The sequence below is a fragment of the Chenopodium album genome, chromosome 6 (assembly GCF_948465745.1).
Source record: "Chenopodium album chromosome 6, dcCheAlbu1.1, whole genome shotgun sequence".
In the NCBI taxonomy this organism is placed as follows: domain Eukaryota; kingdom Viridiplantae; phylum Streptophyta; class Magnoliopsida; order Caryophyllales; family Amaranthaceae; genus Chenopodium; species Chenopodium album.
This window is the reverse complement of record NC_137839.1, coordinates 75,185,379-75,307,274: the sequence shown is the minus strand read 5'-3', so window position 1 is coordinate 75,307,274 and position 121,896 is coordinate 75,185,379. Positions and strand designations below refer to the sequence as shown.

Here is a 121,896-nt window from a genome sequence, read left to right as displayed (position 1 = left end):
TTTGGTGGGGTCAAAAGCAAGGGGAAAGAAAGATACATTGGTTGGCATGGAAGAAGTTATGTAGACCGAAGTGTGAAGGTGGCTTGGGGTTCCGTGATTTCAAATTATTCAATTGGGCTCTTCTTGGTAAGCAAGCTTGGAGATTGGTGTTAAGGCCGAATAGCCTTCTCGAACAAGTGTTCAAAGGCAAGTATTATCCTTCTTCTTCATTTATGGAAGCCGAATTGGGTAATTGTCCAAGTTATACTTGGAGTGGTATTTGGGAAGCAAGATGGGTGGTGAAGAGAGGGTTCCGTTGGAGAGTTGGAAATGGAAACTCAATCAGAGTTTGGGACGATCCGTGGATACCTAATGCCCAATCTCTACGGGTTCTTTCTTCGAGGGGTACCAACAACTCAAACTTGGTTGTTGGTGACTTGATTGATTCGGCTAAGAAGTGCTGGGATATTACAGCAATTTCATCAATATTTCTCCCTATAGATCAAGAGAGAATATTGAGTATCCCCTTAAGTTCTAGGCTGCCAGAAGATGCTCTATGTTGGGACCTCGAGAAGGATGGGGTTTACTCGGTGCGGTCAGCATACAAGGCATTGTTTGATGATGATTGGAAGAAGGGGGAAGTGGCTACTTCTTCTCCGAGATTGATATGGAAGAAAATTTGGAATGTAAATGTGCTACCTCGAGTGAAGGTGTTATGTGGAGAGCATGCCAAAATGCGCTCCCTACACGCAAAGGAATTGGGTCTCGAATTACTGGCTATGATGATACTTGCTATGTGTGCCATCAGGAGGTAGAAGACGTGCTCCATGCTCTGAAAGGTTGTGCGCTAGCTCGGGATGTGTGGGATTGCAATGGCTACAACTTTGTGCTTAATCAAAATTTTAGAAGTGTGGTGGACTGGTGGGAGCATTTGTTTAAGGAGGTTGATGAGGTGGATGTAGAGATTATTTTCTCTATTTGTTGGGCTATCTAGGGAGCCAGAAATTCCTTTGTCATTGAAGGAACCCAACCTGATCCCTCGAGTATAGTTGCATACGCAAAGAAAGTGTGTGGAGAGGTGAGGTATGTGAGGGTTGCTGCGAATATAGGGGTCTCTCAGGGTGCTATGCAGCATGTGGCCAGTTGGATTGCTCCTACTGTGGGGTGGATGAAAGTTAATGTTGATGCGGGTTTATTGGGTGATGTGGGAGTTGGTTTGGGTGCGGTGGCTAGAGATGATAAAGGGGATGTGAGGTGCTGCGCTGTAAATCAGTTTCGGGAGAATTGGAGTGTGAAAGATGCAGAAGCTAAAGCAGTGTGGTACGGGGTGCAAATGGCGCAAGCAAGGGGTTTCAAGAAAGTTGTGTTTGAGAGTGATAGCCTGACTGTCATACAAGCGCTGCGTGGAGCTGAAGGAGGTCGTAGTAATTTTCAGTTAGTTGTTGAGGACATCTTAGATGCTTGTTCTAGCTTTGAGGATGTTCAGTGGTCTTTTGTTAAACGTAGTGGTAATCGTGTTGCCCACTATTTGGCTCATTTCCAACCATGGGATTTGGGACAAAGGCTCTGGGTTGATAACTTACCGAATGATGTTATTACTTATGCTTTGAATGATATGATAATTTAGTCCTCTGTTGAGGAGGTTTCTCAAAAAAAAAAAAAAAAAAAAAAATAATAATAATTTATGAAACTATTTTGAAGACAAATTAGTTATTAATAGTGATTTAACTGATTTTAAAATATATATCCAATCATAGCATACAAATAAAAAGCAAGTTAATGAAAAAAATTAAAGATAATTAAATCAAATCATCCTTTAAATTATTTACTCATTATTTCACTATGTAATTAATAATACAGTCTATCTCTAAATGGTTAATTAGTTGATCACCCTTATTCTTCAACTCAAACCCGACATATCTACAAAATATTAACCTTAAGGAAAAAATTACGGATTACTCCGTAGTAAAAAGAAAAGCAATCAATCAAGCCTTGATCTATGTTATTAATAAATAATTTATATTAAAAAAAAAAATAGAAGTAATACTACTCTAATTCAAGCACGATATGAATGTGTGATTTGTACTCCATTCTTGCTAATTCATCAATGATAAAAAAAATAAGGAGAAAAAAAAAACACAATTCGAGGAAAAATACTCACCAAATTCATTAGCATGATTATATGCATTGCTATAAAAGTATACACAAAAACTTGAAAAACCGATACAGTTTGGAGCCTTCGACTAGGCTGTCGTGTGATGTTGAGCTTTTGATTGACTCAATGATAGAATATGTTATATGCGTAATTGTGTTTTAACTAATTAACGTGAAGTTTCAACTCTCAACAGGAATATATCATAGGGATTATTTATATCTGCCAAAATTTATATATTTAGTAAGTTATAAAACTTTCCCTTGAGTTTTGATCCTTTCCGTGTTTATTACATCATCTTTAAAAAAATTAACATATATATATATATGTTAATAAATCTTTTAAATTTACTATATTCCATTACATCAAATACTAGTTATACACCTTTCCAAAAAAAAAAAAAAAAAAGTAGTTATACACAAATATAATATGAACTATATCAGCAAGATTGCATTAATGCTCATTGATGTAATCTTTTCACCTCTATAAAATAAATAAGGAAAATTCCCGGTGGTAATCCTCTACTTTTTTTAGTTTCTCAACTGTAATATCTAATTTTTCATATCAAAAGATTTTGTGTGAAACCGGACTCACGTGAGACCGGACTCAATAACAAAAGTCCAACAAAAAGGCGCGGGCTAACTAAACCCGATCGCGAGGCCCGCAATACCAAATACATGACACTATGACAGTAATATTCTAATACCTGACAATAATATTCTTATAAATGACGCTAATATTTTAAGATCTGACAATAATATTCTAATACATGACAGTAATATTCTAATACATGACACTAATATTTTTATATATGTGACAATAATATTCTAATACATAACACTAATATTCTTATACCTAACAATAATATTCTAATTCCCGACTAAAATGGTCTTATTCCTACTAAAATTATCTTATTTTTGATAAAAATAATCATATTCCTGGCTAAAATTATCTTATTTATGATAAAAATAATCTTATTCTTGACTAAAATTTTTTAATCCTGACAATCTAATACTTGACAATACTAATCTAATGCTTGACAATATTAATCTAATACCTGACACTAAACATTTAATAAAACTGACAATATATTGAAATTGATAATCTACTATAAAAAAATAAAAAAAAAATTCACCACCTCAAAGTCGCTTTAATAATGGAGGGAACCAATTTGACATTTTTTTCATTCTCCATTAATCTAAAATCAAAAAATTATATTGCCCAAACAGAATGAAATTCATGAGAAGTGAGTGGCAGGGAGGAAATCAGATTCCTTCATCCATTAAGGTTTCGAAAGAGGCTTGTTCTTTGTCCCAACTTCAACAGAATACTCTTCGTTTCACTGCTATCGGATGAACTAACTCATTTATTCTAGGGTTTTGGATTGAGGTTCAGGAGGAGATAGAGTAGATTTACGGGGGAGTTGGAGGAGCTTCATCGCCGTCAAGTTGAGAGGAGGCGAAAAGTGGTGGAGGATCTGGCTGCCATTGATGAGGGAGAACAGAGAAAGGGGAAGAAGGAGAATAAAGATGGTGGACTCACGTGAGTCCGTCTCACCCAAAACTTTACCTTTTCCTATTATCAAAAATAAACCCCTAATTTCTAATCACTCATTATATATGACATTACTAAGTCAAAAAAGTTACTCGACGGTCCATCTAACAAACTATTTACTTGACGGTCAGAATACTCAAGAGGTTATTGGATCAAGGATTACTTGACGAGTTTGATCAGGGGTTACTTGATCACGGATTACTAAGCTCTGTTTTGTTTTTTTTTTTTAAACAATGAACATGTACAAGTAGGCAAGTAGCATTCTCTGGCATGTTAATTAAGGTAACTATAATAGTACTATAGTAGAAATTTGACATCATATCATCAAGATTCAGAGTACTTTACAAAATGGCTAATTATGCACATATCGCAATATAGTGATCTTTTAAAAGTTGATCAAGAAGTTTAATCGGGTTGACCAGACAAGCTTGCCCAAGAGGCCAAGACCATACCTTTATTGTCAATTGCCATTCGAAATTTCGAGGCCAAACACCATTTTATGCTATTGGACCATTATTTTCACCTAGGATTACCAAAAGCCCAATGCCCATTAGCTCATATTGTATCCAATGGGCTAAACTCTTACCTCTTGGCTCTACTGCTATATTGGCCATGTTTGGTAAATGGCTTTTTGGTGGCTTTTTTATTAGCTTTTGGCTTTTTTATGAGGTCAAATAGCCAAAAAATGTGTTTGGTAATTGGCTTTTAAGCCAGTGAAAAAACTGGCTTTTAAGCCAAAATGAAAAAGCTGCTTTGAGTAGCTTTTTTTGTTGGCTTTTGGCTTGTTGGCCCACAAATTATCTAATAAATAGCCAATTACCAACAATTAATTTACCAAACACTTATATAAACAGCCAGCTTTAACAGCCAATTTCAAAAGCCATTATAAACAACCAAACATACCAGCTGGTCAAACAAGCCAAGTGAACCAGCCAACCGCCAACAGCCACTTGCCAAACAAGACCTCATGTACGGAGTAATTTTATTACTACGTAATTGTACCATTTAAAGCTTTACCCTTGTTATTGTATCAATATTATTTTTCAATATCATTCTATAAAAAATTGATATATTGAAGGTATATATATTGAGACAAATTCAACAAATTCATTATGATTATAATTTCCTTATGAAATAATCATTGCTAATAAAATATTGTATTTAATATGAAACGAAGGTAATAATTTGATTGGTAGCCAAGGACAATTGGACAAAGCTTACTAGCTAAGTATAGTTAACTTCATTTTGGGTTATTTGGTCCAATATTATTTGAGTTTATGTTGGTAACATTTCAATTATATATCCGACAAATATGATCATCTAATGATCCTCCCACTAATGACTAAAGAGTACTAGTCAACTACGGTGTACTCTACTATTAGTAATTGACTAGTACTCCTTACTTTACACCTTAGTAATCATGGGAGACGGAGGCTCCACTATGGTGACCACAATCAAGCTCCATTTTTTTCAAAAAAAAAAAAATTAAAAAAAAATAAAATAAAAAATAAAAATTTAAAAATTAATGGTGTTTGCTTCATTTGTCCTTATAGTAGTCTATATCTTTTTATAAGTTGTTAAGATTGATAAAAATTACCTCCTATTGATTTTATTTTATGTTTGTCTTATTTTCTGTTACACGACTTTCAAAATATATATTTAATATATTACAATAAATATAAAACTGTTAGATAATATAATAAACATCCGATTATTTTGAACAGAAAAGACAAAGAGCGGATTATTTCATAAAAAAATTTCCTATTTAATTTGAAAATTAATTCATATTATTCTTCGGTTTCTTCCCATATACAAGTCCCCCATCCCAATCATTTATCTTCAATTATTTCCCAACAAAGACCCCTCCCTTTTCCTTCACTTCCAAACTCAATTCTTTTTAGTGTTTTTAGTAAAACAAATGGAAAACTCAAACTCGAACTCGAACTCAAACTCAACTAAAAAGCCTCATGCAATACTAGTAGCACATCCCCTACAAGGCCATCTAATCCCCACCGTACATCTAGCAATGAAGCTAGCATCAAAAGGCCTATCAATAACTTTCATAAACACCGAAAACATTCACCATCAAATAACCCTCTCCAACCCTACCACGGTTAGTGATGGTCACGACCTATTCACTGAGGCCCGAACCACATCGGGCCTCGACATCGACTACATGACTGTATCCGACGGGTTACCATTAGAGTTTGACCGGTCATTGAACCATGATCAATGGGTTGGGGCTACAATCCACTGCTTCCCGGCTCACTTAGAGGTAGCCGTAGCGAAGATCATGAGTTCGAGGCCGGCTACTTGTTGCTTGATCGTTGATAGTTACTCGGTTTGGGGATCAAAGTTGGCTAAGAAGTTTGATTTGTTACATGTATCGTTTTGGACTGAGTCTGCTATGGTGCTTGATTTATACTTTCATCTTCACTTGCTCAAGATAAATGGCCATGTTGGTCCTGGTACTTTTTTCTCCTCTATCTTATTTTATGTCAATCTACATGACTATTACTCTGTACTCTTGTGATTTAGTTTATTTACATTATATTGACTTTTGCATTATATATTTGACCATCATTTTAGTACTTTTTGTAATACAAATATAAGAAAAACAAACCTTAATATATAAGTTGTACATTGATAAGCACGTTGGACATTAAAAATGATGCAAGTAATGCAAAATAAAATCGGTCAAACTAGTCCGGTTTATTTCTCCTATTTTAATAATAGTAAAAATCAATACATCACATGTTCATCATATGACTTACAACTCATAAAATTCAATTTCTTTTTTATTCGGTAAGATTTTTTTTTTTGGTGTTTATTTTTATTCATTAAGATAGATCTTATTAATATATGCTTATCTGTAAAAGTTTATAACATATCTACACACATCTCAAGTCCCAAATCCCAACCTCCCCTAGTCCCCTGTCCTTCAACAATTTTGATTTGATCTCATAACCGATTAATTTTTTCTTCCACATTTTAAACAAAAAAATAAACAAAGTTGAACTTTTGAGGTAAAAAAAAATCCTAGCTTTTGCAAATTAGGTTTGATTTGGCTTTGAGATATTCTCCATATACCAAATTGTTACCCCTAATTTAAACAACTCAAAATCTAAATTTTTCCTTGTTCTTTAAAATAACTTGTACTGGAACAAATTAATATTATAATAGCATTCATATATAGGTCGGACTAAAATTATTCCATCACATTAATCTTTTTTTTTTTTTAAAAAATCTCATAATTCACAAACACCTTTTTTATTTTATTAGGAACAAGTTCACGAAACGATCCAATCGACTACATACCAGGGATAAGATCAATCAATAGATCAGATTTGACATCATATCTTCAAGAAGAAGACTTGACAACAATCCCACATCAATGCATCTTGCCATCACTAGAAGATACTAAACGGGCTGATTATATACTTGGTAACACGGTCCAAGATCTCGAAGCCCATTGCATCAAAGCCATTGAGGCCCATACTCCATTTTTTGCAATTGGCCCATTATTTGCACCTGGGTTCACAAAAGGCCCAGTGGCCACTAATTTATGGGCCGAGTCAGATTGCATCCAATGGTTAGACTCAAAACCTAATGGCTCGGTTTTATATGTTTCATTTGGTAGCTATGCACATCTTACTAGGGAGGAGCTAGAGGAGATAGCTCATGGAATTAGGCTAAGTGGGGTTAACTTCCTTTGGGTTATCCGACCCGATATGGTGAGTTCCGATGATACGGATCCACTTCCTATCGGGTTTAAAGATATGGTTTGTGATCGAGGGATGATCGTGACATGGACTTGTCAGATAGCGGTCTTATCTCATCGTGCAATAGGAGGATTCTTAACACATTGTGGATGGAACTCGACACTAGAGAGTATATGGTATGAAGTTCCGTTATTGTGTTTTCCATTATTGACCGATCAATTTACCAACCGTAAATTAATTGTGGATGAATGGAAAATCGGTTGCAACCTTTGTGATGATGGGAATCCCGTAAAAAGGGAAGAGGTGGTACAAAAGATAAAGGGTTTAATAGATGGGTCTAAGAGGTATGAGCTCAATGTTAAGATCAAGGAGACCAAACGTGTACTTCAAAATGCAATAACGACAAATGGATCTTCCGAGAAAGGTGTTGAGAAATTCATTGAGAAATTAATAAGTGGAGCTAACTAAGAACAAATTTGGTTGCTTTCATTTAAAAAAAAAAAAAGGGTTAGAATAATTATTGTACTACGTACGGTTAAAGTTTTTTGTTTTTAGATAACAAGTTATTGCAAGAAAACAAGATTACAACCAAGATTACTTGTTTGTCATTTGGTGTCTTCCAATTTGTTTGGGAATCTTGTAATACAATGTTTGATTTCCAACTATTTGACCTATATGGTCTATTTAGCAAGAATAATGTTTAGTTATTTTGGACTTCCCAGCAAAACTTTTTAATTTAATATAGGTAAACTCAAGTCATTACATTTAGAATTGTTTAAGTTCAATTCAGTAAATTTCAGTCCAAAATAATAGGACCTAAGGGTCTGTTCACTTCAGCTTAAATTCAGTTCAGTACAGTTCAGTTTAGCTTCAATCCGTTTAGTTCAGTTCAGCTCTTAATTTCCTTCTTTCATAAAATATTCATTTCAGCTCAGTTTAATTCAATTCAGCTCCAATCAGTTCAGTTCAGCTCCAATCAGTTCAATTCAGCTCCAATTAGTTCAGTTCAACTCTAATCAGTTTAGTTCAATTCAACTCAATTCAGTAAATTTGAACAGGCCCTAATTCTAGTTAATCTTATTATTTTTTGTCATTCTTTAAATGCAAAACGATTAACTAATAACTATTATGGAGTATGTACAAATCGATGCCGCCCAGCCTATAAAAGTACTATGTTAAAAAAATATATATATATATTAAAATAAAGCAAAGATAAGTTAAAATAAATTATTAAACTCATTCTTTATTTAAAATGGACTTAAACAAATGACGACTTTTCTAAGCTTTTAGCTAGCTACCAAAGGGATTGAACATCCTTAGAAGCTAGCACATATCCCCCAATCATTCATCCTCTTACTACTCTCCAAAGGAATAATAAATCACTTCAAAAGTTGCAATTATCGTTCCTAAAAATATGAATAGCTCAAACTCAAACTACAAAAATAAGCCTCATGCCATACTAGTACCACTTCCACTACAAGGTCATGTAATCCCATTCGTTGAGCTAGCCATCAAACTAGCTTCCAAAGGTTTCTCCATCTCTTTCATCAACACCAACCACATCCACCACCAAATCACTCTTTCCAACGCCACCGCTTTACAACAAAGCGGTGGCGATATCTTTGTCGAGGCCAGGAACACTTCTGGCCTCGACATCGAATATGTAACGGTTTCGGACGGGTTACCTTTAGAGTTCGATAGGTCATTGAATCATGACGAGTGGGTTGGGGCAAATACTTACACCTTCCGAGCTCATTTGGAAGTGGCTGTGGATAAGATCGTGAGATCTCGGCCGTCGGTTGGTTGTTGCTTGGTTGCTGACAGTTACTTTGTTTGGGCGTCCAAGTTGGCTAGCAAGTTTGGAATGATTCATGTATCGTTTTGGACTGAGCCTGCTATGGTGCTCGATATTTATTTTCACCGTCACTTGCTTCTGCAAAATGGCCATATTGGACCTGGTAATTTTTGTCTTAGCTTTATTTTTTAAATATCTATATCGATTAATGACTTCAAAATTTAATAAGGTCTCGCTCTGTGTTAAAATGGTTATTATGTTAAAATAAAGGTATTATCTTATTATAAAGCTCATAAAAAATAATAAAAGTCACTATATTAAAGATAGGATTTACTATATTCAACATAAAATTATATTTCATGTTCGCAATAATTTTAATGTCACGCAAATTTTAATTAAGGTTACCATATCAAAATAGTTGTATGTGTATCGGCTCTCTCAAAATAAGGGTCACTATGTTATTTATTATTAATTGAGCGCTTATGGATCTTAGGTCAACCATAATATTATTGTAAACTAGGTCCACATACAAAAGTATTTTCCAAGATTTAGTTGTTAAGTCACTAATTAGTAAATGTTTTTTTTTTTTTTTTTTTTTTTTTTTGGGGGGGGGGGGGGGGGGGGGGATATATTACGTAAAGATACCAGGGGACCGTAAGTCCGTAAGGATACAATTCTAAACAGATGTGACAAAAGTACTTCAGTTTTAGCAAGATAGAAAATTAATGATTTGATTAGTACAAAACCTACCGACTTGAAACTAAATTATCCAAACCGAAATTGACTAATATCATACGGAGTAGTATACAGTAACAAAATCCAAAACTAGATGATCTAAACTCCAATATACTGTAGCTTAAATTGATATGTTTTTCAAAATAAGTTAATTAGCAATATCTTAATGGACCCTTTCCTTACCTAGACTAAATGTCTCTTCAGTTGTATGAATCATAATTCCATTAAATAAATTAAATGCCCTGATTTGTCACCTCTAATGATGATTTAACAAATGTCTAATGCGGCTGCTGTATAATTTTCTCTCCCAATAAATGAAAAAAAAAATTTAAAAAAAAAAAAAAATACAGCCTTATTGTATATTTGTATGTGTTGAACTTAGCCTTCATTATCACAACCCACTTGAAAAAAAAATACAATTCAACACTTGGATTTTTATTACATATGGACGATATGGTATCAATGAAGTACAAATTCTTAAATGGACCTGGTTCACACTAATTTATCGTGGACCACTAACATTAGGGAAATTATGGTTGTTTTATTAGTAAAAAAAAGGGGTCACTACAATAGAAAAAAGATCTCCATGTTGAAATAAATTAAAAGTCATTTTGGCAATATATAGGTTATAAGAGGTTAATTGTTTAATGTAATATTTTATATATTGGTGGTTTTCAAAAAAAAAAAAAAAAATTATATATTGGTTAATATGAATAATAAAGGTCACTATGTTAAATTTAGGGTCATAACTTTGTATTTTAAGTTCACAATAATATTAAATGTTATACTAGATTTAATAAAGGTTAATATGTTAAAAATAAGGTTACTATGTAAAAACTAAGGGTCACTATGTTCAAAATAATGTAAGTTGCGTGTGTATAAATCTCGGGTCCACAATAATGTTATTGTGGACCAAGTCCACGCAAGTCTTTCTGTCAATATAGTACGTATTGGTTCATTTAGTAAGTTTCTTACCTTATATCCTAGAATTGTGGGTTCGAATCCTTTTCAAGTGAGGGTGCTTAGGGTATTTAGGGATCTTTACCCTCCCTTCTATTCGCACGTTCCTAACTTACAAATAGGAGACAAAAAAAGAAATGTAACATCAACATTTTTTATTTTTATTTTTTACCAATAATTTAGTAATTACAACATACAATCAAAGTGTTATAAGTTTTACCACATAAATAGTAAATGGGTAAATAGAAAAAGAACGAGTAATTAATATTTGCTTTATTTTTTTTATTAGGATCAAGATTCCGCAAGGATATCATTGACTACATACCAGGAATAAGTTCACTAAAACGGTCAGATTTGACATCATATCTTCAAGAAGAAGACTTGACAACTATGCATCCTCAATACAATTTATCATCAGTAGACGACACAAAACGAGCCCAATTTATACTTGGTAATACAATCCAAGAGTTAGAGGCCCATACAATTTCAGCCATTCAGGCCCATGTTCCATTCTATGCAATTGGGCCTATATTTTCACCTGGATTTACCAAAAGCCCAGTAGCCACTAGTTTATGGGCCGAGTCAGATTGCACCCTTTGGTTAGACTCTAAACCTCTTGGGTCAGTTTTGTATGTTTCATTTGGTAGCTATGCACATCTTAGTAAGGAGGATATTGAGGAGATAGCTAATGGAATCAAGCTTAGTGGGGTGAACTTCCTTTGGGTGATTAGACCGGATATGGTGAGTTCTAATGATGTGGACCCGCTCCCGGTTGGGTTTAGGGATGAGGTTCGTGGGCGTGGGATGATCGTGACATGGACTTGTCAGAAAGCGGTGTTATCTCATCGTGCTATAGGAGGGTTTATAACACATTGTGGTTGGAACTCGGCATTAGAGAGTGTATGGTGTGAAGTTCCTTTACTATGTTTTCCTTTATTGACGGATCAATTTACAAATCGTAAACTAATGGTGGATGATTGGAAAATCGGGTGCAATCTTTGTGAAGAGAAGTGTGTTACAAGAGAAGAGGTGTTGCTAAAGGTAAAGGATTTAATTGGTGGATCTTTAGGGAATGAGCTCCGTGATAGGATTAAAGAGATCAAGCATGAATTACAAAATGCAATGATGATAGATGGATCTTCGGAGAAAAATATTGATAGCTTCATTAAGGAATTGAATACAACCATTGAGAACAAACTTGGTTAAATATATGTATGAGTTTGAAGATTAAGTCAACCTAAAGCTTAAATGGGTGAAAATTGAAAACTCGTACTTGAGGCCCAGGAATATGTTATAGTTTTTTTTTTTTTTTTTAGGAAACAGGAATATGTTATAGTTATATGCTCTATTAGAGCGTAACTGTAATATGTCTTTGAATTTTGTTTTTATTTTATTTCTATTTTTTTGTTTATTTCTATTTGTATGGAATTGATGGTATGCCTTTATCAATTACTACGTTTAATATGGCTACAAAAATGTCAAATTTGATTTTGATTCAACAAAAAGATCATCCACTCTTGTTTATGTTTATGGTTATAAAGCGTAAAAAAATGGCAATTTTATGTAAACTCATAAATCACGCAAACTTCAATTCGTTCTTAGTTCTTACAATATATATATGTTGCTTTAAAATGTACATTGAGTAGATTAATAGGTAATTAATTAATAAAATAATGAAGAATTTGTCTTAAGACAATTTAATCTTTCTATTAATAATAATTTGCATTATGTTGCCGTATACGTAGTGCATGAAACCTTGAATATTCTTTGCTTTGATCATCATATACTACTCTAACAATTTAATGCGTTTCACCCAAGGAACCTCTATATTACTTAGTATTTGGCGTATAAAAATTTCTTAATCCATTGATATAATCCTTATTTTTGGGCACCTTATTAATCCATTTAAGACATTGTATTTTTATTCCTTTCCTCTTCTTTTTTATCCTTCTTTGTTTCATGTAGATACTTGACTACTTGTGTATCTCTTGTATATACTACGTACCCCGAGTTTAGGGAAGTTGTGATCCATTGTGTATAATTTATAAATATGTTGACATCCATAACAAGATTCTTTAATTATCATCAAATAATTGCACAAAATCCATCATCCGTTGGATTATTGCTAGTTAGGAAAAAACATAATTTGGCTATACCCGTAGCATGGGAGAAGCCTAAGGTAGGGTGTACGAAATTAAACTTTGATGGATCTTCTAAGGGCAAGTGTGGTAAAGCAAGCATCGGAGGGGTTTTCCGAGACCATAATGCTAAGTTTGTACTTGGCTATGCACAATCCATTAAAAATTCCGATAGCACCATTGCGGAATTGGCAGCCCTCCTTAGAGGCCTTGAGCTTGTACTAGAGAATGGGTGGACCGACGTGTGGCTTGAGGGAGACGCCGAGGCATTGGTAAATATAATTGTTAAGAGACGCTCTATGAAGTCTTTGGAAGCTCAAAGGTATGTTAGTCATATAAACACAATCATACCTGAGATAAACAATTGTACTGTGACACATATTTATAGAGAGGGTAATCGAGCAGCTGATAAGTTCGCTAAGATTGGTCATCAATTGGAGAAGCCTCGTATTTGGAGACATGCTCCACCGGATGAGGTTTTGCCTATTATGCACGAAGATGCTCAGGGAAAAATTGTTCTTCGGAGAAGATAAAGATTGATTGATTAAACTAGGTGTCGAAAACATGTACATAATTGATTAATTAAGCAATTGATGAATTAATGTAAATTTTGCAATGCATCGTCATTTTTTTCATATTTTGAATGACAATATTCTAGCTGTACATGGTTCATTTCATTAGATAACTTTAGCTTTAAAAATGTAAATAGCGTGCAATACATGAAAACTTACATTATATTTGGAGAAATTTCAGATCAAAGTTTGCAATAGAGTAAAATGGCCAAGAAAAGGCAGTGCATACTCTTTTTTTTTTTTTTTTTTTTTTTTTTTTTTTTTTTTTTTTTTTTTTTTTTTTTTTTTTTCTCTTCTTCTTCTTCTTCTTATGCGCATGGTTAATTTTAAGTATTATATATCAAGTTAACTTATGATCATTTTAAAGCAATTTATAAATCAATCAATTAAAGCCTAAATCCCAAAATAAAGGTACCGGATATATGAATCAAGAGTTTATCACGTTTAATCGCCAACCATGATTCTCTCCATCCTTCCATTTCATTTTGTCCCTTGCAAATTCTTTTTCTTCATGTCTTTCTTAACTCCTTCTATCTAAGTCTTTATTGGTCTTTTTCTATCTCTTCTAAGCTCTCCTTGATCACAATCCTCTTCTTTCTTTAAGGATGTGTATTTTGATATTCGTTTGACATGCCCAAACCAACGATATGATGCAATTGGTCACAAAATCCTCAATTTATTTCCAACCTAACTTTTCTGAAATATTGTATCTTAATTTATTTATTTTTTCTATAAAGGTGCTTACACACATCCATCTCAATATAGACATCTCTACCTAGTTGATTTTAAAACACCTTTACACATAAATCACATATTTTATTGTACACATTTCTTATTTAAATTTTAATCATAAAAATGCCTCGAAGCTCAAACACAAGTGAAAATCTCAAAGATACTATATTTACCAAAATAAAATAAAAAGATTACAAAAAAGCAATTAATTGGACTACCTTATAGTCTATATGTCTTTATTAGTAGACTAGTAGTAGTGACGATTTGAAATAAGGAAATGAACAAAAGTACACAAATGTTTATTGGAACTAGGTAAACATTTCAGTTTTGTGTTTTTGGAAAGTTGTAAATAACTAAATATCAGTTGGAATTTGGAAACTAAATAAGCTTGGGTGAATGAATGAAGCAGAAGAGCCAGGAAGGAGTACCAAGGTGATAAACAAGGCCTTCCTCGAATTATGAGGGCATTAGTACATATATAGTTCACTTACAGATGAAATGTATCTAACAATCACGTATATACCAAAATAATAAAAACTCTGTCCATTTGGTGTATAATTTGAAAATATGTTGACATTCATCACAAGATTGTTTAGTTGTCATAGGATAAATGCACAATATCCATCAGCTGTTGGACTATTGCTAGTCAGGAACCAACATAAGATGTCTATACCTGTTTCATGGGAGAAGCCTAAGGTAGGGTGCACGAAGTTGAACTTTGATGGATCTTTTAAGGGCGTGTGTGGCAAAGCAAGCATCGGAGGAGTTTTCCGAGATCATAATGCTAAGTTCGTACTTGGCTATGCGGAATCCATTGAAAGTTCAGATAACACCATTGCAGAATTGGCAGCCCTCCTCAGAGGCCTTGAGCTTATAGTAGAGAATGGGTGGACCAATGTGTGGCTTGAGGGTGACGCCGAGGCATTGGTGAACATGATTGTTCAGAGACGCACTATAAAGTCATCAAAAGCTCAAAGGTATGTCAGTCGTATAAACACAATCATACCTAAGATAAACAACTTCACTATGACACATATTTATAGAGAGGGTAATCGAGTTGCTGATAAGTTTGCTGAGATTGGTCATAATTTAGAGAAGCCTCGTGTTTGGAGACATGCTCCGCCGAATGAGGTTTTACCCATTATGCAGGATGATGCTAAGGGAAAAATTGTTCTTCGCCGAATATGATGGATTTAACTAGGTGTTTATAAAATGTAAATTAATCAAGCAGATGCAATGATGCATGTATGTAAATTTTGTTGCAATGCTGTCAATTTTCCTACCTTGAATGACACTTTTCTAGCTATACATTGTTCATTTCATTAGATAACTTAGCTTTGAAAATGATAATAGCGTAAGGTACTGGAAAACATACATTATACTTGAGTCAACTCAGAAATTCAGTTCAAAGTTTGCAATAAGGAGTAAAAAGGGCATTCTATGGGTTAGCTTTGCTGCACTATACCTCAGTACAGAGGAAAACATTTCAGATCAGATGCAGTCAATATATAATATCAGCTATCTGATAAAAACTCAAAGAGTCGGGTGTGGCTTTGTGAACGAGATATGCAGTTTTCCTCGAATTGTCAAAGAGCAAAAGGGGGCCTTTAGAAATTACTCGAGAATGAGATGGTTCGTTCTACCATGGCTCGGAACCTAAGCCAAAGATGTCAGCCCAACCAGATAAAAAAAAGAGCTTCCTGTGGAGTCTTATAATCTCCAAAGCTTTTATTTTACCATGCGTCCATGCTAGGAACAGGGAGCAAATATGTACTCGTATGATTTGTATCCATTGAACATTATACATCAATGAAGATAGAAAATCAGACCAAAATTTGCGAATGCTGGAACTTTGCTTACCTGCAATATGGAATCAGCGATACAATTTCTTCACAATGACAGAGCAAAACAGGGGATATCTTGATGTTAGGCATGAGAAAATATCGGGCATCTTTCTTGACTGACCTGGCCTGGGACCAGAGCAAAAGAATTCAGCTCAACCAGATGATACAGGACTTCCTGTACTCACAGAAGTCCGAATTTCAATACTGTATGTTAAGAGCCATTTAAATAAATTTAGGAAACGGAAATAATTTGGGTAATGCAACACAAATATGTCGGGAAAAAAAATAAGGATCCATAAAGAATATTGTAAAAAGTTAAGGATAAACCACATTACAACTATACTGTCATTGTATCAAGATTAACAAAACAAACTTTCAGAATACAGCATCCACATAGATTAGCCTTCTACTGCAGGGGAGGCGGCAGTGGCACCAGTTAGGGTGGGTAAGTAAGGTATAACCTTGCCCCGTCAAAGCAACTAAACACGCTTTGAGCATTGCAGATAACAATTACAGCATAAAACAGGACACTGCTCCCTGTCCTCATGAAAGCAACACAAATACTAGCAAGCATAAGCCTCAATCCAACATTTCACCAAAGGGAAACTGAACTTATAAGTACAAGTTAATATATTGAGACTATGCAAGTAGCAAAATCCATCCACAGCGCGGCTTTTCATATTTTTTAAACATAACTTTTCACACATGAGCCAATCTTCGCCAAAAGGAGCAGTCGTGCAAAATAATAGTTCAACTGGCAACTACAAGCCACACCCCATCTACGCAGGCTCATCTGCCTGGGGCTTTCGATACTGACGACCCTGCTTCCTAAACACGATGCCTTTGTCGGACTCTGCACTTGTTTCAGGTTCATCAATGTCCATGTCACCAGCTTCAGTCTCCTGGTCCTCAGCTGCCATATCAAGAAAGGTTGATTGCAATGGGGTGCACTTTGCATCACTTCCTTTCTCTTGACTCGCATCATTATGAACACCTTTCGAAGTATCAGACTTTTTCTTAGGAACAAAGGTCACTGATTTGGGGAGATCAGTAGGAACATCCGAGTCAGATCCTGACACAGAATTCTTTGCCTTCATCATCTCAACAAATTCCAAGTAAGCACCCGTATTTGACTTATTGCCCATTTCCTCAGTGGAATCAAGAGTATAGCATGTGTATTTGGAAGGATTTTGAACATGATCTGGAACTCGAGAAACATTCTGATTCAACTCCGCCCCATTAACTTCGACCATAGTTTCAGTCTTATTACTTGGAATCTCACTAGCTCTCTCATCATTGCTTATACAAAGAGGGTCAAACCTGACACGTTTCGACGGCTTTGAAGTTGATTCACGCTCCTTCCTTTTTAATATAGGCTTCAGTTTGTCAAGACCTCCAGTTGAGACAGAAGAATCTCTTTCAGCAGCTGAAGGAGACTGTTCCGGTTTATGCTCTGCCTGTGCAGCAGCTTCTGCATCATCTTCTTTCAGTCTAATCCTTGCAGCCTGGCGATTAGCACGAGGATCCTTCCCCTTGGTCCCAAGAATCCCAACTGCACCAGGGAGGTCATCCAAAGCGCTGAAATGGGAATCATGACCACCAGTAACATCCCTCATATACAACCGATCACCAGCATTCTCCCTTCCTAAGGCAACTTTGTCAAATGTATCTTCTTCATCCTGCAAGATCAAAAACCCATAAGTGATTAGACTAGCATAAATGCAAAATATGTTATTTTTGAAATTGTCCAGCAGTGATCTTGTAAGAGCCATAATTTAACAATCTCTTCTGAAAAGCAGCCAAAAATAGAAACAACAATATAAAAACCCCCCAAGAAGATTAACTACTTTCAACAGAATTAAACTCTATAATTTCCTACCACCACTGAGCTAAGAAATGAATCAATAGCACGAGGCAAATGAAACAGCCTGCAATTATAGTTCCTTACTGCCTCAAATTCCAATCGAAGTAGGGGCAAATGATCGGTGCAAATTCCAACTATCAACAGCTTGAGGGAACTAAAAAAGGCTGCAATTATAGGATAGTTCCTAACTGCCTCAAACTTCAATTGAAGTAGGGGCAAATGATCGGATTCCTACTGCCTAACCAGAAACAATACGAGGACTAACACCATTTTACACACTATCGCACCCCTAAACACTCAGCAAAAGGACCTAATAACATATTCTACATTGACAGGAACACCCCCCCCCCCAAGCGTTCTTACCCTTCTCCTTCTCCTTCTCCTTCGCCTTCGGGACCGTTAAGTGTTAATCCATGTTCTCCGAGCTCCATACTAAACCCAACAAAACTTAATTGATACACTAACTGTATATTCCAAATAACTCAATTGATACACTAACTGTATTCCAAACAACTCATCATACTTCCAATACAAAACATTGCCAAATAAGAACTAAACTTTTTCAAATTACCAAGCAAACTACCACTTTCCCCGATTCAGTAAATCAAATATAAACCCTAAATTCAACATTCCAAATTAAATACCCAAAAACAAAATTAAAATTCAACAGTGCAGAACCAACATTGTAATTTAAAATAAAACAATCATTCACTAAAAACTATCAAAACCACACACTCCCCAATTCAATTCAATCAAATATAAACCCTAAAAAATCATCAATACAACTTTTTTACCAAATCAAAAATTGGAAAGTAAAATTACCTCATTATCAAGAGTAGAATCCATGCCAATAGAAGCTTTAACATCCAAATCATTCAAATCAACCTTCTCACCACCATCTTCTTCATCATCACCATCACCATCAAGATCTCGAAGATCACCATCCTGAAGCTCCTTGCGATAATTCTGGAGATTTTTGCGGGAATTTTTACGGGCATGAGAGAGAAAATCATCGAAGGAAGAAGAACAAGGGTTGGAATCTCTAGAAGTGTCGATTTCACGACGCCATTCTTTCTTCTCAACCTGGGAATCAGTGAGAGACCAAAGTGGGTTTGAAAGAGATTTAGGAGAAGGTTCTAGAGTTGCGAAAAGGGAACCAAATGTTTTCTTCACTCTCTCTGAAAATGCTTTGTCTTCCATTGATTCTGAAGACGCCATTGTTATCGAGAAAGAGATGGTCTTTTCTGGGTTTTTAAAGGGTGCCAAGTCTGCCAACTGCGAACCGACTTTGGATGGATGGGGTGTGTTATTTCTAATTAGGAAAGGGTTAATTGGACCAAAAGAAAACTACGAGCTAAAAAGTGAAAATCGAAGGATATCTCAAGTGATTAGAACTTCTTTTCTGATCTTACGAGATCATGAATTTTATTCTCACCGTATCCTTGTAACACTATATAAAAAGGAAAAAAAAAAAAAAAAAAAAAAAAAAAAAAAAAAAAACCTACATAATTCAAGTTTGGAGTACTCTTCAAGTTTGATATGGTAATACACTAATACCCCCTTTGTCCCCAATTGTTTGCCCTAAACTATAAATCTACTTTATTAAGGCTTTGGGCAAAAAATGGTGCACATGGGTTGACACAAATATCAATGAGGAGAGAGATAGAGAGAGTGCAAGTGGAAAAATATGCCACAATAGTATGGGGCAATCTTTTGGGGACACCTTAAAAAGGAAAGTGGAGCAAACATACTCAATTTTAAATCCATTGACTTGTGACAACTCTATTAAGTAGAGCTGTCAATTCGGGTAAATGGGTCGGGTTTGAGTCGGGTTAGTGTAGGTCGGGTCATCTCGGGTCGGGTCAGTACGGGTTATTGTCGGGACCTATGCGGGTCGGGTTCGGGTTGGGTCATGCTTGAGTTGGGTCACGTCGGGTCATACATCTTATCGGGTTTGGGTCGGGTTTAGGTCGGGTCAATAAAAGGTCGGGTTATATTCGGGACGGGTGAAAAACAGGTCGGTTTACATTCGGGTTTTTACGGGTTTAAACGAGTTAGGGTCCTGTTCGGGTTCGAGTCGGGTTCGGTTCAAGTCAATTATTTACGGGTTATAATCAGGTCGGGTCATTATCGAGTTCGAGTCGGATTCGGTTCAAGTCAATAATTTGCGGGTTATAATCAAGTCGGGTCATTTTCAAGTCGGGTCATTCTCGGGTTCGATTCAAGTCAATAAAAATTTTTAAATTTTTTTTTTTAAAGCTCCAAATCAAATTGCATAATTTAAAACATTTTAAAAAATATTAAAATAAACAAGTGAATTCTAAAATTTGAAAAAAAAAAATATAAGTAGTTATATGGAAGTTTATTTACGGGTTATAATCTTATGTATTTGTTAACGTCGAATCTCTATTTTAGATGTCATATGACTTTTAATTAATGAAATGTTTTTGCTATTAAAAAAAAAAGTTTATTTATAAGATAAATTTAGAAAAAAAAAATATATACATTTGGCTGATTTAATTAGACAAAATCACTATCACCGATTCACCTCACTCACCTCATATTGCCTCAAATACGTTTAAAAAACATTGAAGAGTCACAACTCTACTCTAATACTCTATCACCTCATGTCCTCGTATAGATCATTGCTCATATAGGAAGTTGAAGATAATTAGGAAAAATAAAATCAATTACAATAGAGATTTCATGGTGGAAAATTTCAACAATCTCGCCATTAAAGTGCAACCTTCCTTAATATACTAAGATTCAGTCATTTTTTTTTTGTTTTTTTTTTTTTTTGTGGCTGTTGTCCAGTTCAGTTTTCCTTTGACGAGGATTATGTAAGAGATAAGTCAAGTAAGATGAGAAAGGCCACTTTTGTTTTATAATTGGAATCCATGTTAATAAATTGAAAAAAAGCCTGAAACTCAATAGTCAATACGGAGTACTCTTTTTATCCTAAAAACTCCTAAATCCTAAAATTCGGGTTAGTAATAGGTCGAGTTTAAATTCGGGTCAGGTCAATAAGAAGTCGGGTTGAATTTGGGTCGAGTCAATAACAAGTCGGGTTGATTTCGGGTCGGGATTGTAACAGGTTGGGTTAGGAACGGGTTGGGTTGACCTCGGGTCGGGTTAGTAACAGGTCGGGTTGAATTCGGGTTTTGACGGGTTAAATCGGGTTTGGGTCATTCTCGGGTTCGAGTCGGGTTCGGTTCAGGTCAATAATTTACGGGTCACATTCGGGTCGGGTCCTCTCTAGTTCGGGTCATGGTCGGGTTCGGGTCTCAAATACTCGGGTCAACTCGGGTCTAGGGTTGGTTTCAGGTCAGGTTAGGTCGAGTTCGGGTCACCATTTTTTTCGGGTTCAGACGGGTTAGGGTTAGGGTTGGTATTTCGAGTCGGGTCAGCTTTTGACAGCTCTACTATTAAGGAGAATAACAATTGAATTATCTAGAGATGTTTAATATGTAGAGGTGATGTATTATGGATGTGGACTTTGGAGAACTAGCCAATTACATGTTTAATATGAAGCACTTTCGTTTTTTTTAGTTGCAACAAAGCGGTATTATTTGCGAGACTTATACAACGTTAATAATAAGCAAAGTTGAAAGACTTGGGTTAGGTCCAAAACGTTCTCCTCAACTTCTGATGTGGGAGCATTGAATATGTTAAGATATGATTTAGGGCATGTTTATATTTACTGAACTGAGCTGAACTGAATTGAACCGAACTGGTTGGAGGCTGAACTAAGCTAAACTGAATATTTTATGAGAGAAGGAATTTAGGAGCTGAACTGAACTGAACGGAACTAAACTAATTGGAGTTGCACTGAACTGGTTGGAGCTGAACTGAACTAAACTGAATATTTTATGAGAGAAGGAAATTAAGAGTTGAAGTAAACTGAACTGATTGGAGCTGAATTGAACTGAAATTAAGCTAAACTGAACAGACCCTTAGTGATTAGTCTATAGGATATTTTTTAGTCTTACATTATTGAAAGTTGTAATTAAGGGGTTAAGATTATTTTACTAATAACTACTGAGAGTATGAGAATATGTAAGTAATCTTTTATATAAATACTTAGTTGATTTATTCAATAATATTGGCAAGCTAATAAGCTATACTATTAAACCTTCGAGCTAAAGTAAGGTTTAATTTTTATTACGTATTATTTTTCGTTGGACACTCGAATAAATCATGAATTAACCCAAACCTAATTCACATGATTCAATTACAGGTATTTTCAAACATGGTTAGGAAGATTATAGGGACAGCTTCCACTGCCAATGATATCTCCATCTTTTCATCAACACAGAAGGTAAAATTTGGTAATATGGTATTTTGATTGGGTTAATCATATAACAAGGGTGCATAGTGGTGACTATATTAACAAATTGAGAGTTCAATTTGCCTATTCTGCAAGTGTTGCATATCATATCGATAGATGGGTTATTTTTGCATTGTCAAAACGAGTTGGATATAACATCTTATCGTGCCATGGGAGTGTACTCTCTAGGATTCGATATCATAAAACCATAAATTGGCCTCAAATCTCTCAGGCATTTGCATTTGTTTCATGTTCCAAGTTACTTGAGAGTTTCTAGAATTTCTTTTTTTTTTAGAGGCATTTGCATTTGTTTCATTCTCTTTGTGAGGCAATCGTGTGGTATTCGTAGCCTGAAGGTCGCATCTTTCAAGCTGACATAGATGAAACTGATATAGATGCTTTGAATCTTAGCTATTTCAAACATACGGGTTATGCAAATGTCGATTTCAAGAGTGAAAGAGGAGGCTATGGTCAGGGGCGGAACTATGTAGGTGCATGGTGAGTCACGTGACTCACCAGCAAAAAAAAAAATATATCAAAGAGACCACCTATTACAGATAGGCGGTCTCTTTGATGCCTGCCTAACGCTGTCAGATTTTTTTAAATAACAAAGAGACCGGTTATTTAGATAACAGGTCTCTTTTCTGCTGAAATTGTATATGAATATTATATTTGGTGTGCTGCTTTTTTTTTCATTAAAGAGACCTGTTATATTTAATAACAGGTCTCTTAAGTTATCTCACTATTTTATTTTTTTTATTTTATTTTTTGTGTACTGCGCATAATTTGTTAATAATTCTTGTACAATAAAGTTAATTTAATGTAATAATTTTATAGTACTATTTGTTTGTAACATGTTATTTATTTGGAGTACGTACTTTCGACTTGTAAGATTGAATTTTTAAGTACTATTGTAGTATGGATTTTTATGTCCTATTTTTGGATTGAAATCATTTTGGTGAAATGTATTTTTTATTTATACATATATATAATTTTTGGATTGAAACAAGTGATCAGTTATTGATAGTGATTCACCAGTTCGAAAATCCTGGATCCGCCACTGGCTATGGTATTACAAGGATTAGAACCCTTGCCGTTCAAGAGTTGGAGTAGGAGGTATCTTTATCAAGAGTATACATAGGTGGAGCAACTCAGCAGCAGATAGAATACAAGGGCAACAAGGCATTTCCAAGTCTAAGGGTGCTTGAATATGTTGGATTCATTGGATTTGAACATATGTAATTTTGGTACTTCACATTCTGGATAATGCCACCGCGCTCGAAACTTTTACATGTCACCTTTTGGAACCGGAACGTGATTAAGAAGAGCTAACTCCAAATTTTAAGAGTCATACTCATAAGCTTGGACAGCTTGTTGCACGTAATGTTAAGGGCCTGTTCACATTTACTGAACTGATTGGAGCTGAACTGAACTTAACAGAAATGTTATGAATATTTTATGAGAAAAGGAAATTATGAGATGAGCTGAGCTGAGCTGAGATGAATTGGACTAAACTGATTAGAACTGAACTGAACTGAGCTGAAGTGAACAGGCCCTAAGTATGTTATTTTGTAGATGCTGCTCAATATAAGGCTTCCTAGTTCTATTTTATTTTTATTTTTTTGAGGTTTTATGTCCCTTTAACTGGATAATGGTACCATCGGTTGTTACCGGTCTAGAAGGGTTTTTTTCTGAACATAAAATAATTATAACTCTTTCCTCTATATTAAGTTAAGCTGGGTGTTTTAAAAAAATTTGACAAAAAGTAAATTAACCACAGAAGTTAAACACATCTTCTCTCAATACATACCGGTACTCAGTTTAACTTTAGTTGGTGTCTAATTTAACTTGATGAAGGACTTGTTCTCTTCATCTGAAACAAGTAGATCTGGTCTGAATTTATCTGATCTGAATTTATCTGATCTGGTCTGTTCTGATCTGATTTAACAATTTGACTAAACTTTGACCGCATTTTAATACTAATCTATAAAGAAACATTATCAAAATGGATCTTGTTAGATTTTTCTCATTATGAACTTTTTTAATATGTAATTTTTATAAAAAAAATTAATATACAATTAACGATATTTAGCAATAAGTAAATGATAATCAAAAGTTCTGATCTGGTCTAATCTGAATCTTTCTGATCTGATCTGAATTTATTAAGAAATAAGTAATAAGTATCTGAAATAAGTTGAAGAGAACAAGTCCGAAAGTATATGCCATTTTCCAAAAACTATTGAAGAAATAATCTATGTAGTACTTCATATTTTATTGCGAAACTTTACCAAAAGAGCTGGAGGTAGGAGGTCAGTTAGAGTGGTTGCTTATGGATGTGTAGTACTGTAGTACAATGTTGCAAATTTGCAGTACCAACCGTTAACAACTCCTCAACGTAGTACTTGACTATTGGGTGTAACATGCATTAGCAATTAGCAGTACAAATTAGAGTGTAAGTGCTTGTACTTGACAAATGAACATAAAGCAACTAGTACTCGTACTACATAAAAGACTTAAAAACTACTTTATGCGCTTCATATATATTGCTCAATGCTCATCAACATGAAGTAGTCAATTCAAGTACCAAATGACTAAATTAGCTTAGGCACTCATCTATGATCTATCAACCGATTTGTGAAAACATCATTGAGTGCAGCATTGATGAAAATCGATTTCGAGTCGATCTTAATTACTTGATTTCAAGTAGATCTTACTTAAGTTTGAATCGATTTTTATCAACGCTGCATTCAATTATGTTTTTGGCATCTCGGATTAGCTTTGTAGTATCTAAGAATTTTTTCTCAGGTAAGTTCTTGTTTATTTTTAATAACACAACAATTCTACTACTTGTTTTATATTTTTCATCGATCGAATAACTTTATTGTTGCAATAGCAAAATTGTTTTTTGCTTCGGTTTTAAAATCTTCAAGTCATGACAAAGACTCAAAATTGTTGTCTTTACTTATACAAAACTACATTTAGTAGCCTTGAAGATGAATGATACACTTTAAAATTACATAGCTACTATTCACATAAAAGCTTGTTCATGGATGATAAACAAATGCAACCCATTCAATTGCTCATTTTAATCTATTTACTCAAAACTCTGATTCAAAGACCATAACTAATTACTTCAATACAAAATCAGATCATTCGATTACACTAACATGACTAATTTTTTTTAAAAATTTTAAATATATGTAATACAGTAGTATGATAGAGAAATTGGAGAAAATAATGAAATAGGAAGATAGTGGGTTTTTTTTTTTTTTTTTGAGGAAAAGGTAGTGGGGTAGGTAGAAGAACAAAAAATTGTAAATTTTTTAATTAACGTAAATTTTTTTTATAAATTAACTCTACTTCACATGTAATATAGGATATGAACCTAAGGGTCTGTTCTCATTGACTAAACTCGGCTGAACTGAACTGAACTGAAATGAATATTTTATAAGAGAAGGAAATTAGGAGCTGAACTGAAATGAATATTTTATAAGAGAAGGAAATTAGGAGCTGAACTGAACTGAACTGAAATGAATATTTTATAAGAGAAGGAAATTAGGAGCTAAACTGAACTGAACGAAACTGAACTGAATTTCAACATAAGAGAACAGGCCCTAAGAGCAATTGACTCATCCGTTTAGACTCGTGACTTTATTATAAACGAATTGATCACGAGGAAAGGACAAAGGCATATGCACCAACATTATCAATAATTCAACAACATTATCTATCAATAATACAATAACACCAACATTATCCAACAACACAAATCATAACAAATTTCAAAACTACAAATAATTAATTGAAAAATTGAAATTACTAGTAAGATTAGATAATGGAAGAAAATTCTTAACCAAGTCTAACTGGGGAATCTGGGGATTGCGAAGAATCCTATTACGAGTGATTAAGGTTGAGAGATCGATAAACAAACAGGTCGGGAGGCAAAGAAAGAGGCATATACACGACATCACCCCCCAAAATCCCTTCCACAAAGGTGAACTAGCATGTCGAAGCCGGCTTTTGGAGCTGGTGATTGGAGGATTGATCATCACTCTGTCGATGAGAAGCGGATCAAGGGCCTACACCATTTGAGATTTTAGATGAGTTATAGAGTATTCAAGTTCATCAGGCATAAATGTTCTTGCCCGGAGAGGTGCAATCATTCCCTACTTGACGGTTGGTCGTTTTCAGGCAAAAAATGTCCTTGAGGAGAGAAGCATAATGTTCAAGAGCTTCACATCGAGCAGCCGCCACCATTGATGAGAGCAAAAAGGAGCAAAAATAATAAACTAGAAAAAAACTAGAAGAAAAACGTAAGGAAGATGCGCGAAGAAACTAGAAGAAAAAAAAATATGGGCGAAGATACTAGAATAAAAAAATGGAGGGGAATTTGAGAAAAGAGTATTTTTTTTCATGTCGATTAACTTGTTGAAGGGGGGAAATCTCAGATGAGAGAGTGTAACGAGATCGGTGGTGGTGTTGTTGTGTACTTGTGTGTTGGTGAAGGATGGGCTTGTATGGCTATTTTGTTCATTTGAAGTGTGTGCCGCAAGAAGTCATTACTCTTTTTTTTTTTAGGTTAGACCTTTAAACGATAACTTGTACTTTCTTCGTTCTTATTTAAACATTACTCTTACAATGTTTGCAATTTTTATGCTATTCACGTACTGATTAGACCACATCTTGTGATTTATATAGGAGAAAAATATACACAGTAGTTATATGAGTTTCAAATTAAGCTTCTAAGGTTCAAAGTTGTTACGGTGATCACAATTATTTCTCTAATATGTTGAGAGACATATTTAGTGTTGCTTATTGAGTCAGGTGATACCACCGTAATGGGTGGTGGAACTTGTATTGAAACCCTAAAAAAGGAAGAAGTTGGCCAAAAGATTCGTGGAGATCAATGTTGGTCAACCTTTTGTGTTGACTCTTATGACAATGAGAATAATAATAAAATAAAATAAAACGCCATCCTCTTTTTTTTTAGGAAAAAACGCCATCCTCTTGAAGGATATGCCAGTGATATACTACTTTTTTCTTGAAATTTTTTTACTCTTTTTTTTGTTAATAACTAGTATTTAGGTCCGGACGATGCCCTAAGTTACTATATTATTTCTATGATAAAAATTTATATTAATATTTAATCATTATTAAATACCATGTAATATGGTAATAGCTTATTGGCTAATACCTTATAGTTGAAACTTAAGATCGTAGGTTCAAATCTTATAAAAACTACTTCCTCTGTTACACATTATGTGCAACAAACCTTGTTGCACGTTTCCCAAGACAAAATTTGTTAATATGTGATTAACAAAGTAAAGACTTTGTGATTAAGGGTAGGAGAGATAAAGGGGGAAAATTAATCAACCACCACTACCACCCACCAGCAGCAACATCCACCACACCCACCGCCCACCAGTAGCAACATCCACCACCACCCACATCTACCCACAGCCCAAAACCACCACCACCACCACCACCTCATCCCGTAATCACCATCTCACCACCACCATCCCATCCCGTCTCATCACCATAACCACCCAAAAACCACTCCAGACAAATCGCATCAACAATCCACCACCCGAGCGAAATCGTCGAACCCTACCACCTGAGCGAAATCGCGAAAACCCACCACCTAAGAGAAATCGTGGAACCCCACCACCACCCTCACTTATCTTACGCACCACGATCTTTCACGATCGATCATCTTTCACCAAATTTGCTTTAGATCTGAGATTTCAAGCTCAAATTCTCCTTTTTCCTAATCAATTACCCACCACGATCCTTTTTTCTGAGCGACTTTGAAAAGGGTAGAAAAGGTGGCAGCGGCTCTGACGAGGGGAGGAGATGAAAACGGCGGCTCTGATGAGGGGAGGAGAAAGTGGCGGTGAACTTCCCGAGGAAAAGGGGCGGCGATCAAACAGAGTGGTGCGTGATTGTGGTGTGGTGGGTGTGAGATCTAAAAGAAGAGAGAGAGAAGTGGTGGTGGTGGCTGAGAGGGAGGAGAGAGACAACGTGGTGGTGGTGTTGGTGGTAGATGTGGTTGTGAGAGGAGAGAGAATGTGGGTTAGGTTTAAATAATGGATGAACTAATTTAGGTTAATAGATTAATAACATGTGATTTGATGTGTTTATTGAAGTTAAATAAGGGTAAATTGGTAATTATGCATAAAAAAATTTACCAAAAGAGGAAAGTTTTAGTTTGTTGCACATAATGTGTAACATCCATTTTTGGAAATTGTTGCAGATAATACATAACGGAGGAAGTATATTTTTAAAAAATTAAGGAGAGTGTCAAGTGGCGCCTAAACTTGTTTAGGAACGTCTTTTAATAGATAGTATAGATTAAGGAGAGTGCCAAGTGGCGGCTAAACTTGTTTAGGAACGTCTTTTAGTAGATAGTATAGATGTCATCCTTTTTTGGGCTTTGACTTAAGACTTGATTATGTCTTCACTCATTCATTAGTGAACCTTTCCTTTTGTTTTTGTCAACAACTCATACTTTCTCTGTTCTTTATTTAAACATTACTCGTACAATGTTTGTATTTTTTTATGCTACTAGTCATAAAGTTAAATTTTAATTAATAAAAATTGATTATATATTTTCCATATCGTCATGTCACAAACATATATTTACACATTTAGTCGATTTCAAATAAAAAAGGTGCATTAGAAATAATAAATGGGGGGTAAAGGTTAGTTTATTAAAAGATAACCCAAAAGTACTCTTAGCTAAAGCAAGAAAAGAGGACACAAAGAGACTAGCTATTAGTTAGTTACGTTCTCTTTTCTAAAACCGCTAATGGCAATAACAATTGTAGTTTTAACACCGGTTTAAGAAAAAAACTGCACATAACTAATAGATGGTCTCTTTGTGTCCTTGGTTAATTCACAAAATTGCAAGTCTTAGCCAAAAGGTAGAAAAGGGAGCGCTGACTGACAAATTCAAAGAGACCGTCTTACAATAAAAACAGGTCTCTTTGACTTTATTTAAAAATACTTGCAAAGCCGCTAACATCGTTAGAGTTTTTAAACTGAACCGAAAACTAATCCTACGTGGACGGTACTTTGGGAGTTTGTTTTCAAAATGAAGCATAATGGGAATTTATTTTTATTTCAACAATGTTTAGGGAAATCGTTCTAAATTTTCTAGTTATAAAATTTAAACATGTCAATTATTTAGGAATGGAGGGAGTATTGAATTGAAATTAACTAGATTGTTGTACTTTCTTGAAATCTAAATATGGCTACATTTAGAACCTCAAATTTAATTACTTATTGTAATTTAGAGTTAATGTAGCCTAATGTGCAAAAATATTATTTCAAAATTTGTCAAGCTCGAGTCATTTAATAAAATAAATAAAAGCTCGAGTCAAAATTTGTCAAGCTCGAGACATTATATCTCATATGAGAGCTTTGGATGATAGGATGGATGAGTTAGACGAAGGGAAGATTTGTTCTGGAGACAGAGAAGTAGACAGGATTGGCTTCAGAATGGGGATAAAAATACATCTTTTTTCCATCAGAAAGCAAGCCAGAGAAGGGCTAGAAACCATATTCGGGAGATAAAAGATGTTGCTGGTAATCTTTACAAGGAAGAAGAGCAAATTTCGGAGGTTCTAGCAAGCCACTTTGAAGATTTATTTTCATCTGGTGGGCATGGTGAAGCGGAGGCAGTTATTGAGAAGGTTGATAAAAATATAACAGAGGAACAATTTGCTGATCTTGCGGCCCCTTTCAATGGTGAGGAAGTGCGTGAAGCGCTCTTCCAAATGCATCCCACAAAAACCCCGGGCCCTGATGGTATGTTTGCAATTTTCTATCAAAAATTCTGGGATATTGTTGGTGATGATGTGATAAAAAATTCTTTGAATATTCTGAATAATGTAGGTGAAATAGGTTCTATTAATCAGACTCATGTTGTTTTAATTCCGAAAAAAAAAAGAATGTGAGTCTCCTGTTGATTTTAGGCCTATTAGTCTGTGCAATGTCTTGTATAAGATAGTTTCAAAAGTTCTAGCAAACAGACTGAAAAAAGTACTACCTACTATTATCAGTGAATCCCAGAGCGGCTTTGTGCCGGGTAGATTAATTACAGACAACATTTTGGTGGCTTATGAATGTTTCCATTATCTGCGGAAAAAGAAGGCAGGGAAAAAAGGCTTTCTGGGGCTGAAGCTTGATTTGAGCAAAGCGTATGACAGAGTAGAGTGGGATTTTTTGGAAAAAATGATGAAAAAATTTGGCTTTCCGGAGGCGTTTGTGAAAAATATTATGAACTGTGTTTCATCGGTTTCTGTTGATGTGTTAGTGAATGGCCATCCGTCTCGGGTTTTCAAGACTAGTAGAGGGCTTCGTCAAGGCGATCCGCTATCCCCTTTTCTGTTTATTATCTGTGCGGAGGGTTTATCAGCTCTTTTGAGGGACGCGGAAAAAAGGAAGTTGATTCATGGGCTAAAAGTTGGTAGGCATGTTGAGCCTATCTCTCACTTGTTTTTTGCAGATGATAGCCTCCTTTTTGTTAGAGCGAATGAGGATGAAAATGATAAAGTCCTAGATATCCTTTCAACCTATGAAGTGGCGTCGGGCCAGAAACTGAATATGGAAAAATCGGAAGTGTCTTTTAGCCGAAACATTGATCGTGAGAAGAAAGATATGCTTCAGATGAAGTTAGCTTTTAAGGCTGTCGAGGGACATGACAAATACCTTGGTCTCCCAACTTACATTGGGGGGTAAAAAAAAATCGTTTTTCAGAGTATTCAGGATCGGGTTTGGAAGAAACTTAAAGGTTGGAAGGAAATTTTTTTTGTCTCAAGCAGGGAGGGAAATTCTCATCAAAGCGGTGGCTCAAGCCATCCCTACTTATGCAATGCAATGCTTTTCAATTCCGATTAGCATTCTTAAAGTGGTTGAAAGAATGTGTAGGAATTTCTTCTGGGGGCAAAAAGGTGAAGAAAGGAAAATTTGTTGGGTTGCGTGGAATAAGCTGTACCGGGCGAAAAATAATGGTGGAATGGGTTTCCGGAATATGCAAATGTTTAACAAGGCTATGCTAGCAAAACAGGCTTGGCGAATTTTGACAAATGAGACTTCTCTCATGTCTCGGGTGCTGAAGGGCAAGTATTTCCCACATTCATCTTTCTTAGAAGCAAAAGTAACCTCTAATTCGAGCTTCACATGGAGGTCAATTATGAGCGTGAAAAATGTGATTGTTAAAGGTGCAAGGATGAGTGTTGGTTCGGGGATCAGTATTCAGATATGGAAGGACCCGTGGTTACCAATGCTGCCTGATTTTCGTATTATGTCACAACGGGTTGAAGGAGAAAGCACTCCGACTTTTGTCAATGAATTGTGGATTGATAAGAAGTGGAACTTGGAGTTGCTAAGTGAGCTATTTAATCAGAGGGAAGGTACGAGTATTAGTAGCATTCCGATTCCTATTTTTGATGAAAGGGATGGGTGGACGTGGCACTACTCGAAGGATGGGAATTATAGTGTTAAAAGTGCTTATAATCTTATGATCGAGGAGGTGGAGCTGGAAAGGGCATCTAATAAGAAAAACCAAAAATATAAAAAGATCATTCTAATAAGATCCTACATGATTAATTTTCGGATTATTTTTACTAAATTGAAATAATTTTTTTATTGAATATTTTCCTTGCATATAATGATATAATTCAGTAATTCACAACAAACGGTCAAAAGGAGGGATGGCCAGATGGTGAGTAGTCTACAACTTAAAGTTCCTTAAGTAAAAACAAACCGAGAAAGTAGTATTTTTTTTTTTTTTTTTTTCTCTTTTTTTGAGGGAAAGAAAGTAATTAGTTGAAGTTATGAAATAAATAGTGCAAAAATTAAAGTGATGTACTTAAAATAAAAACTAGGGAGAGTACCGTAGTTGACTAGTTGTATGTGTGTAAGACATCCATGAAAATTTCACTCCTCTTAATTTCTGGTTCTCAAACATGTTGACCGATAGACAAGATAGTACCAAATTACCAATACACAGTGTCACAATGTTTACAAGTTTTTCCTTCCAAAAAAAAAAAAAAAAAAAAAAAAAAATTACCAGTTTTGATGAAATGAAATTTGTATTCGTACCAAATAATGTAACATTGCACTATTGCAGCGTAGTGCATACCCACACTGTTCATACAGTTCACTTTCAGCCTTGCAGGCTGCAACACTTGCTTTGTTGCAGCAAATGTATCAATGTATGGATACAGAATCATAAATCTACATCACAAATTCATTACCAAAATAAAAACCAATTTTTTAGCAATGACCCACAGGAAATATAAAACCCATTTTTTTTTCTTTTGATGTCAAAAATCTAAATTTCATGATTCATGGGCTTTCATATTGTTTCAATTTATTTTAGCGATTAAACTCAAAACAAAACACGGCCAGATGACACCCCGAAAACAAGAATGTGTTACGGTCCAGTAAGCATAAACATATCTGTATGAGTCTCATCAGATACCCCTGTACTACATTTCACTCCTCTCAATCTTTGCTTCCCAAACAGAAACCCTCTGAAAAAAAAAAACCAAAACCAAAAAAAAAAAAAAAAAAAAAAACCAAAAAATCCAATAACCTGTATTTCATAAACCAATCAAGCAAGCATCTTCACCAAATCACAGTATTCCACCGTTTTCTCTCTCCTTCACTCCACAATTCCCACTTTCTCTCTCTATCTCGGGAATAACAATGGAAGGGGTTTTGGAGGAGCCTTTACCACCGGACGATCTACGATGCAAGAGAACCGACGGCCGTGATTGGCGGTGCAAACGCCCTGTTGTTGACGGCAAATCCTTCTGCCTCTCTCACATCTACCGCGGCCAAAAGCAACGCAATCCCTCTTCTACTCCCAACCCTAAACCCGACCCCAAACCCAAACCCAAACCCCGGATTCGGATCCGCCTTCCTGTCAAACCCGAACCCATTGACGACGTCGTTTACTGCCCACCACCGCTTAACCAAGCTCCCCCGCCGGAAATTGACCCGGTTCCTCCGCCGCCGGTGATGGGTCCGGTGTCGGTGCCGGACCATTTACGGTGTCATAGGAATGATGGGCGGAGTTGGCGGTGTAAGAAGCAGGTTTTGGAAGGGCAGACTCTTTGTGAGGTTCACTTTAATAAGGCTAAGGCCCAGAATCAGAGACGGCCAATGCGGAGGAAGAAGAAGGAGGTGGAGAGAGAAGATGGGCCGGGCCCGATGCCGGAGGTGAGAGAAAATGGGCTTGGGCCGGTGCCGGAAGTGAAAGTTAGGGGTGGGAAGAAACAGGGGAATTCGAAAGCGAAGGGGAATGCAGGTGGGGTTGTGGTGGCAATGGCGGTGCCGGAGAGTTTACAGTGTGCTCGAAGTGATGGCCGAGATTGGCGGTGTAAGAATAAGGTGGTGGAAGGGAAGGATTTCTGTGAGGCGCATTGTAGTAAAATTCAATTGAAGGATTTGGTTGAGGAGGAGAAGAGTAAGAAGGGTAATAAGAGGAAGAAGAAGGCTAAGGGTGGTGATGGTGTGGAGCGAGGGGCGGTACCGGTGGCGAGTAAGAAGGTGGTGATCAAAGTGGAGAAGGAGGATGATTTGGGGGTGGGAGTTGGAATGGAGGTGGAGAAAGGGAATGTGGTTGGTGAGAAGGTGGTGGGGGTGGGGAAAGAGAATTCGAAACGAGTCGTGGAGGAGGAGGAGCTGAGGTGTAAGCGGACCGATGGGCGAGGATGGCGGTGTAAGAGGACGGTGTTGGAAGGGAAGACATTGTGTGAGATACATTATGAGCAAGGGAGGTTGAGGCAGATGAGAATTACAGTTCCTGAAGAACTGAAGCTTCAGAGGGGTGATGGTGGGGAGAAAATTGAGAAGAAATTGAAGAGGAAAAGGGAATTGGAAACGCTGGAGAATAATTCGGATAAAGGGATGAAACGAATGAAAGCTGAATTGATTAGGGTGTTCTTGAGGAGGGAGATTCTTGAGAGTAAGAAGAAGAGTGAAAAACGTCCTGAGGAATCAGGGGAAGTTACTAGGGACTTGCCATATGGGTTAATGGCAATCCCTCCTGCTCCCAATGCTCAGTTTCTTGACAATGCTGGCTCTCTGGGGATCAAAATCGGTGCACATTGTTCGAGTTCTTTGGTTAACAGGAGTTTTCGGTCTAAGAACATTGAGCCTCCTCCTATTAGCTCTTTGAAGGTTGTTACTTTTGGTTTTTAATTTTTGTTCTGTTTTTTGTTAGTTTTTGTTTGATATATAGTGTTGAGTTTCGCTTGTTATGTGCTTTTATTTATTTATTAGGTTGTGCCTTATCCTGGGAATGTTGAGAAAGTAAGGAATAGTGGAAGGAAGAAATGCCATTGGTGTCGGAAGTTTGATAATTTGTGTTTAATCAAGTGTTCAAGCTGTAAGAAGCGGTTTTTTTGTTCTGATTGCATTAAAGAGAGGTACATTCTGTTGATTTTACTCCTTTTCAGATAGAATGAAGTGCAATTTCAGCTTAGGTTGTTGATTCATCTCTTCCAAAATAAGTAGCATAAGTTAGTTAGTCTGTGTTTAATATTTGGAACTGACTAGCAATGTAATTGATAGCCTTGATAGTGCGTTCTAAAGTTTAGGTGATAATGGTGGTGATATGGTATAAGAAAAGTTGGTTAAATGGAGACATAACCTATGGATTGGGGAGAGTTATGTCACTTGATTTATTTCAGAATCTACAATTTTGTTATAGAATGTTTATTTTTGAGCCATTATGGCAGTGCCCTGATAAGTTTTGTATCTGAATTTCCATATTGCAATAACTCAAAATTTCTATAAACAGAGGCTGGAATGTGTCTTTCAACCTTAGTACTAGAATAAATCTTTTCTGCAAGTACTTTCCATGCTTATACTGCCAGCATCGTTGCAAATTCAATAGACCATGGATATATTCTTGAGTCATTTATGTTAAAAATCTGCTAAGTTGGTGATGATTGGTAAGGAACAACCAGGAACTACTCAATATTAGAAGTTAGGAGGGAAAACATTATGATGGATCTACTGTATTTGGACAATCGAATTGTTGATGACTTGATGTACTCTGAAACTGTAATTGTATGACATCTTGTAATGCAACTTTTAATATTTCCCATCAACATAAATATGTGATTAGGGCATTTATCCGTGTTTAGTACTTACACAATACATGCTATCAAAAAAATCAGCTATACCATGATTGATCAATCAGCATCTATTTCATCTTGCTTTATGCTTCAGGTCTGATGATACTGAAGAGGTTAAATTGAGATGCCCAGTTTGTCGTGGAAGCTGCAATTGTAAGGCCTGTAGCTCTTCTAAATCAAAAGACACGGGTGGCAAGGTGATTGCAAACTCTTTTCTGTTTCATTTGGGATGCTTAGGAGGGGGTGTTTATAATACTGTTTGATTATAAGTGTGCTGAGCGTTGACATTTAATCACAAACTGTTGTAGGTAGTTTTGAAGGTGAAATGTAAGCGAAGCAAATTTCAACACTTGCAGTATTTGATAAATTTCCTTCTTCCTATTCTTGTACAAATCAATGAGGAGCAGAGTGCTGAAGTGGAGATGGAGGCAAAGGTCAAAGGTATGGTAGGTCATGAATGTTAAATTTTGGTTTATGCTTCTCAAATCTAAAGTTCCTTCATGAGGATTTCTCCTTTCTGAAGCAATAAATTTTGACAGGGCAGAATCCCTCTGATGTTGAGATTCGACAAGCTGATGTTGGCTGCAGGGATCAATGCTGCTGGTATGTAATTTATTGATCCAGGTTTGATTAGAAATTAGAATGAATATTTTGTAAATAATTTGTAATTCAGTCTTTGATTGCTGGTTCACTGTCTTATCCCTGGATCAGCAATAACTGCAAAAGCCCAATATTGGATATCCACAGAAGCTGCCCGAAATGCTCATACAACCTTTGCTTCAGTTGCTGTCGAGAATACTCTCAGGGTGGATCTCTTGGGGGCACATACCCTAACAGAGCAAAAACACTTTCTCCTTGTTCGAAGAAGTGCTCAGATAATGTAGCAGACCTTGCTGCTTCTGGCCCTTTACTGGACTCAACTTCTTCTGTCCATATGTCATGTCCACCTATGGAGCTTGGTGGTTGTGATAATAGCCTCCTTGACTTGAGATGTATATTCCCATTAAATTGGACCAAGGAACTGGAAATTAGTGCAAAAGAAACAGCTTCTGAACATGACTTCCTACAACATACAAATGGTGTTGTGCATTGTTCATCGTGTATCAGCATTTCTCAGGGAAGCGATAAAAGTAAAGAATTGGCAGCTTCTAGCCGGAAAGAATCTGATGACAACCTCCTTTACTGCCCTAGTACGTCTGATGATCATGACTGTCTGCTTTCTCACTTCCAGAAACATTGGCAAAAAGGACATCCTATAAAGGTCCGTAATGTGCTTCAGTGTGTATGGGGCTTGAGTTGGGACCCACTAGCTATGTTTTGTGGTTATCTAGAAAATGGCTTTAGTAATTGTAAAAACTTGAAAGGTCGTAGTGAAGCTACAAATTGCTCAGACTCATATGATGTCGAAATTGGTACGAAGGAGTCATTCACCGGATCCGTTGAGGAAGGATATATGCTCAAACGTCGTGAAACACTTACAGTGAAGGCAAAGATTTCCTCATACTTTTCCCGGAAACTTCTAGAAGGATATTATAGTGAGATTATTCGTGCCCTACCTCTTCAAGAGTACACAAACCCTGGAATGGGACTTCTGAATGTTGCTGGGAAACTGCCAGAGGATTTTCCAGATTCTAAACTTGGTCCACATGTATGCATCTCATGTGGGAGCAGGGAGGAAGTTGCACGGGGGGAATTGGTGACTAAGCTGTGTTGTAGCTCTTATGACCTGGTGGGTTTTTTTTTTTTTCCCTATATGCCTGTCAGTTCTTGTCAAAATTGCTTACTATTTGAAAATTTTGATGGCCTAAACTTATTAGTCCTGATTCATATGACTACGCGAGTGTTTTTTTTTTTTTAAATTTTTTTTTTTACTTTTATCCTTCAGGGAATTATGGTTGGGTAGGACTTTTTTTAAAAATTTTATTTGTTTTTTACTTTTATCCTTCAGGGAATTATGTTTGGGTAGGACATTTTTATTTTATATCTAAAATTGAGGTGAGCATCTAGAGAATTGTAGTACTTAAGTTAATTTCTTGTAATACCAACAACATGCATTTAAATAATTTCACCTTTGAACTTATTTTCCTTGGTATTCTTTTGCAGGTGAACATCCTAGTACATGTGGGTGATGTACCGTGCTCCTCGGAGCAGTTCAATAAGATTAAGAAGCTAATAAAACGGAATAGTAACACGAAGGATAAAGGTAGTCAGGCTTCTGATAAAGATCTGGATGATGAGACCAGAGTAATAAATAGTGAGATTTCAGTTGAAGCAGGAGATTTGCATAGAGTAGCTGGTGCTTCTTGTTGCTCAGCAGCTACAAATGGTGCTTCTGTTGTCAACCGTCTCCAGGATAATAAATCTTCGCCTACGAAGCTAGTTAACAGTTCTGATACTGATTCTGATGCTTCAATGATTTGCTCCAGGACGAGTCAAAGTCCTGAAAAAGCAGTAGATCAGATACCTCAGTTGGATAGTTTGGGGAATCTCAGTGTGACAGATAAAAGTCCCCCTCCAGGGCCTTCTGGGGCCCAGTGGGATGTCTTTCGCCGACAAGACATCCCAAAGCTCCTAGAATACATTACAAAGCATGTAGATGAATTGAAATTCAGCTATGGCGTTTCAGATAATGTGCGTAAAGCCTGCTTAGAATATATGCTCTTTTTGTTTAGTTCAAGTGATTAATCTGCTATTCTGCTTCCATCCCTCCCCCTCCTCTTTTCCCTGCTGATTCTGATCTTTGGAACTTTCTTGCAGGTAGTTCATCCAATTTTTGATGGAAGTTTCTATCTTGATGCAGATCATAAAATGCAGCTCAAAGAGGAGTTTGGTAAATTTTCACTTTACAGCCATTTTGTTTCCATTTTCTTTCTTTGTTGACTTTACATCATTATGTTTTTTTTTTAATTTCAGAGATTGAACCTTGGTCCTTCAATCAACGCCTTGGCGAAGCAGTGTTTATTCCTGTTGGATGTCCTTATCAAATAAAAAATGTCATGGTAAGCTGCTTTTGTAGGCCTGAGAGTAATTATTATTAGTTAGCAACGTGCAAGAATTCGTGCTTCAAGGTGTTACTGATTGTAGATTGCAGAACTTTTGTAAAGAGCTCATTGTGACTGTTGAAACTTCTAGTTAGACTGCATAGTTGTGTAGTGTTTGCATAATCACGTGTTTTGTTTGAAATGTCCCATTTGACCTTTTTTCCTTGCCTTCTTTGTTTTGATTTATTAATTTTGTCGTGATTTTGTCCTTGAAGTCCTGTGTCAACATCGTTGTCGGATTTGTATCACCTGAAAATGCATCAGAGTGCATCAAGTTGATCAATGAAATCCGTGTTCTTCCTAATAATCACAAGGCAAAACAAGGGAACTTAGAGGTAACTGTTTTTTTAAGTATTCCTTCTTAATGTCTTTTTCTTTTGAGTGAGTGCTTTAGTTACTCATTTTGAGTGTTGGATCAGGTGGAGAAAATGACGATATGCAGTATAGATGAAGCAATAAAAGAAATATACAGATTGCGGAGTGAAGAAGGAAGCCGCTGATGTCAATATATAAATGAGGTAGAACTTAATTGGGTGGAAAAGCAAGGAATGTAGGTTGTTTTCTTTGTGTGTAGTTAGTAGTAGGTTTTGCTATTTAGGCTATTGATCTAATGATTAGAAGAAGTGGCATCTTGTTAATTGAGGTACTGTGCTCGGGAAGGGTGCTGTTAACCTGCTTGTTACAGCAGGTTCAATTCAAATTGTTGAGATTGATTTAGCAGGGTGTATCATTCTTCTTTTAGTAGTGTAAATAATTGCTAGGTGTTCATTTTAGCGCTCATTTGGGTACTTTTGTGCTCCTGGTTTATTGTAGATCCATTGTATCCAAGTTATTCTCAAAATTTTGGCTATCAAGTAAGTTGATGTCCAAAATGTTCTGTAAGAAATTGCAACCAGTAGATGTAGGGCATTTTAAATCGAGTTTTCGTATGACTATTTAACATGAACATTACAGTCTAATGTTGTTTAAGGATTCTGGACATAAACAGAGGATGTAATATGAAATATACAAATTGAAGTTATGGTTTAGAAAGCTGCTTTCATGACATTGGGTTCTGGAATTAAGCATTGATGATTTGCATACTTGTGGATTTCTTATTTAAGCAAGAAATGAGATTCTTTCACAAAAATGTTGTGCTAAATCTCTATGTTACATGGACTCGGCACTCATGTACCCATATTAAACACGTATACGTGTTCAAGTGACAATTTTGTGAAAAAAAATTCCATGATTTTGAACTGAAGTTGTCATATTTAGTCCAATTGTTGAGGATCAAACATGAGTACAAGGTGAAATATCCATGTAACATAGCTAAATTAGATGCCACTTACAAAGATATGATTAGAGCTGTCAAAAGTTGATTCGACCCGAAATACAGACTCAAACTCGATCATTAACCAAACAATCTGAACTCGAAAAAATGGTGACCCAAACCCGACTTGAAACCAAACCTAGACCCGAGTTGACCTGAGTATGTAAGACCCGGACTCGAACATGAACTGACCTGGAGATGACCCGACCCGAATGTAACCCGTAAATTATTGACCTGAACCGAACCCAACTGGAACCGAAATTGAACCAAACCCGTTTTAACCCGTCAAAACCCGAATTTAACCCGACTTGTTACTAACCTAACCTGAATTCAACACGACTTGTTATTAACCTGACCCAAATTCAACCTGACTTGTTACTAACCCGACCAAAATTTTACCAGACCTATTACTAACCTAACCAAAAAATTCAACCCAACCTGTTACTAACCTGATTCGAAATCAACACGACTTGTTATTGACCCGACCTAAATTCAACCCAAATTGTTCCTAACCCGATTTCAAATCACCTTAAATGCAATTTAGACCACCTAATTATTGTTGATCTAAGCATTTTGTCTAGGCTGACCAAGTCGGTCAAGGCCAGCAAAAGAAAGAAGCATCATCCTCAAATTTAAGAGTTAAATGTAGTATATAATTGTTGTATGGTCAAAGGAGATAATCATCTTCCTAAATTATAGACTATAGTTCCCTAATATATTGCCATATATATTATAGTCAAAAGAAATAATTAACTTGATAAAAATGATAATTATCTAGTTATAATTAGTTGAACCCGAATATTACCTGACTTGGAAATTACCCGACCTGATTGTAACCTACAAATTATTGACTTGAACATAACACGACTAGCATCCGAGAATGACCCGACTTGGAAATGATCCAACCTGATTATAACCCACAAATTATTGACTTGAACCGAACCCGACTTGAACCCGAGAATGACCCGACTTGAAAATGACCCGACCTAATTATAACCCAAAAATTATTGACATGAAATGAACCCGACTCAAACCCGAGAATGACCCGACCTTATTCTAACCCACAAAATATTGACTTGAACCGAATCCAACTCCAATTCAAGAATTACCCTAAACCCGTTTTAACCCGAATTAAACCCGACCTATTGTTCACACAACCCGAGTGTAACCTGACCTATTATTAACCGACCTAAACCCGACCCTAACCCGATAAGAAGTATGACCCGACGTGAACGACTCAAGCATGACCCAACCCAAACCCAACCCACATAGGTTATGGAATAAATCCGAATTGATCGACCCACTCTTACTGACCCAAACCCGACCCGTTTACCCGAATTGACAGCTCAACCCGAAACCTCCAAAATTTTTCAAAAAACGTGGATATTAGCCTTCAATTTCAGAATTCTTTTTTTCACCCGGAAATAAAAATTGCCGAAATGTTTATGATGGTCCCTAATACCCTCCGGGAGTCTAGTTGGCTAGGTGGAACCTCCAATTTGCTTTTAAACTACCAATTATCCAGTTTACAACTTGCACCGACTTTATTAACTCAAGTCTGCCACGAACATTTATGACAACATATTTTGATCATATATGGTTCCAAACGGCATTACATGACCCCGAGATGAATCCCTTAAAATCTCAATGCTTTTCAACACCTAACCCCAAAAACATCGAAATTTCTCAAAAAGGGTGAATATTAGCCTTCAATTTTGGAATTTTTTGACTTTTTTTCGCCCGGATATAAAAATTGCCAAAATGTTTACCATGGTCCCTAATACCTTCCGGGGGTCTAATTGGGTGGGTGGAACCATCCAATTTGCCTTTAAACTACCAATTTACCGGTTTACAACTTGCACTGATTTCATTCAAGCCTACCACGAACATTTATGACCACAAATAATGATCATATATGGTTGCAAATGACATTATACGACCCCGAGTTGTATTCACTAGAATTTCAAGACTTTTCGACACCGGACCCCGAATACTCCAAAAATTTTCAAAAAGTGTGGATATAGCCTTTAATTTTTGAATTTTTTGTTTTTTTTTTCGCCAGAAAATAAAAATTGCTGAAATGTTTACCATGTTCGCTAATACCTTCCGAGAGTCCAATTGGGTGGGTGAAAACATCCAATTTGCCTTTAAACGGCCAATTTTCCGGTTTACAACTAGCGTCGATTTAATAAACTCAAACCTAACACAAACATATATGACAACATATAATGATCATATATGGTTCCAAACGACATTACATGAACCCGAGATGTATCACCTAAAATCTAAAGGTTTTTCGACCCCGGGCTCTGAAGCCTCCAAAATTTCTCAAAAAGCGTGGATATTAGCCATCAATTTTGGGATTTTTTTTTTTACTTTTTTTCGCCCACAAAATAAAATTGCCGAATGTTTACCACGGTCCCTAATACCTTCTTAGAGTCCAATTAGGTGGGTAGAACCATCCTACTTGCCTTCAAACGACCAATTTACCGATTTACAACTTGCACCGATTTAATAAACTCAAGCCTACTACGAACATTTACGCCAACATATAATGATCATAAATGGTTCCAAACGACATTATATGACCCCGATATGTATCCCTTAAAATCTTAAGGCTTTTCGACAACGGGCCCCGAAACCTCCAAATTTTCATAAAATGCATGGATAATTAGCCTTTAATTTTGGAAATTTTTAACTTTTTTTCACCCGAAAATAAAAATTGCCGAAATGTTTACCATGGTCCCTAATATCCTCCGGGAGTCCAATTTGGTGGGTGGCACCATCCAATATGCCATTAAACATCCAATTTATCGGTTTACAACTTACACTAATTTCATTACCTAAAGCCTACCACGAACATTTATGACAACAAATAATGATCATATATGGTTCCAAACGGCATTTTATGACCCTGAAATATATCCCCTAGAATTTCAATACTTTTCGACACCGGGCTCCGAAACCTCCAAAATTACTCAAAAAGCGTGGATATTAGCCTTCAATTTTGGAAATTTTTTACTTTCTTCACCCGGAAATAAAAATTGCCGAAATGTTTACCCTGATCCCTAATACCATCCGGGAGTCCAATTGGGTGGGTGGAACCATCCAATTTGCCTTAAATCGACAAATTTACCGGTTTAAACTTGCACCGATTTCATTAACTAATACCTAAAACGAACATTTATGACAACATATAATGATCATATATGGTTCCAAACGGCATTATATGAACCCGAGATATATCACCTAAAATCTAAAGATTTTTCGACCCCAGGAAACCTACAAAATTTCTCAAAAAGCGTGGATATTAGCCTTCAATTTTGAGATTTTTTTTTTACTTTTTTTCGCCCGCAAAATAAAAATTGCCGAAATGTTTACCACGGTCCCTAATACCTTCCGAGAGTCCAATTACGTGGGTGGAACCATCCTATTTACCTTCAAACGGCCAATTTACCGGTTTACAACTTGCACTGATTTAATTAACTCAAGCCTACTACGAACATTTACGACAACATATAATGATCATAAATGGTTCCAAGCGACATTATAAGACCCCGATATGTATCCCTTAAAATTCTAAGGCTTTTCGACAACGGGTCCCGAAACCTCCAAAATTTCATAAAATTCGTGGATAATTAGCCTTTAATTTTGGAAATTTTTAACTTTTTTTCACCCGAAAATAAAAATTGCCGCAATGTTTACCATGGTCCCTAATATCCTCCGGGAGTCCAATTTGGTGGGTGGAACCATCCAATTTGCCATTAAACGTCTAATTTACCGGTTTACAACTTGTATTAATTTCATTACCTAAAGCCTACCACGAACATTTATGACAACAAATAATGATCATATATGGTTCCAAACGGAATTTTATGACCATGAGATATATCCCCTAGAATTTCAATACTTTTCGACACCGAGCTCCGAAACCTCCAAAATTACTCAAAAAGCGTGGATATTAGTCTTCAATTTTGGAATTTTTTTATTTTTTTTTTCGCCCGGAAATAAAAATTGCCGAAATGTTTACCCTGTTCCCTAATACCATCCGGGAGTCCAATTGGGTGGGTGGAACCATCCAATTGCCTTTACACGACAAATTTACCGGTTTAAACTTGCACCGATTTCATTAACTAATGCCTAAAACGAACATTTAAGATAACAGATAATGATCATTTATGGTTCCAAACGACATTATATGACACCACGATGTATGCCCTAAAATCTCATTTCTTGTCGACACCGAGCCTCGAAACCTTTGAAATTTCTCAAAAAAGATGGATATTAGCCTTCATTATTGGAAATTTTTTGACTCCTTTTCGCACAGAAATAAATTTTTTTTACCATGTTCCCTAATACTCCTAGAAAGTCTAATTGGGCGAGTGAAACCATCCAATTTGCCTTTAAACGACAAATTTACCGGTTTCCAACTTGCACCGATTTCATTAACTCAAGCCTACCACGAACATATATGACAACAAATAATAATCATAGATGGTTCCAAACGACATAATATCACCCCGAGATATATTCACTAGAATTTCAAGACTTTAAAACTAAGGGCCCTGAATACTCCAAAATTTCTTAAAAACCGTGGATATAAGCCTTCAATTTTTGAATTTTTGACTTTTTTTCGCCCAAAAATAAAAATTGCCGAACTGTTTACCATGGTCTCTAATACCCTCTGGGAGTCCAATTGGGTAGGTGGAATCATCCAATTTGCTTTTAAACAACCAATTTAACGATTTACAACTCTCACCGATTTCATTAATTCAAGCCTACCGCGAACATTTATAAAAACATATAATGATCATATATGGTTCCAAATGGCATTATATGACCCCGAGATGTATCTCCTAAAATCTCAAGACTTTTAGGCAACAGGCCCCGAAACCTCCAAAATTTCTCAAAAAGCATGGATATTAGCCTTTAATTTTTGATTTTTTTTTAACTATTTTTTGCCCGTAAATAAAAATTGCCAAAATGTTTACCATGTTCCCTAATACCCTTCGGGAGTCCCATTGGGTGGCTGGAACCATCCAATTTGCTTTTAAACGACAAATTTATCGATTTACAACTTGCACCGATTTCATTAACTCAAGCCTACCACAAACATTTATGACAACATATAATGATCATATATTGTTCCAAACGGCATTATATGACCACGACATGTATTCTCTAAAATTTCAATACTTTTCAGCACCGATCCCCGAAACCATAAAAATTTCGCAAAATGCGTTGATATTAGACTTCAACTTTTGATTTTTTCGAGTTTTTCTCGCTCGGAATTTTACCATGGTCCCTAATACCCTCCGAGAGTTCGATTAGAAGGGTGGAACCATCCAATTTTCCTTTTACCGGTTTACAACTTTATCGATTTTATTAACTAAAGCCTACCACGATCATTTATAACAACATATAATGATCATATATATTTCCAAACGGCATTATATGATCCCGAAATGTATCCCCTAAAGTTTCAAGGCTTTTTGACATCGATACCCGAAACCTTAAAAATTTCGCAAAATGCGTGGATATTAGCCTTCAATTTTGAAATTTTTTGACTTTTTTTCGCTCGAGAATAAAAATTGTCGAATTGTTTACCATGTTCCCTAATACCCCTCGGTAGACAAATTGGTTGGGTGGAACCATCCAATTTGCTTTTAAACGGCCAATTTTCCAGTTTACAACTTACACCGATTTCTTTAACACAAGCCTACAAGGAACATTTATGACAACAAATAATGATCATATATGGTTCACAACGGCATTATTTGACCTTGAGATGTATCCCCTAAAATATCAACACTTTTTGACAACGTGACCCAAAACCTCCAAAATTACTCAAAAAGCGTGGATATTAGCCTTCAATTTTGGAATTTTTTGACTTTTTCTCGCCCGTAAATAAAAATTGCGGAAATATTTACCATGGTCCCAAATACCCTCCGGGAGTCCCATTGGGTGGGTGGAACCATTCAATTTGACTTTAAACGACAAATTTACCAATTTCAACTTGCATCGATTTCATTAACCCAAGCCTACCACAAACATTTATGACAACATATAATGATCATATATGGTTACAAACGACATTATATGACCCCGAGATGTATTCCCTAAAATTTCAATACTTTTTGACACCGAGCCCTGAATCCTTCAAAATTACGCAAAATACGTGGATATTAGTCTTTAATTTTGAAATTTTTTGACTATTTTTCGCTCGAAAATGAAAATTGTCAAAATGTTTACCATGGTCCCTAATATCCTCCGGGAATCCAATTGGGTAGGTGTAGACACCCATTTGTGTCTCCCCAAAACCAAACCCAGTGATGAGTACCTTTCACGTCGAATCATAATCGAATGAAGCGAAGGTGTGGAAAGTCTAGTGTTGCGGAAAGTTTTATTTCTTTTCTCTTCTCTCTGTTTTTGAAAACTTATTTTAAGAAAACAGTCAATCCAGTTTGGTTGGTCGGGTCCAATAGTAGTGTAGTTGGATGGGGCTTGCAAAGACCTTTCCAACGATATATTATAAGCCCAATTCCGATGAATATTGAGGAAGTTATGGCCAATTTACTAAACTGGGCCCGGTTTGAGCTTTATATACGACCCAATGATCTAGGGGAGGGCCTAATATGATTTATCATTCCTAATGCAATTAGGAATGGTTTTAGTCTTCTAGAATCTTCTAGAAGGTTCTTTTCATTCCTAATTCAATTAGCATTGATAAATTGACTTTTGTTGACTTTTCAGAGTTTTAATCAAAATCAAATAGCATTTTTGAGGAAATTATATGATTTTATCCTCTAGTACGGCAAATTTATCTGATTTTCGAAGACGCGTTAAAATCAGGCTTGGCGCCTAACCCCAGGCCTTGGCGCCTGGAACCAGGCCTGGCGTCTGGCGCTAGCCATTGGCGCCTGGCGCTAGTGTTGGTGCCTAGCGCCAGCTCTGTTTTTTGTGCGTTAGACTCTGTTTTGTTTAATTTATCTTTTTGGCTGATTTTCTCTATAAATATCGTATTAAAAACTCCGTTTTGATTCACCTATTCTCACTAATCATTCACCAATTCTCATCATCTACATCCATCATTCACCTACAATCAGTTTTAATTAGCATTCTCTTTATCATTCAATTCTTTCTTCTTACTTTGCTTTTTACATACAAAATTCCGCATTCACAAGATCTAGAAACACCTAGCCATATTCGAAGTTGCCTTCGCCCTAGACGTGAAAGGTTTAATTTCTGAGGGTTTGGTCCCAAATCTCTCTTTCAATTATTTAATTTGATTGTTTGTTTATTATTTTCCTTGAAGTTACTAACGTGTGTATTTTGTTATTAGAAAGAGGTACGAGGCATCAAAGTAAGTGCTTTAATTGTTTTATTGATATTATGATGTAGAAATCATGTTTACATTGTTGATATTCCTAGTATCATGTCTAGGGTATTTTTAATATTAAATATGATTGTTATGATGCTTCCTATGTTCTTCCTAATATTTATGATTGTTAGTATCATGTTAGGGCTAAAGCTTTGATTTTTATTGCTTAGTGACATGCTAGGGTTTGTTATTAATCTTGTTAGTATCATGCCTAGTATCTTGCTATTATTATTATGCTTTAATATTAACATGAACATGATTATGATTATAATTGTTATAATTATTATTATTATTTTGATGATGATATTTATCATGATATTGATTATTATTATGTTGCTTGATATTTTATGTTTATTGCTTGATCACACCTTTTATTGCATGTTTAAAGGGAATTGGTACTTGTAATCACGCTTTATAAGATATTAATAATCTTGTTTAGGGTTAATATGATTATAATTCAAGTGATCGCCAATAATAGATTTATTTGTGCATTAAATTCAACCAACATAGATTAAACAGGTTTAGGGTTAATCCTATTGATTGCATGTTAGTCAGAAAGCGCACATGAATACGATCAGAATAAAGTAGAGGCCTATTATTAGGGCAGGTTCAATCTCTTTTAGGTTGGATTTGTACCATCATCCTCGAACCCTTATTTGGTTCTAGACCTTATGGAGTTGGCGATCTCTTGGATCGTTAAGGGGTGTAACCTTCACCTCGTGAACGGTTTACAAGTTCCTTAAAAAACTTGTTGGCGACTCTTTTGCTCTATCTTCTTCCCTTTTGGACGCCACCGTACTTTAGTGTATGATCACAGTGGGGTTCAAGCTAGTGGGATTAAGGCTTGAAATATTCCCTACAGTAGGTGAAACTATCCAATTTGCCTTAAGACGACCAATTTACCGGTTTACAACTTCATCGATTTCATTAACTCAAGCCCACCACGAACATTTATAACAACATATAATGATCATATATATTTCCAAATAGCATTATATGACCCGAGATTTATCCCCTAAAGTTTCAAGGCTTTTCGACACCGATCCCCAAAACCTTAAAAACTTCGCAAAATGGTGGATATAAGCCTTCAGTTTTGAATTTTTTTTAACTTTTTTTCGCTCGAAAATAAAAATTATCGAACTGTTTACCATGGTGCCTAATGCCCTTTAGTAGACCAATTGGTTGGATGAAACCATCCAATTTGCTTTTAAACGGCCAATTTTCCAGTTAACAACTTACATTGATTTCTTTAACTCAAGCCACAACATTTAATGATCATATATGATTCACAACGACATTATATGAAATCGAGATGTATCCCCTAAAATCTCTAGACTTTTTGACAACGGGACCGGAAACTTCCAAAATTACTCAAAAAGTGTGGATATTAGACTTTAATTTTGGAATTTTTTGACTTTTTTTTCTCGCCTGTAAATAAAAATTGCCGAAATATTTACCATGGTCCCAAATACCCTCCGGGAGTCCCATTGGGTGGGTGGAACCATTCAATTTGACTTTAAACGGCAAATTTACCGATTTACAACTTGCACCGATTATATTAACTCAAGTCTACCACAAACATTTATGACAATATATAATGATCGTATATGGCTCCAACCGGCATTATATGACCCCGAGATGTATTACCTAAAATTTCAATACTTTTTGACGCCGAGCCCCGAATTCTTCAAAATTTAGAAAAATACTTGGATATTAGTCTTCAATTTTGGAATTTTTTGACTTTTTTAGCTTGGAAACAAAAATTGCCAAAATGTTTACCATAGTCCCTAATATCCTCCGGGAGTCCAATTGGGTGAGTGGAACAATCCAATTTTCCTTAAGACGACCAATTTACCGGTTTACAACTTCATCGATTTCATTAACTTAAGCCTACTACGAACATTTATAACAACATATAATTTTTGAAGCATCGGGGCTCGGTGTCAAATATTATATGTTGTTATAAATAGTCATGAGATCTCAATTTTTATTTACCATGGTGGCAATTTTTTATCGGGGCTCGGTGTCAAATAGTAAAAAAAATGTTATAAATATTCAAATATAATTCATGAACTTAAGCCATCAATTTTTGATTTTTTTGGCTTTTTTTCGCCTCGTAAATAAAAATTGCCAAAATGTTTACCATGGTCCCTAATACCCTCCGGGAGTCCCATTGGATGGGTGGAACCATCCAATTTTCCTTTAAACGACAAATTTACCGATTTACAACTTGCACTGATTTCCTTAAATCAAGCCTACCACAAACATTTATGACTACATATAATGATCATATCCAAACGGCATTATATGACCACGATTTGTATTCCCTAAAATTCAATACTTTTCGACACCGATCCCCGAAACCTTAAAAATTTTGCAAAATGCGTGGATATTAGTCTTCAATTTTGGAATTTTTTTACTTTTTTTCGCTCAAAAATAAAAATTGTCGAAATGTTTACCATGGTCCCTAATATCCTCCGGTAGTCCAATTGGTTGGGTGGAATCATCCAATTTGCTTTTAAACGACCAATTTACCAGTTTACAACTTACACCGATTACTTTAACTCAAACCTACCAGGAATATCTATGACAACATAAAATGATCATATATGGTTCCAAAAGGCATTATATGACCCCCGTGATTTATCCCCCTAAAATCTCAAGACTATTTGACAACGGTACCCGAAACCTCCAAAATTACTCAAAAGCGTGGATATTAGTCTTCAATTTTGGAATTTTTGTAACTTTTTTTCGCCCGTAAATAAAAATTGCCGAAATTTTTATCATGGTCCCTAATACCTTCCGGGAGTCCCATTGGGTGGGTGGAACCATCCAACTTGCCTTTACACGACAAATTTACCGATTTTCAACTTGCATCAATTTCATTAAATCAAGCCAACCACTAACATTTATGACAATATATAATGATCATAAATAGTTCCAAACAGCATTATATGACCCCGAGATGTGTTCCCTAAAATTTCAATACTTTTTGACACCGAGCCCTGAATCCTTTAAAAATTCGCAAAATACGTGGATATTAGTCTTCAATTTTGGAATTTTTTGACTTTTTTTCGCTCGTAAATAAAAATTGCCAAAATTTTTATTATGGTCTCTTATACCCTCCGGGAGTCCCATTGGGTGGGTGGAACCATCTAACTTGCCTTTAAACGGCAAATTTACCGATTTACAACTTGCACCGATTTCATTAAATCAAGCCAACCACGAACATTTATGACAATATATAATGATCATATATGGTTCCAAACGGCATTACATGACCCCGAGATGTGTTCCCTTAAATTTCAATACTTTTTGACACCGAGCCCTGAATCCTTTTAAATTTCCCAAAATATGTGGATATTAGTCTTCAATCTTGGAATTTTTTGACTTTTTTTTACTCGGAAATAAAAATTGCCAAAATGTTTACCATGGTCCCTAATATCCTCCGGGAGTCCAATTGGGTGGGTGGAACCATTCAATTTGCCTTAAAACGACCAATTTACCGGTTTACAACTTCATCGATTTCATTAACTTAAGCCTACCACGAACATTTATAACAACATATAACGATCATATATAGTTCCAAACGGCATTATATGACCCCCGAGATGTATCCCCTAAAATCTCAAGATTATTTGACACCGGGACCCGAAACCTTCAAATTTTCTCAAAAATCGTGGATATTAGCCTTCAATTTTGGAATTTTTTGACTTTTTTTCTCTCGAAAATAAAAATTGTCGAAATGTTTACCATGGTCCCTAATACCCTCTGGTAGTCCAATTGGTTGGGTGGAACCATCCAATTTGCTTTTAAACGACCAATTTACCAGTTTACAACTTACACTGAATTCTTTAACTCAAGCCTACGAGGAACATTTATGACAACATATAATGATCATATATGGTTCCAAACGGCATTATAAGACCACGAGATTTATCCCCTAAAATCTCAAGACTTTTTGACAACCTGAAACCTCCAAAATTACTCAAAAAGCGTGGATCTTAACCTTTAATTTTGGTATTTTTTGACTTTTTATCTTCCGAAAATAAAAATTTCCAAAATGTTTACCATGGTCCCTAATACCCTCCGGGAGTCCAATTTGGTGGGTGAAACCATCCAATTTGCTTTTAAACGACCAATTTACTGGTTTACAACTTGCACCAATTTCATTAACTCAAACATACCATGAAAATCTATGACAACGTATAATGATAAAAAATGTTTCCAATCGGCATTATATGACCCCCAGAAGTATTCCCTAAAATTTAAAGACTTTGCAACACCAGGCCTCGAAACCTCCAAAATTTTTCAAAAAACATGGACATTAGCCTTCAATTTTGGAAATTTTTGACTTGTTTTCGCCCAGAATAAAAATTGCCGAAATGTTCATCATGGTCCCAAATACCCTCCGAGAGTCCAATTGGGTGAGTGAAACCATCCAATTTGTCTTTAAACGGCCAATTTACCGGTTTACAACTTGCACCGATTTACTGGTTTACAACGACCAATTTCATTAAGTTGCACTGAACCCGACTTGAACCGAAATTTACCCAAATCTGTTTTAACTCGTCAAAACTCGTATTTAACCCGACTTGTTACTAACTTGACCTGTATTCAACCCGACCCGTTCCTAACCCGACTCGAATTTAACCCAACTTGTTACAAACCCGACCCGAAATCAACCCGACTTGTTATTGACCTTACCCAAATTAAACCCAAATTTTTATTGACCCGACCCGAATTTTACCAACCTATTACTTACCCGACCCAAAAATTTTACCCGATCTGTTACTAACTCGACTCGAAATTAACACGACTTGTTATTGAACCGACCTAAATTCAACCCAAATTATTCCTGAACCGATTTCAAATCACCTTTAATGCAATTTAGACCACCTTATTATTGTTGATCAAAGCATTTTGTCTAGGAAGACCAAGTCGGTCCAGGCCAGCAAAAGAAAGGAGCATCATCCTCAAATTTAAGAGTTAAATATAGTACTTGAATACATTTGTTGTATGGTCAAAGGAGATAATTATCTTCCTAAATTATAGACTATAGTTCCCTAGTATATTGCCATATATATTATAGTCAAAGGAAATAATTAGCTTGATAAAAATGATAATTATCTATTTATAGTTAGTTAAACTCGAATATGACCTGACTTGGAAATGACCCGACCTGATTGTAACCTGCAAATTATTGACTTGAACATAACCCGACTTGAATCCGAGAATGACCCCACTTGAAAATGACCCAACCTGATTACAACCCGCAAATTATTGACTTGAATCGAACCCGACTTGAACCCAAGAATGACCCGACTTGAAAATGACCTGATCTGATTATAATCCACAAATTATTGACTTGAACCGAACCCGACTCAAACCCGAGAATGACCTGACCTGATTCTAACCCACTAATTATTGACTTGTACCGAACTCAACTCAAACTCGAGAATTACCCTAACCCGTTTTAACACGACCTATTGTTCACCCGACCCGAATGTAACCTGACCTGTTATTAACCCAACCTAAACCCAACCCAAACCCGATAAGAAGTATGACCCGATGTGACCCGACTCAAGCATGACCAACCCAAACCCAACCCACATAAGTTATGGAATTAATCCGAGTTGACCATACCCACTCTTACTCGACCCGTTTATCCGAATTGACAGCTCTAGATATGATGATCCAGTTTAGACACTCCAAACACAACCACTATTTACTGTTCCTATACCAATGTTGCATCTTATCTTTTAAGGTGTGCACCATATAGGCACAAATAAGATCCTCTCCCTCCATTTGGGCTAGTTGAAGTGCCCAACTGCCAAGGAAATAAATTGTACGAATTTTGCTGCATCTCCGATACTTTTAGGACATATTTGTTTACCTGCACTCTATGTAACACATAGATAAAGTACCTATAAATTACTTAAAAGCTCTGCTCAAAATTCACAAAATGTTTTTATATTTTCTTAACTGAAAATAAACCAAGAATTCAAAGCTTTAATCGACAACTTAATGTTAAAAGCTCGGCTACAGAGGGGGTCAAAATGAATACAGAATGTATCTGAATATGTACAGGCCAATTAAATGTAAAACAAGAAACCCTTTTCCCGGGAAACTATTACAGGTTGCTACTCTATATCACTTGATCAAATTTCAAATAAAAGTTGAAACAAAAAGAATATATATGGGACTAAGACTGGAGAGGAGAGAAGAAAGATGATCGGACGTGACCTAAACTAAATAAAGCTTATTTCTTTTGGAAACTATGTATAGTATATGACCCATCAAAATTTTTAGCAGCAGCTAGTAGTAGCAAGAAGCAAATTTCTATGGGGCCATAAGCCCCTCAATAGTGTATGAAAGAGATTTTGCCCAATCTGCTTTGAACAACAAAGTTTGAAGCGTGTGCATCACATTATAATCTGGATCGAGCTTCCGCTGCCAACCCTACAATGAAGAGAGAAGACACACAATGCAGAAATTATAACATTAAAAGATATAAGAGTAACGAGCTATTTCAAATAAAAATGCAGTAGTCATAGTTAGCCCATCCTCTTCCTTCACTGATTCATTAGAAACCATCTAAGGTAAAATCATCCAATCTTAAGGGGTTTTCTTTTGAAGTAACCTTATTTAGTCAAGGAAACCCAAAATGCCCCCTAGATTGGATCTTTATTACGATATTACCCATTTATATGATGGAATTATCATCCCCTAAGCCCACACACAAACCCCTAACAGGAAACAGAGAAGAATGTGTTGTTCTGATTCCTAATAGAGTCTGAAGATGCAGATAGTTTTCACATTAAAAACTAAAGCTGTATAGCATGAACACCTAGTTGATTGCCAATAAGATAGCAACAATATAAGACACCTCTCACCCACTCCTTCCCCTTAGGCCATGTAGCAGCTCCTTTCTCACTTCATGTCCTGATACAACCTGATATAGGCCTTTTGACCACAAGATTCCTGAAAACACATCCTAACAGAAACCCATAAATCAGCTACTTTTATACACACTTTCATCCATTTGTTGATGACTTGAACGCGCCATTTAGCAACAACATTTGTACGTGTTTCCTCATTTATTTGTTCAAACTTCCTAAACACTGTTCTACATCATTGCTACTCTAGTGCAATCTTTGTGGGACATACACAATAACAGATTACATGTAACAACTCTTTGGTCGAAATGAAATAGAAACTAACAACTTTGACTTGTAGAATATAAAGGAGAAACTGCTCCCCTACATTCCCAGAATGAAGTATTTTAGAGTAAATAACCTAATTTTAAAAACAAAGGATAGACCAAACAAAGTTTCAACAATTTATTCAAATGATAACGGTGCAGGATCATGGGGATTGGTTTTAATTGGAAGGTTCAATTCAAACATAATACATAGTAAATAATTTGTACAAGGGCAAATATAATATTTTTAAGCCACAGATGTACTACTTGTATTTGAAATGTAGCAAAGTATGAATGCCAAAATAAAGATAAGTCAAAGTAGACAGATTCCCTGTTTATTCTATACAAGTAGCCAGGATAAAGTGGTTACCTCAAGGACCAAAGTAGTCACAATTACAGTGCATACATCACCATCAATGTTCACCTTGTGATGTCTAACTTGCTCAAGTAATTGTTGCATGGCATCCGCTGGATGAACCAGGTCACCTTCTGGAGTAGCCCAGAAATCGAAAGACTTTGTTACCTCCTGTAAAAATGCAAACTAAAGTTTCAATTTTGCTGCATTTGCTGAAAATGATATCCAGGCAAGACAAGGATGTATTTGTAGCTGTTTACAACCCCATTCCAAGAAAGGGAGAAAGAAAGACACATTTAGATAGAACATGCAGGGAAAATCTAAAGCATATCATCACCATATAGTCAGAAGGACTCAGATTACACAACTATTAGCCTTACCCAAATTAGAAGATTCTAATTAGAGGATTAAGAGCTATTTATAAAACCTGAAATATTATAAGCTATACACCAGTCCAGGTAATGAAACAGGGAACTACAATACAGTTCAAGGAAAGAGACACTTTGTAAAAGAAAAAGCCACAAAGAAAGGCAACGTACTTGCCAAGGTGAAGAGAAATATTATTATTATTATTACTACGCATTATAACCTTTTTTTTTTCCTGATGTGAATTGAAATTTGCAGACAGAGATGACTTTTTGTTTAACCAAAACTATTTTTTTGCTTATCAAAACAGACTTGTAATTGCTTCACCAGTGCTCTAATCATAGCTGAACCAATTTTCACAGATTGAAACTAGATTTGCTTATCAAAATTCATTTTTAATGATCAAAACTAATTATACTTAAACTGTATAGCATTAGTTGGAGAGGGAAGGGTCTTAGAAAATTCGTTTTTTTTTTTTTTTTAATAAAATATAATTTGCTTCTTCTCTAAACATGGGTGAGTGGAAACTAGCTAAAGTTGATCAACTTACCCTGAAATTGAGCAATGAAGCACAAGGAAACATATCTTTCATCAATTGAAAGAACAAAATTGACTTTTCTACTTGAACATTATCAAGAACCAAAAGATTTCATTCCCTTTAGTAAGTGTTGCAGAGGGTATATAAGTGATTAAAGTTTCAAGACCGATGATATAAGTCTTCAGTTTTTCACACAAAAGCAAACTATAGTACTATAGCAGAAAGACGTGAGTTTCTAGGAGTAACCAAATAAAATCATAATTTGAACCTTAGCTGCGTTACGGAAGAATTAAAGAAGTAAACAAAGAACCTGTATGAACGCCTCTGGATTCGGACAACTCTGTCGTTTTGATAGTTGAAGGGCGCGCTCAGCTACAGTGCGGCCATCCCGACGAGCAACAGCCTTAAAAAACTCCAACAGTATTACACGGTCATTTTTTGAAAGCTCGGCAGTCATGCCTACATCAATAAATATGACGTGAGGCTTCGATTTTGCCCCTGCTTTACGCTTGCCATGTTTCAACCGAACAAGAATATTTCCAGGATGCATGTCTGCATGGATGAAGTTATCCACCTGCAACAAGGAACATTTGGCTTACAAGACTTCCCTGAATAACCAAAAGGAATAAGGCCACCAGTCTAAGTGTCTAACAGACACTGTAAGTCTGTAAACAAGAATCTCCACTGCATGTCAAAAGACTCGAGTAGTAACTAGTAAATACTAACGGGGAAAAAAAAAAAAAAAAAAAAAAAACACAAAAGTTGCAAATAAAAATGGCTGACCGTATGGACGTACACACAACTTAGCCTATAAATCACCCTCAAAACGTATCTTAAAATTACCAATCAAATAGACAGATTCTTGAAGTAACAAACACATAACACTGCAAATCAACTAAAGAAGACATAAGATATTTGAAAATGTTGATAGCTTCGTGAAGACAAACATAATACATAGTTTTGTTTACCAATAGCATCTTCAGAAGAGCATGGGTGCCGATGTGAGCCAGAGAAGTTTTAAAACGTTCATGCCCATCAAACCCATCAACATAATGTGACACACTTTCCCCATGCTCAAAGGTTTCAACCAAAACTGCAGGATGCACTAACGGATAGAGAGGTTTTGGGAAGGATACATCTCTCCATCTCCGGAAGTTGTATATAAACCGATTAAGATTTGCAGCTTCCCTGGAAAGATCAACCTGTGACATCATAAAAGTTGCAAATTGCTGGACACTTTCATCTAGTCTCAACCACTTCAGTGTAGGGATAAGTGTGGATATTCTTGCCACTGTGTTTATTATAACAAAGTCCCTTCTGATAGAATCACCAACTCCTGGATGCCTAACTTTCACTGCAACTTCAGTGGGTTTGGTCTTTTGACCAGGGTGTCGGAAGCGCAAAACAGCCCGATGCACCTGTGCAATACTTCCGGATGCAACAGGCTTCTCATCAAAACTCTCAAAAATCTCGGTAATTTTACGACCAAAGGCTTGTTCCACAGTTTTTTTCGTATAAGCATAGCTGTGCTCTGGAGCTTTAGAATGAAGCTTTGCAAGCTCAGAACATAAATCTCTTGGGAATAAATCAGGTCGTGTAGCTGCCCACTGCCCCCATTTTATAAATGCAGGGCCAGCTCTTTCCAGGGTACGATGCACAACATGAAGCCAAAAACTTCTGAATTGAGGTCCACAACTATCTGCAAATGGAGCCATGGCTATGCTGGGTGAAAATAATAATGCCAGATAAACAACTCTTAGCAACAAAATAAGAACCTCTAGTACGTTTGAAATCAACCTGCTCATGTACATATGTCCATCTTGAGCCCGCGTATAAACAGTGTTACTAGGGGAAAAATAGTCTGATTCAGCATGTGATCTTTGGGTTAGAGCTAACTCTCCAAATATTAAAGTGAAAATGCCCGGCACCAAAAGGTGGGATTTGGTTAAGGCTATGCTGAATACTCCAGCAGCCCTGCTTATGGTAGGAATTGTTGAAGTGTAAGAAGAACGCATCTTTGTAATCCTTTTCCAAGCAATTTGAGCATGATGTGCCACAGTGTTACTTGCATACATTGAAGAATAGTTCCTAGGAGAGCCATTCTTGTAAAGGAATTGCGGATGTTTATACGAAGTATTAGGCATAAATCCTGAATGATTATGTCTGAACTGTGAATACAATCTATATTGTGGTAAACATGGCTGGAAGAGGGGGTATGTTCCATCCCTTTTCAATCCAAGATTGCTGCTGCCACGGGTTTTTAACAAGGAATTTGTGGCCCTCCTAATGTTTCCAAACATCAAAAGTCTGCAACCAAACAACGAGTTCAACCAGTTAAGCATGACCATATAAATTGTTTTCAAATTAGCATCATAAAAACATTCTATAGCTTGGCCTACACCAGTAGAGCATGCAGTTCAATGTCAACAGAGAAATAATGAAGAAGAAACATAAATCTCCAAATGATAGAAAAGAAGAAATGTGCCAAAAGGTGGAAAGAGGAGAGGAAATAAAAATGTCCAATGCCCCTATATTGCAAGAATAGCATATTAATCTCAATCTCCCCAAATGTGGAAAAACTTCATTGGCATTCCATCTTGTTTAGAACAAACAGAATGTCGGGGAGGAGTGGAGGACCAACACTGCCATTCCATTATTCAAAATCATATGATAAAGCAGAAAGGCAATCAGACAACGTCAGCTAGTTACAAATAAACGCCACTCCTAGCACAAACACGACTATGTCAACGACTATGTTGTCTATGTAAACTTTAAAGGTACCCACCTTCGAGATCAAACTTTTTGTAAACTAAACTAAAGAGCAAGGACTATAATACTTGGTGTTCAAACAGATCAACGTAACAGGCACACACTGGTGTTTGTCATAATTAGTTAACTAGAGCAGAACAGTCAAAACCCTCATTCGAGCAGTAGATATATGCACAAAGTTTGTCTGGTAAAACTTAAAAACGACAATGGTCACTCATTCAAGACAACCTAGCTAACACATAAAGCTGTAGTAAAAAAGCCAAATGAACATCATGCCAGAAACTACCAAATCCACATCTTTTTTTCTTCATTAATGCATTGCATTTCTATTTCCCATCACCTTTTTCGATTCCTCAAACATAAAGATAGCTGACTATTTTGCTAATTCCCAGCATATACAAATCAATCAAGCTGAATTAGAGCTAGTATCTTATAATAGCAGCTCAAATATAAGATGTAATGTGAAATTAGATACAATTTTCTTTTTTTTATCATGCAAACACATCAAATCTTGATTAAACAAGGTGTCTAACATTTTAATCACAATGAACAACAAAATCTTCCCACTACCCAAAAAACAAAACCCCACAAAAATCTCGAATTTGTTACTTATGCTACACCAATTCCCCAAACCCAAATCAGAAATAAGGGCACAAAATCTACAATACAAAAAGAAAAAACAAATCAATAAAATTGCAAACATAATAATGGGAAAGAGGAGAAAAGAATTGACCTTGACATTGGAGGAGCAAAATAAGGAAGATGGGTGAAGAAACTAGAAGAAAAAAATGGAGGGAAATTTGAGGAAAGAGCATTTTGTCATGTCGATTAGCTTGTTGAAGGGGAAATCACAGGATTCAAGCACGGCCCGTGTTAAGCAGGTCGACGGCGAAAGCGAAAGAGGAGAGAGAAGAGGTCGGTGCGCACGGTGCGAGGCGTTGCGGGTGTTGTTGTGTGTTGGGCGACGAAGGTGGGCTTGTATGGTTATTTTGTTTGAAGCGTGGGCCGCAACAAGTCGCAACTTATGCAATGTGTGTCTAATTACTCTAATAAAGTAATAAGGGTTTTAAACTTTTACAGTTTTACTCCTAACATATCTCTGTTCTCGTATGCATTTTTGACGCTATTCACGCACTCATTTCATTGCATTTTGTAATTTGTATAGGGGTATACATCATAGTTATTTGAGGTTGTAGATATTATATTTTAAAAGAGTAAAATAGAATTAATAACGTTATAGATATTTTACGTAGACACATAACACTTCAAAATCTTATACTCCATACGATATTATGATGTACTTTGTATATAATATACTTACTATTAAGCTTGAGATCACCTATGCAGAGATCCCAAACCCATACCCACCACTAATCATCCATTCCATTCCGCGCCAGCAAGGTTTCTTGGGAAACAACCCCCTTAAACTCTTTCAAACTCAACTTTGACGGTTCACTAAAAAACAACTCAGCAGCAACAGGTGTCATCATTAGAGACAGCACCGGTTCCCTTATCACAGCTCACACCTTCAACCTTGGCATTTGTTGCAGAAGCTCCAACTCTCCAAAAAGGCATCCTTCTCGCTCTTCAACACGGGATTTAACATTTATTCACTGAAGGGGATAATCTCCTAGTAATCAACGCAGTCAAAGGAGTTTGGTCCATTCCATGGCAAATCGATCACATCATCGCCAACATCCTCAATCTTCTTCAAAGGTTTCAGTAATGGGATATTAACCATATTTACAGACAAGAAAAAAAGCAGCAGTTTCTCATCTTTGTACTCTATTATCTCCTCTGATACATTAGAAATTTCCCTCGTGAGGAGGGGTTCCTAATGTTTTCTTTTTTCTTACCTTTTTAAAAAGATATACTATATACTTACGATTATTTTATTTTATTTTTACATTTTTCTTGTCAATAATGGCAACCCTTTTTTAGGTTTTGACTTGAGACTCGATTATGTCTTCACTCTTTCATCATTGACCTTTCCTTTATTGTTTTTGGGAGTTTGCTCTTTAATTGTCTCCAAAGGCTTAATTGGTTGACTAATAACCAAATTCGGATTTAAATATATACTTGGACAGGAAGTTATTATGAATACAATTAGGCAAAATATGTCATATTAAGTCGTGTTATGTCAAATTTAAATATATACTTTTACCAATTTCATATACAAACAAAATAAACAATATTTTTGACATAGTCAAACATTCAATTAGTCAGCTCACATTAGCATTATCAACTAGTCTGATCTAATTAATTTTGGTGGCCAAAATACTAATACATCAACATAACCTCAGATAAAATCACATAAATTACATAAGACTAGTACATTACTACGAGTACTAATAATACTAATTGTCTAAGATAACCAACATTCAACTACAAGTCCAAATTAAATAACGTTATTAACTACAAGTACAAACTTCCTTTATTCCATAACAACGATATTATACACGGATCAACTAAGCTTAACTAGAAACTAGTAAAGCCTAATTATAACTTAGCTAGTAATTCGATCATCTCATCAATTGTCGTAAGCTATGTTAGCTTCCTTCCGGGAGTTAAAAAAGAGGGCGGCAACCGGCTGTCCGAGGTCATTATGGGCAGCGAAATGGCGGGTGTTGAAATTGCCACGGGCGTACTCCGGTGGAAGTGGCCTAGGCTTCACTAGAGGCCCCTTCTGTTTGTACAAAGCAAACACATAACGATGCTTCCCTGTCGATGGTTGCGGGCCCATGTACTCAACCAACGTCCTTCCTACAAACGAACCAATTAAACACATCAACACAACACAAAATATCGAATGCTTTATGCTCTATATATTTGTACTATATATTGTGTACGAACATTTATATCCTTTATATGCGATACATCATACATGTATATATATGTTAGTATGTATATATGTTGATCATAGAACAAACAATAATTTATATTATATGGAGTAATAGATGAAAACGTACCTTTAGAAGCATCCATTCCTTGAGGAATATCCACAACAATCCTACAACAAATTTAAGTGACATTAATGATCAAATTTACATATGCCTCCAAATTAAGTTTTGCAAAAACTTCTATTCATCAAAACAATATTAAACTTCCTAGTCGCAATTATTTACTCATCCTAGTTTGATTTGGGCATATATTCTTAATTTCAGGGGAAAAAAAATGACAATTATTTTACAGTATCGATAAATTTATATGAAGATATAAAAGATAATACTCCCTCCGTCCCGTAACAAAAAGCCTCTTTCTAACATTTATTACTCACATAATAAAGAGAAAGAGGCTTTGTACTTCCTCCGTTTTCTTTTACTTGCAACACACCTTTTAGGCACGCAATTTTAGGAGATGATTAGTGAGGGTAAACGAGCTATTTTATCAATATAATTTTTACACGAAGATTAGAATAGGGTTAAGTATCATTTGTAAAAATTATAATGAATAATTTATCCGTTTACATTACATAAACCCGACCTCAAAACACGTGCCACAAGGCTGTGTTGCAAGTAAAAAGAAACGGAGGAAGTATGTATTAAGGGACGGAGGAGTATTATGTAAAATAATTGCGGAAAAGTTAATTTACTAGGAAAAAAACTCACCAATGAAGCCATTCCCTTAAGGTTGGATGGGTAGGATTAGGAGCATCCGGATCAACCATAATCTAAAATAATAATGAGTTTAAAAAAAAAAAAAAAAAGAAAAAAGAAGAAAAAAAAATGATTAGCGAATTAAAATGATCATATTAAACATACAATACTCATAAAATAAAATGATAAAAAGATTGATAAGATAATAAGAAATTAAATAAGTAACAAGTTGATTAAAGTACACTTACTAGAGTATAAAGATCATCAGGACGAGGGTTATGAGATGTGACTTGAAGATGAGGCCTATTTTTGGCTTCTAAAGGCTTGATTTCACACCCGTTAGAGACCGTTTCGGACCCGTATTGAACCGTTAGCTCAGCTTCTGGAGTAAACGGCTCGAGTACATCTCCGATCACTTTTCGGGCTACTAGGATCTCCGGTGCTTCAGCCATGTCTTTTACTAAATATTGCTAGGTATGTATGATGTTGGGGTTATTAGATATGTACTATATATATATGTATGTTACAAAACTTTGGGTTTTTGATTATTTTTATTTGACGGGTAACACGTTAGAGTCTTATAGAATATAGTAGTAATCAAAAGGGTGACATTTGGATTTCTGAAATCTTCTAGATAAATGCCTTGTATGAGTTGTATCATTTTTTTTAACTTTTATTTGAGGTTCTTTCGGATTTGTGGCTAGCAAGTTTGCCACTTTTCATTTTTACCATTTTTCAACTTCAAAAGTAATGTTATAATTAAGATAATATGAGCTCAATAAAACACAAATAAGAGTATTAATAAAAGTATTACTATATTTTACTATATATGTATACATTAGAACACATGTACAAAGTATGAAGAACTTCAAGATCTTTGTTTGAACTTACTTACAGATCACAGATGTCTTTCTGAAAGGATATTTTATGAAAATAGTTGGTTAATATAAGATTTGTCTTCCATTGTAATGTACTTGTAAGTTGTAACATTTGTTTATGATAAAGCCTGCCATTTTAGTCTTTAGAGATCCAACGCAATATCAAATGGGCTTCTATTATAAAATTGGCCCAACCTATAATACCAAGCCCTTTTAATAGGTGTGCAGATAGCCCTATTGCATAGTTTCTCTAAATTGAAAGGGCCCAAATTGTTATAACCTAATTTGAGTAACTTCATTGTCTTTGTTTATTTACTAAATTTACTATGGAATTTTTTTTTATTTTATTCGGGATAAGAATGTTGTTGTCCATAATTTAGCCCGTATTTTTCCATATGGTATAGAATAAATTTGGAAAAACTATTGTCCTTGTACAGTTTCTCTTATGTTTTGATGGACAAATTCTTAATATAAGGCACCCTTTACGTGGTTTCAAAAAAAAAAAAAAAAAAAAAAAAAAGGAATTTTTTTTATTTTTATTTTTAAGTTAATTCATTAATATAAATAGAATATAGCTAGAGTTGATTCTAACTTCGTAGCAGAGACATGTTTCCTTTGTAATCTTCTTCTAGAGTTTCATTGTTCCATGTGTAAGGCTACCCTTGCTGGTTTATTTTGCCAATGTGTTTAACATTTACTTATCTAGTTATCTTTCAATCCCGTTCAATTTAGAGGACAAAACATATAGAAGTAGATGTACATTTCATTATATGAGATAATAAAAGATGCATCACCAACGACATTATGTTATAGGATAGGATTACATGGTATCATCACTGACACTATAGAACTTCCGTGGTACAATATAATGTATATTCACACATCATAATAAACCACACTATTACTAGCATAATGCATTAAGCTTTGGACACACTACACAGGGTCACATAGGAAAAACAAGTAAATGAGAAACAATAACCTATCTCATTTACGTAGTAACCCCGCCCCATCAACACGTACAACATAACCAACTTCGAATCAACGTTTTTTATTTGCAGCCTCTTTCTGAGAGTTGAAGTAGACGGCAGCAACCGGTAAACCAAGTCCGTTTTGTGCAGCAAAATTCCGAGTGCTGAAGTTGCTACGGGCTTGTGGCAGTTGCCACTGCTTCGCGATTGGTCCTTTCTGTCTAAACAATACAAACACGTATCGGTGTATTCCGGTGGGCGGTTTTGGTCCCATGTACTCTACCAGCTCTTTTCCTGCATGCACATTCCATACCTTGTATTTTTCAATGTGTTGGTCCATAAATTATTTACTTCCTCCGTTTTAATAATTAATATTGTGACATGGACTTTTGTACTATTTACTAATTTTGTCTGACCATAATTTAATTGTTACGTTAATTAAGTAAAATATAATTATGTGGATTTTGTTAGATTCGTCTCACAATATCAACTTTTAATAATTTTTACTCATGTGTAATTATAGATATTTTACATATAAAATATTCTTTGAGATACGTAATTTCATCCTTATTGCATGCAATATTATATTTTTGGAATGGAGGAAGCTAAGTGTTATGGAGTATCAAATAATTTCTTGTCTTCACTCTTTGTTGTTGTTTGTTGTATATACTACGATTCTAAGACGGATTGATGAGTATTGTCTTATTAATTTCCAGTTTGATAAAATTATTTACAACTACAAGTCATAGTTATCAGAACAAAAAGATTGAATAAAATGACGTAGGTGAATACAACATCTCTAGATAAGTTCTGAATGTAGTATTATCAATAAATAGTCGATGGAGGTTGTTTGAGAATTTATAAGCCTGAATCCGAATTAGCCCAAAGGGTGAACTAAAAGGAAAAAAAATGATTTAATTTCGAAATAGTGTTTGTATGCATACGATTATTACTAGTGGATTACAACTAGTTTATTTAGTTAAATTAATATTAGCTAGGATGGTGTCAAACGCGGGTCTGGGCCGCACCCGCAAACTAAGAGAGAGAGTCCACTCACAAGTCCAAGGAGGTTCCATCCAAAACCATATGAAAATAAGAGGAGTAGCCCCTTAGCCATATAAAGTGTTTAACTCTCTCTTCTTCAACCAATGCGGGACACTTACATGTGGTGACTCTTGAGAGGTTTATTCTTCAACACTCCCCCTCACATGTAAGGTCCCTTAGCTTTTAACTTTGTCTCATGTGATTTTTCGGGCTAGAGTGCTTCTTCACTCCCCCTCACACGGACCTACTCTTGGCCAGTGAACTTTAGCCATTTAAGGTCCCATATCGTGGGCCTGGCTCTGATACCATGTCAAACGCGAGTCTGGGCCGCACCCGCAAACTAAGAGAGAGAGAGTCCACTTCACAGGTCCAAGAAGGTTCCATCCCAAAACCATATGGCAATAGGAGGAGTAGCCCCTTAGCCATATAAAGTGTTTAACTACTCTCTCTTCTTCAATAACCAACGTGGGACACTTCTTGCATACAAAAAGCAAGAAGGATGGTATATTTGTTATAAACCAATATTTTATTAGTAAAGTAAAAGCTAAACTCAAAACTTGAACAAGAAATTATTCATCTTAAAGAAGAAAAAATAATGTCCCTATACTTGACCCAAAATGGCACCAAATGACATATGTAAAGTCTATATATATGTACAACTTATATAAATATCATTCATTTTTTTTATTATTAAAATATAAGTTGATATGTTAAAGTCTACAAATTTATGTGCCAATTTTTTCCATTATAGAAATTGATCAAAAGAGAGTATGCTATTTATGAAAATGAGTGTGGAGTGTGGAATAAGGGCAAATACAAGTTTATCTGCCAAATAAACAAATTAATCTGATGGCATTTTTGTAAATATATTAAAAAAGTGTGATCATTTATTCAGTACTTTTGGCAAGTTGTTCAATCACTGTTTGCAACTTGCTTTTACTGTTTGGTGAGGAAATTACACATGTACCTCTCAACTAGTACATGAAAAGACGCATGTACCCCTCCACTGTTACTTAAAAAGACGATTTATTTGTTTATCAGGGGAATCAATTGGGTACAGCTCATGGAATAATACATTTTTTTTTATGGAATAATACAATATATACCTTCTGTAGTTAAATATGAGAAATACTCCGCATAAAGTAGTATAGCGAAAATGAAATTGAAGGAGGACTAACCTTTGGAAGCATCCATTCCTTGAGGAATATCAACAATAATCCTGATGAATCAGTCAAAACAACCTCGATTTATTATTTTTATCAATTAATTATTAGTAGAAATAAAGAAATCAATCTCTTATCAAAGTTCTCCGTCAATAACACACTACAAAAGTGCATAAATAAACATGCACGTGTTATGTGTCTAACCAATGAAGCCATTCTTTCATTTTGGGCTCACTAGGACTTGGAGCATCCGGATCAATCATGATCTACAAGAAAACAAATTCATATCAATATTAAATGTGCACATTAATATTGCACAAAGTTCATTACTCGGTATAATGTAAAGTACGACCCAATATGATATACGAATAATTATTGTATATCGGATATATATATTCAATTTTATACATATTATAAGAGAAGAAATCAATAGTTCGAAACCATGCATGCAACAATTTAATATGCTACATTTTCAAAAAAAAAATAAAAACAAGCACTGGTAGAGAATATTCTCATCCTAGGTTTAGTTCAACAAAAATAAAAGTTATATGGATGAAATATACGTACTATGGTATAAAAATTATCTGTTGAAGGGTGACCCGAAATTTGAGCAAGAGGCCTTTCAAAGGCAAGTGAAGGTTTGATTTCGCAACCATTGAAAATGTGTTTTGTACCGTATTGAACTCGAAAATCGACCATTGGAACAAACATATCAAGCACATCACCAATTACTCTTCCTACAACCAAAGGATCGACTGTACGTCTAACCATTGTTGTCATTTCAAGCTAAAAATTATGAACTCTTTTTTTTTTTTTTTTTTTTTTTTGGTTTACCTAAAATTGTAAGTTACCAGATATTTTTAGACATGGTGATAGCATATAAGTAGTATATATAATATGTTATATCACTAATATGTATACATGTCGCTGAGTGGACTTTGCTAAGTGGCTTCAAATGAGTGACACGTAGCAGTGGAGCTAAGTGGGTGACACGTAGTAAACTGAGTTCTACTGAAAGTTGAGTTGGACACGTGTGGGATATCCGAGGATGTTCTGTCTCTTTAAACTGTATCATAGTAACAGTGCGCACCTGCCGTCTTTATGATGTAACGCAAATTATATGCATCAGGTCGTTATTACTTATTATTATGAATAATAAACTCGTATAAAATATTTATAGTGCTTGTTTGGTACAAGTACTTTGGAAGTCTGGATATCAGAGTGCATCTGGCCACATAGTCACATACTTCTTATGTATTGGAAACACATAGGAGAGTATGTATAAGGATAATCTAACATTATAAAGATATTGTATAGCACAAATTTTCATGCGTATGAACAACCATTATGAAGGTCACTTTTTTATTGATATAACTCAGTCAGGGGTTATGATTAGAGGTTACTCGGTTAGGAGTTAACATGGGTTACTCACTCAGTCAGGGGTTACTCAGTCGAACAGGGGTTACTTGGTCAAGGGTTACTTAGTCGGCTAGAGGTTAATCGGTCGGTTCTGAGTTACTCGATCAAAAATTACTTTTCCGTCAAGAATTAGTTGATGTGTGTCAACTGGCCACACGGTGTGGCTAACCGCACACAAAAGTTGATGATTATATAGTACAAGTATATGCCATATAGAGATGGTGGAATCATATTTTAAATAATGTGTTTTGATACAGAAAAATTGACCCATTTCCTAAAATATTCAACTCTAATTTAAACTTTACATCTATTATATAATAAGGTTTATTTAATTTTGATCTAGATAACCCTAAAATTTAACTATATATACGGAGCATGCTGTACTGTTGCTTGTCGTAGCTAGGCTAGAATCTCACACATAACACTATAATACTATATATTATCTCATTCAATCTAGTAATCTACCAAATCAATTACAAAATAATCTAAAACAAGTTAAAAACTACCAATATACACACACATAAGTGACATAATCAACATCTCCTGCACATTAACACATGTATATACATAGTTATTCTACTTCTGCTAAAATTATACATATATACAACAAATACAATTACTAAGATTATAAAGTTAAAACATCGTACATATTATATCACATTAACACGCTAACTTAAGGTAGTGTGGGCCTATTCACTTCAGCTTAATTTCAGTTCAGTTTAGCTCCTAATTTCCTTCTATTTTAAACAATTCGGTTCAGTTCAATTTAGTAAATGTGAATAGGCCCTAAAATTAAAAAAAAAAAATTAAAAAAAATTATTTCCACCAAATATAAAGTTCATAAAGTTGTGAATATGTAATCATATCATCCACTAACATATATTACATACGAAGTATATCAATTTAGGTCAAAAAGTCCCAAATTGAAATGTAAAATAAAATCTATTATTGGAGCTGGCTCTATGCCTCTACTTTAATGCTGGTTATTGATTGACTTCCTTTGTCACATAATTCACATGTACATAACTTAATACTAAGATTAGCATAAGGATAATGATAAATGGAAAAGAATAATATAAAAAATACAATGATTTCGAAGATAAATACTGTTATTCTTTCATTGGTTTGGACACTAATTACTTAATTAGAACTTAGGACTTGTTATGAAACTTCCGTCAAAGGAAATTACTCGTTTTACTCATAATCACTTAATGAATGCATGTATGCATCATCATCAAGTCATAAGTGATAAGTGGAAGTTCCACGTACGCCAAATGGCAGTATGAGGTACCACTAAGGGCCACATAAGATCACTAAATATAATTAGTTTACTAGTATATGGTTTGGGGATGCTCCGCTTTGCTAGTTTATACTTTTTTAACCTGATAATAATAATGTTCGACTAATTATATAGCTAGTGTGTGGTTCTTCGTGGGTTGCTGGAGTGTTACTTTTTTTTTTTTTACCTCATATGTATTTATTTTATTATTTTGTAGAAAATTAAATAAATTAATTAACCTCTAATTAACTTAATAATAAATGAAAGGAATATATAAAATTATGTATAATTTAAAATAATAATAAAAATTGGTTGAGATGGTAGATGTATGACATTTTTGTGTTAGAAGTTACGGATTCGAATCTAACTCAACTGTTTCTTTAAAAGAAATATCTTTTAATATTTAGTATAGATTATTGGCCTGTTCGACGCATGGTTGAATAAAAATACTACCTCCATTACAAGTTATGTGCAACGATTTGACATAAAGTAGAGAGGGAAAATGTCTAATCGTTGCACATAACCTGCAATAGTCGTTGCACATAACCTGTAATAGAGGTAGTACCAAAAATAATTTAAAGTACTTATATGAATGGCTTAATCATTTTTGATAAATTGTTAATGTTTAACGGTCTAACTTTAAATTGTACGTAGGATGAAAACAAAGCAAACTTTTTGTACACAACTTCACAACAAATTAAAACCACAATATATTCATAAAAAATAAAAAATAAAAAAATCTTTGAAAAAGGATTAAAGGGAGGGGAGATGAGAGTTTAGAGAGGATGACACAAGTTCTTAATAGTGGTTTTTATTTTAAGAATTCTACTACCGGCTATAATTTATAGACTATATGATAGATTATGTTAATAATCTATTGTAATTATCTTGTAAATATTTATGTATATCTTTTCTTAGTTAGCTTTAGCCTAACCTAGTATTCTTGATGTATATATACTCACTTCATAGTAATGAGAAGGCACGGCAAATATTTTCTCATCTCTCATATTCTCTCATGGTATCAGAGCCTAGGTTTTTCACTATATTAGTAGTCATGAATTATTATTAATGATAAATTATATTCATTCTTCGAGGTATAATTTCGAAGTAACAATAATACAATACAAATTGTTATAATTTTTCATGATGCCCAAATATAACAATATACGAAACTATTAATGAAGTAACTAGCATAAATTTATTATTAGTTAGGAAACCCCTTCCAAGTTAGCCATAATGAATAAATGTAACTACGAACTTAAATTTTACAGTTGAAAACCCTATTTATTTATAAGTATAGACATCTTACACAACAATAATATGAGATTCAACCATGCATACAAGTTGTACACTACAACTCTACAAGCCATCTCAAACCCTCGAAGTTTCAAAGCTCACCCACAAACACCAATCTATGCAGGTTAGTCCAATAAAACTGACAATTTCATAGTAATGTGAGAGTTAAGGTGAGCATGCAATTGTAGCTTATGGTATAAGAGCCAAACGTTTGTTAGGGGACAAATGCATGCAATACGAAACTCAATTAACCATGTCATGCTACCTTAGCATTTTTTTATGAAGACAAAGGCCCTATGTACATCAGTACATGTAGGGTGCAAAAGAGATTCGATCCCCGAGTTTTGTATATCATAGCCTACTAACTACGCAAGTTAGCTGGTAGCCTAGTACCAACAACCTAAATCAATACTATCTCATTTTCTTATTAATTACTGTAGTTATAACAAAGGAGTTTTTATTATTTGTGAGATAAAAAAATCATTGTGTTACAACTAATAAGACACGGAGGTAATGAATGAAAAGCCATAACCCATAACCCATAAGCCATAAGCCATAACCCATAACCATAAGCTCAATGTTCAAAGGAGGCAACTATCGAATAAAAGCTTTTGTTGTTGTTGTTTTTTATTTTTCATATATTTTTTAGGAATTTGTAAATTGTAAGGCCTCAATTTGTCCAAAAGACGTAAGTTAAGCCATTGGGCCGAGTTCATTATTGGCCCACTCTCAATTTTCTGTTTGGGTTTATTACGAATTGAAGAAATTGGGTAAGGTTATGGACTCTAATTTGCTTAACGTGTGTAACTTCTCTTTGACTCAATTTACTCAAACCTCTGCACTATCATATTTGAGATTGATGATAAAATTTATCAACTTTAGTTTGATCACTAATTTATTACTCGTACATAATTTTATGGCAATTAAAACTATGTAATGACATTATTAGTGTAGAATAAGTCTTGAGTACAAAATTACAAATTCTTACATGATTAAAATCGAATTTAATGAATTTTGACCTCTAAATTAAATACTCGTGGACTGCTTAAGACAAATATTGAATTGACAAGAAACATAAAAGAATCGATGTAGTACGGTCGTATGGAGCATGCTACAAGTACTCCGTACTAGCTACTAGTTATTATGTTAATTAAACATATTGAGAAAAACTTGTGCTAAAATGGCCAAACATTATTACGTCAAAAAGTTACTTTTATTAGATAAAATTATCTAACCACTTTATGAATATACTTATTACGGAGTACATTAACTTTCACACTACAATTAATTCAAAACCGCGTACCAATCACTATGAGTATAGGGCTAATACTAACTTTTGTGACATATATAGGACCATAGCTAATAAATTAGATGACCAAGAACATGAACATATAGTAGCTAGCGTAATATTATTGTGAAATTATGATTTGTTTTGCGATTGCGTGCGTTTTAAGAAATTAATCAATGACTATATTTCCAGAAAAGATAATAGATGATGAAGCAAGGGTGGGAACTTGCCCTCGAAGTCACCCCTAAACTTCATTTATGAACTTAGGCTTGAAATATAGGAGTTGCTTCCACAAGAAAATTTGGACCCTTACGTATGTACGTAGTTGTTGAAAATTTGAACTAAAATATTTTGATGAAAATTTTACTTTTATTATTAGAAATTACGGAATTTTATTTCTTGATTTAATTAATTAATTAGTTCACACATGCACATACACATACACATACACATTCATTGACGATGTAATCGGTTAGCTAAGCTAGCTAACCTATAAGTTTTTAATATTCATTGAAACTTATTTTAGAGTATATTATACTCTGTAAAGATTAAATCACTTAATTATATGAAGTATATTGTACTTACCAATGGTCAATTTTGGATAGAGAAAACAAGACATTGGGAGCAATTGCCAAACTTAAATAGACAAAGTAGTAAATTTGAACAATTTAATCTGTGTATGGAAAGTGTTAAAAATCTTAATATGATGTGATTTGCTATCATATTTAAGTAAGTGTTATAAGGTCAGATAAAAAATAGTTTTTATTTTTTTATTTTTTTATTTTTTATTTTGACCTTTTATATTATTCATACCTCAAACTTAATCTTTTTTAATTTATAAACTTTCTGTATATAATTGCAAATTATAACTTATACTAGTATTATAATTAATATTTACTACGAGTACTTCGTTTTAGATTATTAATTCTGATAGATATTTTACGCCAAAGTCTTGCATTGATAAATGTGTTTAGTTACTTTTAAGGAAGTAAACTGAGATAATAGAGTAATGATATAAATTTAAATACTACCTCCGTTTCTTGTGCAACAAAGGAATATTTTATGTCTCATAAATAATACCCCTTTGTTACACATAATAAGAAACCTCCTAGTAGATAATATAAATATTTAGAAATTTTACCAATATAAATTTTTATCTATTACGGAGTAATATTTAATATGGATTAGTCAAGTTGTATGTCAGCAACTCAGCAAGTGTGTTCGATCAAACCATATCATAAGACGTAAAACAAAAACGGTTTTTTATGCCAGACACGAGAGTATACTAGAGTAATTATTCTCTCCGTGTTTTAATAAGTGTTACGCTTACCAAATCCGGTCGTATTATATTAAATGTTACACTTTTTTTTTTTTTTTTTTTTGCAAAAGAATATTTTAATATTATATCTCTCTCTTCTCATGGTCCCCACCTAAACTCATTACTACTTTTTTTTTATTATTATTATTTCATTTCTCTCATATTCATTACGGAGTACTCATACTTTTTAATAAACTATTAACTACACTATTGTTCTTTTACAATTTTTTAATACTCTAACTATCTCAATTAAATTGTCTAAAATTATACTACGTACTTCGTATGTTGGTTGAAATGTAACATTAATTAATAATTACAATACTGAGTAAATAAGATAAGTTGATAAGAAAAGAGTAATCAATCCTTAGCTGTGTACACTATCCTAGTGACACCTTGACCTTCTTTTTAATGAAAATGACATCTAATAAACGCAAGAAAAGGAGGCTAAGCAAAGCTAATCTAAAGCTAAGAGATCATATTCCACTTTGCAAAATATGGTCAAAATGAGACGCTGCTAGCCAACAAACTGAACAAAGAGAGATAGTTACTCTTTGATGACCTTTATTTATTTTATTTATTTTAATTATTATTATTTGGTGGTGCTTTTTTAGCCAAGTAAGATATTCCAGCTCACATAAATTAAAATGTGAGTAATAAGCCAACAAAAATATTGTATGCATGAAAAAAAGATGGGAATTTTGGAATTAAAATGTAGCAATTTAGTGCGTAACGAGCAACGACATTAATAACCTTTTTGGTCACATTTCAAAATTGGGCGGTCGAAAGAGAAACTTTGTTGATGTTCAAGATAGGGACACACTCACACACACATACACTACATATTGGGGGCATACTATTGAAACTAGTACCACTAGCTAGCTAGTTGAGTATCTTGAATACATTTGAAGTCGATCTATTCGTTTCATTACGGCGGTGTATTTTTTCAGCTGTAAGGCGCGTAGCAAGTTACTACTCGTACATTATTTATATGTATATTTTTGACTGTTTTAATTAGTATTAACACAAAATACATGACAACTAGTAAAAATCAAGAAAATCGGTCTACATGCATATATACTAATTAGGAAATTTAAAATTTTATAGAAAGAAAATGACTGTCACAATACCTATAAAATAAAAATCGAACCCAGTATAATGTATGTACTTAGGAGGTTAATCTTCCATTAAACTTGCATATTAAATCTAAACAATGTCTTATAATATTTTAAATGATGTATCATCACATTATAAATTTAATTTTATCTTTTCCATATGAATGGAGTTAATATTGATTTCTACTTTCTAGAAAAATTTATTCAAAAGGCAAATTGATAACATTTAGGGTTGTAGTAAAAAAAAGGTTTGTAACTTATGATTGTGTTCACAACATAAAACCAAATCTTATCAAAATTGGCAATTATTTCTCCTTATAGAAACATTTTCTAGAAAGTAAAATAGAAACATAAAAAAGGGAAGCACTACTAGAAACATGAAAAATAGAAACATAATAACACCAAGTAGTAGCCTTTTTATTTAATCATTATAAATGCAATTTTGGCGGGACCAATATAAATGAATAAATACTACTATAGCACTTTAGATGTCAATAAAGTGAAGGAACTCAAATGAAAGGGGAAAGAGTGTTTGTGTTATTCTTGAATGGTCGGTTAATAGTCAAAAGACTTGCGGAAGTATTTGTTTGAAGTTCGTGACTCATTTTATTAAGAAAAGAAAATCACAAGGATTTCCAATTTTATCCACTTTTTATTTAACTTTAGCTTCTTTGCTGTCCTTTCTTGACGTGCGTATGTCGTATGCCTTACGTACAATTATTATCAAGCATCCATTATCATTTTCTCCAACACCACTCGTAGGACTCGGTAGGAGCCCTTGGAAGACATAGGACATTATTTCCATATTACTATGCAATAATATTTATTCAATTTGAATTTTAAGTGTATGATTTTAGGTAAATTTAGTTGAATTTACATAAATTATAGGCTTTATTTTATTTTCTCTCTCTAAATAAGTGAATATAAAGTGAATGGAATAGAGTTTAACCCAAAATGTGCTTTGTATACTAGGGTCTGTTTTCATATGTTTATTTTCATTTCAGTTCAGTTTAGTTCCTAATTTTCTTCTCTTATAAAATGTTAGTTCAGTTCAGTTCAACTCAACTGAGTTCAGTTCAGTTCAGTTCAGTTCAGTTTAGCTGATTTCAATCTATTAGAACATGCCCTTAAATTAAAGAACATTATATGAAGTGAAATTAAACAAATCTATATTAAACTATATTTAATTTTCCCAATCCAAACATAAATTGAATAACTTTTTACCCAAATAGAATGAAACCTAGCAACCGTTTTCAATTATAAATATTTGAATTAAATTATTATTATTATACAAGTATATAATTGTTATATTTTTTCTTAAAATTCATCTATATTAAAAAAAAAAAAGAAAAAAATCAAGGAAAATAATCTAATTATATTAAACTCCTCATATTTCTATAAATTGTTATATATATAAAATCGTATTTAAACTTCTCATCTATATAATTGTTATATTTTCCTTAAAATTCATCTACATTATTTTTATCGTTTCTTAGCTTTTATACTTTGATTTTGATATTTTTATAAATTAATATATTTATTTGTCAACTCTACTTGCATTAATGAGTTGCTTGTTTTGTCACTAGTCTCACACTACTACCAATAATTTTCTTCCATTATTTCACCATTTTCAACCCATCATCAACTTCCCACTTCCGCATTTATGATCCAAGAAAAACATAAGAGTGGAAATGGAATAATGTTCTTTTTGTATCAATCTTATTGTTATTAGTCCATGAATGATTATTAATTTCATATATTATATTCAATATAATATCATTATTAATAAAATTTAATGGATGTAGAAATTGCTATAGGGCCAAAATTCGGGTCAATGTGATCCAATATGCAATCAAAACACGTAAATGAAGTCGACAGCTTTACATAGCGGGCCAATTGGGCCCCCTTATAATAACATTGAACAAATTTAATTGTTAATTTAGAACTTTGTAACAAAAATTTCAGGTCAAACTAGGATTAATGGGCCCACATGCTTTTATTGAGTCATGATTGCAAAGATGATTGATTAATCCAAAATCAAGAAGGTCAATTTGGTAATTTTATGTATGGTTTCTTGTACTGTATATGGCAGCATGGGTAAAATAGTTGCCACTTTATTTTAGAGGTAGCACGTTTGTGGGTCAAATACAGCTTTCAATATAAACAGTGCAACGCAAATAACAAATTATACTGTATGAAATTAAATTATGAGTTGGAATCCAATGATATAAATTTTGTTGGTAAAGTGTTGTAAAATATGTAACACTTTGATATGAAGTATGTAGTAAAATTTGATTTACATATATCTATCCATATCTTTATAACTTTAAAATCAACAAATATATATCGATCTAAAGATCTACTAGAAGTTATTTGATACTTTGAGTCAATAGAGAAAATGTGTATGGTACATATAAATACAGTAGTTAATTAAGAACAAATGGCACGTGTAATAGTAATAGATTAAGATTAAGACAATTTATGATATGCATGTGATAGTAATGTCCCCTAATTTTCCTACATAAATCATTTCATAACGTACGAGTCAATTTAATTATGAAAGTTAATTACCCTATATTATGTTGCATTAATTGTAAAATTAGGCTAGGCCATAACCTATCATAAGGTAGCACCTTAGTGATGACTTCTCACATAGAAAAATAAACTTAAAGTTCAAACTGACTATTCATTCTTAGAAAGGGACTCATACTATTAACTGTTAAGCATAACAGAGAGTGAGAGATACCTCAAATGATTAAAACATCCCTCCCGATTATGATGATCCTCGAATTAATTCTCATCATGTGCTTTTGTGACTCTCAGCTCTAAACATCAAAAAAAAAAAAAAAAAAACCTATTAAGCATACTCCGTAACATATATGTATACGATGACAACGTATAATACCCTTCTTTATAAAATGACCCCATAATTACAAGGGATTATTCAGTGGTGATAATTTTTTGTGTCATGCATGCAAATGATCATACAGTCTGTATTATACAAATTTATAAATAATGCAATTTAATAATCACAATTATATATGTAAGCAAGTAACACTAGAAAAATAAATTATGTAAGCAAGACATTCATTCGGCCTCCTTATTTATCGAGCCGAAATATACCAAAAGATATTGAGTAAATTTTATCATTCGTTCAAATCTTTTTTTTCTACATACTATGATTTTTTATGGATCCGAATTGAGCAAAATTATAACTTAAATTGTTCTAAGAACTAAATTATGTTACGGTAATTTAGTAATTAGAAAGTGTGTATGTCTTTGCAGCCAATAAGCCAAGAAAGTTGGATTAGCGCAGCCATGTATTGTATCCGTACAATTACAAAGTCAAAATTCAATAACAATCTTCCGCTTATTATTTCAACTATACAACAAATGAAGAGAGTCCAATCTTTTATATGTAGACTTTTAAGGTCTTTAACCAATAAAACAAAGTATATTATTTAGACATAACTCATAAGTAAATTTTAGAAAGACTAATTAGTATTTGGCATTTTTGGTTGAAATTTTACGTAGCATATATTTGACTCTTGTATAATTCGAATTGTTTTATGGATAATGATATAAGTAGCCATTAGGGTTATATATAAGCATTAAATATCTTTCCTAAAATGGAATTAAGTTGGGAATTCATGACAAAATCACGCAGATTGGTGTAACCTATTTTAGTTTATTATACATAGCCCTAAGAGCTGTGTTTATCATTTTTCTTGTTTTATTTGGATTTTAGTATGATCTTTTTGTGAAGCTAAGAGTTTAATTAAGTAATCTTAGTGGAATGAGTTGAGATTACATTGAATAGAGTAAGCTGGACGCAAGTTTGATTTTTCTGTAAGATTAAAAGGTAGTTTAAATTTAACTAGTACTTAATTATTTGTATTGATTAAATGCATGCAAATAATAAATCTATGTCGTGTATCTAAGTAGAAATTTAAGAAAGAAAGCATATTCTGATCGGATGCATACAAAGAACTTTCAATTGTAAAAGTGATTTATGGTTGATTAAGTGACAATTTTAAAAACAAAATACAATCTAAAATACGCTTAACAATGTTATCAAACAATGATAGTAGAAGTGAAATGATGAATTATATACGTAGTAATTTTGATAACTTTATGTAATGCAAGTATGTAGCTAGTAAACAATGAAGCTAAGGATAGTTTTGACAACTTTATGGTATACTTTGTATTATTATGAAATACATATAGTAGCTATTAAAATAACATTTCATCAAATTATATTTTAAATCCAAAATTAATACATAAAGTAAATTACAGTGAGTATTACTCCTGTAATTCACTAATTAATAGTACGGTATATGTTTTGCTATTGTAAATTTGTAATTAACTCCTACAATTTTAAAAGTACTCGGTAGTACTGTAATTAACCCGTGAATATTATTAAATGGCTAGTTTTCTACAAAAATAAATAAATAAATAAATTAATTAAAAACAGCAAAAAAAGAGCCTTAAAACTCCAGCACAAGACACACGCCACATCTTTAAATCCCAATAAAGTCAAAAACTTTTTTTTTAAATTTTTTTTTTTTGCCCCTTTAACAATTAAGAAAAAGTGGTCCAATAATAATAATTTGTCACCTCTTAACATAATACACGTGCCATTGCATTAGTCAAATAATTCACCTCCAATTGAGATAATCTTTTTTAAAGGGACAACAGACAAATTATTGTAGTACAAAAATTATATTATTTTAAACCATATATTATAAACTAATTAGGAGTATTATATTTTAATTTAATGCATAAGCGTGATTAGGCAGTAATTTCATAGGTGGTCGGACACGTGTCCTAATCACGTGCTGTCTCCAGCGAGGTCGCCGGGGACTCACTGTCGGTGTCCGTGAAACCTGTCGTATTTTATTACTATTATAATTCACTTATATAGCAAGGTGTACAAAGGAATTACTTTTGACTTGTGACTTAATACATATGGAGCAATGACTTCTTACTAGTTCTCACTAGTAGTATACTTGTATTCTTTAATTAATAAAGTTATACCACCTAGATATTTTTAGCCCTATAAGAAAAAATTTATTTGAAAAGAGAAATTTTTTTACCATGAATATTCATTGGTATATATATCCTTCATATATGTATAAAAAAAATATATTGTCTGCACATAATCTTGTATTGTAGATCTGTTTCTACTCTCTCAATGTTTTTTTTAAGTGTTACAATTTAACTAAACACGCATGTCGAGACACAACTTTGACTATTAATTAACCTAATTATATGTTAGTAAAGTTATTTTTAAAAAATATAATATTATGAAAGTATACATTATGAAGAATCCAACAATATATAATACAATAACATTTATTTATTTAAATTAGTGAAATAATTAAGTCAAAATCATTAAATTATATGAATAGTAAAAAAAGTCAAACTATATCACTTATCAAAACACAAATAGAGCATATTTGTTTAATTTTCTTTTAATATCTTTTATGATAGTAATATTCAAATAAGTACATTAAGAATTGTGTGAAAAGATAATGAGAACAACAAAAACAAATAAGGGAGCAAATGTTAACTAACACGATCACTATTATTCATTTCAATCGAGTCAAGAAATTCAAACGGTAAAAATAGTCAATGGTCATTATTAATGATTCTTTTCTTCAATATTACTCCCTAGCTAGAATTGTTTATGTCACTCAAAAAAAAAAAAAAAAAAAAGAGTTTATTTCACTACTTTCTTAAAAAATAATAAACGAAGCAAGAAAATGCATTGAAATATGACTCTTCCAGACTATTACTTATTTAGCTAATATATGTCGACAAAATTAGTTATTGTGATATATTAAACGCGGGTCTGGGCCGCACCCGCAAACCAAGAGAGAGAGAGTCCACTTCACAAGTCCAAAGAGATTCCATCCCAAAACCATATGGCAATAGGAGGAGTAGCCCCTTAGCCTTATAAAGTGTTTAATTCTCTCTTCTTCAACCAATGTGGGACACTTACATGTGGTGACACTTGAGAGGTTTTATTCTTCAACACTCCCCCTCACATGTAAGGTCCCTTTAACTCAAGGATCACTTGATCCAATTTAATTTGGCCCAAAATACTTAATGTCATTAAAGGTCCCAAACTTTGGGCCTGGCAATATATACTCAAACCATTAGAGGTCCCATACTGTGGGCCTGGCTCTGATACCATATTAAACGCGGGTCTGGGCCGCACCCGCAAACCAAGAGAGAGAGAGTCCACTTCACAAGTCCAAAGAGATTCCATCCCAAAACCATATGGCAATAGGAGGAGTAGCCCCTTAGCCTTATAAAGTGTTTAATTCTCTCTTCTTCAACCAATGTGGGACACTTACATGTGGTGACACTTGAGAGGTTTTATTCTTCAACATGATACTTGCTAGCTAAAACAAAATAACCATAAGCTTGTTTTACTAGCTAATTTAATTAATGAAGAAATGTGAGTTGTGGAACTTGATTCTTTATAGCTGTGGACTTGTGGTTTTGGGTTGGCTACATTATTGGACTAAAGTGTAAGTTGATTTGAAGTTAAATAGTCATTATTTGAATTATTTTTTTACTATTATATTGTTAGTCTTTGTAGAATATATATACATGGAGTAATTTGTTTTTTCAAAAATTTGGTACATACTGATAGAGTATATAACATATTCCTGGGCCTCAACTATCAGCTTAAGCTTTTGGTTGAGTTGGTCCTCTAACACATACATGAAGTATATCTTTTTTTTTATTATTATTTTTTTTATTATTATGTTTGAACTCGATTTTTCCAAAAAAAAAATTAAAGGAAAAAAGTCTTATACAATTTAAATTAAAGGCCTCAATTATTATATAGATTATAGATACAAGAAGAAAGATGACCAAAAATGATATGGACTTAACACTTGATTACAACAGCAATAATTCGCTATGATTAATTAATTATTACACGGATATTATTCATTATTCTACACTGAATTAAGGCAGATTTAAATAGGAAAAAAAAGAAAATTTTCAACAAAATAAATGAAAAAAAAGTGACCCTTTTTCATTCTGGCAGCGGTGTTTCCAATAATTATAAAGACATCATATACACTATTATGATTATTTAAAATATGAATCTTAGATATGTTCTTGCTTTTTATAGGTTGTTTGCCGTTAAAGAATACCATATTAGGTTTGCCAGCTGGGAATAAGACGACATTGATTTACGGAATCCATTAACTTTGTTTAATATAATAATTACTTAATTAATCGCATGGAACATTGCGTATTAATAATGCATGCCTAGAGTAACAATATACACGTACTCTGTATATTTTATGATGCCAGATGGGTTTGTAATTTCTTAAGTATGAGTAGTATCTAAGATATGAGATCGTATTAAGTCCCGATTATATCATTATTAGTTGAGAACTTGAGATTGTAGTAATCTCGAATACATCACAGTCATTTATAGTTTATAATTAGTACAAAATATTCATACGGAGTTTTAATTAATTAATTAAGGATGATTGACACAAAAAAGTCTGGGAAAGATGACACATCTCACATATTGTGACTAATTAATCAACATCATATATGTTAATTCAGTATCTAATTTCAAGAAAATGGTACTTGAGTTGTGGAAAAATAAAGCCACAAAGTAAATTAAGAGAAGAAACCATCGATATCAATTGCTATAAATCCAATCATGGGAACCTTCCAATGAAGGCAAAAACAAAGTGAGATATGATGGATATACTGAATTTTTATGCATTCATCAGCTGAAAATTACATAAAGTATAAAATTATACAGTATGTATACAATTAAAATAAACTTGTTAAACTAAATGAAAGAAAATCTATTTTTTTAAAAAATCCTATTTAAAAGAAAAATATATTACATGATCAGTTGGTTTGAGCTAACAAAAACTGATTTACATCAAGAAAATCAGGGATTTCAAACTTAATCATGTCACTGGAATAGCTTTCTGGTTCATCTTCTGTCCCGCTGCTGTTGACATATGTAGTTGAATTCGAACCCGAATTCAAATGTGTAGGACTTGAAGATGGAGTTGACATAACTGATGGTGCATAGCTCATGAAGTTTGAATGTGAACTTATGTTTGATTGAAAAGTCGAATTATCAGACAGTGAAGGGTCCATGAAAGTTTGATCAGAACCATAATAGCCGAAATTTATAGGTTGAATATTAACCAAGCCATCCGACATAGGCAAACCACTACTTTGCCACTGATCAAAGTTTTGTGCATCAAAGTTCGAAATACTTGTAGGATATTGTTCAAAATTAGGCTCCATCAATTGAGCTTCGTCGAAGTATGGTACACAAGGACGAGTAGCATCTATTGTTGTAATCGCGGTATTAGCAGTAGTAGCAGCAGTAGTCGTCATAGTAGTACAAGTTGGGAGAGGATTTTGAATTGGGGTTTGAATTTGACTAGTTTGTACCATTGGGTTAAAGTTATTTTGCATTTGGGCATTGCTAGTAAAATCATTGTTTCCTTGGTAATCTTGTAGGTTTTGGCGTTGATTTGAGAGAAGTGAGGTAGCTAGTTTTAGGAGGTCAGGGTTCACCATAGGTTGCATTCCAAGTAACCTAGACATGTTCATTTGGGATGATTGTGAAGTGTTGTTGTAAAAGGATGAGTTATTCAACAATGAAGAGAGGTCTAAGAGGTCGAGGCGAGGGCTGTGGGTCACGGGGTCGATTCCCATCCTTAGAAGCCTCTTCCTGATGTGGGTGTTCCAATAATTCTTGATTTCATTATCAGTTCGTCCTGGTAAGCGAGCTGCGATAGCCGACCATCTGATGACAGTCAAAGAAAGAAGCAAGATTAGACACAAGCTAAGAAAATCAAAAGTTTCATTGTAATGATTGTGACCTTAGTATAGATTTTTCCGTGCATGAATCTTATATCTACATCTCTACAGTGGTCCAAAGAAGAAATATTGGACATTTTTTTTGTAAAATCTTTTAGTACACTCATTTATGTTTTTTAGTGAGATAAGAAAGAAAAAAAAAAAAAAAAAAAAAAAAAAAGACTTACTTGTTCCCCAAAATGCTATGGAGCTGAATTATGGTCTCCTCTTCTTCAAAGGAAAATCTTCCTCTCTTGATGTCTGGTCGGAGATAGTTTGTCCACCGTAGACGACAGCTCTTCCCACATCTTTGAAGTCCTACACAATACGAACAAAAGTCCATTTTAGTTCATATGCATCAACACACATACCTAAAAACTTGTTGACACATATTTTAATTTTCAACATCATCTATACAATGTCTGCATCCCAAGAAGGGAGCTAACAACCCGAAGAACCAAGATAGCGATGATCCGTCTATTAGTTCAGCGGAATTACAATGGATACATAGTTAAAATGAAGAACGGAACAAATGAAACTTACCAGCATTCTTAGGAAGAGTTCGCCAATTGCCATAACCATGTTTTTGAATGTAATCAATAAGTTTTTGGTCTTCTTCAGGAGTCCAAGGACCTTTCTTCAAACCATTTTTATCACAACAAGGTGCTCTAACCATGATGAGAGATTAAGATTTAAGAGTATGTCCTTTAAAATTTAAGATTATAGTTTTGAAGTGTCCTAAAGATTAAGAACTTTTTTGTAGAGAGAGAAAATAGTAGGGAGTTTTTTTTCAGTTTTTGAGAGAAAAAAAAAATGTATGTTAAAGATGAAGCAAAAGTGTTGTAGGGTCCGTATGAGGAGTACAAGGGGGTTATATAAAGGAAATGAGGCTGACATAAAGCGGAAGTCAACAGGATTCGGTGCCGTCCTCAGTTTATAACATAGGCGACGTGTCCCTTCTCTTTGGAGAAATTTAAGCCTCAAAGATCACATAATCTCTCTTTGTCATAATTATACTATAATTGTCCTAATGACATACAAAGTTCTATAATTAATCACAATTATAATACTAAATCCGTACCACAAAAATGGGATCAATAGGATATTAATAAATTGAAGACTAATGAGTCACATTTTCTTCAATACCTTATCCTTCTAAAATCTAATGAGTAACAATTTTTTATTTGAACTATTGAATACTATAATATAATAATTCAATCATCTCATATTACCTCACATTCTTAGACTCTATTCACTAATTACTTGCTTGTGTGTCTCAAATTATTTGCACATCTATCCGTCTCAATACATTTTCTACATTGGCCTATTATCTATGTTATTCGAACTCAAGTATTCATGTTCGGTACGATTTTGAGACGGACTCAACCATTATTCTAGAAAAAAATATTGATAACTTTTGTCCAAAATGAAGTGACAAAGTGTTTACACTAGTAGTGTCAAAATGCCAATAATCTAACACGAATACTATACTCGTCGTGAAATGAAAAGTTCAAGCAACATACTTGCAGCTTACAATTCTATAAACTATATCAAACACCAAAGTTAAAAGCTTAAATAACATAGGCCGGAGGGAAGAAATCAAAAATTAAAACTAAAAATTTGTAAGAAAAAAAAAATCATTATAGAAAAAAAAAATCATTATATCACTTAGTAGATAATAAGAATTATATTTTGTTTAATTATTCTGATTTATCAAAAATAATAAAAATAAAGATTAATAATAAGTTGAGTTGTATGAAATTGATACGCATCATATGCATACGCACACAAAGAAAAGGAGTACTATCATTTTCCGGCGGAGACTCTGTGCTTGCTTTGAGGATTCATATTAGCTGTCATCAACGCTATAATTGCCACGTACCCCCTATCCCGCTCAGCGTCAAATGACGCTTTTCTAAAGACCTTTTGGGTTACATTATTACTCGTACATGGCTTTCAAGACGGGTAAGATCTTCCTCCTATTGCTTTACTACAACTGTAGACCCTACTCTCTCTCCCCCTCCCTATTTATTATTCTTACGTGATTTATGCTTATCTTATTTACAAGGGCTTAATCTAGGTTATCCGTTGGTCCGAGATATTTTGAACATAATCCCTTCGTTTTGTATTATATGTAGTAAAAGGTACTCGTAATAAGATACAAAATATTTCTTAATTGCAAATAATATAAAACGGAGATAGTGTTTACTACAGAGTACTATGTATCTGCCACAACCAAAGTAAAAAAATGAGGGCATTGAGGAGTATTGAGTTTAACTAGGTTAGTTGGTTAAATTAAATTACCCTACGTTATTATTGTTGCATGCGGCTCTCTAAACCCCCCCCCCCCCCCCCAAAAAAAAAAAAAAAAAAAAAAAAAAAATTAGAAGTAATATTATACTATCACAAAATACGGTATTAGCTTGGAAAAACATCACAATAACACTTTATATAGATTTCTATGTACTTGCAGTCTTGCATTAATTACGGGATTGGGAAGGAGCGGTAATTTTGTTTTCGGAAATTATACTATCTCCATTTCATATTATTAACAACGATTAAACATTTTTTTTCTCTCTATTTTACGCCAAATCGTTGCAAATAATATAAAACAGAAGTAGTATATCATTATTAAGTAGACTCGTAAGTTTGGTAAAGGTCACAAAAGATAGAGGGAAGAGGACATATAAATTTATAAAAATTTCACTATTTCTCACTTTACCATATGATACGGACTATGGATAGTAAAAGAAGTACTCCGTATCATGTTCACAATTAAAAAGGCATTGACAAGGACATCAAAATGGTAGGGAGAAGAGGACATTGAAAATTGTATTCAACATTTGACTGAGTTACGGAGTGGGCTATAAGAAAAAATCGATTTGAATGCAAATTCAGATTTGGGAGTGATTCGAATAATTTAAGTTAAAAAAAATAAAAAAATAAAAAAATAAAAAAATTAGGGTGAGCTTTTGACTTCAAGATTTCTTTTTTGCATGTTAACAAGAATATTTGCAAATTCTAATTGAAAAGCAAAAGGCAATTCTTAGGCCCTGTTTGATTCACCTTAAAAAAAATAATATTAAGTAAAAATAATTTCAGTTCAGTAAAAATAAGTTCAGTTCAGTAAAATTAATTTCAGTTCAGTAAAAATAAGTTCAGTTCAGTAAAATTCAGTTTTCTTAAAGAAGAATTATAATAGAAAATCAGTAAAAATAATTTCAGTTCAGTAAAAATAATTTCAGTTCAGTAAAATTAAGTTCAGTTCAGTAAAAATAATTTCATTTCAGCAAAATTAAGGTGAATCAAACAGGGCCTTAGGTGAATGAATAATTTTAATTATACAAGTAATTAGTAGTAGCAGTTAGTAAATGCTCATCCAAACAATATTATGTACCCGTAGTAAAAATAATAAAGTGCGGATCATTTCCTAAAATTAAAAGTTAGGTACTCTGTATTCTAATTACATATGAATCGTTGAATTTTTTATAATCAAGTCATCAATCGTTACAACGGAGTTAAAAATTATACTCCTATTACATACAGAGTACTTTGTGTAATCCATCAATTTTATTAATTGTTTCAAACTACATTTATTTATTTTATTTATTTATTTTATTTATTTATTTATTTATTTTTAACTTTTCAATTTATAATCCTGTTCCTTTTTTCATTACTTTGTACAGTTCTACCATGTTTCATAATCACAATGGTTTTTTCAATTTATCCTAATCAGCCAACTTGAGTCACTTGCCATTATTTGGTCTAATTTCATGTTATTATTTGATCTCCACGGTTAATTCCTTCTTCTAGTCTTATTTTTCATAGCGAATTAAAAAATGCAAATATAACAAAGTTTATCATTCCACATTTGTTAATGCACAACATTGACTTTTATATCTATATAATTACAAGTAAAAAATTAAATGTTGATATTTTGAAAATATATATAGTGATACAAGGGTCTGATATCTTCAGTTCAATATAATTTCAGTCCAGTTCAGTTCAATTTCTAATTTCATTCTCTCATAAGCAGTTCAGCTTAGTAAATGAGAATAGGCCCCAAATCAACAATAGTTTACATATGTATAACAATTGCTTTCACATTTTAGTAGAAATTAGGCTAAATTACAATAGGATCAATGTAAAAGTCAATATATAACAATAAAAACAGAGTAAGTTTAACTATAACTGCCTTATATATCTTGTGCATTAGTTGACTAGATTAACGAAGCAAAGGTAATTTTACTTTTTACGCTACCACATTCTACCTTGATGTGATTGGTTTCATAGAAAAAATAATAGTGACAACAAAAACAGCTAAAATAATTTTTTAAAAAAACTTCAAACTTTATGAGAGAAGAGATCCATCCAAAGGAAACAGACCAATGAATTGAAATTTCACCTTTCAAGAAAGGTTCCCAAAACTTATGAATTATGATGATGAATTAGAAGTTCATGTACCTGTATAGAAAATTGACCCCTTAAAAAAAATTATCCTTGACCTCAAATCTCAATGCTTAGCCCCTAATGAATAGCCAATGTTGGGCCAAGCCAAGGTATGCTACCAATCACTAACCATAATAATAATAATTGTCATTAGTTAGTATAAGATTGGATTAAAGTGGATTTGTTGTGTGCTTTTCATTGGGTTTCTTTATTATAATGATATATAATATGTATTGGAGTACATATAATAGCAGTAATTTATTTGAGCAATCAATAATAGAGGTCTATCATGCAAAGAATTGAAAGCATTTAATTGGTTTGAGGGAAGTCATGAAGTAACTCTCCATAACTTTTCTTTTTACGGTATATAACTTTGTTTTTAACCACTTTTGTAAGCTAGGTAAGAAACCACCAGTTCTACATTCTACCTAGTACACCAACCTTAATGGTTAATTTATACATTGGAAGAAATTACTATAGAGCTAGATATAGGACGAAGGATCCAACTAGACTTGACCTGTAAATCATGATATTGGGAATCAGTTTAGTCTTAACATACCAAACCATTGGGAGTGAGGTGAAAAAGACGGGGAATCCTACCCCTAAGAACATCGGCTTTTAGGAATCGAACCCAAGTTATGACCTTGGATTAAAAAGTGAATTCTTGTCTAGACGTCTAAGATATTGTATAGGACAAAACACGAGATCAAATAAAAGAGATACAAAGTACCTTATTTTTATATTCTATCAAAAAAAAAAAACTCCCTCATATATTATTTTTAAATATTTTTATAATGTTCAATTTCAGTCATGATTGAAACATAGGTAACTTGGTGGCACACATTGAATATATGGATGAAGTAAAAGTTGATATTAAACAAAACTGGCGCCTTACCTTAAGCAAGGATCTCAATCATCTCATGATTGAGATTGCAATGGTGACAAAAACTCCGAGATCCAAAAAAACTTGGATGAAACATAAAGCAATCTCCTAGCCGCAAGTTTAGATTTCCAATTGACAAGGTCGTTTTTACCTATATAGCACAAGAAACTCAAGTAAATAATAAATAAATACTAACCTTGTACAGAAAAATGAACCAAGTCATAAGGAAAAGAGGTTAAAACTAGCAGGAACAAGACACTACTTTCCAGTTTACTTTAACAGTGTTAGTTCACTAGTATATGGACTGGCATTATAATTCGATTTCCCGCGGGGTGGGAGGTGTTAAGTTACAATGGTTCGACATGATAACACCACAGATCCACAACCGTGCTAGGCCTATCCCTCATCATAGTAACTGCTAAGTACTAACACAAAATTCAGTTTAAGATTGTACATAACTACATGATTGTTCATGCATAGTAAGCTAGTAACAGCATTAACAACATTATACTCCTGTATCTAGCTGTTTTCAGGATCCAAGAATGTTAAGTCAAGAAGTTCAGACCAACATTTCTGCAGTGGTGCTCTTCTACTGCAAGATGTTTATTTATGCATCAATTTATGTAACCATTGTAGCATTTGAGATGATATAAAGGCAAGCGAATCATAACTGTAAGCCCAATTTAACAAAAATAGATTGCGAATGCAAATCTTAAACTAGCAAATTAGGTAACATTGAACCATATAAATTTCTTCTGGATGATCTTGCCCTAAAATTTTGTCCCAAAGAAGATCAGATAAAAGCCAATGCGACGAATAGTCATTAAGCAACCAATGATAGAAGGCATGTATTAACCTCTACAGTTAACCCTCAAAGCCTTGCCTTTACCAAAAAAGTCAATATGAACTAAATATAAAAATGCAAGTAATTTAATAGGGACACGTAGAGAGCAAATAAGAAATCATGTTTTAAAGGTGGCACATCAATTTTGGGAAAGATCTAGTGAAAATTGTTGCTAATAAACACACCAATTAAAGAATTCATTTACCAAAAAGGAAATCAAAAGTCTAAACATCTTTTAATTTGAAATGCAACCCCATACCCCCAAATTTTCCTACTTTAGTGGGAAGTTGGTTTTGCAAACAAATCAAATAATTAACTGCATAATGACAGACAAGTAAAAAGATTAGGACCACTTAAGCATTTTGGTTATACAATTAATCACATAGTCACCATAAAGAAGAGTTGATAAATTTATTAATTTCTTCAATTGTTAGCTAATAGAAAAACTTTTCAACTTTATGTAATTTAAATTTTATACTCCCTTTTTCCCTAAATATTCTCCAGACTCTTCTTTTGGCGTTTTCCCAAAAAAAATTTAGACACTTCTATTGTATTTATGACATTAGTTTTTGTTATGGAGAATTTAAGAATACAGAAAAATTAATAATTGGTTACTTTTCACAAGGAGTACTACCAATTTAATAGAAGTAAAATTCTGTCACTAATATAAACAAAACAGTCTAAAATTATCTGTTTAACCTGATGGAAAAAAACAATGTAAAAAGTCATCCACCCACTCCAGCGCATAAGATGTAGGAAGAAACAACAAAATGAGAAACTTTAGTTGACATGATTGCTGGAAACCAAACCAATTAGAATGTGAACTAGTTTAATTTATATATTATTTACTTCTCTAAACACTTTATTTAAGGAGCAAAGATAACACTTTGTCCAATTATATGTTTCCACGTTACAAGCATCCTTTAAAACTCTCCCAGAATATTCTTACTGCAACTTATAGTTAACAACAAATGATATCTAGTAAGACTAGTATTACTCCTTAAGCAAAGTAATGCAACAGTAGGCATGAGAATCTTTCATGTACACCCAACAAAACTAGCATGGATTATTGTACCTTCATTTATTAGTTTGTACAAATGAGTTTGCATGAGAGTATACGTGGCATCAATCAAGTGACAGACTAAATTATGTTATGTAGGGTGCACATGACACTTTTTACTCTGCCACTTTTCATGTATGTTTGGAAATCTGAGGATAGTTCATATAAGACAAAGGCTGGAAAGTGCTGCAGTAGTTTGTAACTTAGTATTGATTATGTTAATCTGAAAGATTACTATTAGATCCAATAACTTTTGCATCAAAATATTGGCATGACCATATGTTTGAAATATGGCCTTTCAAATAAAGGAGGTAAGAGTACTTACCTCCAAAACAAACCATGATCTTTAAGAATTAGATATATTGAACTGACATAATTCAAAAGTGTTTGTATAGCCTATAAGGCTTATATTAAGTCTCATTTCTTTTGAAAAATAAAAGGGTAAAGTCTCCTATAACATGGTGTCATTGTGTATAGTTTTAGGCGTGAATTCTTATTTTATAGTAAAGGGTAATTTTGGATGTTTTACTATAACTTATTACTCTTGTGTTCTTGTTTATCTTATTGATTAGTATAACAGAAACCAAGGAAATGAGAGTTCTTTTTTACTTTGGGATAAAAAGAAGATAGAAATTAAATTTAAAGAACAATTTCTACACTGTTCACATGTCTTCACTGAAAACATCTTTTACAAAATAAACTTCAAGTGCCTAAAGAAGCTCTTATCTTGCATAAATTTCAAATTGGAGTTTAGTTAGCACAATAATTTAAGGTAGCACAAGATATGGATGGATGAAGACATGAAGTCTGATCCATTCAAGTGATTCAACTATACATGTAAATGTAAATACCATAATTATTTCAAAAGGCGTTTAGGACAATTGGTTTTAGGAACTAAAGACAAGAAAAGAGCTACTAGGAGTACATGCATTTTTAGGAGTCAGTATTCTGTAGTAATAATCTGTAGATTAAGTAAACGATTTAAAGTTCATTCTTACCAATATTAATATAAAAAATCCTCAAAGATGCTTAATTTCTCTGATTATAATTCTACTAATAAAGGTAACACAAGAGAAAAGACGATAAGTGATTTTAAAATCAAACTGTAGGAAGAGGTGCTCAACTATCCTGGACCTGCAGACTATGTAAGATAAAAATAAAATCGAGTTCTTTAGCCTCTGTTCATAATCCAGAAATTAAATTTAGACCCTCTATAAGATTTAAAGGGGGTGTATGAAATGAGGAAGGGTTTCAAAATATGTAAACAACTGATGTCTTAGAACATTCTCAATACCATACAATTGTGAAATGTCACTTGAACACTTAACTTCACAACCAATACTCATTTAGGGCCAAAAACATGGAAAAAATTCATTCAATAACCAAATTTGATAGGACTAAAATCCAAGTCCCAGAAACACAACATGCATGCATTTATCACCGTTAATTCCATTTTATTCACCTCCCAATTCCCAATCAAAGAGAATCAGCTACAACATAATGTATCTTTCAACTCCTTTGAATTTCCCAAAAGTCCACAGGGAGGAATTTGGGTGATCAAACAGCAACTTAGTAAAATGACAAGCAATGATTTGTCACCTAGAACTAACATTATTGAATCAGCTTGAACAGGTGTCAAGGACACAGTAGTAGATAATATTTTTTTTTTAAAAAAATAAGCACCATAAATTCACAAGCAGTAACAGGCTCGATGGACTCTAATTTTGTTATTATCTACAAAAAATACAATATTTTGTAAATAATGTTTTGAGCGAAGACATGTGAACAGTGTTCATGGCATCAAATATCATGTGCAAAAGTGTCTCAATCCAACTTTCTATCCCAAGATAAGACAACGCCACGGTCAAATAATTTTTTAAATATCTACTGAGATTTGTGTATATGGCTTTTATTGTTATTAATATTATATAATGGTTAACCCCACAATTTCATATTACTTGGCTTCTTGAGCTTTGCATATTACAATTACTTCTCAATAATCTCTCATTTTCTCTTAGTGTGTGTAAGAAGTTACCTTTAAAGGTTTGGAATGAAAATAATAATTATAAACTTTTAGCGCCAATAATAAATCAGCTTACACTAAATAATGCATATAATCAAGAGTAGCGAGATGCTTCTATGCTTGCAATTAGGGAGACACCAGAGAGTTTAATATTATACCCAAGATAACGGCAGGATTAAGGGGAATAATAATACCAGGCTTACATCTCTCTCATACCTGATTCGGCAATAGTTTTGTCTTTATATTAGAGATTGCTTATGTACATTTCACCTTAACAGGTTAATTATATTGACTGGCTGATGTATAAAGATTAGGTATACTATTAAAAATGATGTTAAAAGTTTTGTTCTGTTATGAGCTGGATCAGCAGCTTCAACAAATGTTGAATATTTTTTTGGGATTGGTAATTGTTTGCTTAAGATGAATTATTAAAATGGTTTAAATTATGATTTGAGAGCTATTTTAGGGTATGAGATCCAAAGGATTTGTGGATGTTGTGCAAGCTCATACTATGTAAAGCAATACATGCAAATTGTTTATTAGTATGTAGTCAGAAATCTAGTCCAATGAACTGATAATTATTACTAGTATTAAACAAGTAATAAAGGCTTGCTAATAAATTAAACTTGCAAGGGGACAAGAGAATCTACTGACCGTTGAGAAGAACTTTCCCGAAATTGAATACTTGAAGGCCACTCATTCGCCCACGTAAGCACTTTAAGACACATGGAATTGATTAATAGGAGGGTCATTGTGGTCAGAGTGATGATGACAGAAGATCAATCTCTGAACGTCGAACAGTTGAACCTGCGAGCTTCTAATATTATTTTTTTGTATACAAAAGCCATATGGCAGATTTACAAACAAGAATTTTGTAAATTAAAATTACTGGCTGAAAAATGGAGTATCTCAGTTGATGAAAGCTTATAATAGAGAGTCGTGAAACAGATCTCACTTGAGACACAGGTATAATTAGATGACATATACCTTTTTTTTTTAACAAAAAACTGGTTAGTGTCTTCTCATCACTGTCATTATACAATTATTCAACCATCTCAATCTTAGAGCAGGAATATTTATTTAACTAATTAAGACATTGTGGCCTCATTTGTAAGCTTTCCAAAAAGATACCGATGTAAAATAATTTATTCACATATCAAAAACAGGCTACTGCAATCATCGGTGTTTAATGCAGGATACCTATAATTTACTAATTATTGGCCAATTTATGAATTATGATTATGAACAAGTTTTATCACAGGACAATCAGCAAATGAGACTTCAGTCTTAGATGCAGATATATTTTCCCAAAGTTCACAAAATACAAATTTTCAAGCTAACATATACGAGTACCATTATTTACTCCCAGACCAAGGTGACAACAAAAGTTGGGAGAAATTGGACAACAAAAGCTCAAGAATACAGAGAGATGATTATACATATTTTTTGTTTAATGTCTACTGCCACCACATGCTATAAAATCAGACTTGGTTGTCTACTCCACATAAACTATGTTGTTGACAGTCTTGACACCTTAAATATTGCACACTATCACCTTTCAGATTCTAATACAGTAATATATTTCATCTTTCATCCTGTACTTTAAGAGTATGAAAGGGTACTACTAATCTTATTAATTAAAGATATGCATACAGCATTCAAGTGAGGTATTGCCAGTAAGAACCTAGAATCCTCTGTGTGACTGTGTGTGTGTGTGTGTGTGTGTGTTGGGGGGGGGGGGGGGATAATAGGCAAAGGCTCTGCGATCCAAGAAAAACACATGTTACACATCTCAATGACAGGGTTTTTATAAGATGGTCCTTTCTGCATTTAACACGGAATAATACAGTCACTGTTTAAAATCCTAGCCTCCCCTGCTTCCCTAGAGGCATGCATAATTGCCTAGTGTTTTCGGTAAAATTTTAGACAGCTTTTGTTAGTCATCGTGCTTATCATTTTATGAAGTTGGAAAAAAAAATTAGAGCTTCTCGAATGACATACATCATGTAACTTGTAAATCTATAGCTAATTAGCAATAGAAATCTGTCTGAATCATTTTAGAAGTATAATGGCTTGACAGGGTTAAGGATATAACTTTGATTCTTTTGTAGATCTATCAATGAATATATTGAATTGAAACTAAAGGAATATCTTATTCAAAATAAGTGTGAGTTTAGTACAGCGACTTTGAGAAGCATGGACTCCTAAAGATAAACGCAAATAGGCAAGTATAATGCGAGAAAGAGGTGGAGTGTTTATAGTAAAAATACTGTCAAATTAACACAATTTTGTGAAGACAAATTTGGTGACAATGCACTTGCACAAAGGAAAGATAGTTCAGGAATTGGGATAAGATGTCAATGTTGCAAGATTTGCAGCTATATGGATTACTCATAATTAGCAATTTGATGAGCAAAAACATATACTAAGGCAAATTATTAAAAACAATATAAGAAGATGAACCTAGCAGTGCCAAGTCTAATTGATTAAAAGAATATATAATGACTGACATACACCTGAACTAGAAGTTTCACTTTGGATTTATCCTTATGAAAGTTAGTACTCGTAAATCTCCTTTAATCCTATACGTTTTCCACCCCCACCAACCTCTTATTTCCTAATTTCATAGCTTAATTTAAATTGTAATCATGGTCACTAGTGACGTAGCCTACATAATCAGTAGAATTACCTAGCATCAAGCATATATTTCGAAACCAACCAAATTCAAGAACCTGTTAAAAAACCAGATGATTCAAATAATATAAGTATATTACACTTGAAGGTGGCTTTAATTAAACGCAAGAAAATAGTGTCAGGACAACTCATCATCCTAACATTAATAGCTAACAAATTATTAGTACAATATTAAAATTTTAACAGATTCTTTCAAATAACCTATTCATCTAAAAAATCGAGACTGAATCGAGTTAAATTCACCATTGTTGGTAGATTGATTCGAAACATGCACGTAGCCACGAACAGCTAGACCTATACAAGTCACAAAACTAGAAGGAACTTCATCCTCTGGATATAAAATTTAAAATATTAAGATCAACAAAAGCAGGTAGAAAAGCACAAAAAAAATTGGTAATCTTACATAGCCAACAATCACATCAGATAACACTCAACAATAAAAATACGCAAAATTGAAGAAAATGACAAAGTTTAAATCATGCTAAGTAAAACAAAACTTTCAATCACTTGCAATACCAAAATTTCCACAAATTCCAAATTATAAATATTCGAAAACCCTTACCGACAGCATCGATAACAGCATGATCGCATAATCATCCCCAAAATTGAATAATAGACCTAGAATTTCAATAAATTATAAATTATTTAGGATGAATTAGAATAATATGCGTTGTATCATGGAATATGAATGACGAATTTATGAAAACTACTTCAGAAAACCCTAGAAATTGATAATATCAGCGAATTTAATACTGGAGAAATCGTAAATTAAATTGCGAGCGTGAAATCTTACCATTATCGGACGTTTTGACGATAAAATTAGGGTTTTCGTAGGGTACGAAAGCTGCTGGAGAATTCTGGGAGTGTGAATTGCTGAGAAATTTGGGGGTTTGGAAAAGATGAAGATGAATGGCGGGAAAAAAGTATACGAATTTATTTTATTTTATAATTTCATTTTGTAATTGATATTGAACGTTAAATCCAAAGGCCGTAAGCCCAAAACTTTTCCTCCTTTGTAGTCCCCTATGGAGTAATTTAGGTCCTTTTAGGAGTTAGGAGTTTAGGACCATGTCCTTAGGAAAATATTTGCCTCTTAGGGCCTGTTTTGATTTACTGAACTGATTTGAACTGAACTGAACTGAACTGAACTTAATTGTTTATGAGAGAATGAAATTAGAAACTAAACTAATCGGAGCTGAACTGAAGAGGACAGGCCCATTAGTCTCGTAGATTGAACTTGAATTACGATCTATTCTGATATACTGAACGAAACTGAACTGAACTGAATTATTTATGAAAGAAGAAAATTATAAACTCAACTGAATTGAAATGAATTTAAATTAAGCTGAAGAGAACAGGGTCGTAGGGTTTTGGATTTGGTTCATTTTTTAATTTTGAAGTGTATAGTCGATTTATTAATAAAAAGGTCATATATCATTTACAAAAGTTTGTAAGGAATTTAACAAATATTAGAACATAACATATTCAAGACGAGTTTGAATTGTGTTAAGTTTGGCAAAATTAAGTAGCTCAGCAAAATTATTACTCCCTCCGTTTCATAATGTTAGTCTCATATAGAATCAATCACATAAAATAAGAAAAGAAATATATTTGAAATCTAACATTAAAGTACAACATGATTCATAATTATTTTACCTTATTTAACTTTTTAAATTTTTTATTAGGAAAGCACAAGTCATAATTGCATAATTTAAGGTAAAGATTTTCTTACTTAGAGTCATGTCATCAATTCACAACTTATTAATTTAAAAAAAAAAATTCAAGTTATAAATGAAATATATTCAATATGGGTATATCTTTTGAAACGCCCAAAATAGTATATGAGACTAACATTATGAAACGGAGGGAGTATGTTCTTTAGTAGAATTGAGTCAAGTTTAACCAAAAAGCAAATCCAAACATTAAGCATTTAAGCTTCTATATGAAGTAAATAAATACTCCTGTCAAAACATTACTTAATAACCACTCCAAACATTGCTAATATTTGGTAAAGTACATAATGAAATACTAGCAGTTTGTAGCTTTTGAAATCATAATAAAATAAAATAAAATTTGATTTTTACCACCTTCAAATAACCACTTAATTGAATTTACCACCTCCAAAAAAAAAAAAAGATTTACTTTACCATCCACCAAAATTTCCAAAAATTCGATTTTACCACCAACTACCGGATTCCACCCATGAATCCGTTAGTAGGGTCCACATTTTTGACGTTTCTTCTTCATCTTCCCCGATCTTCCATGTCAACCAACCAGCAACGAAATCAACTACCTCGGTTGGTCGGAATTTCGTGTGGGTTTCGCGTCTGGGTGGTGGTGGTTTCGGGTCGCGATGGTTTCGCGTCTGGGTCAAGTGGTTTCTGGTCTGGGGTTAGATTGGTTTTGGGGTTAGGTTGGCTGGGGTGGATTGCGGTGGTTTCGCGTTTAGGTGGTGGTGGTTTCGGGTCGCGGTGGTTTCGCGTCTGGGTGGCGATGGTTTCTAGTCTGGTTTTGGATGGTGGTGGGGTTGGTCGTAGCTGTTAGGTGGTGGCTAAGGTTTTGAGGTTGGAAATTGGTGGAAAGGGGTAGAAATCGGTGCGGCTATGTTGTGCGGTGCGGTGGTACGGTAGCGGTTAGGTGGTGGGGTTGGTCATAGCTATTAGGTGGTGGCTAGGGTTTTGAGGTCGGAAATTGGTGGAAAGGGGGTCGAAATCGGCGCGGCTGTGGTGTGCGGTGCGGTGGTAGCGGTTAGGTGGTGGGGTTTGTCGTAGCTGTTAGGTGGTGGCTAGGGTTTTGAGGTCAAAATCGGTGCGGTGGCTGTGGGTCCCGACGGTGGCTGGTAGCGGTTAGGTGGTGGGGGCTGGTCGTAGCCGGTCCAGCGGTGGGGGTCCCGACGGTGGCAGCAACCACCGGTTGCTTGATGGGGATTTTAAATTATTTTTTTTAAGCTTACCCAATAATATGGCAACACGTGTGCAAGGTAGGCCCCACTAACGGATTTTTGGACGGAATCCGTTAGTTGGAGGTGATTAGTGGTAAAACTGATGTTTAATTTTTTTATGAGGTGGTAAAGTAAATGTTTTTTTCTTGGAGGTGGTAAATTCGACAAAGTCGTTATTTGAAGGTGGTAAAAATCAAAATTTCCTAAAAAAATATATCCAAAAGGGAAAAATGTTTGAAGAGCTAATAAAGTATGAGTAATAAATCATGCTTCAAATAAACTTACATACTGTTTCGCTAGCCACCTGAAACATCTACAATGCATGCACGGATGCATCTACTAGCTTTTCAAACAATTTAATTTGTCAAACATGCACAAGTGATTGATGAGTGCTTTTGTTTTTCACATGAGCTAAGGATGGAGGTTCAAACCTCTAGCATGAACTTATTATCGTTCTTACTATCTCCGGTCCAAATTACTCATAATTTTGGAGTATTATTTGTGAGATATAAAATATTCTAAAGTTGCAAGTAATTTGAACAGGAGGTAGTATTAAAATTAGACCAGAAAAAATCTCTTTTTATTTTTTTATTTATTTTTTTTTAATGAAGTCACTTACTGATAGAGTATATAACATATTCCTGGACCTCGACAAATACCTCAAATTTCGTATTAATAAATGTGTATAAAATACCTACAGTAAGATGAATCAAACAAAATTCCAATATATAGTACTCCGTATAAATTAACTAATATATACTCTGTACAATAGTAACACCAAGACATCATATTGGATAATACCTTTATAAATTCAAATCATATCATCTTAATTTGTCTCCATTAGCTTAATTTTTTTTGTAATTGCAAGGCTCCTGTACGTTCCAATGAAAACTAAGATCATGCATAGTATAATTGGACAAAATTAAAGTAGGAATACAACATTGTAATGAAGAAGTACAAGTAGCATCCCCTAAAAAAAAAAAGAAGTGCAAGTAGCAAGTTTCTAGAAGAAATTGAAGTTACGTGGAATCCACAAAAGATAAAAGTGGTAGCTTACAAACAAAAAATTATCCTATTTTTGTGGATGCTCTACGCCCTTCATGTTCACATCATAGGTGACTGCACCACAATACGACTACGTATTTAGTTAGTAGTTAAGACTGTTGCATAAGACCTTTAGCTTGGAGCCATTATTTTTTGTGCTTTTGCGTATAAGACTTGTGTCCCAAATTCCCAATTCATACGTATTATACGTATGTACCTCTTTTGGTGCTAAACCGTTGGTAAATTAATTACTCCGTAGTAGTTAGCCCACTTTTTGTTTGTGTACACCGTACATGTATCGACGTATATTATAATGCTCATTATACAATTGCTATACACGTTTTATTTTCATATACTAGCTAGCATGATTGTTGTTGAAGCAATGAAGCATAATCTTTTCAAATAACTCATGTAAGTGTCCTACTGCAGGTTAATAAAAGATAAGAGAGTTAAACACTTTATATATGACTAAAGAGTTACTCCTTTTTATTGCTAAATGGTTTTAAGATGGAACGTTTTGAACTTGTAATCATGAAATCTCTCTTGGTTATGACTTATGAGCGCATACTAGGCTCACATCTATCAATTACCAAAGCACAACTTTAACTATTATAACATGACCATTAAGTAATATTTTTATCATCTATAAATAACTACGGAGTAATAGTTAATAATGTACGAAGTATTGTACTGTATAAGCTAGGGTCGGGTTTAATACAATCGTGATGAATGCGGCGAATCTGAAATAATGTAAAATTATAATTAATATTTTTATTTTGTGATTCCAATAACTATGTGTTATGGAGTATATTGTTTTGGTTGAACGTATACTGTATTTTTTTTTAAGATCATTAAGATATTCTCCATATGTTGTTTTGCAGTTTAATTTGATAGATCATTCTTTTGATTGTGGTAGCTAGCTTATTGTAACACTTAATACAAAAAGACCATGATGATATTGTATAACTAAATGGCTAATTATATATCATCATGAGTTTAATAATAGAGTAGAAGATACTTTATATTATATAAATTGGTGTTTGAATTTCACATGTAATCTGTGGAATATCAGTCTTTAAGTTTGAAATGGAAGTGATCGAAGATTCGAAGGGGGAAAGGTTAAATCAAATGCATAGAAATTATTCAAATTAAATATCAATATTTGACATTCCATACACTATATATGTTCTTGAATAAATAATTGGATTAAATAACTTTATAATAAAAAATATATATATTACTCCCTACGTTTTTTTTTTTTTTAAGGAATATTACTCCCTACATTCTTTAATCTTGAAAGTTGAAACTCTTATATTATTTTTTTTAATGGGTTAACTATATATATCAATAATTATAATACTATCCTGTCAAAAAAAAAAAAAATTACTAAATAATACTATAAAAATAGAAATAATGTTTCTAAAAACAAAAAGAAATAAGAATAAAGTAATATTCTTTGAATTTCTAATCATCACATTTTCTTGTAAAAAAAAAAAAAATCACATTTTTTTTTAATAAACTTGTATATAATGTTCTTTTGTTCATCGGTCCAAGACCGGACCAACCCGGATAAGACCGAAGACCGAAAATTAGAATTTTAAGAACCGAAGACCGGACCGATTAAGTTAGGACCGAACCCGGACCGGACCGAAAGAATCGGTCCAAAACCCGAACCGGACCGTTTTGGACCGATTTAAGAATTTTTTTAAAAAGAATATTAATTTTTAATAAAGTCAAGGAAAACACAAAAAAAATATTGGAAAAACGATATTGTAACGTCATTTTTGCGTCTTTTTTTGTATGTTTAGTGCAAAAAAACTTATAAAGTTAAAGTATTCTAAGCTTATTAAGGATAATTTTAAACGTTATTTAAGGTTTCACACATATTTTTTATAAAAAAATCGGTCCGGTCTAAAACCGGTTTTTAAAGGGTTTTGGACCGGACCGGACCGAAGACCGGAAAAATGAATTTCAAGACCCGAAGACCGGACCGATTAATTCGGTCTGGTCCGGTCCGGGGTGGTCCGTTCCATTTTTTCGGTCCGAACCGATTTATGAACACCCCTATATATATATATATATATATATATATATATATATATATATATATATATATATGTAGCCTAGCAATATCGGCAAATCAAAATGAGTTGAAAATAGAAATAAAAATCGATGATAGGATTTTTAAATATGTGAAAGTGATTTAACAAGCACTACATTACAAGTTAAAAACATGCAGACATGACCCATCTATATCTTTGCGAGTATATGAACAAAATTAATGTGCTTTTTTTTGTTTTTGTTTTTTTTTTTTTTAATATTTATAAAAAAAAAATAATAATAATAATAAATCACCACTCACTAAAATAATAATGAAACAATGAAGAAAATTTATCTGTTTACAAACTGTACCGAAAACGAAAAAAATACATCAAGCAAAACTGACATGATCTCCTAAGCTAGCTACTACAAACACAAAACATTATTATAAAACATTATTATCAAAAATATCAAAAGAAACATCAAAATTCATCAAATTCTGACAATAACTATCAATCTCATCTTCACTGCTAGTAGTAGTAGTACTGCTGCTGTTGGGCTGATACGCCGAGTTAGAAGTACTCAAAGGCGGTGTCTGCTGGCTCGAGCTAGGCGTGGATAACAACGAAGGCATCTTCAAACCCTCGTCATTGTTGCTCATGTTATTATTATTAGCCGACTTTAATCCCAAGGTGTCTAGCAATGAGTCCATTAATGCTTGGTAATTACCACTGTCTTGAATATTTACTGCAGCTGCTTCTGAACTGAAGCCTGCAGAATTACTGTTTAGTTGCCACTGATCATTTACCAAAGGAGTAGTTTGTGGTGCGATGGTGAAGTGTTGCTCATTTGAATTTGAATAACTTGTTGGGTATTGTTGCTGATGGTTTAAGCTTGACTTCATTGGGTTGGTTTCGTCGAAAACTGTAGTGTGTGATGGTGTGATCATAGGGGAGCAAGTTGGTATAGTGTTCTGAACTTGATTGTTGTTGTTTATAAATTGGTTTTGAGACAATATTTGATCAGATGGGTTGGAAAATTGATGTGGTTGAAGATTTTGTAGCAGAATGTTTTGGTTTTGGTTTTGGTTGTTTGAGAGAAGAGAAGCAAGGCTCAAGAGGTTGTTTGGGTTGACGAGGCTCTGCAAACCAAGTAATTTCAACAAGTTGAGTTGATCAGAGGAGTTCTGAAGGATAGAGGGGTTGTTGCCGAAGAGGGAAGGAAGGTCTAAGTAGTCTAACCGACGTGTATGGGTCACGGGATCAATGCCCATCCTTAGCATCCTCTTTCTGATGTGGGTGTTCCAATAATTCTTTATCTCATTGTCTGTCCTTCCTGGCAATTTAGCAGCAATTGCTGACCACCTATACAAATAGAGCGAGACAAAGTAAGAAACAGTACAATACCACGTTTAAAATCTGTCCATTTGTTTCTTGGACGTTCTTAAAAACACCTCACTTTTCTTTTTCTTTTCTTTTTTTTTTTTTAAAAAAAAATCAATTCAAGAAAAATTTAATTAAAAAAAAAAAAACTTACTTATTGCCTAACACACTGTGGAGCTGAATAATGGCTTCCTCTTCTTCAAATGAAAATCTTCCTCTTTTGATATCTGGTCGAAGGTAGTTGGTCCATCGAAGTCGACAACTCTTTCCACATCTCTCAAGACCTGTATTTTCAATAATAATTCAAATTAGTAAAAAAAAAACTCAATTCTTTCAAACAAATAACTACTATGCACCTATATTCGACAAATGTCCATTTTCCTTTTTATTCTAGTTTTTCTTAGAAAAAACTCGATATAAAAATGGACACGTATCAAGCAGCTCAGGCGAAATTATACAATTTCGCCATTATAGAGTGCAAAAGACATTCTTCAATGTAAAAATGTTAAATACATACGAAACAATAAACACGAAAACATACCAGCTTTCTTAGGAAGGGTTCTCCAATTTCCCGGACCATTCTTCTGAATATAATCAATAAGCTTTTGATCTTCCTCAGGTAACCAAGGACCTTTCTTAAGACCATCTCTATCACAACACGGTGCTCTTCCCATATCTTTCGATTTTCGACCGCCTTTTTACTTCTTACGTTACTCTTGTAGAAAAAGATAAACCCTAGGTAATAATATCAATTTTCTCAAGTGTATTAAATTTGTTTAGTTCTTGTCTTTTGAATATTTATCTTAAAGCTTAAAGTTATGACTGCAGGTTATACATGCATAAGGTGGTATATATATACGTGTTAAATTAGTGGTGAGAATGCTTAAAATTAAAAAAAGTCAACAAGATTTGTTGCCGTCCTTGTTTAGTCATACAAGCGACGTGTCCCATCTATTTGGGGAAATTGGGGCCTTATAATTATTTTTTCTTAGCAAAAGTATTATTTTAATTTTATATTATGATGTCACATAGTTTCCAAAATGAGTATATACGTACATCACATTATTATTATTATTATTATTATTATTTTTTAATTCTTTTTGTCGTATAATTATTTGGGGGCCACGTAACCCCATGATGTACCTAAATCTATGAAATTCTACGGTTTTTGTTAAGTTCAAAGAGTAGCATTATACTGAAAGCGAGTAAATATACATCTTATACTGTATGTTGCTTTCTAATAATTAGGTCAAAGTTGACTATGGAAAAATATGTATATGAAGTAATTAGTCATTTAGTCTTCCTCTCTAATACATAGTTCAAGATATGAAGAAAATAAAATATTCTATAGTGTGGAATAATGAATGTTTATCTATATTGATCGAGATGCAAAACCCTTATTTATTGATTATTTTGCAAAAAACTAGCTAATATGTTTTGTTTAGAAAAAGTCTAGTTCGGATATACCTTTGTATAATTAGTATATCGTACAAGCTAGTTATACATCAAAAAAGTGATACAAAATTAAACGGACGCAATAAATCAATTCAAAACTATAGGTGCATGGACGAATTTTCGAGCCTTAAAGATCTCACATGAAATGACTACCTGTTTTTTCTTATTAAAAAACCGATAAGTTTAATTAATTAGCTAAACCTATAATATATACGGAGTATATATAGACCAAAATAAAGTGGCCTATGGAATGTGAAGTAAATAAATAAATATCACCGTATTTCAAATAAAAAGACATTAATGCATAATTTTATTATACTCTCAATACGAACATAAGCAATTGGGATGGGGTCATGGTGGGGGCATTAGACAACTTTAAATTAACTTCCTCGTCGTCACATTTACATTGTATATTTGTACATCTTAGTTTCAAATGGTTAATGTTAAATTTACCTAATCATATTGTAGTATAGAGAAAATTGTGTACAAAAGATCCATTAAAGTCCACATCTAACCCATCATCCTAATATGATATTTCTACGTTGGCTTGTAATTAATGCCAATTCAATTAGGAACTACAGCGTATGTTGTAATGTTTATAACATGAATTGTACCATAACATTATTTTTAGACAATACCATAACATTTTAAGTACAAAATGAGTTACGTATTCACTATGTCATATAATTAATGGTATGTCGCTTATTTAATTTTAACACGGTTTTACCCATTGAAGTCCATGGTCTAACCCATTACCCAACTAATAATTAAGATTTCCCTATGCTAGCTCATAATAAATGCTAATTTATTTATTTAGGTGCTACGGAGAAGTAAATTTCTAATGTAGATATTGTACCAAAATGTCTTAAGTACAAAATGAATTACATAATCATTCCGTCACAACATAATCATGAGTGACTTTTTTTTATGATGACTTAATTTTAGATTTTTAGGTGATGACATTATTATTTCCATGAAATAAGGTAAATAGAATTAAAGATAGTAACGTGCTAATATTAATAAAAGATGATTAATTACAATACTTTTTATACAAAGCAAGAAAAAATAACTATATAAAATAATAACATATCATTGCATTTTTATGTATAGAAGCATACAAATTAATTCGAGACAAGATAGAAATACAGGACGGGTACATCATATATTGAGACGAGGGATCGAAGCTATTAATTATGTAAATTGACAAATATACACCCAAGAGAAATGCCAATATTAGTAAACACAAGAGGCAAATTAAATTCTCATTTATCTTATCAATTAGTAACCAATTATGATCATAAAAGTAGTTTTTTGTCCAAGTCATAGAACAGCCAATTGAAAGGCTATAAAGTCTTAACGCTAAGTCGCTAACAACTATACAAAACTACAAAATAAAAAAAAAATGAGGAAAGGATTAAGCAAGAAAAAATACCATCTCAACCGACTTTTATCAATAATTTGGCATAAAATTTGCTTAAAACAGTACCAAAAATCAAAAGGCGCCTCATTGGATTTTGACTTTTCAAGTATTTCTTAAAGCAAACAAAAAGGTTTTGACTTTTTTCTTTTGTTAATTCTGAAAGTAACACTTTTTTCTCTTATTTTCATCCCCACAAAATTCAAAGTGTACCAAAAAGTTCCAAAGTCTAAAAAGTTCATGTTTACACACACATGTCAGTTCACAGCAAGGCATGATTGAGCATACAATCACTTTTACTACTACTCGGTATTATCAATATACTTTGTATTATTAATCTATTATACATCAAATTATTCAAGTATGTAAATATTCTTTCTTTGAACCTCGAACAAAAAAACACATACTCCATTTTATTTTATTCCCAACATATTCTTTTTTAGGATATTGTATATTAGCTGCAATAATATTATTCTAGTTGATTAGTGATTTCATACGTCTATTTCTTTTCTCGTCACAAGAATTTTCTTTTATATATCTCTTTTTTTCTTTCCTTATGCCTTATAAATATGCACATCCATGCATGGCTATATTACTTCCTCCTCTACTTAATCTTTAAATTTAGAATTTTTTTATAAGAGAAAAATGGTTAAAATGTAAAGATTAAAAATAAACTGACGGAAAGAGTAAAACTAAATCTAATTGATGAAACTAATTTGTTAGCTAGTTAATTGAAGCTAATAATGTTAGCTATTTAGTTGATGAACATGCTCTTTATAAACATATTTCATGCGATAATACGACATCTAAATACTTGTATGCCATCTAATTTTCTTTTACGCATAAGCTATAAGATCATCCGAAACATAGTCCTATGAGTCGACCAAACATTTTTCCCAATTAATATTGTAATCCCTAAACATGCATCGATAACAAGAACTCGCTGCTACTTCAAAGTAAGATAAAAATATATCATGGCTGCGAATAACTCTTCTACACCTTGTTAAAATTGACACACGTTTTTCTGGAAACCTATTTGGTGATCTAACAAAAGCTTTTGACTCATATATAAACAATACTTCTCTTGAAATAATGATGATTTGTCAATCCAATAAAAACATGATTACATCATTATAAGCCAGGTGTCAAGAAAATAGGCAAAGAAAGTTGCCAATTAGCAGCCATTAACTAGTAGTTTTCTTACATATAAAAAAAGTAATTATTAATTAATTAGGCCAAAACTAATTAACCTTAATAAGATAGAAAAGTGAATCCAAGTGGCAAGTTTAGATAGTGAAGAAGAAGTGGATGTCTCTCCTAAATCTTTTCACGATCTTCTTAAGAAGAATAAATTCTTTGGTCAAATAATATAATATAAGGTATGATTGTATATTATATAGTATAAGTGAAATTAATTTGTGTTTGGTTTTTCTACTTTTGTAACAACCTCAACCTTCCCCCCATACGTTAGCTTGTCCTTGTTGATCTTCTCCAGCCACTATTTGCTTTTAAACTCAAGTTAATCCCTTGATTTTTGCACCACATCATATATTTCTATCCTTAAAGTCAATATTCCTTTTTTTACTGTTCTTGGATTTCCTATGTTTGACTTTGCTTTGTTCATAACATTATTTACAAGTTGCTAGTGTTCCATATAAATTCAAATTTCCTAGGGGTACGGTAGTTATTTTTTTACAAGTATATAATTGTTGGTCAAACCTACCCGTAAAAAATTATTCAATTTATCCACTTGAACTTGGTCAAAGAATATCTTATTGAAACTAATTTGACATATTGATCAAACAAAAGCCCTAGTTGACATGTGTGATACTTATATCTGATAAGGAGTATATAAATCAATCCTTTAACATAGTACTCCGTATTAAGAACCAATGTAACGCAAATGTCAGAAGTTCAAATCTCATCCACCTCTTATTTTCCTTTTCCCCGAAATCGAGGGAAAAAGAAGGAAAAGGAAAACATAAAGAAAAAAAAAAGTAACTTAAGTTGTTACGTGCTATGCACGTGACTTCCGGACCCTCCCTACAACCCAAGTGAGATATAGGGAGCTTTTGTGCCACCTTTTTTATAAAAGCGCCTTCTTCATAAGGTCGACCAGTTCAGGACCTTTCTCGCAAATTTTCCTATATTTTTGCTGTATATTAGTAAAAATTAAAAATATCAATTTATATTATTCCACACAAAATTTCCCCTAGTCTATTATTTAAATCACAAAATACCGATAATTTTTTGCAAATTTCAGGTTTGGGTAGAAAAAAATAGAGTAGGGAATATATATGTATGTGGAATTATATTGGAGTATTGTTACGATAATTAGCAAACCAAGCTTAATTTATTCCTCCACCATCATAAGATATTTATACAAGAATTGCCTTGAGCCACAAGGACTAAAGTCTATCTAACTTAGGAAGTTTATCATACTTACCTAAGATAATACTAACAATATAGCAATTATTTATCTTTGCCAATTAATAAGATATTACTAAGATATTATATTATCTTTTCCTAATACCCCCCCTCAAGTTGGAGCACTTGGGTCAAAGATGCCCAACTTGCTAAGTAGGTAATCAAATTGTTGTTTTCCTAGTGCCTTAGTAAATAAATCGGCCAATTGCTCGTTTGTACGCACATGATGAGGAACAATCAAACCTTCTTGAATTGCATCCCGAACAAAATGACAATCCACTTCGATATGTTTTGTGCGTTCATGAAATACGGGGTTTTGAGCAATATGTATAGCCGCTTGACTATCACAATATATTGGTATAGCACGAGGATGTTGCACACCCAAACTCAAAAGTAGACCCCGTAGCCACTTCAGTTCCATAGTGATGGCGCACATAGACCGATACTCCGATTCACCTGATGAGGTTGCCACCGTAGGCTGCTTCTTACACTTCCACGCAATAGGTGAATGACCCAAAAAAACAAGCCAACCCGAGACTGAACGACGCGTTAAAGGACACGCTGCCCAGTCCGCATCACACCACCCTTCGAGCGTGAGGTTGCTGTCCGCACTCAGCAATATCCCTTGTCCCGGTGTACTCTTCAAGTAACGCACAACCCGGATCGCAGCATCCCAATGAGCTTGTTGAGGAGCTTGCATAAATTGAGAAAGGACATGAACGGAATATGTTAAATCAGGCCTCGTCACTGCCAAATACACTAGACGACCAACCAAGCGTCTATAAGGCTCCGGATCTTCGAGGATAGGGCCATTTGCTCGGCCTAATTGATGATTTTGCTCCATAGGGGTTGCTGCCGGTTTTGACCCTAAGAGTCCTGTCTCCGAGACGATGTCAAGTGCATATTTGCGTTGACATAAGAACAAGCCGAAACTACTTCTTGCTACCTCAATGCCAAGAAAATATTTTAGCACACCCAAGTCCTTCATATGGAAGCAAGAACTTAAGTAATTTTTGAACAATTTCAAAGCTGTAGAATTGTTCCCTGCAACAATAAGATCATCCACATAAACAAGAACATTGAGGTGAACAGATCCATTTGTGTAAGTGAAGAGAGAATAATCCGAGTAAGACTGCATAAAACCATATTTTTTTAATGCCGCAGTCAATTTGGCAAACCAACATCTAGGAGCTTGCTTGAGGCCATATAGAGACTTTCGAAGACGACAAACAAGGCCCGGTTCATCGGTAGAAAAACCCGGAGGAAGCTTCATGTAAACTTCTTCATCTAAATCACCATGTAGGAACGCATTGTGAACATCCATTTGATGGAGCTCCCAATTTTTGGAGGCGGCAATGGCGAGAAATGCACGAACTGTGGTCATCTTAACAACCGGGGCAAAAGTTTCATCATAGTCAATGCCTTCGGTTTGGTGGTTACCAAAAACAACCAATCTTGCTTTCAATCTTTCAATGCTTCCATCAGAGTTATATTTAATTTTGTACAACCATTGACTCCCAAGAGCCTTCTTTCCGGGAGGAAGCTTCTCTAGTGTCCATGTGCCATTGGCTTCTAGAGCACTCATTTCCTCTTTCATGGCCATCTTCCAACCATGATCTTGCATTGCCTCTTTGAATGATCGAGGCTCCTTCCCTCCTGTAATAGCTGCAACAAAATTTCGGTGTTTTGCAGAAAACTTATCACAACTAACATAATGTGCTATAGGATACGGCATACCTGAGGGAGGAGTAGCAATTGGATTAAGTGAAGCTTCGGATGGACTATTTCGCGCCACATGAGTATGAGTTACAAAATCACGGTATTTGGTGTTGGCATATTTAGGACGATGACCACGCCCCATTAACTCGGGGGCCGTGGTGTCCTCACGCTGATCAGCCCCTGCTGCTGCCGAGGTGGGGGAGGCAGCCGTGGCAGGGCTGTGGTGTTGCGCAGCCACCTGCTGCGGTGAGGGAGGGGTGGCTGGGTCCGTAGGCTGCTGCCTAGGCTGCCCCTCCTCACTGTCGAATATGGGTGGGATATTGTCACAATTTTCCCCCATATTTATTGTAGCTTGTATGCCATCCGTAGTAGTATCAATGTTGGTGCTTTCGGCATCCAAATAAGGGTAAACGTCCTCAAAAAAACGCACATCACGTGACACAAAAAATTCCTTTTTATCTAAATCAAATAAATACCATCCCTTCTTCCCAAAGGGATACCCAACAAAAACACACTTCCTACTACGGCTTGCAAATTTATTCCCTTTCGCCTTTTGATTATGAGCAAAACACAAGGAGCCAAACACACGCAATTCACTAAATAGAGGTGGGGTTCCAAACAACAATTCATAAGGTGTTTTATTGTCTAAAAGCACAGAAGGTGTACGATTAATAATATGAGCTGCCGCAAGAGCACACTCTCCCCAAAAATATATTGGTAACCCCCCCTGAAATCTAAGAGCACGAGCAACATTGAGAATGTGTTGGTGTTTTCTCTCTACCCTCCCGTTTTGTTGAGGAGTGCCTACACATGAGGTTTGGAATATAATACCCTGGGCAAGGAAATAATTTTTCATGCAAAAAAATTCGGTACCATTATCACTCCGGACAATTTTTATTTTCTGAGAAAATTGTCTATCAACCATGGCAATAAATGACATAAACATCTTAAACACCTCAGTTTTATCAAGTAGCAAATATATCCAAACGGCACGAGAAAAATCATCTACCAAGGTTAAAAAATAATGTGCACCACACGAGGAGGGTTCATCATAGGGTCCCCATAAATCACAATGTACTACTTCAAAAATACGAGAAGCTTTATTATCACTTAAAGGAAATTTGTCTCTAGTGTGCTTAGAACGATGACACACTTCACAATCTTTATTTAAATGACCACTAGAATTGCTTAAAAAAGGAAGTAGCTTTACAACTTTTTCGGAAGGGTGGCCCAACCGCTTATGCCAAAGTTTTAGGGTATCTTCAACTGAAATAGCCGCAATCGATTCCTCCTCCCGAAGATAGTATAGTCCATCCTTAAGATCACCCGTTCCAATCACCTCCCTCGTGCGTTGGTCCTGTATAGTACATGTTAGAGAGTTAGTTGTGACTTCACAATTATTAGTAGAGCATAATTGTGAAACCGAAATTAAGTTACAATTTAATTTAGGAACATAAAGCACATTGAAAAGAGTAATTTTTTCCGTTATTTTCACAATTCCTTCTTTCATGGCTACTACGTTTTGACCATCTGGTAAGCCAACATTGCATGAAGGAACATCGTGCACATCCAACAAACAAGATAGATCACCGGTGACATGATGAGAACACCCAGTGTCGATAATCCACTTACCGTTCACTCGATGAGATGGTGTTGAATTATTACCCATGACTGCCATGACAGCCTGCCACTGCTCGGCAGTGAGGTTCGGGAAAGGAGCAGCAGCACGATATGGTGGAGGTGGTGGGGTGTCCCCCATTGTTTAAGGTATGATTGAAAAAAAAAAAAAAAATTTTAGTTAACCCGCTCCGATACCATGTTACGATAATTAGCAAACCAAGCTTAATTTATTCCTCCACCATCATAAGATATTTATACAAGAATTGCCTTGAGCCACAAGGACTAAAGTCTATCTAACTTAGGAAGTTTATCATACTTACCTAAGATAATACTAACAATATAGCAATTATTTATCTTTGCCAATTAATAAGATATTACTAAGATATTATATTATCTTTTCCTAATAAGTATGTACAGTACGTACGTATATAGTTTTTTGGGGACAAAAGTAGTACGTGCTGGCTGGAAGTCGGCCAATAAGAGACAATAACCATGATCATATGATATATTTATCCCATATAACATTATACAAATTAAATTAAAGTACTTGATTATTAATCAAGTTTATTTCTCCATTATTCTCCTATTTTACTATATTTTCACAGGGGGGAGCCAGGTGGTACAATTTCAGCCACCCTCTAGTTAAAATATGAGGTTTGAATGTAATTATAAGAAGAAATGTGTTTATTAAGCTACTATACTTTAGTTACAAATTAAACTTGATTTTAGAATTGTATGTCTACAATAATCACCAAAGATATTTGCTTTTCGAGTTGATAATCATACTTAATTAAGAAGTAATCCAAAGTAATGCATGTCATCATCACGATCTATCTAGGGTATGTATGTATAGTATCATTTAATTAAAAATTCACCAAAAAAAATATGTGTTCCTAATCATAAACATGTATTGTGTACAAACAACTACGAGTAAGAAAATGAGCTATATAATTTTTCAAACAAACACCTATGCTAAAATCCAGGGGATTCTATTCTTGAGCAAAATAATAATAAAGTAAGAAAAAGTGTTTATGATTTCATATAGTTAGTTACTAATAAGATAACTAATTCATCACTTGTTTAATTAAATAATTAGTTCTATTATACATGTTATGATTTTATGCTTGATTTGGTACTAATTTGTCCAAAATCTAAGGCTTACTTGCGTGTGGTTGCCCAAATAAGTTATTAATTATAGCATCACGGCCTGCGTATGTGTAAAAATTAGGTGCGAGCCAAGACGAAATTGTTGTTAGTTCTTGTTATGAGCTGTTTAGTGGCTACAACAAACTCTGAATGTGAGAAGCTTTGTATACATTGGGAAGTAAGACCACACCAAGTAATAGTATATCTATTGCGCGTGTACAAGTCACATGTAGAGCTGGCAAAAGCGATCATAAATAGCAAGAATTGCTTCAACATTAAAGGGATCAATTTAAACATTCATAAAATCTTAATGGTTAAAGCCAATTAAAATTAAGCTAGCTTTATTTTGTGAATGAATCAATTAGGTTATTGTTGTCATAGTAGTGACTCATTACTAAGACAAGTCTAGATTGAATATCTCAATAACAATAATACACTGCATTTATGTCATCATATCAATTCAAGTTTGGCCAAAAATCCCCAACTCTTTAGGCTATGTTGTCCTCATCTTATTCCATGCACTTAAAGAAAAGTAAGTTCAATTCGGGAATAGGGTCTAGTTCATCTGTTCATTCTCTTTATCTTAATAAATACTAAATTATAATAAGTAAAATTAGTTTTAATTAGTAAAATTGTTAGTAAAATTTTGTAAAAATAATTAGTAAAATATACAATTATGTAAATTATATTCAAGTAAAAATAAATAAATATAGCACAACATAATTTATAAGTTAAACAATTTTTTGATATGTAATTGAAAATCGGATGAAAATGTAACACATCTATGGTGTATTCAAAATATTAAATACGTGGTTAAGAATTCGCTTACTGGTACCTTTTTCAAACTAAACACAAATTTAAGGAACACAATAATTTAATATAGGTATATATGATGTTCCCTTGATTCGGTGACTAAACTTGAAGAATAGTTTTAAGATACGAATCAGAAACATAGTAAACATATACATGCATTCATGTATGTGTATGGATATTAGGGCAGCTGCATTAATTAATTAAATAAAACCCATGATCCATGCACATTATTAATTCCTACGTAGTCAGTTATCTACTCTAGTGATATGATTGAAAAAACTGTCATCATCAACGAATTATAACAAGCTTTCACATAATTTTTAAATAATTAAAACTTTATAATATAAGAATATAAGATAGTGAAGGAAATAAACCAAGTTTAAACCTACCAAAAATCTCATTAAAGTTGGACCATACAAATTAGCATTTGCATGACTATTATGTACGTAAGCATATATGGACACTTGTTGCATTAATTGAAGGTGATAATTATATTTAGAGATAATCGGACGGTCCATATTTAGTCAAGATGTCAAAAATTTTATTTTAAAAAGGTTTAATTCAATGTATAGTGTACTGTTTATCAAACAACACAGAAAAATAATCAAAGTGTTGAAATATATTGTTTGTGATTTGTGGCTTAGATTTTAAAGCGCATGTACTGTTAGAAATAGAAGTATATATGTAAACTGTTGACTTAAGTAGTACAATCATTTTGCCAATTTTCAACAACGTAGTTCCAAAAGGTTCTTTTTATAATTTATAATTATCTATAATTAAATTTCAAGCAACAAATTAAACTTAATCTAGGCACTAATTAATCTTATCTTATACTATTGTATATAGTAAATCAAGTAGAAGGCTAGATGAGTAGAAGTGTTAATCAATGTTTAAAACAAAGGGTTTTGCTAATCATAGTACTCCATACATATTTACAAAATGGAAATGCAAATCGACGCACTCAGTGTTTAGTACTTCTACTTTAATCTTTTCAACCATAATCTTTACTTATACTCTCTCAGTCTCTCTATTGTTTTTAATGTTACGTTATATTTTGACTTTTATACTACTCAAAAAATCACTTTATCAATATTTATGCTTATATATAAGATTAAATATAGTTATATGAGTATTTGTTTGTTAAAATCGTTCAATTTTAGTGTATAGTTTTCAAATATCAACTTTTTAAATATATATAATTTATATATTATATTGATAATTAAAAAAAATATTAGATGCATTGGTAGACGTCGTGATGACGGCTACAACAGAGCACTTAAGAAAATAGAGGGAGTAACCTACTTCGTACTTCATAGATGATAAGTAAAAAATTACTCCATATAATGCACATATAGTGGCATTGTAATAATAACATATATAACAATTAAAGTTTCATGATAATATTCATGGTCGTCATGAAATCAACTTCCTCCTAAACTTGTACTTTTCTCCTAGTGATAATCCATTTTCACTCAATCTTACTAACTCTAAAGGACTAATTGATATATTAATAACAAAAAAACATATGTTTTGAGTGGACAATGCATGACATTACAATGAAATTTGACTTCCTTACAAATGTACGGACCACATACTCTGCATTTCTTTTTTTTTTTGTTTTCATATCTCTAATCCAATTTTCCTTTACAACCCAAACTTTTAAAAAGAAGGGCCGCTATTTTACTAACTTTTCCATTTAATTGATAATAGTCAATAATTAGGAAGATTTAAAAAATAGAATGAAGGAATTATACGATGAATACCACTAGTCAATTTACGAGTACTATTATTCAATATTTTTCATATGAGAATGTACATTAACATAATTTCGACTCTTTGTTTCTAAAACTTCTTTAGCATATACATACAGTGCACACAGATTAAGATAATTAGAGAGAAAATTGTTAAAATGAATTAATGAATGTACGAAAATGTGTATTAGGAGAAGGGGTATACCAACAAAAGAGAAATTTTGTGAAGAACTACCCTAAAAATAGGCTATTTTGTTAACAACTACCCATTTTTTTAATTTTTTTTTTTATTTTTTAAATTTGTGAACAACTGTCCTATGATGAAAAATGTTTGTTTAGCACTATCCATTAACGGATTCCGTCTAATTGTGTCGTTTGTTGAGCCAACTCTTACAATTTCTCCCCCAATTAACTCCCTTCCCGAGATGTATCCATGTTGGGGCTCATTTAGCTAATACAATAATACCTATAGCCTTTGGGCTTTGACGCAATTCAATGGTTGCTAAATAATTTCACTATTAATCAATTAGTAACACAGCAAAATCGAACTGTTGAAATTATTGCATGATAATGTGAGGCTTAGGTAATTAGGTTACAGTCTACTTTCATGAGAAGTCAGAAGTACACAATAAATTGACTTGTAACTAAGCATCGTGCAATTTTCAAGCAACAAGTAGATATAACAGGCTCAGCTAAACGCCTAAATTTGATATAATATATAATTGTTATCTTTATTGAATCTATAATACCGTATACAACAATAATGTCAATAATGATATAATAATTTTATATGAAGTTATGAACAGAGTTTCCATTTTCTATTTTTCCTTTTTATATAATTATATGAAGTATATTGTGTGGTAATTGGTGGCCTCTAAGATATACAAGTATAATGAGTAGTAATTGTGTTTAGAAAGGGGTAGTGCGTAGATCATGGTTTCATTATAATACGTTGCAAGACTACTACAAGTACGAGTATAATTTTTTAGGTGCTCTATAATTTACTTTAACTATTTAAGGATAAGATTGCGTACATCTGAACCTTTTATATTCTTATCTAAAAAAACCGGATTCATTATACAATGTGTGGGACTTTGATACTAGTAGAAATTATCTACAAGTAAATTCTAAAGCATTAAGAATCGGTATTTAAATAATAAAATAAAAAATGTCAACCTTCCTCTTGGGAAGGAGGTAATTGAGTGAAACTATGTTTTTATTTTAATTGGTTGTTACACGTTGGAACAATTGATCCACTACAGTATACCATCTTCAAATCATACAAACTGAAATTAACAAAGCATGAATTATATTTATATAATTTCATATCCAAATGTAACGCTTGTAAACTTGTTCAGCTGTCAACATTGAACTATGCTGCTATACATAGATTTTTTTTTTTTTTAAAATGTCTAATTTGATCAGACTCTTGACCTCACCCGATTTGTCGAGTTAGACAGATTTTTTTTGGTCCAAAATATAACCTGGTCTGATATTCGGTTTTTTTTTTTTTTTTCCGACCGCTGCCGGGCAGTAAAAAAAAAAAAAAAAAAAAAAAGTTACTACTTGTACAATATAACATTAATTAAAGAACCGGACTTTCAAGCAACTTCTCTACATTACTGATGTAGCTATCTATCTCATCTTCAGTACTCTTGCTACTGTTAAGATAAGTTGGACTTGAATCAATAGGATGAAGAACACTTGAACAAAACGGCGACAACGCCGTGGAGAAGCTGCTACCGTTGCTAAAACTCTGGTAACTGTTGTTCGATACAAAACCCGAGTTATCCGTTGAGGAAGAGCCTAACAATTCATTAAAAGATGGAATGGGATCAACTTGATTAACAGTATGTGCACTTGGAACTTGATTATCTGGGATATTATTTAGCATATTACTGAGAATTGTGTTTTGGGAATTGTTGAAGTTTAAGAATCCATTTTGTGAAGTGGCGAATCTCAGAAGTTCAGGGTTTAGGAGGTTCTGCAGATTAAGTAAGACAGCAGGCAAGTTCATCAGGGGTGAGTTCTGATGACTGCAGAGCATAGAAGGAAGGTCAAAGTAATCGAGGCGAGGGCTGTGAGTTACAGGGTCGATTCCCATACGAAGTAGCTTCTTTCGAATGTGGGTGTTCCAATAGTTTTTAATCTCGTTGTCTGTTCGTCCTGGTAGTCTAGCAGCAATTGCAGACCATCTGTAAGAAAATTTTACATCAGTCAATTATACATGTATTATGATTACGACTTTGTATAAAAATAAATGAAAGCTTAATGTAGTAAACAGAGATTAGAAGAAGATTAATTACTTGTTTCCCAAAATACTATGGAGTTGAATTATAGTCTCTTCTTCTTCAAATGAAAATCTTCCTCTTTTGATGTCTGGCCTGAGATAGTTGGCCCACCGTAACCGGCAGCTCTTACCACACCTTTCAAGACCTGTATACAAAAAATTCAAAATGAGTACTGCATCATGGATATACTAGGAGATCGAATCACATGCATGCATTCAACAAATCATCTAAAAATTCATTTTTAGTACTGGTGATCTATGTTACTCGGACTTGAGTCTGACATAGATCACCAGTCTGAAACAGCGTGTCAAGCATCCAATACAGGTACTTGAGGTGAAATGAAGAGTCTAACTAGTGACTAACATAATCGATGACAAATAAGCCAGATTAAAAACTAACCTGCTTTCATTGGAAGAGATCTCCAGTTACCAGGGCCATACTTTTGGATATAATCAATAAGCTTTTGATCTTCCTCAGATGTCCATGGACCTTTCTTCAATCCCTCTTTATCACAGCAAGGTTTTCTTCCCATTTTTTATTTTCTGGGTTTAAATTTTATGGAAAGAACTAATTAATCAGTTTTTTTTTTTTTTAATTAGATGAAAAGGGTAGATTTCCTTAAGGTTGGAGTTTCTGCATGGGAAACATTGACTAAAGGGTGGTCATCTATAAATAGGCCACCAAAAGAAAGGATATAAGACAGTCAAATATTTCAGAATAAATAAATAATTGCTTATCATCTACTATTACCAATAAGTAAGCAACGTGTCCCATCCATTTGGAGAAATTAGAATTATTAATTTTTTTTATAGAGCAAATTAATATTTAATCACCAAATAAGATGACAATAATAGTATCAACATTTCTAGAACTGCAAATGAGGTTGGAGTCAAACCAAGCATTGTAGTATTCATAAATAATACAAATATTGTTTATGAGACAATTATATCGTACATCCAAGTGCACATAGAGGGTGTTTATGGGCAGGTGTGTACCCCTAACGGCCCGAAGCCCTGAGTGTATCAACCATCAATGTGGTCATATTACTCATATGCAGTTGTACACGTCGTCCTGTATGTATGCATGAACAGATTTATGGTTAAAAAAAAAAAAAAAAAAAAAAAAAAAAAACAAAAAAAAAAAAAACAAAAAAAAAAAAAACGGAGCAATAATTATAGAGAAGTCTTAACTGTAAGTGTTCCTTGATGCATAGAAATTCAAGTTTCTTTATGAGTAAATTTTATTGCAAAGAAATTTTAAGAAAAATTATGCATGGAAGATAATAATGTGAAGAATTCCATGTTTAGTTGATCACTAATGAACAAATTTTTACCGATGAAATAGAACCTTTTGGTGAGCTGCTCACAATCATATTGATTCCTTATGTAGCTGTAAGGCCAGAAACCTTTAATCAACAGTTGAGATCCTATAATTCATACGAAGTATATACCAGCCTGTCTTATTAAACACTATAAATTTAAAGATAAAAATTTATTTCAATTGAAAGAATAGAAAAGTTAGAAATTTACTAAAATAACCGATTGTATAAACAAAATTAATGAAATATGGAGTAATGCGGGAAAAAAATAGACCAAGTTGAAATGGATTCAGATTAAACCAGACTATAGTAGATCAAATAAAAATAATAATAATATTTCCTCAAATAATACTCCGTAATAATAATAATATTAATATAACATTAAAAAAAAAACCGATTATTATAAATATTATTATTATTATTAGTGGGAAAGTAAACGTAAATTTGAGAGTCAGTGCACTGGTTTACAATATCCCCAGTGAAGTTTACACCCATGTAAAGTGGTATTGTCAGAAGCTAACCTGTCGTCTCATGGTGCATGACTGCTTATAATAACCAAAGTAGCTGAAAAAAATGGCCATAAGAAATTCCTGAAGCAAGTCTTGGGAAATAGCAAGGTCATTCCAAACAGAAAATCAGGAACAAATTTCATACAACATTTGCATGTCCAGTTTATAGTTTTATACTTGTATATATTACAATCATATATAAATATAGTATCCTTCAAAAGAACTAGAGTGTTAAATAATTGTTAGCTACATCTGTAACTCATCTTTGAAATGCTTTAAAATTAAATCTGTAATTCTTCAACAGCTTTGTATTTGAATAACAGCTTTGTATTTGAATTGCAAAAATTTTGACATTGGAGATGATTGTCTATACCGTATGCATCAAATTCAGGACGAAGATTTCAATGGACAATGAGTAACACGAGACGATGTTGATTGTCTATACCGTATGCATCAAATTCAGGACGAAGATTTCAATGGACAATGAGTAACACGAGACGATGTGCTTGGCTGGCTGGTGATCTTGACACGGCAATCTGCAGAAACAGTTCACGATTATGTACAGAATGCCAAAAAAAACCATTCAGGCCTTTGGGGGATGGGTGTTGCATTTATTTCTGTCCTTGATAGAACAATCGATTAACAATCGATTAATATACTAAACTTAAAATGCACCAACACGCACAAAAAAAAGCCAAGCAATTTGTTGACAACATACTTTCAGGTCCATGAATGGGTTTCGGAAACCAGTTTAATAGAGCAGTTACCCAGTGTTAGAATTTAACATGCAATGAGAGACTCTTCTATGCTTAAGCCAACACAATACATCATTTCTGTGCTTATATGCCCGGTTTACACGAAACTCATATTGAACAGAAAGGCCAAACTTTAAGCACAAAGTCCAGGTACCCAGAATTTTGACATTGTTTTAGCGTTGTCCCAAATGAGAATATTAAATATGACCACAGTATGGTACAAATTAAGCAGGGTAAAGACCAGCAGTGTTTAATAGATCATCCTTTGAAGAGAACTAATTGCCTTATTTTGATTCCTAGAGAACTAGACAAGTATACAAACTACATAACAGAATCTCAAACTAAGTTGCTTTTTCACTCAGGAACCACTTCTCGGTTGCTGAAGTAAACTATTCAACGATGAAAATAAACTAACATTTAATTACAGTTATAATGTTATATGCATGAAACTTCCACGTTTAACCAAAAAAGATTTTATGATGAAATAGTTAGATTATCAGCATAGCGCATAATACACATAAAGTAGTCAACCCATGTAAGCCTATCTAAAGCAGGCACATAATATAAAATGACGTTTACTTCCCTTCAACCAACATGGTAGTCATTTGTCAAACTAACATGTATTTAACCATATTTTTGAGGTCATGAGCAACTCCAAGGCCACAACAAGAAATTCAAAGCCGTATTTGTACACATTTTGAACTAATTTAATATTTTAGATGCTAACACATATTCGTAAACAATCGCTGAAATCTTTGACAGCACAAAAGCACTTGCACTTTTGTTTTTACTACACGACTATATGAAAACAGTAGCAAGCTACAATCTGGGAGTCTTGTAGGTCAAAAGGAAGGATGATTAAAATAAAAAAAAAATTTAAAAAAAAGAAGAGCTATGTTAAACTCAAATATAGTTCATCACGTTTCATCAGCAAAACATCTCCCGATAAAAAAGAACAAAGCAATATGAACACTATCATTAATGAACTTATATCATCAGAAAAACACGGAATAAGTAAAGCTAGCACATTATTTACCTTCATTTCTTTTGCTCGCAGTTTGTTTAGTACAAGGTTATTTATTACAGGAATGATAATGAGTTCAAAATCTTCCACGAATTGCTCCATTAGAATGTCCAGGGTAATATATCTTCACTATGAAGATGCATATTCTTCATTATTTTTTATTTACCACTTTTTACCAACTGTTAACATGGGTATGAGTGGAATGAAACAATGAAAACCAATGACAAAATAAAATAATAGCAGAGAGGCATGACCATAGATATTCACACGGAACATTCGATTTAGCACACAAACTCGTTACCATTCCCTTATATAACCTTGTACCAAACAAAGTATAAATGCCAATTGAATCCCAAGTCCCATTCAAGGCCTTAACTTCCTTTAATCCAGAATGAAGTATCCTGAACTGATCATATAACCAATACAAAATCTTCCATCAGTCAGAGAAATCATTAGCAACTGCTTTGAGCCACAACAGAAACAAAAATTTAAAGATCTCTGATGGCCATATGTACCAAAAGTCCAAAATACTCTTTCCCCTCTTCCAGTAAAACCCTTGTAACAATTGGGTTGCAACAAATAAATAAGTGAAATTTTAAAAATCAAGAATGAATCACACTTACATAATTAGATTACCACATTGCTCAAATTGATAATCATAATTTTTTTTTCTTAAAAAGGCATCCATCATAAGATTGCCTTGATGCCATAACTAATAAGTTTCTCCTCTATACCTTGTCGAGGTCTCATAGGAAATTATTAGATTACTAATCAAAGACCCTCTGACCCCCCCCCCCCCCCCCCCCCCCCACCAAAAGCCCAAAATTTCACTCCAGATTAAGCCACCTATCAAGCAACTTCAAACAAAGTATATACTGAAGTCTGAACCACCTAGTACGTAATGTGGCTGTGATGAGAATTCAACTAGCATATTGCCTGTAGGAACCTGCATTCCCAACAGTTGACAGGTCTAACCCGATAACAAAACATTACAAAGTTAAGAAAGCTTATATTTTTTAAGCCTAAAACAATATGAGATCTATCTGATTCTGTAGGGTCATAGTCCGTCATTCTTAGACTATTAAAATGATTCTTCTTTCCATTTCCTATTTGCCAAACATTAATCTGGAAGCTTGTAGGTGTCCTCAGGGAACATTTATTTTTTATAATTCTTCATCGCATGGCTCTAATTTAAACTTAAAAAATTCCAAAATGGTTGACAGGGAAGGGTGGGATGATTATCCAAAGAACCAATAACTTATAAGAAAAAGAGATAGCATGAATAAAAATTTATCTACTTAGTGATTTGTCTTTGGTCTAATCAAAGGCTCAAAAGTTAAAAACTACTTTTGTTTCTCTTGATAAAATATAAACAAACTTAACAACTCTTCCCAATCTTAACCAGTTTGTCTTATCTCATTTCATTCTGATTATAACATTAATTTATTATTGGAAGAAGCACAAAGTTTCACGGAAGTATGCTCAGCTCTCTCCCCTAAGAGCAAAAAAGGTAACCATAAATAGGACAAAGGCAAAAAGATGAACACATGAGATACGCTTAATAA

General features: G+C 33.8%; 11 protein-coding genes and 1 long non-coding RNA gene across 18 annotated transcripts in view; 3 read left to right on the top strand and 9 right to left on the bottom strand.

Annotated features, from left to right (window-relative positions):
* Positions 1–5,484: 5,484 nt before the first annotated feature.
* LOC145635312 (UDP-glycosyltransferase 86A2-like) lies at positions 5,485–8,149 on the top strand. Its single transcript, XM_081686592.1, has 2 exons — positions 5,485–6,153; positions 6,968–8,149. Exons 1-2 carry the CDS (start codon positions 5,604–5,606, stop codon positions 7,873–7,875), a joined length of 1,458 nt encoding a protein of 485 aa, XP_081542718.1. The 5' UTR covers positions 5,485–5,603; the 3' UTR covers positions 7,876–8,149.
* A 440-nt stretch (positions 8,150–8,589) lies between these two features.
* On the top strand, positions 8,590–12,296 carry LOC145635311 (UDP-glycosyltransferase 86A1-like). The gene is made up of 2 exons (XM_081686591.1): positions 8,590–9,365; positions 11,187–12,296. The coding sequence occupies exons 1-2, from the start codon at positions 8,822–8,824 to the stop codon at positions 12,101–12,103; spliced, it is 1,461 nt and encodes a 486-aa protein (XP_081542717.1). The 5' UTR covers positions 8,590–8,821; the 3' UTR covers positions 12,104–12,296.
* A 4,160-nt stretch (positions 12,297–16,456) lies between these two features.
* LOC145636329 (uncharacterized) lies at positions 16,457–19,380 on the bottom strand. Its single transcript, XM_081687860.1, has 2 exons — positions 18,870–19,380; positions 16,457–17,862 (listed from the first exon to the last, which is right to left on the bottom strand). Exons 1-2 carry the CDS (start codon positions 19,263–19,265, stop codon positions 16,963–16,965), a joined length of 1,296 nt encoding a protein of 431 aa, XP_081543986.1. The 5' UTR covers positions 19,266–19,380; the 3' UTR covers positions 16,457–16,962.
* Positions 19,381–32,573: 13,193 nt separating this feature from the next.
* Positions 32,574–39,492, top strand: LOC145636328 (lysine-specific demethylase JMJ28-like). Of its 2 annotated transcripts, none has more exons than XM_081687858.1 (11): positions 32,574–34,569; positions 34,672–34,817; positions 35,626–35,728; positions 35,840–35,972; positions 36,071–36,134; positions 36,243–37,260; positions 37,635–38,162; positions 38,289–38,361; positions 38,445–38,530; positions 38,788–38,907; positions 38,992–39,492. In XM_081687858.1, exons 1-11 carry the CDS (start codon positions 33,091–33,093, stop codon positions 39,070–39,072), a joined length of 3,831 nt encoding a protein of 1,276 aa, XP_081543984.1. In that variant the 5' UTR covers positions 32,574–33,090; the 3' UTR covers positions 39,073–39,492. The 2 variants fall into 2 exon arrangements, with proteins under 2 accessions (XP_081543984.1, XP_081543985.1); XM_081687859.1 differs by having other exon boundaries at positions 35,840–35,977; positions 36,076–36,134.
* A 13,729-nt stretch (positions 39,493–53,221) lies between these two features.
* Positions 53,222–59,533, bottom strand: LOC145635310 (uncharacterized). Its single transcript, XM_081686590.1, has 5 exons — positions 59,231–59,533; positions 56,697–58,035; positions 56,039–56,302; positions 54,840–54,995; positions 53,222–53,727 (listed from the first exon to the last, which is right to left on the bottom strand). Exons 1-5 carry the CDS (start codon positions 59,236–59,238, stop codon positions 53,608–53,610), a joined length of 1,887 nt encoding a protein of 628 aa, XP_081542716.1. The 5' UTR covers positions 59,239–59,533; the 3' UTR covers positions 53,222–53,607.
* A 1,419-nt stretch (positions 59,534–60,952) lies between these two features.
* On the bottom strand, positions 60,953–62,588 carry LOC145635309 (protein MOTHER of FT and TFL1 homolog 2-like). The gene is made up of 3 exons (XM_081686589.1): positions 62,106–62,588; positions 61,467–61,507; positions 60,953–61,260 (listed from the first exon to the last, which is right to left on the bottom strand). The coding sequence occupies exons 1-3, from the start codon at positions 62,162–62,164 to the stop codon at positions 61,028–61,030; spliced, it is 333 nt and encodes a 110-aa protein (XP_081542715.1). The 5' UTR covers positions 62,165–62,588; the 3' UTR covers positions 60,953–61,027.
* Positions 62,589–64,009: 1,421 nt separating this feature from the next.
* Positions 64,010–66,949, bottom strand: LOC145635308 (protein MOTHER of FT and TFL1-like). Its single transcript, XM_081686588.1, has 4 exons — positions 66,714–66,949; positions 66,351–66,412; positions 66,162–66,202; positions 64,010–64,233 (listed from the first exon to the last, which is right to left on the bottom strand). The coding sequence occupies exons 1-4, from the start codon at positions 66,924–66,926 to the stop codon at positions 64,010–64,012; spliced, it is 540 nt and encodes a 179-aa protein (XP_081542714.1). The 5' UTR covers positions 66,927–66,949.
* Positions 66,950–81,514: 14,565 nt separating this feature from the next.
* On the bottom strand, positions 81,515–83,571 carry LOC145635307 (transcription factor MYB102-like). Its single transcript, XM_081686587.1, has 3 exons — positions 83,270–83,571; positions 82,915–83,044; positions 81,515–82,673 (listed from the first exon to the last, which is right to left on the bottom strand). The coding sequence occupies exons 1-3, from the start codon at positions 83,400–83,402 to the stop codon at positions 81,755–81,757; spliced, it is 1,182 nt and encodes a 393-aa protein (XP_081542713.1). The 5' UTR covers positions 83,403–83,571; the 3' UTR covers positions 81,515–81,754.
* A 4,312-nt stretch (positions 83,572–87,883) lies between these two features.
* On the bottom strand, positions 87,884–95,578 carry LOC145635305 (uncharacterized). The gene is made up of 4 exons (XR_014113832.1): positions 95,473–95,578; positions 95,242–95,297; positions 92,640–92,792; positions 87,884–88,209 (listed from the first exon to the last, which is right to left on the bottom strand). It is a non-coding gene; the product is annotated as an uncharacterized LOC145635305 (long non-coding RNA).
* Positions 95,579–101,041: 5,463 nt separating this feature from the next.
* On the bottom strand, positions 101,042–102,760 carry LOC145635304 (uncharacterized). The gene is made up of 3 exons (XM_081686585.1): positions 102,628–102,760; positions 102,241–102,370; positions 101,042–102,068 (listed from the first exon to the last, which is right to left on the bottom strand). Exons 1-3 carry the CDS (start codon positions 102,758–102,760, stop codon positions 101,150–101,152), a joined length of 1,182 nt encoding a protein of 393 aa, XP_081542711.1. The 3' UTR covers positions 101,042–101,149.
* A 13,046-nt stretch (positions 102,761–115,806) lies between these two features.
* On the bottom strand, positions 115,807–117,257 carry LOC145636326 (transcription factor MYB102-like). The gene is made up of 3 exons (XM_081687855.1): positions 117,125–117,257; positions 116,741–116,870; positions 115,807–116,629 (listed from the first exon to the last, which is right to left on the bottom strand). Exons 1-3 carry the CDS (start codon positions 117,255–117,257, stop codon positions 116,020–116,022), a joined length of 873 nt encoding a protein of 290 aa, XP_081543981.1. The 3' UTR covers positions 115,807–116,019.
* A 1,382-nt stretch (positions 117,258–118,639) lies between these two features.
* Positions 118,640–121,896, bottom strand: part of LOC145636324 (putative 3'(2'),5'-bisphosphate nucleotidase, mitochondrial) — a 9,527-nt gene continuing 6,270 nt past the window's right edge. For 2 of the 6 annotated variants that reach the window (XM_081687852.1, XM_081687849.1), the window contains exons 11-12: positions 120,344–120,737; positions 118,640–119,088 (exon numbers count right to left, since the gene is read on the bottom strand). The gene's annotated coding sequence lies outside the window, so the exon portion shown is untranslated. The remainder of the gene's footprint in view (positions 119,089–120,343; positions 120,738–121,896) is intronic. The other 4 variants (XM_081687853.1, XM_081687851.1, XM_081687854.1 and 1 more) reach the window with 2 other exon arrangements.

What these genes read in the sequence shown, in the direction of transcription:
- LOC145635312 (XM_081686592.1), top strand. Translation starts at nt 5,604, where the DNA reads ATGGAAAACTCAAACTCGAACTCGAACTCAAACTCAACTAAAAAGCCT. An exon ending in AAATGGCCATGTTGGTCCTG is followed by an intron (nt 6,154 to 6,967) that starts GTACTTTTTTCT and finishes TTATTTTATTAG; the next exon opens with GAACAAGTTCACGAAACGAT.
- LOC145635311 (XM_081686591.1), top strand. Translation starts at nt 8,822, where the DNA reads ATGAATAGCTCAAACTCAAACTACAAAAATAAGCCTCATGCCATACTA. An exon ending in AAATGGCCATATTGGACCTG is followed by an intron (nt 9,366 to 11,186) that starts GTAATTTTTGTC and finishes TTTTTTTATTAG; the next exon opens with GATCAAGATTCCGCAAGGAT.
- LOC145636329 (XM_081687860.1), bottom strand. Translation starts at nt 19,265, where the DNA reads ATGGCGTCTTCAGAATCAATGGAAGACAAAGCATTTTCAGAGAGAGTG. An exon ending in ATTCTACTCTTGATAATGAG is followed by an intron (nt 17,863 to 18,869) that starts GTAATTTTACTT and finishes TTGATCTTGCAG; the next exon opens with GATGAAGAAGATACATTTGA.
- LOC145636328 (XM_081687858.1), top strand. Translation starts at nt 33,091, where the DNA reads ATGGAAGGGGTTTTGGAGGAGCCTTTACCACCGGACGATCTACGATGC. An exon ending in GATGGAGGCAAAGGTCAAAG is followed by an intron (nt 35,973 to 36,070) that starts GTATGGTAGGTC and finishes AAATTTTGACAG; the next exon opens with GGCAGAATCCCTCTGATGTT. An exon ending in TGCAGGGATCAATGCTGCTG is followed by an intron (nt 36,135 to 36,242) that starts GTATGTAATTTA and finishes TCCCTGGATCAG; the next exon opens with CAATAACTGCAAAAGCCCAA.
- LOC145635310 (XM_081686590.1), bottom strand. An exon ending in ATCCAGAGGCGTTCATACAG is followed by an intron (nt 54,996 to 56,038) that starts GTTCTTTGTTTA and finishes GCATTTTTACAG; the next exon opens with GAGGTAACAAAGTCTTTCGA. An exon ending in TGACTACTTTGGTCCTTGAG is followed by an intron (nt 53,728 to 54,839) that starts GTAACCACTTTA and finishes TCTTCATTGTAG; the next exon opens with GGTTGGCAGCGGAAGCTCGA.
- LOC145635309 (XM_081686589.1), bottom strand. Translation starts at nt 62,164, where the DNA reads ATGGTTGATCCGGATGCTCCTAATCCTACCCATCCAACCTTAAGGGAA. An exon ending in TTAAGGGAATGGCTTCATTG is followed by an intron (nt 61,508 to 62,105) that starts GTGAGTTTTTTT and finishes AATTTGTTGTAG; the next exon opens with GATTGTTGTGGATATTCCTC. An exon ending in AGGAATGGATGCTTCTAAAG is followed by an intron (nt 61,261 to 61,466) that starts GTACGTTTTCAT and finishes GTTCGTTTGTAG; the next exon opens with GAAGGACGTTGGTTGAGTAC.
- LOC145635308 (XM_081686588.1), bottom strand. Translation starts at nt 66,926, where the DNA reads ATGACAACAATGGTTAGACGTACAGTCGATCCTTTGGTTGTAGGAAGA. An exon ending in CAGATAATTTTTATACCATA is followed by an intron (nt 66,413 to 66,713) that starts GTACGTATATTT and finishes GTTTTCTTGTAG; the next exon opens with ATCATGATTGATCCGGATGC. An exon ending in ATGAAAGAATGGCTTCATTG is followed by an intron (nt 66,203 to 66,350) that starts GTTAGACACATA and finishes CTGATTCATCAG; the next exon opens with GATTATTGTTGATATTCCTC.
- LOC145635307 (XM_081686587.1), bottom strand. Translation starts at nt 83,402, where the DNA reads ATGGTTAGAGCACCTTGTTGTGATAAAAATGGTTTGAAGAAAGGTCCT. An exon ending in AACTCTTCCTAAGAATGCTG is followed by an intron (nt 83,045 to 83,269) that starts GTAAGTTTCATT and finishes CGTATTGTGTAG; the next exon opens with GACTTCAAAGATGTGGGAAG. An exon ending in CATAGCATTTTGGGGAACAA is followed by an intron (nt 82,674 to 82,914) that starts GTAAGTCTTTTT and finishes GACTGTCATCAG; the next exon opens with ATGGTCGGCTATCGCAGCTC.
- LOC145635304 (XM_081686585.1), bottom strand. Translation starts at nt 102,760, where the DNA reads ATGGGAAGAGCACCGTGTTGTGATAGAGATGGTCTTAAGAAAGGTCCT. An exon ending in AACCCTTCCTAAGAAAGCTG is followed by an intron (nt 102,371 to 102,627) that starts GTATGTTTTCGT and finishes TTGAAAATACAG; the next exon opens with GTCTTGAGAGATGTGGAAAG. An exon ending in CACAGTGTGTTAGGCAATAA is followed by an intron (nt 102,069 to 102,240) that starts GTAAGTTTTTTT and finishes CTATTTGTATAG; the next exon opens with GTGGTCAGCAATTGCTGCTA.
- LOC145636326 (XM_081687855.1), bottom strand. Translation starts at nt 117,257, where the DNA reads ATGGGAAGAAAACCTTGCTGTGATAAAGAGGGATTGAAGAAAGGTCCA. An exon ending in ATCTCTTCCAATGAAAGCAG is followed by an intron (nt 116,871 to 117,124) that starts GTTAGTTTTTAA and finishes TTTTGTATACAG; the next exon opens with GTCTTGAAAGGTGTGGTAAG. An exon ending in CATAGTATTTTGGGAAACAA is followed by an intron (nt 116,630 to 116,740) that starts GTAATTAATCTT and finishes ATTTTCTTACAG; the next exon opens with ATGGTCTGCAATTGCTGCTA.